The sequence below is a fragment of the Vicia villosa genome, linkage group LG1 (genome assembly GCF_029867415.1).
Source record: "Vicia villosa cultivar HV-30 ecotype Madison, WI linkage group LG1, Vvil1.0, whole genome shotgun sequence".
NCBI classification, from domain to species: Eukaryota; Viridiplantae; Streptophyta; class Magnoliopsida; order Fabales; family Fabaceae; genus Vicia; species Vicia villosa.
In genome coordinates this window covers 59,938,887-60,083,065 of record NC_081180.1, presented here as the reverse complement: position 1 = coordinate 60,083,065, position 144,179 = coordinate 59,938,887, and the positions used below count along the sequence as shown (strand labels likewise).

Genomic DNA, 144,179 nt, shown 5'->3' with positions numbered 1-144,179 from the left:
CACCTTCATGTATTTGTGCTTCTAATTGTGATGATTTGTAGCGCTATTTATTTATGCTTAAACTTTGTATCGCTCCATATATATGAGTATATGTGAGTGCATGTTCTTTCTTTGCAAAACGCCTCTGTGTGGTTTATTAGTATTTGTAAATATATGATACTTCTCATGGCTTGCTTTGTCTCTTTTTGATGTTGTCAAAGGGGGAGAAGCATATTCGAGACGAAGTTGGGATGCGCATATTCAGAGGAAGCCTTCATGAAACCTAAAATGCACATCGTCGCAAGTTTTTCCATCATCAAAAAGGGGGGAGTATGTGAGCTACAGGCTTTAATACAGCAGTACATGTGTCCATCTGTACCCTGTATGTGTCGACCTGTACACTTGTTTTTTGAATGAAAATTGATTTTTCGTGCCTGAAACTGATTTTTGATGCTATGTAATCCATTTTAAATACATGATATCTTTATCAAACATGTTCTGAATGCACTCTAAGATCCCTAATCCATAGGCACATATAATGACTCAGAAACATCGTTCAATGTCATAAATGCTAATAGTTTCCTAAGTTTTGACATCATACAAAACATCTTGTGGACAAGTGCACTCACAATTATTTTGAAATATTATAGCACGTGTTTGGTCTAACAAATGTCCATTCTTTCTCTCAGCAATCCCAGTTTGTTGAGGGGTTTTAACACAAGAAGACTCGTGAATAATACCTTCTTTTTGACAGAAAGAATTAAGACTGTGGTTAAAGTAATCTTTGGCATTATCGGACCTAATTCTCTTAATACTCACACCAAAATGATTTTAACCATAGAGAGAAAGTGAAGAAACACGGAACAAACTTTAGATTTTTGTTTTAACAAATAGACTCAAGTAACCCGACTGCAATCATCAATAAATGTTACAAACCAACAAGCACCTGATATATTTGTAACATTTGAAGGACCTCACACATCTGTATAAATTAAGTAAAACGGAAAAGTACTCATTTTATTACTGACTAGAAAAGTATTACCGACTAGAAAAGAGACACGCTTGTGTTTAGCAAGTTAACATACCTCACAACAAATACTCTCCACATATAAACTTTTATATAATGAAGGAAATAATTGTTTTATGACCTTAAATGATGGATGACCAAGGCAACAATGATACAAATATACCTTCTCTTTGTTAATTTTAATTGATTCTGAGTAAAAGGATTTCTTTTGCTGAATAGATTTGGAGGAATATTTTGGTTATTGAAGTAATAAAGGCTATTCCATTCTCTAGCATTTCCAATTATCTTCCTTGAATTATTGTCGTGGAAAACACAAACATTGTTATAAAAAACAACATTACATGATAGATCAGTTGTGAGTTTTTGTATGGAAATTAGGCTAGTGGACAAGTTGCGAATATGAAGAACATTTCGAAGGATTATAGATGGGCTTATTTGGATATTTCCTTGCCTAGCTACAGTTATAATGGTACCATCTGCAGTGGATATTTTTTGTTTCTAGGACATGGTGAATAAGTATAAAAGTGTGTGGGAAAAGGTGTCATGTGGTCAATGACTCCAGAATCCAGTATCCAATATTGGTTAAAGGGTTTGTAATACGGTGGGAGAACTGACTTTTAAAAATGTTGCGGATATCAAGAGTCGCCACCGACTTTTATTTTATCCAATTGGAAAGGCAAAAAGAACAGGAAAGACCTTTGAAAGATTTTGAGTTCAGGGGGTAGGTTATACAAAAGGAAGGTGTAAGCACCCTTTGTATCCATGGTTATCCATGGGCTCTTAATTGCTTAGCTCACTTTGTTTGTTTGAAATGTTTGAAGTGTAGTGTGTGAATAGGAAAAAGATTTGTTAAGGACTTTAGCTTGTAAATAAGCGTAGCCTTTTTGAAATTTTTTGTAAAGAGGTGTGAAAAGTAATTTGAGTTTGAATAGTGAGTAAGCAACTAAGAGAACCTACCCTAAGAGTGGATCTTTCTTGTTCTTTAAGTCTTTCGTTTGAAAGGGCTATCCATACCATAAGGAGGGTAAGTAGTCCTTTCATTGGATGTACGAGTCATCGAGGGTCATCGTTTGCCATAAGTCTATCCATACCATAAGAAGGGTAGGAAGTCTTAGGAAAGGACGAGAATAGTCATTTAGGCAACAAGTAAGGATACCTTAGCATTCGGAGGGACTATCATCATTTATCGAGGCAACATCGAGGGACGAGATCATGTTTAATCGTAGGCAACATCGAAGGGACCATGATCTTTAAATCGGAGGGACTATGATGATTTAGAATCGAAGGCAGCATTTGCTAAGGTATCCCTACACTCGAAGGGACTTGACTATTATAATCGAAAGGCATCATAAGAGGGATTACCTTAAAGGTGTGTGGGTGCAACAATCATGTGATTCAGTTCGAATATTTTATCTTGTATATAAGGTGAGCTATGTTCAATTTTTATCTTGCCACTCCCTATTTACTAACCACGCAGTTAATATAAAATAAAAACAGAAATTAAAAGTCCTACGCTATTACAAGGATTCGGGGAGGGGGATACATAGCCAAAAAAACCCGGGGAATGCGGAAAATAAAAGCAGAAAGTAAACCTACAACTATTACATGGCTTTGCGGCAGTTACATAAAAATATGCGGAAAATAAAATCCTAATTAACTATTACAAACCTTAGCAGTTACATAATGAAAAATGCGAAGAATAATAAAATACGGAAATAAAAATCCTAATTACTATTACAAACCAGGAGCAGTTACATAAATTATAAAAAATTACGCGAGAAAGTAAATAGCGGACGAATTAAGAAATCAAGAAAATATTTGAAGAAGAGGAGGAAAAAGATTTGATGTTTAGCAAAATATTTTAAGTTAATGTTAATTGAATCATAAATTAAATTATGAATATCCTAAATCTAATCAATTATTGAAGAAATTATCTAATTATTAAATCAAATCAAATTAAATCTAATCTAATTGAATTTTAAATTGAAATTTAGTCTTAATTAAAAAATTTAATCTAATCCTAATTATTGTCAATTAAAATAAATGTTAAGACAATTAAATCAAATTAACTATTAAAACTAAATATTTTTGTGATTTTATGATTTTATGGAAATTAAATGAATTAAACAACCTAATTACTAAAATTAAATTAATTAAACAAAAAGATGAGAGAGAAAATAATTAATAGTCTAAACCCTAATCTTAGTCCTAGTTAGTTATGGGTTGATTTTAATTATGTGATTAAATAAAGAAAATTGTAGAGAAAGAAGAAAGAAGGAAAAATTGACAAAAAGAAAGGGTAAACCTGGGGGTCGAACCCGAGTTGGGAAGGTGATTGGCGCTTGTATGCCACCAGTTGTGCCAGCGTGCTTTTGGTGTTAGTGGATGGATCGCCGGCGGTTAAGGCGTGAAGGAGTGTTGCGGATCCGGTTGATTCGGTGGTTCTGACTGAGTTCCACTTCTCTTTTGTTTTCCTCTTCTACGTCTTTGGTAGATTATTTTCCATGTGATTTCATCTTCTTCCCCATTTGTATTCTCTCTTCTCCATTCACACAAACAAAATCAAATCAAAAGAAAAACAACACTTTCAAAACAATAATCATGCAATTGAACCAATAAAAAGCTAGCAAAAATAAAAAATAAAAAATAAATAAACCACACCACCTGAGGGCTTTGATGGCGGTTTGTGGAGGAAAGATGCGCGTTGAACCGCTCGGTTCTATGGTGGATTCTTCGGCAGAGGTTGAACCGCTCGGTTCTACGGTGAGAGAAAGATATAAGTTCTTGAGTTTTTTGAAAGTGTTCTTGATGTTCTTCAATAAGCTATGAAGTTGTTATGATATTCATAAGAGAAAGCGGAGTTTGATCTTTGAGAGAAGGAGAAAAAAATATTTTTTGTGTTTGTGAGAAGAGAGAGTGGGAGTAAGGGTTAGAATTGTTGTCTTTAGATGTGTGAAAAGAGTGACTATTTATGCACAAAAAATAGGTTAAGTAAAAAAGGAAAATTAAAATCTATGAGTCAAATCAAGGCCAAAAAATTAATCTGTTTTAATTCTAGCAAGAAATTAAATCAAAATAATTTAATGAGATTGACTTGCTCCCTAAGATATGAAAAGGGCTATTAATAGAACAAATAATATAAAAAACTTTCTTTTTTGGATTTTTTGAATATTTTGTGATTTTTGGTGAATTTTTTGACTAAAAACTGCATAAAAGTGAAAATTGACTATTCTAAAAAATGCATATTTAATTAGTGCGAAAATTAAATTAAAATAATAAAAAATGCAATTTTTATGATTTTTGAATAATGGAAATAAAGTTAGAATTAAAATTAGAAAACAAATAAAAAAGGAGAAATGTTAGAAGTGAGATTCGAGTCCGGGTCCTCTCGCTCATGTACCTTTTAACCTCAAATTCTTACCAACTGTGCTACGTCACTTATTCGAAATAAAATGACGTTTGCAAATATATGCGGGCAAATTTTGGGGTATGTCAGCTGCCCCTGTTTAATCTTCTTATACCTGAGGATGTAGATTGGCATGCGTGCCTGTCGGAATCTGAAGGTAGAAGAGGATTGAACACTAGAATACCCAGGAATTTGCCCTAGCTGAAGTAGGGACTTTTGCCGGAGACGGGCTTAAAGATGCCGTCCAAGTGTTAGAAAAAGATGTATCAAATGGGCTTAAAGATGCCATCGGGATGTTGGCCAAGCGTTGTCTGAGATGTGTAGCAACCTGCCCAAAAATTTATAGCTTAGAGAGTCGCCACCTATTCTGAAGGGCGAATAGGAAACCCTACGCAGTATAGAGATCAGGGTAAGATACTATATTCAGGTCGAGGGAAGGTGTTAGGCACCCTCAACCCTTTCCTATTGGCTTTGAATCTAAGGTGAAGGTTTATGGCTAAAATATTGAGTAGGGGAAAATTGAGATTTTAGGGAGGGGGACTCGCCTTGTTGCCAAGTGCCTACGTATCTCCTTAGGGAGAATCAGAGTCAACGTAGTTCGGGGCACAGGATTGTACGCCTTAGAGTTGAATTGAATGTATTTGAATTTGTTTTGAAGTTGTTTTGAAATGCGAATGTTCGAAGGTATTTTGAGTTACCTTATCGTAGTTGTGAATATCGCAGTGTTGAAACACCGTAGTATCGTGGTTTAGTGTATTTTAGATGTTTTGGGCGTACAACCCTGATTTTAATTTGTACTATTAATCGCGATGATCAATAGGTTTGATCACCATAATTAACAGATTAATAAAAGCATTGCTAATTATTCTAATCGATTGATTCGATTATCACCGTTAGCAAATTGATGTGTTATTTAATTTTATCGTCATCCCTTATAATCAATAGCTTTGATTACAAATAATAACGAATTGACAGAGAAATGCTAATCATCATAACTAATAAGATAGTTACAACCTTTTAGCAAAATATATTTTATTTGAATCTAATTTAATTAATTAAATAATTATTTGATTATTACCCACCGCGATCAATTGATTTAATCGAAGCGAATAAAATTTTAAATTGTTCGGCTAAATACCTAAGTCGGTTGGAAGAACCCTAATCCTAATGCTTTGGCCACTGGCCAATGGGATTGGGCGAACCCTAATATCTTAATATATTTTATAGGATTTTTATGGTTTTTATAATTAAAATAATTAAATAAATTAACTCGAAAAATCGAGTAATCAAAATAATCGGGAAAATATAATTCTAAACCCTAGTCCTAATTTAATATTCTAATCCTAATTTAAATAATTAATTATTCAAATCTTAAATTAAAGTAAATTAGTTATAATTTATATTTAACCTAAATAATAAAAAATAGAAAAATATATTTGGATGAACCTGGGCGAGATCCTATGTTGCGCGCCTGGGAGAGTATACCATGGAGCTGCATCTCCTGGGGACGTTGGATCAAGCTGCACTGGGATCCAAAGGTTGTTGGCTGCTAGTACACCGTATGCTTGCTCAGATCGTGCGCGCCAGATTATCTTATTAAGAAAATTGGACAAAAAGAGTGTAACGAGTGGGAACTGGGGATCGAACCCCCTCTCCCTTGGTCAATGATCGTTTTCGTTTGCCATGCGCGCTAGAACGTTTTCGTGTTAAAGAAAGGACCCCAATCATACATATATGAAACGATGCGAATTAAAAATAAAATAAAAAAAGAAAGAAACAGACGCAGGATCTGTTCTTCTTCTTCATCACTGCATTTTTTCCAGGAAACAAAACCTTTAGCCACGGTTATCTCTCCATGGCCATTGACCTGTAGATCTCAAAATCGCCATATATGCACCATAAATCGCAAATGAAAGCCCAGATCGATCTTATGCAACATCCCGAATCCATTAAACCCCTCAATTCAACCTGAAATTGACTTTATCTAAAAATCCCCAATTTGAAGCTTTTAAACCTAACAATGGCAAGAGTTGATTCATACGCTTACACAGCAATTAAACCACGCATAAAGCTTCGATTTACCATCAGGAACATGAATATATAATCAAACTTTATTCATCATGCGCTAATTAAACAAGACGATTCAAGTTTATAAACATCAAACCGTGAGCGTGTAGGCGAGGATTCCAGGCTCGTTGACTGGATGTAATGATTGGTATAATTCCAGACTCGTCCCCGGTACGTGTATGGATCAATGGTAGCTCTGGATTTGCTCTTAATCCCTGAATCCGAAAATCAATCTCTCCCTTTTTTGCAGCTTTTTGTGTTAGTAGGCCTGGAATTACAATTTTTGCAGCGGCCCCCCCTCGTTCTCAATTTCTTTAGATACTTATAACCATATATTAGGTCAACATTCTTTGCACAAAATCCCTTTAAATCCTGCTCTTTGATGCCAATATCTTTGATTTGGAATCAATCCAATCTTGCTATATTTTGATCCTCCTTCTATTTCTCTAACTTTTTCGTTTCTTTTGGCATCCTTGATTTTTTTACAAAGTTCTTTTTTTCTTTTTAATAACTTAATAATAACAATTAATAATAACAAATAATAAAATAATAATAACACTAATATAATATATTTTAATTACTAAATCCTAATGACAATCCTAAATGTTAATAATGATTAATTAGTAAAAATAAATAAACTTAATAATAATCAAAAAACAAATGTTAGTGAAAAGAAATGTAATCCCAAAAAAAAGATAAAACCCTTGTCCTAATTGGGCCCAAGTGCTTGGGTCCCAAAATACCTGTTATCCACACCTCTATTCCAATTTATAAGAGAATGTGTTTAACAATAAGAATGTTAAACCCCACGACCCTTAATTTAGTTCCCTTGATAAATTACTTTACCGGAAATGATTGGGCAAATTTTGGGGTATGACAGCTGCCCCTGTTCAATCTTCTTAAACCTAAAGAGGTAGAAGATGATTGGACACTGAAATGCCCTGAAATTTGCTTGCGTAGGGAAGGAGTTCCGCGGGAGATGGGCTTATAGATGCCACCCATTTACTTGGCAGGATATTTGTCTAAAGCGTATGCTTTTCATACCTGGATCATTTGATTGTATCCGAGAAGATACGGAGTAATGTCTTACATAAGACTACCTGAAGAGGTTCCTGAATAGGGTGTATCGAAGGTTGATGCGAAGAAGCTTAGGCTTTGAACAATGCTTAGGAAGAATGTCTTAGAGAATACTAACTGAGGAGTTCTTTTAAAAGAATAAGGTACGTCTTAGAAAAGATTGGATAAATATTTTAAGAAGGCTACCTAGAAAGGCATGACGTGTCTTAAATAAGACTCACCTAGAAAGGTTCCTATAAAGGACACGATATGTTTTAAACAAAATTACCTCGAAAGGTTCCTACAAAGGACATGAAACGTTTTAAACAAAACTACCTAGAAAGGTTCCTACAAAGGGCATGATATGTTTTTTTAAAAAAACTACCTAGAAAGGTCCCTATAAGGGACATAGGACGTTTTAAACAAAACTACCTAAAAAGGTTCCTATAAAGGACATGAGACGTTTTAAACAAAACTACCTAGAAAGGCTCCTATAAAGGACATGAAATGTTTTAAACAAAACTACCTAGAAAGGTTCCTATAAAGGACATAAGATGTTTTAAACAAAACCACCTGGAAAGGTTCCTATAAAGGACATGAAACGTTTTAAACAAAACTACCTACAGAGGTTCCTATAAAGGTCATAAGATGTTTTAAACAAAACTACCTAGAAAGGTTCCTATAAAGGTCGTGGGATGTTTTAAACAAAACTACCTATAAAAGGTCAGGATACGTCTTACACAAGACTGCTTGGAAAGGTTAGGATAATTGTCTTGGACAAGACTACCTGGAGAGGTAAGAAATTCTTTAATTGCTTCTGGATTGTCTTTGAAGAAAGACTTGGGATGAGGTATTGGAATTGTATCTGTTAAGATTGAATCGTTGATACGATCGTATTTGCACTGTAATTGGATGATAACATCCTTTTGAATATGAAGTGACCTGAAAAGGCAGCGTTAGTTTTATGCAATGTCATGATGCATGTGTCATGTAATGAGATTCCCAAAATAAAAGAGAATCATGTATGTATGCCGATCCCTCACTGCGGGATGTAAATAGTACAGGCGTGGGAAGATCAATTACGCAACAATGCTCCTTGTGTGACACTGGTGTGACTTTCTGAACATCAGAAAATTTGAGAGACGTGCCCCTTAATCCGAAGGAGGGACCTTTAGAGGGAAATCGAGTTTCAACATGTCTTGCCTGATATGCATTGCCCCAGTGTTTGAATTCTTGAAAGATATACCCCTAGTCAATAGGATCCTTGATTGTATGCCCCTATTTTTAGGAAAACCCTCTGGATGTGGTTTCCCCATTCAAGAGTCCTTATCAGAAATGATCGTCTTTGATTAGACCAATTTCGAGGTCTCCTTGATGCTAAGCGTTGATTTGAATGTGAAGCAGATGCTTTTCAGAATGAGTTGCGCGTGACGGACCGTGATTTGCTGAGTACTCAGAATGAGATGATGTCTTTTACAAGATTACCTGAAGAGGTACTTGGAAAAAATGAGAAATTGTCTTAAATAAGACTGTGCTTTAAACAAAGCTCAAAGGATATGTTTATGCAGAGGGTCAAAATGTTCCTATAGAGGATAAAGACTGTTTTAAGGAATGTGAGGTTTTAAACAAAACTTAGGAAAAGACATCTTGAAGAAGATCACCCTAGAAAGGATGGTGAACTGTCTTAGAGAAGACTCTGTACTTTAAACAAAGTTTGACAAGGTTCTTGAAAGCATAAGAGAAGTTTGAATATGTCTTAAAAGACTAAATGAAAAAAAAAGGTTAAGAGATGTCTTACAGAAGACTACCTAGAAAAAGGTTCTTGGAAAGGAATATGTCTTAGAGAAGACTGTTTGAAAGGGTTTGAAAATAGAAAGGATAAGAAGGTGGGTCTTTTAAAAGACTGTTTGAAAAAGGCTCCTAGAAAGGGTAAAGAGTATTTGAACATGTCTTAGAGAAGACTATATGGACAGATTGAGAAATATCCTAAAAAGGTTCCTGGAAAGGATGTGAGAGTGGTATTGACCCTATCTGATACTGAGTGATCTTTGCAACGTGCCCCCAGGTAATGGACTTGCCCCATGGGCTATTTAGCGTCCTTGAGAGATTCCAATGGATCTTGATTAGATTGCCCCATGTAAGTGGGATAATGACGAGTTATGCCCCGTGTACACATTAGCCATCCCAGTCATGCGTAAGGGATGTTTCTTCTTTTGACGAGTTTTTAAAGCTACTTCGTCAGTCATTAGGATTTTTAGCCATTAGCCATGCCCCATGCAACTTCTCCCTGATGTTTAAATATTTAAATTCACATAGACAAGTGTACTTTGCAATGAAATTCATAAGATGCGGATGCATATGTCTATCTTGAAAGTTTAAAAACATTTTTGAGTAAAACAAAGTTTTTTTTTTGTAAGAAAGTGATATTAACTCAAGAGTTATAGTAGACCTTAAGGAGTCGGGATACCTTTAGTAACGATATGCTTTCGAACTAACCATGCTTCAGTTAGGACTTTTAAGGGTTGTAACGTGGCCTGGTTCACGGTTTTAAGAAACAAAGGATAGTGGCTCAAAGTTTATTTGTACCCATTCCCCTCTTCGTGATGTTCTCCAGTCCTATGCTCAGTTAGCTATGTGTTTAAGCTCCAAAAGACTTTGGGAATATTGATATTTTTGATGGTTCAAAAACCAAAGATTTATTTGCAAAGGCAGTCATCTTCCTTGTAATATTTTTGTCGAGGTATATAGTGACCTCTTTTCAACTTTGTTATCCCTAACTTTTGCATGAACTGTTCGTTTTAAAACTACCGTCATCGGGATGCCCCAATTTTGCCTAAGTCTCCTTAATAGGTTTTGACTTAGCAGGCCTTTGCATTGCTTTCTTTTTCTTTGCGGGCATTGACTGCCGAACTTAATGATGACGGGGAACCATCTGTGATTATGTTCAAAGGAACAACTTGGAATAATTAGTTAACTGAGCAGCTACCCTACCCCAGGTTATGTATGAAGGGTTTTATTTTATATGAAGGAAAACTCCTACTTCTTTAGGCTCAAAGGGGTTGACAAGGGATTAACATCCTTATATCTCCGTTATTTAGGAATTGAAACAATGCCTGTACATCGTCAACACGGTCTGTTCGAAAGCGTAGTGTGTGAAATTGTGGTATCGTTTTCGTCATTCTCCCTCTAAAGGTGTACGACTTTTAACGAGAGTTGAATATCACAAATGAGAAAACCGAGTAAAAACACAGTTTTAAATATAGTGAGAACACTAGGAGTAAATCAAGACAAACGTAAGCAATGCATTAATGATTATTGTAAAGTACACAGCATATGTCGTAAGACTAATGTTTAAACAAACGGAAAGAAATTGCGAGTGAAGACGAAACTAATGATCTAAGAAATTCTCCTTCTAACCACCTATGGCTTTAGACTTGTGAGGATCTTCGAACTCAACGAGCCCTTCTTCAATCAAATCTTGGATCTTGAGCTTTAACGGCCCACAATCCTCCGTATCGTGACCAGGACTATCTGAGTGATAAGCGCGCCTAGCATGATGCATGTACCCAGGAGCGGGGTTAGCTGGAGCTGAGTATGGAGGCAGCAGAGTTACCAGGTTCTGGCTGAGCAGACGTTGCAAAGCTTGAGATAATGGCATGTACAACGGAGTGAATGATCGTTTTGGCTTGGACCTCCAGGTGCATTGGCCACCCTGTTGCTTTTGCTAATCCATTGATCTCTTCTGCTGAAATCTTGTTGGATAATATGGTCGGGATGTTAGGTTATCCTTCCCAATGGTCCCTTGCTCTGGAGATAGAAGAGAAATCTTCTCTTAATGCCATGAAAATGATGTGTATGCCATGCATGATATGTATGATATCTTTTTTTCTTTCCCTTTTCTTTTTGAATAAAATACGATGCAAGAATGCCCATGATGTATGATGAATGGAAAAAGAAATAATAAAAAAAATAATGATCAACACATATATATACATATATCACACAATCACATAAGTTCATAGGTTCGACGTAGCGGCTCTTGGGAGCCAACCTTATTATAGGGGGGTTCTAGAAGGTCTCATGGGGTCGTTCGTAGCCTCCGAGACTTTTTTGTCTCTTCGGATTTTAGAACAACTCATTTTATCCATGAGGTTCGAATTTTTGGGGTAGGTTCCCGAAGAGATCAGCCAAATATCCCGTTCTGCCCTCAACAAAGTCAAGCCTCGTTTTGGACATTTCCGAATATTCAACCCACTCCGAGTGGAGTTATCAATGAGACTCGTAGGCGATTCATGCTCCCCTATTGATCTCAAAGTTAACTCCCACACTTAGGGTTTAACACAACATAGAAAATACCAGCAATGCATATAAAAATATAATAACAGGCAATTAGATATAAATATATTAACATAAATAATTAAATATAAACATATTATAAACAATTAAATATTTTTTAGATAAAAAACAAATAAACAACATTTTTTTTAAAAATAAAAAATAAAAAAAAATAATTACAAACCCTAAAAAAGGCGAATTAGCCAAACCCTAAAAAGTTGTCAAACCTAAACCCTGCCAAAACCTAAAACCTATAGGAGCATAGCATTCACCATTATAGTTGTCCCCACCAGAGTCGCCAGCTGTAGCAACCTGCCCAAAAATTTATAGCTTAGAGAGTCGCCACCTATTCTGAAGGGCGAATAGGAAACCCTACGCAGTATAGAGATCAGGGTAAGATACTATATTCAGGTCGAGGGAAGGTGTTAGGCACCCTCAACCCTTTCCTATTGGCTTTGAATCTAAGGTGAAGGTTTATGGCTAAAATATTGAGTAGGGGAAAATTGAGATTTTAGGGAGGGGGACTCGCCTTGTTGCCAAGTGCCTACGTATCTCCTTAGGGAGAATCAGAGTCAACGTAGTTCGGGGCACAGGATTGTACGCCTTAGAGTTGAATTGAATGTATTTGAATTTGTTTTGAAGTTGTTTTGAAATGCGAATGTTCGAAGGTATTTTGAGTTACCTTATCGTAGTTGTGAATATCGCAGTGTTGAAACACCGTAGTATCGTGGTTTAGTGTATTTTAGATGTTTTGGGCGTACAACCCTGATTTTAATTTGTACTATTAATCGCGATGATCAATAGGTTTGATCACCATAATTAACAGATTAATAAAAGCATTGCTAATTATTCTAATCGATTGATTCGATTATCACCGTTAGCAAATTGATGTGTTATTTAATTTTATCGTCATCCCTTATAATCAATAGCTTTGATTACAAATAATAACGAATTGACAGAGAAATGCTAATCATCATAACTAATAAGATAGTTACAACCTTTTAGCAAAATATATTTTATTTGAATCTAATTTAATTAATTAAATAATTATTTGATTATTACCCACCGCGATCAATTGATTTAATCGAAGCGAATAAAATTTTAAATTGTTCGGCTAAATACCTAAGTCGGTTGGAAGAACCCTAATCCTAATGCTTTGGCCACTGGCCAATGGGATTGGGCGAACCCTAATATCTTAATATATTTTATAGGATTTTTATGGTTTTTATAATTAAAATAATTAAATAAATTAACTCGAAAAATCGAGTAATCAAAATAATCGGGAAAATATAATTCTAAACCCTAGTCCTAATTTAATATTCTAATCCTAATTTAAATAATTAATTATTCAAATCTTAAATTAAAGTAAATTAGTTATAATTTATATTTAACCTAAATAATAAAAAATAGAAAAATATATTTGGATGAACCTGGGCGAGATCCTATGTTGCGCGCCTGGGAGAGTATACCATGGAGCTGCATCTCCTGGGGACGTTGGATCAAGCTGCACTGGGATCCAAAGGTTGTTGGCTGCTAGTACACCGTATGCTTGCTCAGATCGTGCGCGCCAGATTATCTTATTAAGAAAATTGGACAAAAAGAGTGTAACGAGTGGGAACTGGGGATCGAACCCCCTCTCCCTTGGTCAATGATCGTTTTCGTTTGCCATGCGCGCTAGAACGTTTTCGTGTTAAAGAAAGGACCCCAATCATACATATATGAAACGATGCGAATTAAAAATAAAATAAAAAAAGAAAGAAACAGACGCAGGATCTGTTCTTCTTCTTCATCACTGCATTTTTTCCAGGAAACAAAACCTTTAGCCACGGTTATCTCTCCATGGCCATTGACCTGTAGATCTCAAAATCGCCATATATGCACCATAAATCGCAAATGAAAGCCCAGATCGATCTTATGCAACATCCCGAATCCATTAAACCCCTCAATTCAACCTGAAATTGACTTTATCTAAAAATCCCCAATTTGAAGCTTTTAAACCTAACAATGGCAAGAGTTGATTCATACGCTTACACAGCAATTAAACCACGCATAAAGCTTCGATTTACCATCAGGAACATGAATATATAATCAAACTTTATTCATCATGCGCTAATTAAACAAGACGATTCAAGTTTATAAACATCAAACCGTGAGCGTGTAGGCGAGGATTCCAGGCTCGTTGACTGGATGTAATGATTGGTATAATTCCAGACTCGTCCCCGGTACGTGTATGGATCAATGGTAGCTCTGGATTTGCTCTTAATCCCTGAATCCGAAAATCAATCTCTCCCTTTTTTGCAGCTTTTTGTGTTAGTAGGCCTGGAATTACAATTTTTGCAGCGGCCCCCCCTCGTTCTCAATTTCTTTAGATACTTATAACCATATATTAGGTCAACATTCTTTGCACAAAATCCCTTTAAATCCTGCTCTTTGATGCCAATATCTTTGATTTGGAATCAATCCAATCTTGCTATATTTTGATCCTCCTTCTATTTCTCTAACTTTTTCGTTTCTTTTGGCATCCTTGATTTTTTTACAAAGTTCTTTTTTTCTTTTTAATAACTTAATAATAACAATTAATAATAACAAATAATAAAATAATAATAACACTAATATAATATATTTTAATTACTAAATCCTAATGACAATCCTAAATGTTAATAATGATTAATTAGTAAAAATAAATAAACTTAATAATAATCAAAAAACAAATGTTAGTGAAAAGAAATGTAATCCCAAAAAAAAGATAAAACCCTTGTCCTAATTGGGCCCAAGTGCTTGGGTCCCAAAATACCTGTTATCCACACCTCTATTCCAATTTATAAGAGAATGTGTTTAACAATAAGAATGTTAAACCCCACGACCCTTAATTTAGTTCCCTTGATAAATTACTTTACCGGAAATGATTGGGTAAATTTTGGGGTATGACAAGATGGGCTTAAAGATGCCATCCAAATGTTGACAGAAAGATGTATGAGATGGGCTTAAAGATGCCATCAACAGAAAATATGAAGTGGGCTTAAAGATGACACCTAACTTGATAGATTGAAATTCAGAATGAGTCGTACGTTAGACTGTATCTGAAAGGATGTACTTAGGATGAGTCGTACGTTAGACTGAATCCACTGTATTGATGAACGTCAAAGTAAGTTGTACGTTAGGCTGTACTTTAGGGCGAGTCATACGTTAGACTAGGTCCAATTGCGTCGATAGATGTCTAGATAAGCCATATATTAGGCTGAAGGACGAGTCGTACGTTAGACCGGGTCTGATTGCATCGATAGATGTCTGGAGAGCCGTACGTTAGGCTGAAGGATGGGTCGTACGTTAGATCGGATCCAATTGAATTGATAAATGTCTGGAAAGCCGTACGTTAGGCTGAACTTTAGGACGAGTCATACGTTAGACTGGGTCCGATTGCATTGATAAATGTCTGGAAAAGTCGTACGTTAGGCTATAGGATAGGTCGTACGTTAGACCAGGTCCCCTGTGTTGATAATTGTTAGAATACACCGTACGTCAAGTTGTATCCTATGATGAGTCGTATGTTAGACTGGATCCTTTGTATTGAGAAGTACCAGAATGAGTCGTACGTTAGGCTGTATCTGAGCTCAGATGTATTGAGAAGTGTTTGTTGGAGGTTGATCGTGTCAGCACCGTTCGTAGTAACTGAATTAGATCTTGGAAAGATGATCGTGTCTACACCGTTCGTGGTGATAGAATTAGATCTTTGAATGTTGGTTGTGTCAGCACCGTTCGTAGTAACTGAATTAAACCTTGGAAAGATGATCGTGTCTACACCGTTCGTGATGATAGAATTAGATCTTTGAATGTTGATCGTGTCAGCATCGTTCGTAGTAACTGAATTAGATCTTTGAAAGATGACCGCGTCTACACCGTTCGTGATAACAGATTTAGATCTTTGAAGGATAGAATACCATAACGGGTCATACATTAGACCATATATGATAGAGGACGTCAGAACGAGTCATGTATTAGACCACATCTGAAGGAGAATATTAGATCGTATCTGTTAGAGGGTGTCAGAACGAGTCGTACATTAGACCATATCTGTTGAAGGATGTCAGAACGAGTCGTACATTAAACCATATCTGAGGAAGAATATCAGAACGAATCATACATTAGATCATATCTGATAGAGAATGCTTGCTTGTTAGAGTTGATAAGTTATTTGATGAAGTTTTGGAATGTAAAAAGACTTGTCAGAATGAATCTTCAGCTTGATTATATCTGAGAGGAATGCTTGTCGACATGGAACCTGAAAACAAAGTTAGAAATATGCAATGTCACGATGCATGGTATGTATTATGTAATGATTGATTATGAATGATGTATGTATGTCAAATGTTGTCATGACGATAGCAAATTGTAGCAGTGCTGGGCGGGGAAAATAAATCCCTGGCTGTTGTGGAGAATACGGAGTATAAATCTTCCATTGGGGATCTTTGAATTCTGCTTGGGGATAAAAGCAATTTGAATGGTTGATCTTGATGTATCCTGATTGGGGATAAGAGAGATGAATAGAATCTCCGATGTTCCATCAGACTCAGCTCAACTGTGAGCACCAACCTTTATGGAGATGGTGGATTTAGAGAAGAGATTATTCGAAGATAGCTTCCTGAGGACTACTCTGTGGGGATATGATCTTGTGAAACCAGCTCTGTGGGAAGGCCTGGATGCCTTGAATATTGCCCCCAGTGGTTATAGTAACTTCCACTCCTGGACTTGTATTGACTGGGACACGTCATTGAGTATTGGTCGAAGTGTCGAACATGCCTTGCATAGCTTTGCCCCAGCTAGTAGGGAATTTGAAGAGATTCGCCTCGCGAGGTCCTTATAAGATGTGTACTATGGGTGACATGCCCCTAGCACTCATGAACTTAGTATGATGCCCTTGACCGATCGGGAAGTAACTTCAGAACTACTTGGGTGTATGCCCTTGATTGTTTGATGCTCTTGAGAGATTCTTTGAATCTTGACCTGGTTGCCCCAGATTGACTGGACAAAGTTGTCATGCCCCTTGTATTCATTAACTTCTAGTCAACTGAGTCAGTTATAAGAGATGTTGTTGTTGAAATAGCTTCGTCTGTCGGGATGACTTTTAGTCATTAGTCGTACCCTGTGCAGATTCTTTCTGATGCTAATGCTTGAAATTATGTAGCAGAATATGTTTAATAATGAATTCTTGAGATGCAATGCATATGTCTGTCTTGCGTTTGTTGAAAAACATTAAAACAGGAGATGTAGAAGTGTGATGTTTGTAAAAAACGTGATACATTATGGACAAATCCTAACCCGGATTAAGTACACATAAGAATTAGGTGGAGGGTATAGTCATGTATGGCATACAAGGAGTCAGTCCTTAAAAAGTCAGCATGAGAATCCTTCCGCTCAGTGGAGGTTCCTTGTTGGTAGTATATGTTTAGCAAGTTAGTTGCGAAGACATTATTGCTTTCATTGAACTGTAGAAGCTGAGTTGGCTGTAGAACCCATAACCCATCCTGGCCTTATTAGGTTGTGGTGCAGAAACTATTCAGGTGTAGACTTGGATTAGTTGTCATGCGGAGAACCACACTCAGACGAGTTTTTCTTGAGAATATTGCTGGCTCACAAGTTCAGTTGTGCAAGCCGGTAATATCCGAAAGAAAAATGTAGACTCTGACGTATCAGTAGAACATGTTGTGCAGGTGATTAAATCCTAGTACTATCCCATGTTTGGTTCTCTGACCTCATGCTCGTGACGCTGGACCTTTGAACCTATGTGTACCATGTTTGTGTTACCATGTTTGCAATACCATGTTTGTGTTACCATGTTTGCTTTACCATGTTTGAATATGTGGCATTCATGCATCCATGCATTCATACATTCATTAAAAACCCATCTTTTTCCATAAAAACATGATTTTTCAAAAAAAAATTTAGAGAATTTTCCTTGCAAACATTATAGGATTAAGTTATGGAGTGGGTAAAAAGGCATACCAAGAAGTACGGTTTCAAAGCGCCTAATGTGGAAAGGCTTGAAAGAGTTAGCATCTTTTGTACAAGATCCTTCCGATTTTAGGAAAAGCCATGGAAAGCTTTTACCTATCTTGAACACTCGTGTTGATGAAGGACTTCTCAAAACTCTGGTTCAGTTCTATGATCCCGTCTACCGATGTTTCACCTTTCCAGACTATCAGTTGGTACCAACCTTGGAAGAATATGCCAATCTTTTGGGTATTCCTGTGTCTGACAAAATACCTTTCAATGGTTTGGAAGCCATTCCTAAGTCACCAGCCATTGCAGCGGGTATCCACTTGAAGAAATCTGAAATAGAAAGTAATTGGACTACCAAAGGAAACCTTCCGGGTTTGACTTCGCAGTTTCTAATAAAGAAAGCCTTTGATTTCATTGAAATTGGTAGCATGATAGCTTTTGAAGCTGTACTAGCCTTGCTCATCTATGGGTTGGTTCTGTTTCCCAACATCAACGACTTTGTTGATATCAACGCCATAAAGATCTTTCTGATTGGAAATCCTGTTCCGACTTTGCTTGGTGACACGTATTTCTCTATCCATCATAGGAATCGCCAAGGAGGTGGAATCAATGTATGTTGTGCACCTCTTTTGTACAAATGGATTGTTTCACACTTACCTAAGTCCCCTACTTTCACGGAAAACCGAGAAGGTTTGCGTTGGCCTCAAAGACTTATGTCCCTTACTAATAATGATATCCATTGGTATACCTTGGCTCGCTGTGGTACAGAAACCATTGATAGTTGTTGAGAGTTCGCCAATGTACCTCTCATTGGCACACAAGGAGGAATTAACTACAATCCGATCCTAGCCCGACGACAACTCGGGTATGCAAATTCAGCTAAACCCATTGGTCTCGCAGTGGAATGCTACTTTTATCGAGAAGGGGAGGATCCTCAAAGGTTGAAAACAAGAATGGTAAGAGCTTGGTACGACGTCCGAAGAAAAGAAAAAGGTGGGGAAAGAAACTGCATTGCTACAAACGCCTATACCTGTTGGGTGAAGAAAATAGCAAGGGGAGTTTCAAATGCCTTATGATTATGAAAAAGGAAAGGAAAAGGAAAAAAAAAAGAAAGGGAAGGAAAAAAAAAAAGGAAAAAAGAGAGGAGAAAAAAAAGAAAAGGAGGAAAAAAGAAAAAAAGAAGGAAGAAAAAGAAAAAAAGGGGAAAAAAAAAGAAGAAAAAGGAAAAGAAGAAAAAAGAAAAGAAAAAGGAAAGAAAGGGAAAGAGAAGAGAAAAGAAAAAGAAAAAAAAACAAAAAAGGAAAGGAAAAGAAAAAAAGAGGAAAAAAGAAAAAAAAAAAGGAAAAAAAAGGAAGAAAAGGGAAAAAGAAAAATCTTGAAGCCTCGACAAGCAACGCTCCGATACCTGACAATTGGAAGAATGTTGTTGACAAGCTGAGGGCTGAAAAGGCCGAGTTGAAAGCTTACTATGGGAAAGAAATCATGAAGCTCAAGCTGCACAATGCATTTGGTTCTTCGTCTGATGAAGATGCTTAGGATTTGTTTAGATTTTATTTTATCATTTGCTTCTGTAAGGAGCTGCGCTCCAATGTTGTAACATTTCCCATTATTTCAATAAAAGAATAATTTGTGTTCAAAAGTTTGCAAGAAAATAATCTTTAAAATAATTGGAAAAATCATAAATTTCTTTTTGCATACATCATTCTGCATATCGAGTCTGTTGTATAGAGTCTCATCTTTTGGATCTTTCTCCATTAGATCGTCAAGCTGTCGCGTCTCAAAGTTTCTCGACCGCACTCGCAATCAGATCACAGATACAATACTCGTTCAAGCAGAAGAAGAATAATGGAACACTCTGAACAAGAGAATATTGAGCTTCGTGGTACAGTGACCACCCTTCAAGAAAAGTTGGAAAGTCTTACTACTCTGGTTGACTCCCTAATGGCCGCACAAAATCAGCAGCCGCCACCCAACAGTCAAGCAACGGTAACATCTGAAGTCACTACTCCAGTTTCTACAGTTGCATTCAGCATTCCATCTTTCTCCATGCCAGAAGGCTGGGGCACGCCTTTCAGCTTCGGTGCAGGTTTCCGCCATAATGTTTCTGGGGTTCAAACATCCACAACTGAAGCGCCTGCTGCACAAGGTTCGGCGTTTATTCCACGTTCAGGGGTAACTTTTTCCCAAATCACTATGGCACTTTCTCAACCCACTATGATAGTTCCGACCCCTACGGTTCACACTGTTCCTTATGATGGCAATGAGATTTATCATGATCAAGGTGATAGCACAAATCAGCGTAATCTTGTGGAAGATCTCCAAGAACAGTTCAACAAGATTCAACTGGAAGTCAAGGCTATTCGTGGAAAAGATTTGTTTGGAAAGAATGCCCAGGAGCTATGTTTGGTTCCCAGTGTACAAATACCTGCTAAATTCAAGGTCCCAGAATTTGAGAAGTACAAAGGTAGTTCTTGTCCACAAAGCCATCTTGTGATGTATGCTAGGAAGATGTCTACTTATGCAGATAAACATCAGTTGCTCATCCATTACTTTCAAGACAGTTTGACTGGTGCCGCACTGAAGTGGTACACAGGTTTGGATAGCACCAACATTCGAACTTTCAACGACCTAGGTGAGGCCTTTGTCTGAAAATACAAATACAACTCGGATATGGCTCCATACAGAGATCAGCTCCGATCCATGGCTCAGAAAGATCATCAAGCTTTCAAAGAATATGCCCAACAATGGAGAGAAACTGCTGCTCAGATTAATCCACCGTTAAAAGAGAAAGAGATGACAAAGATCTTCTTGAATACTCTCAGTCCGTTTTATTATGAACGCATGATTGCTAGTGCTCCAAGTGATTTCACCGAAATGGTAAACATGGGGATGCGTCTAGAAGAAGGAGTCCGAACCGGACGTCTGACTAAAGAAGGTGGATCTTCAAGCGGAACCAAAAAGTTTGGAAGTGGTTTCCCAAAGAAGAAAGAACAAAGTGTTGACATGGTATCCCAAGGGAGGCCAAGAGGAAACGTCAATCGTCAACAGCAGGTCGCTACTATCGCGCCAGCCGTTAATACAACACCAAATCCGGGATTTACCCCGCAGTTTCAACAACAACAGCCTCGACAACAGGCTCAGCAATTCAACAATAATCAGAATCGTGTACAAAGAGCTCCACAGTTTGATCCGATTCCAATGACTTACACAGAGTTGTATCCTGCTTTGATTGAAAGAGGTCTTGTTCAAACTAAAGCACCACCACCAGTACCTGAGAAACTTCCATGGTGGTACAAAGCTGAGGTCTCATGCCCTTATCATCAAGGAGCACCTGGCCATGATCTTGAGCATTGCATAGCTTTGAAATATGAAGTTCAGAGGTTGGTTAGATCTAATCTCCTCTCTTTCAGAAATTTGAATCCAAATGTGCAAGCAAATCCGCTGCCCAATCATGGAGGGCATGTTGTAAACATGGTGTATGGATGTCCTGGTCCATATCGAGTCTATAATATCAACTTCTCAAGAGCAGATTTGGTACAAATGCACGCCACTCTCTGTCGAGGGCAAAATTTTCGCCAGCATCACTACGGTTCCTGTAGCATATGTTGTGTAGATCCTCACGGATGTTCGATTGTGAGAAGAGATCTCCAAGTTCTGTTGGATAATGGTACTATTCAGATCTACAGAAATAGGAATGAAGATGAAGTTAACATGATAGGATGTTATCCGCATGAGCTTTTAGTCTCAGATATCAACTCGGAAATGCCTAAAGTTAACGTCATCGTTCCTCATTTCAACATGCCTGAGCGCATAGAAGTTACCTATAACAAGCCAAGGGTTCCTATTGCTCCTTTGATCATTTGTTTACCTGGACATGTTCCCTATGACTCTGACAAGGCAGTTCCATACAACTACAATGCAACAATGATAAAGGATGGACAAGAAGTTCCTTTACCTACTCTTTCATCTGTCGTAAACATCGCTGATGTAAGTCGAGTAACAAGAAGTGGACGTGTGTATACTCCACTACCTCCAAAGCAGCCTGTTGTTCCTGCAACCGGACAAAATCCTATCAATACACCAGTGGGGAATCCTGAGGAAACTCCTGTCAGTAATACAAACACTGATGTTGGCCAATCCAGTGGAACCAATGTCAATCCTGATTTTGATGAAATTTTGAAGCTTATCAAAAGAAGTGAATACAAGATTGTGGATCAGCTTATGCAGACTCCTTCAAAGATCTCAATACTTTCATTGCTGTTGAACTCAGAAGCCCACAGGGAAGCCCTGATGAGAGTATTAGATCAAGCTTTTGTGGATCATGATGTGACTGTTGATCACTTTGATGGGATAATAGCTAACATAACAGCTTGCAACAATTTAAGCTTCTGTGATGAAGAACTCCCCGAGGAGGGCAGAAATCACAATCTTGCTTTGCACATTTCTATGAACTGTCAGTCAGACTCTTTGTCTAATGTGGTTGTAGACACCAGATCTTCCTTGAATGTTATGCCAAAGACGACTCTTGCTCGCTTGTCTTACCAAGGAATGCCTATGAAGTTCAGTGGTGTAGTTGTCAAAGCATTTGATGGATCGCGAAAATCTGTTATCGGCGAAGTCAACCTTCCCATGACAATTGGTCCACATACATTTCAAATCACCTTCCAGGTCATGGACATTCAAGCTGCTTATAGCTGTCTGTCAGGACGACCATGGATCCACGAAGCAGGGGCAGTAACTTCTACGCTCCATCAAAAGTTAAAATTTGTAACAAATCGAAAATTGGTAACAATAAGTGGGGAACAAGCCTTAATGGTGAGTCATTTATCCAATTTCTCTTTCATTGGTGCTGATGATGTGGAAGGAACGCAGTTCCAAGGTCTCTCTTTAGAAGACGAATCTTCCAAAAGGAAAGCATCAATCTCTTCTTACAAAGAGGCAGTAAAAGTAGTGAAAGATGGAACTACCACCGGCTGGGGGGCAAGTTGTGATCCCGACCAAGAATGAAACTAGAGCAGGACTCAGATGTTCACCAACATTCTCAAACTGCACCAAGAAGGATGAAACCCTTCGTCCGATCAAAGAAACGTTCCATAGTGGAGGGTTCCTTAACCCAATTCCTCAAGAGGTTAATGTCCTTATTGAAGAATGCATCGAAGAAGGTCTCTCCGATGATGAAGAAGAATGGAAATGTTATCTCAATGACTCGGGATACATATCTCAGGAAGAACCATATCCTCCGTCACAGAAATCCAAAGGCAACGAAACTGAGCCTATTCCTGCAGAGGTCTGGGATACCTTGGGACAACCAAGTGGCAAATTTGATTATATGGTGAAATACACTGCACCTGAAAGTTCAAAGATTGCGATTGAAGACATCCAACCGACTGGATGGGGAGATGCCTTTGAATATAACAGTCAACCAGAAGAGGCTTATCAGCCCTGTCAATTTTCTCAGCAGCCTGAAATTACTGAAGATTTCAGCTTCAACGCATCTACCAAGATTTATAGTCCTGAAGATGGTTATTATCACATAAATGCCATTTTTGAAGATGAAGGGGAAGATGGCCCCGCAGTTGGCTCGTAAAGTGTCTCTGACAATGAGTCTCTTCATCCTGAAGACTGGGAAATACATCATGAAAATTCTGAAGATTGTGATTCATCTTATGCTCTTCAAGAAATAGAAGAATACCATTTCAACTCTACAAAGAACAAGGGTGACAAACCAGGACCTTCAAATCCTGCTCGACCAGCGGTCAATGTCATCACTGAAGATAATTCTGAGGAGAATTTTCCTGAATACATAATACACAGAGGAGTTCGTTGCTATTGGAAAGCTGTCGACGTTCCGAATGTTGTTCGCCGCTCAAAGTAATCAACTCGCTGTTATTTTGACCTCCTGCCTGGCCCAAAGCAGAGAGATGTTTTATAGGGCTTTGCTTTTAAATGTTCCGCCCAAATAACTTTGTGTATAGGGCTTTGTTTTAAACGTTTCCCTCTTTGTCCTGCCCAAGACAAATGAGTTTGTGTTTAGGGCTTTGTTTCAAAAATGAATCATAAATAAAGCGTCATTTTGAATTCCCTACACTATATGTTTTATTTTTGCTTTTTTCTGGAAATGGTAATCCTAAAAAACCAATAAAAAAAAACTTTTTCAAAAAAATCTGCATACACTCTTGCATTCATAAATTTTCTAAAATAAATATAAATCATATGTGCAGATTTACTATTGATAAACCCATTGAATGCAATAACCCTATGCCCTCTCCCAACTTTGAGTTTCCTGTGTTCGAAGCTGAAGAAGAGGAAGAAGAAGAGATCCCGGACGAGATCTCTCGATTACTTAAGCACGAGGAAAGAGCCATTCTGCCTCACAAAGAGCCTTTAGAAAAGATCAACTTGGGTTCTGAAGAAGACAAAAAAGAAGTGACCATTGGATCGCTGCTTGATACTGATATCAAGAGTAAGTTGACAGACCTTCTCAAAGAATATGTTGACGTGTTTGCCTGGTCCTACCAAGACATGCCTGGGTTGGATACCAATATTGTTCAGCATTATTTGCCATTGAAGCCAGAATGTACGCCGGTTAAGCAGAAATTGCGAAGGACTCACCCTGATATGGCTAACAAGATCAAAACAGAAGTTCAAAAGCAACTCGACGCAGGTTTTCTAATCACCTCTGAGTATCCTCAATGGTTGGCCAACATTGTCCCAGTTCCGAAGAAAGATGGCAAAGTCAGAATGTGTGTTGACTACCGTGACTTGAACAAGGCCAGTCCAAAAGATGACTTTCCATTACCACATATCGACATGCTGATTGATAACACCGCTAAGTTCAACGTCTTTTCCTTCATGGACGGGTTCTCCGGTTATAATCAGATCAAGATGGCTCCCGAAGACATGGAGAAGACATCTTTCATCACCCCATGGGGTACCTTTTGCTACAAAGTGATGCCATTTGGATTAAAAAATGCAGGCGCAACTTACCAAAGGGCGATGACTACTCTCTTTCATGACATGATGCATAAAGAAATTGAAGTTTATGTGGACGACATGATAGCCAAGTCCAGCACAGAAGAAGAACATATTGAATACCTTTTGAAGTTGTTTCAACGACTAAGGAAATATCAGCTTCGCTTGAATCCTAACAAATGTACTTTTGGGGTTAGATCTGGAAAACTCTTGGGTTTCATTGTCAGCCAAAGAGGTATTGAAGTAGATCCCGACAAAGTCAGAGCTATTCAAGAGATGCCTGCACCAAAAACTGAAAAGCAAGTAAGAGGATTTCTCGGACGATTGAACTATATCTCCAGATTTATCTCTCAGATGACTGCTACATGTGGGCCAATTTTCAAGCTTCTCCGCAAAGATCAAGGGGTTGTATGGACTGAAGATTGCCAGAAAGCGTTTGACAGTATCAAGGAATACCTGTTAGAACCACCAATATTGATTCCTCCAGTTGAAGGAAGACCATTAATCATGTACCTTACTGTGTTGGAAGAATCCATGGGTTGTATGCTTGGACAGCAAGATGAAACCGGTAAGAAGGAGCATGCCATCTATTACCTGAGTAAGAAATTCACAGATTGTGAGTCTCGTTACTCCATGCTCGAAAAAACATGTTGTGCTTTGGCTTGGGCTTCAAAACGTCTCCGCCAGTACATGATCAACAATACTACTTGGTTAATCTCTAAAATGGATCCAATCAAGTACGTCTTTGAAAAGTCTGCATTAACAGGAAGGATTGCCCGATGGCAAATGCTGTTATCCGAATATGACATTGAGTACCGTGCTCAAAAGGCGGTCAAAGGAAGCATTCTCGCCGATCACTTGGCGCATCAACCAATTAATGAATATCAATCTCTCAAGTTTGGCTTTCCTGACGAAGATGTCATGTACTTGAAGATGAAAGATTGTGACGAACCATTACCTGAAGAAGGTCCTGATCCTGGATCAAGATGGGGCCTAATTTTCGATGGAGCTGTTAACGCTTTTGGCAATGGAATTGGGGCAATCATCATCACTCCCAAGGGTACTCATATCCCATTCTCTGCCAGAATGCTATTTGATTGTACCAACAACATCGCAGAATATGAAGCTTGTATCATGGGTCTAGAAGAAGCCATTGACTTAAGGATCAAGATCCTCGACATATATGGAGATTCAGCTCTCGTGATCAACCAAATCAAAGACAAGTGGGAAACTTACCACCCTGGCTTGATTCCTTACAGAGATTATGCAAGACGTTTGTTGACTTTCTTCAACCAGGTTGAATTGCATCATATACCTCGAGATCAGAATCGAATGGCAGACGCCTTGGCTACTTTATCTTCCATGTTCAAAGTCAATCATTGGAACGATATGCCTACAGTCGGAATTACGCGCCTTGAAAGGCCCGCCTATGTGTTTGCAACCGAAGCAGTCATCGATGATAAACCGTGGTTTCACGACATCAAACGCTTCCTTCAAACTCAAGAGTACCCACTTGGGGCATCAAACAAAGATAAGAAAACTCTAAGGAGACTTTCTGGCAGTTTCTTCCTGAATGGAGATGTGCTATACAAAAGAAACTTCGACATGGCTTTGCTCAGATGCGTGGATAGACACGAAGCAGACATGTTAATGCATGAAGTGCATGAAGGGTCCTTTGGAACTCATTCAAATGGGCATGCAATGTCCAAGAAAATGTTAAGAGCTGGATACTATTGGTTGACAATGGAATCTGACTGTTACAAACACGTGAAGAGATGTCACAAGTTCCAGATCTACGCAGATAAGATCCATGTGCCACCGACTCTACTCAACGTTCTCTCATCTCCATGGCCTTTCTCCATGTGGGGTATCGACATGATTGGAATGATCGAACCAAAGGCTTCAAACGGTCATCGTTTCATCCTGGTGGCAATTGATTACTTCACCAAATGGGTCGAAACAGCATCTTACGCCAACGTTACAAGACAAGTGGTTGTGAGGTTTATCAAGAATAACATCATTTGCCGATATGGTATTCCCAGCAAGATCATTACTGACAATGGTTCAAACTTAAACAACAAAATGATGAAAGAATTATGTGAGGAATTCAAGATTGAGCATCATAACTCTTCTCCTTACAGACCAAAAATGAACGGCGCCGTTGAAGCTGCCAACAAGAACATTAAGAAGATCGTCAAGAAAATGGTCGTCACTTACAAAGACTGGCACGAAATGCTGCCATTTGCTTTACATGGGTACCGTACTTCAGTACGTACTTCAACAGGGGCAACTCCCTTTTCTCTAGTATACGGCATGGAAGCTGTGCTCCCCGTAGAAGTTGAAATCCCATCAATGAGAGTCCTCATGGAGACTAAGTTATCAGAGGCTGAATGGTGTCAAAGCAGATACGATCAGTTGAATTTAATCGAAGAGAAACGTATGACTGCTCTATGCCATGGACAGTTATACCAAGCAAGGATGAAACAAGCTTTCAACAAAAAGGTTCGACCTCGTGAATTTCGAGAAGGCGACCTCGTGCTTAAGAAGATCTTGTCTTTTCAACCAGATTCTAGGGGCAAATGGTCTCCTAATTACGAAGGCCCGTATATTGTCAAAAGAACATTTTCTGGCGGCGCCATGACTCTTGCAACCATGGATGGTGATGAACTCCCACATCCTGTGAATGCTGATGCAGTCAAGAAATACTTTGTCTAAAAAATTCAAAAGAACAGCTCGGTAAGTTGAAAACCCGCAAAGGGAGACTTAGGCAAAAATGAGCGTCTCGGTGGACTGAAAACCCGAAAGGGCGGTCCAGGCAAAAATTAGAGACAATAAACAGAAAAAAATTCATTCTGGTAGATTGAAAACCTGAAAGGGCAATCTAGGCAAAAATTAAGGATTTATGACAAAGTAACTGCATCAGTCTGTACTTCGTCACCTGAGTCGTCTTTTCCATCAAAGGATCTACGATCAAATCATCGCCAATCTGAAGCGACAAGCACAGTTGGAACTCAAAGTTGTTAGGGGGAATAATGGTTATTGCTTTCAATGTAGCCTTTTCCGCATAATTACCATTTCCAACTTTTGTAAATACTCTATGGAATCACGCCTTTAGCTGATTACCATCCTATTAAATAAATTTGAGCCTTGTGCCCATTTGTTTGCAATCTCTAATTTCTTTTAGCTTGCAAAATGACGCTTTAATTGTGTTATTCACTTTTGATAAAAAGAGAAAAAAAGTTTTAAATGAATTTACTTTCCTTTTTCAAAATAAAAGCGAAATTTTCCTTTGAGTTGTGAACAACAGAAGGAACATCAACAGTTATCTCCATAGGATGAATCAAAGATTATGATAGGAAAAGCTCTTCTATCCCCAGTGAAGAGGGTCTTTTATCCCCAGTGACGAAGATTTTTTTTATCTCCAGTGAAGAAGTTCTTCCACCTCAATAAGAAAAGATGCTTATCTTCCCCAGAGAAGTTGAAAGCATGCAACACCATTCATCACCCGTGTTAGCTGCACCGTGTTGAAGAACATTAACCTAGTATCTGGTTGTATTGCGGCGTTGGTCCGTCTCCAGTGTATACTCTTTTGTCTGTCAGTATCGTCAGCATGCATGCTACATTCATCATTCATACATATTTGCATCATTTATGCATTCTTGCATTTTTCAATGTTTGCTATAAAATCACTTGTTTAGGATATATCTATCCCAAAAAAAAGAGAGAAAAAAGGAAAAAATAAGTATGGGCGCGTCATCCCTCCAAGTAGGTTGTCACCCATAAGCAGAAAGAACATCTTCTTTCTCCAGTTCCCCACTGAGATCATTCCTCGTGGAAGAAGGTTTCTTTAGTTTCTCCTCTCAAAACGAAAGAGAAAATCCCGTTGAGTTCATTCCTCATGGGTACAAAGTCTTGTTCGACCGTTTCTTTCCAATTCATTCTTGGTTAGAACCCTGTCTTTACCAGAGATTCAAATTCCGATTCCTTAAATAGAGTCGTGAAAAAAATAGACAATAAGCAATAGCCTCATCATCTGAGCAGCTTATGCCTCTTTCAAAAAACTTTTCCTCTCAAGGAAATCAATCATGAAGACCATTTGACAATTAGGGCCTTATTACTGTTCACAAGGCTGAATAACCAGTAATTTCCCTAGCAAAGTCTCCAGGATCATTTTATCATTTGGCTGATAATTGATCATGTCTTCAAAACCACTATCACGAGGCTGGTAGTCGGTAACCTTTTTGTTCTGGTTATATTATTAAACATGTCTATCACCATGCTGATAGTCGGTAATATTAACCAAACCTTTGAAATGTATTTACCTTGTCAAGTCTATCACCATGCTGATAGTCGGTAACACGGTTTCATACCTTTCACCTTCGCATTATTAAACAAGTCTATCCCCATGCTGATAGTCGATAATGTCCATAGGTAAGCTTTTCTTACAAAGCTATCATTTCTCGGTGAAGCATACACTTGCTTTTCCGGAAAAAAAAGAAAAAAAGAAAAAAACGGATTCTCTTCCTAAAACGGATTGAGACATCCTTCCCGATCTCTTGTCCCCAGTGGAGTTAGTTCTTGATATCCCCTCGGTACAGATATCCTTGCATCATTCGCAATTTTGGTATCTTAGGTCCAAAATTCGCGTCTTCTGATATTTAAGTCTCTTCCACCCTATCAAAACGAAGATTTTCAATCTTCATGTCTCAGGTTGAAGAAACTTAAATAGGGGCATCTGTCATACCCCAATTTTTGACCTAAGATACCACCTCATATCATAGCATATGCATCATTTGCATCTCTAACAAATTGCATAGCTTGTGTTTGTTACTTGTGACTCAGCAGGATTTAATCAAGAAATCACTTATCAGTACAAGTAACAATCAATTAGGGTATTGTTCTCCCTTCATCTCAAATGAACCATCTTCATCAACAATCAACATTTGGTCCTCAGAGATTCATTTCAACAAGCTCAAAGGCACCGAATCAACCAAATTAGGGTTTTGACTGAAGATAGCATACTCTTGACTTTTGCTCAGGATTTGATCTAATGACTTGGGACATGACCTCAAGACCCCAAGGGCATCACTTTGACCTAATCTATTGACTCAAGACATCTCCAACACAGGGATTGATCAACAGTGAAATTTCAAATCATCAAAATAGGGTTTTAAACTATCAGGGACTGAAATCAGGGATCACATTTGGGAAACCCTAAAAATCCCCAGGAAGTCAATAAAAGGTTTCAATCATCTTCAAATAATTCCTATGGCAACATCCAATGGAAATTACATCTCAATTCAAGATCCACAGTCATCAATTTCATCAGGTCGACAATTAGGGTTTTTGACCTAATTCATCTGAACAACTGACTTTTTAATCAGGACATGGTGCCACAACTCAAACCATGGCTCAATATCCTCTAATGTCTCAATGTGATCCATTCATACCATTCATTTGGTGAGGATAGTCTGGTTCATTTGAAATCTTCAGAAACGCGAGTCGTCTGAAAAAGTCAACTGTACAAGATCACCATTGACTTTTGGGGAATTTTGGTCAACCATGAATTTTGAAGTTTTAAATCATCAATATATGATATATGAAGTAATTTGATCAAGAAAAATCAAGAAAATCAATCAAGAATCAAAAAGTCAAAAGTTTGACTTTCCATACTTAGAAAAATTCTAAGTGTTTTTCAATGGTTTTTTCCAAACTTTGGAAGGGAATTTCTCAAAATTTCACTTACAAACTGAAAAAAACTTCCAACATGAAAGTTGTAGATTTTGATCCAATGAACAACTTTGACACATATAATTTTTTTTCATAAGATCAACCATTTAAGAGATATGGAGCTTCAAAGTTGGCATCTTTTGAAAATCTCACTTGAAATCTCATTTTTCTCAAAGTTCATGGATCTTTTTCACCCATTTCCCTAAAGGCCTTGAAGAAACTTTCAACTAGGGTTTTGAAGTATGTAATATGAGCTTTCCAAAATGTCCAAGAGCATGAAAAAATATGGAGCATAGCTATGGTTTTGAATTATGCATTTAGTGATCATTTTCACTTGAAATTTCAAGCCATTTTCACTAAGTTATGAACCATTTTGCCAAATAATGCAAGTAATGATGCATCAAGACAATAATTGAAGATATTTTCTGATTTGAAGATCAGAATGGAAGAGGATAAGAAGCTTGAGATTTAACCATGGTTTAGTCACTTTAACCATTTTGCATTAAATGTGAAGATTCCATTTTATCTCCAAATGCCAAATCACCATTCCTTGATCAACTTGCAAAGCTCTGCATTCATAACTCTTGGCCTATAAATAGAGGTCCAAAATCCATTCAAAATCACACCAAAACCTCACAAATTATAGGTTTTCTCTTTCTTTCTTGAATTACAAGTTTCTTAAGTTTCAAAGAGGTGGAAATCCCAACCTCTAAACCATTGAAGTTCTGGCCAAGATGGTGGTTCCAACAACTCATAAACATCATATGGGATGTGTTTGATCCATCCACACACCCCAAAAACACCTAAACCTCAAAATCACTACCTCACTTCCCAAATATGCATAACACTAGCCTTATCATGCCAAAATCCATTCTAGCTCATCTCTGTCCAAACTAATACTTCCAACACCTCATATATATCACATATGAACTGTTCAAACACTCACATAAGATCTGTAACATCAGAATTTTCAAATTCGATCCTCACTCCAAGGCTCTGCAGATCGGGTTCCATAGCTTTGCACAGGTGAATTCAAATTGATCCAAGCATCCAGGCACCTTCCATAATCATCATTGAAGCTATCCAGATCATCACAAAGCATCTGTAACACCTCCAGATCAAAATTCAATTCTCAGTTTGGCCGTTTTTGAGGTAAGTGCTCATGAACTTCAAACTCATACATACACGCATCATAAATGAAATATTGATATATCATCTTGTTTCTGCACCTATGAGGATCATTAACCCTCAATCAATTGCATCATATCATGATCATACACGATTTCACAATGATTTGTCATATTAGGGTTCTTCGTGTTCATCAGAGAATTAATGATCTTAGAGTGAAAATAAATGAAATTAAATGGTACCATCATGTTCCTTGTTAAAATTCGAGTGAGTTAGACTATCCACTTGATCAAAACAATCCAGTTTCAAGAATTTTCAAAATCAAATGGGGATGGTGTTCTTGGCGCCATTTTCTGTTCAGAAATTTCAAATATTAGTTTTCAAATATAACTAAATGAGTGTGTGTCATTAACAAGCTGCGCGCGCAGCTCAGTTGGTTGTTGTTTTGAGTGGTGAACCTTAGGGCGTGGGTTCAAACCCTGGCAGGGCCAAAACCATTTTTTTAACACTTTTTTCCTTCATTTTCTTAACAACTTCATTCAATTAATTGACCAATCAAATTAACTCACTTTTTATTCATTTTTTACACACTTCTCATTTAATATATATATTTTATGAATACCAAAAAAATCACCAAAAAAATATTTATTTAATACATTTTTAAATAGGTTTAAAATGACATGTTTTTAAGTGTTTTTTAATACTTTAAATATTGTTTTTCATTTGATTTTTCAAATCTAATCACTTGTAAATATTTTTGTGATCAAACCCTAATTTTTTTAGGTCTTAATTAAGCTTTAAAATTTGTTTTTTAACTTAATTAAGTTGGCTTTTGTCAAAATTCAAACCGTTTTAAACAAGCGATCACGATTCTTTTCAAAACGATAAACCATTTCTTTTTGATTTTTCTTTTCAAAAGAAACTATTGATTAAATATCTTTGATTGATCGATTGATTTTCAAAACGATGTGGGGCCTCTCGAATATTAGAGAGTGTAAGTCCCATTTCTTTTCTTTTTGTACAGTTTTTTTTAAAAACAATAAACTTCTTCAAAACAAACTTAAAACGACGCGTCTGTAAATAAACAATCAACCATGTTTTATGTAAATAAAACATGGGCCTCCACATAGGTATAAGTCCCATTCCAGTACATGAAATTAGGTATTTCATTGTACGCCTTTTGTACATATCTCAATCAATTTGTTTTTAACCTTGAATAACTAATCAAAAATGAAGGTTTTTTCTTTAAATCTTCCCAAAAATACCATGGGCCTCCATGTAGGTATAAGTCCCGAGCCCTTTTGTAAATACTTGTTTACATAGCTTTTGAATAAACTCAAGTGGGTCTCCCCCCGATTATAAGTCCCGAGCCCCCTAGTATACAAATGGATCATGCTTACAGGTATATTTCCTTCATAAACTCCATTATATACATACACTTTGTCACATATACGTAATTGTTCATACTTGTTCATGTTTGTCCATGTTTGTTCATACTTGTTCATATGTTTGTTCATGTTATATATGCTTGTTTAACTTAGTACAACACTAGGTTCCCCATAGCCTCCTATTGGGCTTCGTGCAAAGAATCTCCCTAGTCTAGGTTAGGACATTGAGTATGGTTTCCCGGTGAAATCGCTCTAAGAGCTCAAACCAACTATACCATGCCTCCCCTTGGGCTTTGTACAAACGAGTGACCCTCCCATAGCCTCTTCTTGGGCTTACAATGCAAGGACCCTGGATTGTCCCTCCCATAGCCTCCTCTTGGGCTTACAATGCAAGGACCCTCGGATAGCCTCCTCTTGGGCTTCGTACAAGGACCCACGGGCTTCTTATAAGCATCCCCAATATCCAAATCAAATACCCTAGGAGATTAGACATTTATCATCTCTATGATAGGAGTATCTCTTCTATATCATCACAAACAATCAATCAATCAATCAATCAAACTTATCAAACTCTTTTTGCCACAAGGCTGGCTAATCAATCAAACCGTTTTGCCACCATACTGGCTGATTAATCAAAGTTTTTGTCACAAGGTTGACTTCATTGAAACTTTTGCCACAAGGCTGGCTGATTAATCAAAACTTTTTGTCACAAGGCTGACTTCATTGAAAGTTTTTGCCACAAGGCTGGCTAAAAAGCATCTTTATCATTCTAAGCACCATAAGTGGCATGGCCCAGGGCTTATAATGAAAAGATTTTCAAACAAAAATCAAACAGATGTATGTGATGATATAGATTAGATACATCGAACATTTAGATGACATTTGTCTCTTTTCCTTTGCTTCCACTAGCATAAGTGGGAACTACGATTGCTCTGACTTTCTCAACATCCCTTTGAGAATACGTAGGCACAAGGTCGTATCCTTGGCGAGCAAAACTTCTCCCTCAAACCACTCAAACCTTAGCACCCGTAGACCCCGAGCTACAGATGCTCTGATTCCCTCTAAGGGATATGTATGCAGAGGATCGCGATGATCTTTGCGAGCATAATCAAACAAACACCTTAGGTCCCACCTATTTCACTAGAACCTCCATTATAACATAGAATGAAACAAACACAACAAAAAAGCCTATAGAGTACTATAGATACGTTGGGTGCTAATACCTTCCCTTCGTATAACCAACCCTCTTACCCAAGATCTCTCCCCCACTTTTTAGGTTATTGCAACTTTTTTCCTTTTCCTACTTTGGAAACAATAAAAAGTTTGGTCGAAACAAAAGAAAAATCATTTTTTTGAGCACTCGAGCCCAAAGAAGGCATCAGGTGTCTCATCCCGAAAAAAGAAACGATTTTTCCCCGCGACACAGAGGAAAATAAATCCTCTTGCCTCTTGATATGAATTTAGTCCTTGTTAAGAGCACCTGAAATTGTGCGCCCTAAATCCTTAAGATCCTTGAAAGGGTTTGTTAATATGCTATGTCATGATGTCATGATGTCATGCGAATGTAATGCAATAGGTAAAGCATAAGGTAATAAGGACGAAATGTCCTACAAGAAAATCCTGCAAGGAAATAGAAGGGTTAGTAGCACATACAAGCAAGTCACACAAATGTCCTTAGGTTTAAAGGCTTGCATGGAGTTTGACTAGGTAACTATCCTTCCCCATAGGTACTTCTATGGATAAAGAGATTTCAGCAACAGGTTCTACCAGTTACTCAGAATTGTCAGCCCCTCTAAAGCACCCTCGAACATGGTACATGCATACCACGCAATGATACTTTAAGAAGAAACCTATCTGAGTTGTAGTATCGGGTAGCAACTATACCCTCAACATACATCAAGAGTAATCCCCCCACTATGTTCCTAAAGGCCAAGATGGGTTAAAGGTAACTAAAGGTCCTTAAGCTCCGACTCACCCACAGATATCCACACGAACCTCCCTCATACAAGAGAAGCATGCAAACACCCATAGAGGCCTAACTTAAGCGTGAAGTCTCATATTGACCAATCCCAAGCACGCACAAGGGAGGTCGCCATGACTATGCCACTCCTATCTTAAGGTGCACTCGAATCCGGGTATAGGATTCATCTTCCATTCAATTCCCAAAACAACCCTGAAAAATAAAGCAAGCAAAACAAACATTAAGTGATCCTAAACTTTAAGGTAACCCCTCTTTTTATAAAATCCCCAGCAGACTCGCCAGTTCTGTAATACGGTGGAAGAACTGACTTTTAAAAATGTTGTGGATAACAAAAGTTGCCACCGACTTTTGTTTTATCCAATTGGAAAGGCAAAAAGAATAGGAAATGCCTTTGAAAGATTTTGAGTTCGGGGGGTAGGTTATACAAAGGGAAGGTGTAAGCACCCTTTGAATCCATGGTTATCCATGGGCTCTTAATTTCTTAGCTCACTTTGTTTGTTTGAAATGTTTGAAGTGTAATGTGTGAATAGGAAAAAGATTTGTTAAGGACTTTAGCTTGTAAATAAGCGTAGCCTTTTTGATTTTTTTTGTAAAGAGGTGTGAAAAGTAATTTGAGTTTGAATAGTGAGTAAGCAACTAAGAACACCTACCCTAAGAGTGGATCTTTCTTGCTCTTTAAGTCTTTCGTTTGAAAGGGCTATCCATACCATAAAGAGGGTAAGTAGTCCTTTCATTGGATGTACGGGTCATCGAGGGTCATCGTTTGCCATAAGTCTATCCATACCATAAGAAGGGTAGGAAGTCTTAGGAAAGGACGAGAATAGTCATTTAGGCAACAAGTAAGGATACCTTAGCATTCGGAGGGACTATCATCATTTATCGAGGCAACATCGAGGGACGAGATCATGTTTAATCGTAGGCAACATCAAAGGGACCATGATCTTTAAATCGGAGGACTATGATGATTTAGAATCGAAGGCAGCATTTGCTAAGGTATCCCTACGCTCGAAGGGACTTGACTATTATAATCGAAAGGCATCATAAGAGGGATTACCTTAAAGGTGTGTGGGTGCAACAATCATGTGATTCAGTTCGAATATTTTATCTTGTATATAAGGTGAGCTATGTTCAATTTTTATCTTGCCACTCCCTATTTACTAACCACGCAGTTAATATAAAATAAAAGCAGAAATGAAAAGTCCTACGCTATTACAAGGCTTCGGGGAGGGGGATACATAGCCAAAAAAACCCGGGGAATGCGGAAAATAAAAGCAGAAAGTAAACCTACAACTATTACATGGCTTTGGGGCAGTTAAATAAAAATATGCGGAAAATAAAATCCTAATTAACTATTACAAACCTTAGCAGTTACATAATAAAAACTGCGAAGAATAATAAAATACGGAAATAAAAATCCTAATTACTATTACAAACCAGGAGCAGTTACATAAATTATAAAAAATTACGCGAGAAAGTAAATAGCGGACGAATTAAGAAATCAAGAAAATATTTGAAGAAGAGGAGGAAAAAGATTTGATGTTTAGCAAAATATTTTAAGTTAATGTTAATTGAATCCTAAATTAAATTATGAATATCCTAAATCTAATCAATTATTGAAGAAATTATCTAATTATTAAATCAAATCAAATTAAATCTAATCTAATTGAATTTTAAATTAAATTTAGTCTTAATTAAAAAATCTAATCTAATCCTAATTATAGTCAATTAAAATAAATGTTAAGACAATTAAATCAAATTAACTATTAAAACTAAATGTTTTTGTGATTTTATGATTTTATGGAAATTAAATGAATTAAACAACCTAATTACTAAAATTAAATTAATTAAACAAAAAGATGAGAGAGAAAATAATTAATAGTCTAAACCCTAATCTTAGTCCTAGTTATGGGTTGATTTTAATTATGTGATTAAATAAAGAAAATTGTAGAGAAAGAAGAAAGAAGGAAAAATTGACAAAAAGAAAGGGTAAACCTGGGGGTCGAACCCGAGTTGGGAAGGTGATTGGCGCTTGTATGCCACCAGTTGTGCCAGCGTGCTTTTGGTGTTAGTGGATGGATTGCCGGCGGTTAAGGCGTGAAGGAGTGTTGCGGATCCGGTTGATTCGGTGGTTCTGACTGAGTTCCACTTCTCTTTTGTTTTCCTCTTTTACGTCTTTGGTAGATTATTTTCCATGTGATTTCATCTTCTTCCCCATATGTATTCTCTCTTCTCCATTCACACAAACAAAATCAAATCAAAAGAAAAACAACACTTTCAAAACAATAATCATGGTCATCAATTGAAACTATAAAAAGCTAGCAAAAATAAAAAAAATAAAAAAATAAACAACACCACCTGAGGGCTTTGATGGCGGTTTGTAGAGGAAAGATGCGCGTTGAACCGCTTGGTTCTACGGTGGATTCTTCGGCAGAGGTTGAACCGCTCGGTTCTACGGTGAGAGGAAGCTATAAGTTCTTGAGTTTTTTGAAAGTGTTCTTGATGTTCTTCAATAAGCTATGAAGTTGTTATGATATTCATGAGAGAAAGTGAAGTTTGATCTTAGAGAGAAGGAGAAAAAAAATATTTTTTGTGTTTGTGAGAAGAGAGAGAGTGGGAGTAAGAGTTAGAATTGTTGTCTTTAGATGTGTGAAAAGAGTGACTATTTATACACAAAAAATAGGTTAAGTAAAAAAGGAAAATTAAAATCTATGAATCAAATCAAGGCCAAAAAATTAATCTGTTTTAATTCTAGCAAGAAATTAAATCAAAATAATTTAATGAGATTGACTTGCTCCCTAAGATATGAAAAGGGCTATTAATAAAACAAATAATATAAAAAACTTTCTTTTTTGGATTTTTTGAATATTTTGTGATTTTTGGTGATTTTTTGACTAAAAACTGCATAAAAGTGAAAATTGACTATTCTAAAAAATGCATATTTAATTAGTGCGAAAATTAAATTAAAATAATAAAAAAAATGCAATTTTTATGATTTTTGAATAATGGAAATAAAGTTAGAATTAAAATTAAAAAAACAAATAAAAAAGGAGAAATGTTAGAAGTGAGATTCGAGCCCGGGTCCTCTCGCTCATGTACCTTTTAACTTCAAATTCTTACCAACTGTGCTATGTCACTTATTTGAAATAAAATGACGTTTGCAAATATATGCGGTTAAGGAAGGATCTCAACCTCTTTACTTCGTCTTTGTTGAGTTGAACCAATTCTCTTTTTGAAATATTGATGGATGTCATGTGAATGTGTCTGACTCAATAGAATAAAAAATAACCAGCAAACTAGTCGTAAAGAGGCTGACAACCTTCAATTGTTTTTTAAAGTGAATAATGCCTCCACGATGAACAGTGACGCGAATGAATAGTGTTTTTGTCAATAAAAAGTACCACGGGTGAACAACATTTTTGTGGAGAACAATGTTGTCGACAATGAACAGTATCGCGAATGAACAGTGATCTTGCGGTGAGCAGCGTTTCTGAACCTAAATCCAGCAATTAAGGCGGCTAGTATTTTGAAGAAAGAATCGCAATTAAGGTGGGTAGGGTTTTGAAAAAAGTACCACAATTAAGGCGGTTAGGGTTTTTTATGCGGAAGCGAAACCCTCTCAAACGAGAGTTCGTGATACCATGTTTGGAATCGAATAATATATTTTAAGTATTTTAAAATTACAAGCACTAATCTCTTTATATAAAACTATTCTAATCTAATGGATCAAACTAAGGGACAAAAAACCCGAATATAAATTACTACTAATAATAGTAAAAATAACTTATTTGCGACACATCCTATTGGGACCGACGATAGAGATTCCTACCAAATGTCACTATTATTTGGTAGTCCATAAACACCGTTGTAAAACTGAGTTCTATATGAGAACAAGATTCGCACATCCATTCATCTTATTTGACGATGTCCTTGCAGTTGTCAAAAGGAACATCAGACCATGGAAAATAAACTAAATTTAGAGGTTCTTGCAATTAGAGACTCTGAGAAGGGAAACAGTTGTGTGCAACCTACAAAGAATAATAGAAGATGATTCTGATGACAACAAAATTCTAGGAATTTTCTATGTCACAAAAAAATACTCTTTTAAAACTTCTCAAAATAATGATTTTTGATCCAAGATTTAAAATAGAATTCTTTATCTTCTTTGTTGAAACTTTATTCATCCCATTAACAAGAAAATTCATCGTCATTATCATTTGATGAAGCCTAATCACGATATTTCTCTAATACCATGTTAGTAATGACGAGATCAAAGAGATGGAGATTCTCTCGTATGAAAAATAAGTTTGAGATTCTCTCATATGGAAATTCAATTTTTATAACCAATTCTTTGATACTTAGTCTCCTAGATATGTGATTAATTATAAAGGAATATAATAATTATAAGCTCAATAACGGCAAAGGAGATCATTAAAAGCATATTGAAATCAACGACATATGAAGTACTATTAAATAATTGATGATTAAAACTAAGCACTTAGGCTCGAATGATAAACAAACTCATGCTAAGAAAGGAAGGTTCGAAGAATACCAAATTCGATTCTTGATGAATTAAGATTCATCAACTACTACTTATTCTTGAGACGTTGAAAATTAAGATTGACCAACGAGTACTAGTTTCATAGATGTTGAATATTCTGGAGAAACTTATCAATGTAACCATTGATTAACACTGAATTTCCTCCATTTTCCTTCCACTTAGCATGGTTAATCTTCACTCTAGCACCAACCTCACTCCCTTCATCCATCACCAACTTAATAGCTTTACACAAACTCTCCTTTGAAATCCAACCATCAATCCCACCTCTTTCAACTTCAACAGCAACTTCCAATTCACCAACAAGCAACTTGGTATTCAAAACCTGATCAGCAAGATGAGGCACCAAAACTATCTGCTTATCACTCATCAAAGACTCCCACATAGAACCAAACCCACAATGGTTCACAAAACACCCAACAGATGAATGTTTCAACATCAATGGTTGTTGAACCCAACCCCTTGAGACTTTCCCTCTTCCTTTTACCCTTTCCTCAAACCCTTCTGGCAAAGCTTGTTCCACCGTTTCACACCCATTAGGAGCTTTAAGAGCCACAATAAAAGGCAACTCTGCGAGCTCAAAACCCAATAACATTTCCTGAAATTGAGGTTTCTCTAAATTAATCTGTGACCCAAATGCACAGAACACAACTGAACCAGGTTCAAATCCATCAAGCCAATCAGCCCAATGAGGTTCCAACTTCTCCTCAAACACGGAATCCTCCAATGACAAAACCGGTCCTGTTAAAAAAACTTGCTTTTCATACTGAGAAGCTATATAGTCACAAAAGTTACCTTCTAATTCTCTTGTTGTTCTTATTCCTATAGCATCACTTCCTTTCATAGCCATTATGATTCTGTCATAGAACGTCATGTTTCCTTCTCCAAACGGTAGTGAAATGAAAGACAAACCCTTTGCTTCATTACCACTCAGAACAATTTTGGAGGAAGGGTACCCTTCTGGTGGAACCCTAAGTTCTTCTTCAGTAACGGAATCATTCACTTTTCTAGCTGGGACAAGTGCAATAGCCAAACTAGCAGCGGAAACAACATTGTAACAAACGGTTTTGATACCAATTTCTCTTGCTATTTCAGGTATCCAATAAGCATTATCATAGAAAACAAAGTCGGGTATTATTATGGCCAATGTTTGTTCAACTTGTTCACGGGTTTTGTCCATCGCAATGACGAGTAAATGGCTGAGAAAAATGGGAATATCCGAGGCTGTTTCTGTGCCGAGAGGAAGGCCTTCAACGTGAGGAACGGTGATGGTGTGGAATGCGATGAGATTTGGGTGGTGATTAAGGTGGTCAAGTTGAAGCTGAGCTTTGTGAGGTAGAAAAAAAGTGATTTTGTGGCCTCTTTTGGCTATTTCGTTTGAGAGGTGAAGGAATGGAGTTATGTGACCTGCAGCAAACCATGGAAACATGGCAATGTGAAGTTGATTGGTTCTTGTTTCCATTGATTCTTCTCTTTGTTTTAGTTTTGATCTCAAATCAGTTGTAGAAATATATAAATACTCCAAATTATAGCTTCAAGGTGAAAATGAACTCTATACTCTATACTCTATAATTAATGTTGGTACGTAGTATGGATGAGAAAATTAAAAACTTTCAGCAAGGGGCTCCTCCAGCGCCATAAAACGCCAAGAAACTCTATGGCTATGTCCACATCCACGTAGGGAAACTGGAAAGTGTTAGACCAGCATATCACTGTCTCACAATCCATAAATACATGTTACTTTTTTTCACTTTTACTTTTTCATTTTTTTGTTGGTCGGTTTGTAGAAGACACTATTTACTAATTGTCTATATCCATTGGCGATAAATAGAATTGATTCTACCATAATTAAGTTTATGTTGCTAAATGGTAAATGGTAATTAATTTATGTTCTTTCTACTCAACACTAGTAGAAAGTAGAAAGATTAAAAAATAAAGTAAAGCATATACGCTACACTGTACACATGATGGTGTGATATTATAAAATAAAGTAAAGCATTGATAAACTTAATAATTTATTGAACAAAACTCACTATGCCCCCAATAAACTATATTTTTTATACCTAACTAGAAAGAGAAAGAGTAAAATAAAAATAAGGCGAGATAGTACAAAGCGAGGGTGATAAATACCCACTAATTTCTTCCATTAGATTGTGAAAGAATTAAATACTAACAAATTTCTCTTAACATATTGTGAATATATGGGATAACATTTCTACCCATCACAAAAAGATGAGTAATGTATTTTCAGTCAATCACATAACACTATTAACTTTTATATATTTAATTATTTGTTAAATAATATATTTGTTGTTTTTAAGATATTTTACACTAAGGGTAACCTTACCCAACTTTTTGAATTGGATAAATAAAAATTTTCACCTGAATATATTTAAGGTGGGAGCTTCATTACCCTCTTAAAATTTTTCGGTAACTTTACTCACTCGTAGGGGTGTGCATTTATACTGGTTTATGTGATCCATAACAATAAATTTAGTTTTCAGATTAAAAAAACCCAAACCATTTTAGTTATTAACTGATCCAATCCATTTAAAGAAAAACCAATAACATTGGATATCCATTTATTCAAATCTGGTTTCTATTCCTAATCCAATTTACTCAAACGTTAAAAATATTTCTCTCTATGCTACTGGTACATATTGATTAACGGAATCACTTTGTTAATTTTTTTAAATCCCAACACTAAATACATCTTACTAATTACTAATTATTAAATATTAATCTTTTAATTTAATATTTTATTTCAAAACACTTTAAATAATAATTAAGATTTATTTAATAATTTAAAAGAAGATTTTATATATTAGAATAATTTTTGTTGTGATGCTTATATTTAGTTGCAAACCTGTTTGAAGTAACACTACAGAAAAAAGTTCATTAGTGACGTGAAAATCACGCCACAAATAGAAAAAACACTTCACAAACCAAAATTTGTGACGTGAAGTATTACGTTGCAGGAGGCAAGGTGGCAACTTTTAGTGACGTGATATTCACTTTACTAAATAGTGAAGTGAAAATCACGTCACTAAATTTGGACCAAATATTAACACAATTTAAGTCAGAGCAGGCATAATAGGTTTGTTCAGAAAGAGAATCTTTAGTTGCGACATGTTTTTCATGTCACTAATTAGTGACATGAAAAACACGTCACTAAATATTGCAATTATTAACTAAAAAATGTTATAGACGTTTACAGGTTGTGACGTGTTACACGTCGCTATTTTTTTTTTATATTTTATCAAATTAATATATATATATATATATATATATATATTAAATTAATAAATTAAATATATTAAAATTGATAAATTAAATTAATAAACTAAATATATTAAAATACATAAATTAAATTAATAAACTAAATATATAAATTAATAAACTAAAATTATAAACCATGTCTGCACTAGGTCAAATCCGGTCAGATTCTTTTTAACTTTAAATGTTGCGACGTGTATAACATGTCACAACATTTTTTTTTTTCAAATTTCAAACTTCCTCCTCTCTGAAAGTTGCACCATTTTAAATTTTTTATTTTACTTTTGCTTTAGCGACGTGGTTTACACTTCGCAAATATTTTTGTTTTAAAAAATGTTGACACCCAACTAATGTAATGTTATTTTCATTATTTTATTAATAAAAAAAAATAGTGACGTGATTATCACGTCGCAACTGTCTTATTTTAGTCACATAGTAATCACGTCACTACTTCACGTGGCTAACAACCACTTTTCTTATAGTGTTCTTAATGGACGTTGAATTTCATCCAAAAATTTAAATCCGATAAGACTAAAACCAAATTTTCAATTATATTCAACACCAAACTTACTTAATAGAAAGAAACATATTCACGAAAACAAATAAATAGTAAATTAGTATAAATTATGTTGAATGAACAGTGCAGTGATCATCACAGTAAACATAAAAATTTTAAAACTACAGTAGAAACTCTTTAAATTAATAATGTCAGGACCGGAGAAATTTATTAATTTAGAGAGTTATTAATTTATCGATAAATTAATAATTATTAATTTAAAGAGTTTTTAAGTAATTATACTATACATTGGCCCAAGTCGGGACCGGACAAATTTATTATTTTAGAGAGTTTATTAATTTACCGAGTATTAATTTAAAGAGTTTCTACTGTAGTTGGTTTTAAGAAAAACCAGTTCATCATCGAGGCTTTTGTTTTAGCAATACATGTGTTTGTTTTTCTGCATTATTTTAATTATGCATTGGAGTTGTATTAATAAATTAGTGTTAGTACTAGATAAATAAAAAGACTATTTAAAGAAAATAAAACCATTTTTGATATAAAATTGATTTTTTTTTTAAAAAATTGGTTTTAAAATTAGTTTTTTTTTTTTAAGTTTTGAGAGAAACCGGTTTAAAACTTTTTTTTTAAAACTGGTTTTTATGAAACCAGTTTAAAACTGAACCGATCGACATAAAAATCAATTTTTAAAAAATAAACCGGTTTTAAGATCCAAACCAAATCATAAATATGATTTAATTTGATTTGGTTTTTTTTTTTTGGTTTATTACCATCGATTTAGTCCGGTTCGGGGGTCTGTTCTGGCATCAAGTGGTTCCAGTCCCCTCCGATCGCATTTGCGGGGGATCGAACCGTGGTTCTCCCTACCAAATCTAGCGTCAATCACCACTAAACCAACTAACGATTGGTCGGATTTGGTTATTGATCATGCACACCCCTACCCACATGAGTTGTCTCAATGTACATTGGTTTAAAAATATATTAATTATCATGCATTAATAACATATAAATTTTAGGGTTAGTACCTATTTTCACCCCTCCCATATGGGGTTGGTTTGAAAAATTTCCCTGCAAAAAAAAAAGTTGCAAGAATTCCCCTAACAATTGAAGATTCTTTCGTTTTAAACCTTGTAAAATTTTTATTTTTAAAACCAACCTTGCAACTTGAAAGACTTTATCATTTTGAACCCTGTAAATTTTTTTTTTTTAAGTAAAACCAACCTTGCCCGTCATATTCCAGAGGGTTTAAAATGACATAATCTACAAGATTATAGGATTTAAAATGACTGAATCTTCAAATGGCAAGGTTGGTTTTAAAAATATAAATTTTACAAGGTTAAAAACGAGAGAATCTTCAAATGTTAGGGGAATTCTTGCAATTTTTTTTTTTTGCAGGGGTTTCAAACCAACCCCATATGGCAGGGGTGAAAATAGGTATTACCCCTAGATTTTAATTATATCTATATAACTATAACTATTCATAATTATATATTTCCTCTTTTGTTTTAATTTGTTTTAAAGTAAAATTATTATCACGTTTTCAAAGCTAATGTATAGAAGATTTCGTTTCGTTAAATTTGTACAGAAAGAAGAAGAGTCGAGTTGATTGTACTTCAAAAACCCATAAAACATGTTATTTTATTTAATTAAGAGCTATTTTTAAAAAATTGTGCTTTTATTTTTTGTTTAATGATTAATATAAGAGGCAGACTAATAGATTTCTTTTTATGTTTTAATTTTTGAATAGTACACTTTTACATTAAATTTAATATAGTTTATTTTAAATCTATTTTTGATATTCAAATAAACAAATTATACTTTATTTTATAAAAACACATAAACATTATATTGATAAAAATTATGTTTGACGTAATATATTATATAAAATTAATTAGAAGAATTAAAAAGTTTATTATTAAAAAGTTTATATATATATATATATATATATATATATATATATATATGTCCAACCATATTGGTCATCGGCCTATGTTGAGATTTCACGACTCTAAGAAGATGAGAAGAATTTATAATGAAATCTTTCCCTAGGTGATTACAACAAAAGTCTAGTAACTTGATGAGTTTTGAATCCTAATCGATGGTGGCAACTCGTGCGATATCATGTACTCTGAGTTGTTTGAAAAACTGAGCCTGGAAAAAAGAAGCTTATGGCCATATGAAAGATCCAAACATTCTTCCATTATTTTAAAACAAGGTTGTCGTCTAACTGCAAAGTAATGGACTAACTTGTTATGGACAACCTCTTATGTTTTCTTTTTGAGAATTGGTGGACCAACTTCTTTACCGAATCATGGTAGCTGGTGACAGACAAGCGCAATAGGTTCATCTACTACCTTAAGGTGGCGTCCCTAAAGTGGATGACGAAAATCGACTCGAATTTTCAACATCAGTTTGTCCACAACGTGTAAAACAGACAAACAAACATAGAAATTCAAAATTTTAAACAATCGGACTCTTGGAGTTCCACCATCATATTCTTAGATCACAATTCACATGCGTCACACTAGAAAAGGTCTTTCTCAACCTTAGACGAACACCGAATCGAATTTTCAATATCAAATTGCTTACAACGTGTAAAATGGACTAACAATCATATAAATTAAATTTTTTTAATTAATCACGACTCCATGAGGTCCACCATCACCTTCCCAGAAGCAAATCTTACTCAAATCTGGTGTCTTGATGGTCCAAGAAGAAAAATGTTGTTGCCATGTCCAACACTGAAGTTGAGTACATGGCTCTAGCTAACACTACCTTCGAAGTTCTCTGGATACAGTCTCTCCTCACTGAACTAAGAGTATCATTCACTACACCTATTATATTTTGTGACAACTTTAGCACTGTTGCTCTGGCACACAACCTTATTCTTCATGCTAAGACCAAACACATGGAATTAGATATATTCTTTCTTAGGGAGAAAGTATTGAATAATAGTCTGGTTGTGCAACATATACATGCAGTTGATTAGTATGTTGATATGCTCACAAAATCCTTGTCGGCTCTCGGGTTTTTAAAACTCAAAGGTAAGCTTTAAATTCAAGACAAGTCATCCCTTGCACAAGGAGAACCATGCATTTGAGGGGTAGATATTAGAGTAAACTGTTAGAATAGAGCAACTAAGTCGAGTCAGCATGTAATTAACTTTGTAACATAATGTGTTGAGTTAACACATTCTGAACTGAACTATATAAGTTCAATTTCCATCTCTTTTGTAATCAACTTTGAGAATAACAAATTAAGTTAGAAACTTCTCTCTCTCTCTCTCTCTCTCTCTCTCTCTCTCCCTTTATTAAACTCTAGTAAAAGAAGTATCGTCCACATAAGGTCTACATGTTGATGTCTGACACTGGAGGAGACCATAAAAATTAGGGTTTTTTTTCAAACCATAGTAGAATATTTTCTTAAATTCATGGTTTCTCAAATTATTGATGACATCAAGTATAGGTAGCACGTACAATTTTTTTTCAAGGTTTGAAAACGAGAAGACAAAATTCCTCAAAAAATTCAATGCAAAGCAAATGTGATATATTCATCCTCAAACATTGTTTCAACGATCTGAACTGTAAAATAACTTACAATTAATGATTCTCTTGAATAATTGCATAAATAAAATAAAATAATCTTTTAGGTAAATTGCATATATGAGAATAAATTTTATATTTTATTTTGTAAATATTTTTTAACACATGCATTCAGTAAAATTAGATTATCCAATTTTTATAAATTAGTTTTTAATATGTTTTCAAAAATATTTTAATTTAATTAAATAATTGTGTAATTTTTTCTACGATTTATAAATTAAAATTTTACATATATTTTTGTTTAAATAATAATATACTAATTAAATATACCAACAATTTTATTTATTTTTTAACTCGTTAATAATTTCCAGAAAAACTTAGCACAAAATAAATATTGTCACTGTATATATACGCATTATAAAAAGTTATAATAAAATATACTAACTTCTATTATTAATTTCTATTATTAATATAATAAAATAATGTACTGCGAAAAGTACTTACTTATCCGAATTAATTTCATTTAACTGTCTTATTATGTATCTCTAAATGTTATTTCACATTAAAGATTTAATTAATTAAAAAATAAAGAGTGAAGACTCATTTTAGTCCCTCATAAAAACTGCAGAGGTCAAGTTAGTCCCTGAGAAAAAAATCTCTATTAAATCCCTTAGGGTCCGTTTGGTTGGGAGTAGATGGAGGGGAGGGGAGGGGAGGGGAGGGGAGGGGATATTTATAAAAATATGTGTTTGCTTCATTTTTTACAAGGGGAGGGGAGCAAAATCCCTCCTAGACTCACTTTTTGCTCCCCTCCAAATTGGAGGGATTTGGAGGGGATGGAAGATTCAATAATCAGAATTTTATTATTTTCCCTATTTTAACCTCAATTATTTTTTTAATTCCAAAATCGTCCTTATTGAATTATTAAAGACTAGATTATTTCTCTGTATTATTTCACGTTTATTTTTTTCTATTGTGCGGTTGTTATTTGTGCGTTGTTGTTCTCAGGTGAATTTTTTTATTTTTTATTTTGTTGAAGTTCCCTTTTTGATATTAGATTTTTTATTATAATAATAACATACTTATACTGATATTTGTACTTGTTTATAATATATGATAGTAATAACGTTTTTTATTATAATAATAATAATAATAATAATAATAATAATATACAAAATATGCAAATATAATATATTTATGTTATAAACAAAAATTTTAACTCTAATATTATTTGTTCGATTTTTTTAATATTCTAACATTATTTTATTTATTTTTAATTATAAAAATTGTTTTATTGGGTTAGATGAATCATATGATCAGATAATGGTTTGATTTGCGTTGAAGATATATAGTTCAACTAATGTGTGTTGTTGTTTACGGTTATATTATAGTTTATGAATGAACAAGTTTTTATTTGGTGAAATTTACTCAATACTATTGTTATTTAGAATTATTTTCACTAAGTACAAATAATAATATTTATAAGGATAAAAAGGTAAATTGATTTTAAAATCCCTCCCCTCCCCTTGTGAACCAAACATACTTTTGTTAAAAATCCCTCCCCTCCCCTCCCCTTCTTTGAACTAAACATATATTTAGTTAAATTCCCTCCCCTCCCTTTCCCTTCATTCCCCTCCCCTCGATTAAATTCCCTCCCCTCCCCTCCGTTGAACCAAACGGACCCTTAAAAAATTTAACTGAGACATGTTAGTCCCTCTACTATTTTTTTTAAATTGGTTTTTTCTCTTACTTCTAAACTATGACTAGACTGCTAGTGAAAATCCATTTGTCTCTCACAAAAAAGGGAGAGTATAAATTAGTCCACGAGAAAAAAGTCCTTCTTTAATTCTTTACAAATTTTAATTGAGTCATGTTAGTCCCTATATTAATATTTTTTTCAAACGATTTTTTCCTATTTTTAATCCGTGAATGGACTTGACAAGATAGAGTTGTTTTCAGAAATTGAGTACGAGTCAGAGGTCGAGTTCCTTTGCATACGATCTTCTGAGTCTGAGTTTCCACCCGAAGTTGTGTTACCTAGTTGTGAGACATCACAATCTTATCATTCAAAATTTGAGTCAACATATTCTGATCTTTCATAATATGAGTCTCAACTTCTCTTCATATGTTCCTATCAGATTCAGAGCCCAGTAAATTCTTTGACTAATGATCCTGCATACTTGAACATATGTTAGTATACCTACTTGTTCATTAAATACTTTATTATCATCAAAACCTAAAGGATATGGTATAAACCAATTTTCTTACCATACCATGTGTATTGTTGTTACCACAAGTATTATTTACAAAAGTAAGAAATTTTCCTAAATCACCCCAATAGCAGAACTAAACCTTCTTAAAAGATCATTAACAACTAAAACAATAATAACACATAATATACAAGAATACATAACAAGAAAAACCACAATCACTCATCCATAAGCCTGATAATAAACTCCACAAAGAAAAGAACATCGTGGTATCGCGATGATTTAGCTACAATCCCTTCTCAAATAATTTTAAATCAATAGTCGTAAAAATGGAGTCCAATCACAATTTAAAAATAAGAAAAAATCGATTTGAAAAAAAAACTAAAAGAGAGACTAACATGACTTGATTAAATTTTGTAAGGGATTAAATAGAGACTTTTTCTCTTAGGGACTAATTCAGACTTTCCCTTTTTTGTGAGAGACTAAAATGAGTCTTCACTAGCAGTTAAGTCACGGTTCAAAAGTAAGAAAAAAAATGGTTTGAAAAAATATTAGTAGATGGACTAGCATGACTCGGTTAAATTTTGTAAGAGATTTAATAGAGACTTTTTTTTTTCTTCTCAGGGACTAATCTGACTTCTGCAGTTTTTATGAGGGACTAAAATGGACATTCACTAAAAAATAAATCTACTATAATCATTATTAATGGCAGACTAATTAATAGTGCAAAAAAATTTATTGTTACCAAGCATGTATCTTTTCATCAGTTTCTGACTTTGCTTATTAATAACCGTTTTTATTTTTTAAAAATTTCAGGAGAGGGATCCCCAGAGGTTCTACAACCACGACCGAAAGATTAGGGATCTCGCGTAGCCTGACGAGCCGTAGTTCCAGAGGTACTATCAGCTTCTGGCTTGAGGGACCTGTGTCAGGTCGGCTACCTAACGATACATAATGGGATGCTGATGGCATTTGCGGAGAGATGACATCAAGAGACTTCCTCATTTCATCTTCCTCACGGAGAAATTACCATCACACTTGATGATGTGGCATGCCTCCTCCATCTACCTATCAAAAGTATCCTCCTTTATCACGGTAGGCTAACGAAGGAGGAGGCGTTGGAGATGCTTATTGTGGAGTTGGGGCTGATCCTGCTGACACCCTTGATGAGGTGGAGAGGATCCGCGTGACCCATGTGAGGTTTCCTTCTTGTAGTAGAGATATGATGAGGCGTTTCTTACGGCACATGAGGCTTCTGGTGACGAGGTAGAGGCAAATGTGCATAGAGAGCGGGCATTTAGATGTTACCTCCTATATTTGGTAGGCACTCAACTCTTTATGGACACGAGCTCGACGTACACAGACGTCATCTACCTCAGGTACTTATCAGATACAACATGTATCCGAGAGTACAATTGGGGAGCGGCTGTACTGGCGTACAATTATTATAGACTCTGAGAGAGATGCTTGTGGAAGGCAAGGACAGTGGCAGGCAACTGTACCCTTTTGGTGGTAACAATCTTATACCCTTCTACTTGTTATATATTTGTGATAGTACATTAAAATAATCGTGTTTTTTTCAGGCTTGGATACTACAACACTTCCCATACATTATTGGCTGGGGAGAGGTGTCGGAGTACACTGAGCTCATGCCGCGTTCCAGTGCTTTCAGCCCCCCTTAGAGGGAATCAGGTGTCGGATCCCTACATGCGTTGTCTTGACCGCATGGCTGCCGAGGACATCAGATATGATTGCTATGCTTAGCACCATGAGACGGTTTCGTTTGATGAGATAACGCTATACTCTAGATGGTTGGCCGCCAGCTCGACCATTATTGTACGCTATCTTCCGGAGCGCGTCATGCGTCAGTTTGGCTACACACAAACGATACCCCGTGACCCTACTGTCTCCGCTCCTATCGCCATGATCCGTCGGCAGTTAGATGACATCTTTGCAGACTAGAGCACCACATGGTTCTTGAGGAGGCTCGAGCGACGACAGCAAAGCACGATTGGAGCTGTGCCGATGGGTACATCACCTAGTACTATAGAGTGTCACACCCATACATATAAAGCTGGGTTGGACCACACTCAGGATGTTCTTCCCCTATGTCGTGAGATAGATGACACATGCATGACAGCTATTGCAGATGGTTTATTCCTTGAATGGTCTGCTCAGCGACGTGTGGTGGATGTTATGATCTGGATGGCAGAGGGGGCATTTCTGTACCTTAGATATCGTGTCAAGACTGGTGGGACACTTGACGTTAGGGGTAGCGCCAACAGAGGGCGTGGTGGACGTAGAGGCGGGGCCAGAGGTAGAGGAGTTGCGCAGGATGATGTCCGACATACTCAATAGTTATTTTTATGATGTATTCGACATTATGACTAACATTATTTATACGATGTATTTTTATTGGTCTACCTACTATTGTCTTTAAAATGCGTTACTTTAATTTTACATTTTTGTAATAAAAATATAGTTTTGGAGTAAAGTGAACATGCTTTGAAAATATAGCAGACTGTTCCGTTGGTGCATCTACGGAGCACTCTGTTTTCACCACGTTCCGTAGATGTATCTACGGAAGGATTTTTAAACTAAAATAAGTTGAAATTAATTATGCTCCACTATGTTTTAAGCGGTTCCGTAGATGCATCTACGAGCATCTATGAAAAAACCAATTTTTTTTAAAAAAAGTATTTCCGGAAATACATCTACAAAGATTAAAGGTATAAATAAAATTTCATGGGGTGTCTAAAAGATCCATGATGTGTGTAAAGAGAAATCCACCTTCCAAGTACAACTAATAATAGGGTTAGTACTACTAGCATATTGTTATGATTTAGAAAACCGACCAAAAGGAGAAGAAGAAAACGGAAGCGGAGGAATTTAACGGCGGTTGACGGAACCCAACCTGACCCCGCGAGCGTTACAGTTACAATCGAGTTATTTATCTAACCAATCCTCCCTCTAGCTAAACCTCTAAAACGGTTTGGTTCATTCACCTCTCTCTATTTTCTCTCTCGCTTTCGCGGCCAAACTCATGGTCGCGTAACCGTTCTCATAGGCCATTGAAGCATTGCTTTCATAACATGGCCTCCATCACTTCCGTCGAACTCAATTTCCTCATATTTCGTTACCTCAATGAATCAGGTTTCGTAATCCCTTCCTTTGCTTTATCTCCTTCACATGCTAGGGTTTTGGAAGATTCAACGAATTTCGAGTTTTTGTTTTAATGTTGACGTTTTGGGTTTGAGTGATTAAAGATTGATATTGTTTGATTAAGGTTTAACTATTATGGAGAAATGAATATATTTATCCTGTAATTGAAAAATGTTCTTTTGTGTTTTTTATTTTCTGGTTGAAGATGAGAGATCACGGAATATTTTTAGATCTGTTGTTTCAAATTATATTAGGCTCTGAGACATGATTTTTGACGGTATGGAATGCGATGGTAACGAGTGAGACGTGTAGAATGATTATGTGTAAAGTGGATGGGAATGATGTACACGAGGAGCTGGATTATTTGCAGTTCTTCCTTAATTATTATGTTTTTTTATTGTAATTGATTATGTATTATGATTATGTTTTATGTATGTTGGGATTTGTATATGCAAATGGGAAGTAGAGATATCAATTGAAAGGGAGCCGGATTACTCCTTTTAGCTATGGAACTTAGTCGCAATTTTGGAAAAATCATATCTAACTGTGACAAATAAGTGTTTGCTTGCTTATTCTTCTTTAGACTATATGTACTTGTTGAGAATCATAATGCATGCCATGTGATGTTTGTTATACATAATATTTGTCACGCGCCTTTGCGCAATAATAGCTTCAGGTTTTGAGGGCGTGTTTGATTTTGCTTAAAATTAATACATAAGATTCTGAATCGATGTTTATAGGAAAGGTCATTATTGACAAATTTATTCATTAAGTAGTACCCCTTCCAACTCAGTGTTATCGAATATCCGCCATAGTGTATAGTGGCGGTTTTTGGGCACTCCACTATTGTGGGTTTTTCCGCCATGGACCGCTATCTGCCATAGACAACACTAAACTAAACCATCCTCCTCTGTCATCTTCTCCCATATCCCCCTTAACCTTTTTGGGTTTTGTTTTTGCATCAAATGTATTCTTAAGAGTTAGTCTTTACTCACTTTAACATGTTATTAGAACCTCATTGACCAAATGGTTAGGGGTTTGATCATTGCAATCGGCATATTTTGATATAAAAGTTGAATGCCGCATATAGTATAAATGAGCCTTTGCTTTCTCGTACTTCATGTCTAATGGATTCGTGCCTGACAAAGCATTTCAAAAATATCTATAAGCCTTTATGAATATTTAACTTAAGCTTGTAAGAAATTAGTTCTTCATATTAGATTAAAGTTTATGGCTAAGTGTAATAGAGTTTAATCTTTGCCTACCTCATTCTTTTGAATTTTTATACCAGGTTAAGTGGGTCAGTTATTTGTACATGCTTCAAGTCCTAATTGCTAGTACATGAAAGGGTGGTCAAATGTAAAATCATTCACGCGCATTTTGTCTTAAAAATAAAATTGTAGCTTTTAGAAGAGTTAGACCTTGAATGTATCTTTTTGAAGAATGTTATTTATGTAATCTGTACGTTCTTACAATGCAAATGCTGATGTCAATTCCACGTTATTAAAACTTAAAAGTCATGTGATTTTATAAGATAACGAAGGCAGGCTTTTCCATTAAAAAAACAATGAAAAAATATTACATTGATGCTGTTGTCTTAGGGAGTAATATAGATTAGGGTATCCGTGAGAACAGGGAAAACTTTTTTGAGGTTGATTATATCCTTTATGCGATGCTTTTCATATTTATTAAATGGCATTATAGGTTGCAACTTTATTGATTTACTACTGGATACTTATGTTACACCACTATTGCAGGTTTCACACATTCTGCTTACACTTTTGGTAATGAAGCTGCCATTAACAAATGTCCCATTGATGGAAATTTGGTACCACCAGGTGCTCTTGTTACATTTGTTCAAAAGGGACTGCAGTACTTTGAGATGGAAGCCAACTTGAGTAATGTTAGCATCCTCTGTTTTTGCATTCTTGATTTTTATCTACATAATATTCATCCATTTGATTTGAGTATATATCTTTTTAAGGTTTCACAACTTAGGTTTCATGTTGATCAGTGTTTCTTTTAAGCTTGCCAGTGTGATGCAGACCTGGACGAAGATTTTTCATTCTTACAACCTTTGGATCTTATCACAAAAAATGTGCACGAACTTGGGCAAATGATTAGTGAAAGAAGGAAAAAACTACTGAAGGAGAGAAATAAAGAAGTAGAAAAGGAGCACGAGGCTGAACGTGGACGGGCAAGAGAAAAAGAAAGACATCAAAGGGAGAAAGAAGTTGAAAAGGATAGGGAGAGGGTAAAAGTTGCTAAAGAGAGAGAACAGCATGTTAATAAGACTGACAGAGAAGTGGTCAGAGATCAAGAAAAGGTTACTGCAAAGCATGAAGTGAATGGAGCAGTCGGAGGTAATTTGCTATTCAATGGAAATTGCTTACCTTATTTATATAATATATGTTTGTTGTTGTCTGTTTGGTGTTTAGCTGCATGTTCTGATCAATAATCTGCGGTAAATTTCAATATCTTGTTACTATATTTTTCTGTTATCCTTCATTTTATATTCATCTTAACCGTATTACTTTCTATGAGTGCTTTACCGTCTAAACTTTATGATACGTTTTCTTCATTATTGTGGTTAGATTAGAAAACTGGAACGGCTTAATGTCTAATAACTAGAAAGCTGATCCCTTTAAATTTTATTTTACTATCAAATCTGATTTTTTTAATACATTTTTTTTTTCTTCTTATTTTGGAGTGTAGCAATGAAATCATTTATTATAGTTGTTGCAAGTGTTAACACCATTGTACCCCTCTCCCCGAAATGCTGTTAGTGAGTATCCGTTGTATGAGGTGGTGTCGAAAATTAAAACTAGTGGTCTGCTTCACACTTTCTATTAATATTTTTCCTTAAAAAATGGATGATTTTCATTTGCTTCGACAGGATCAGAATCAACGGACATCTGTACGGCATCAACATCTCAGCCACGTCAAATTCCCAATTCAGATGTGACAATCTTGGAAGGGCATACTTCAGAGGTGATGTGTATCATTGTTGCCCCTTACTCTGTATACTTAAATTTTCTTTCATCTATTGTTTATGCTGCAAAGCTCTCTGACAGTTGTCCTGTTCACCATCCATTTAGGTGTGTGCTTGTGCATGGTGTCCTTCAGGATCTCTTCTTGCTTCAGGGTGGGTATTTCCTTGAATTGTTTGCTTAAAATTATATATTGACTATGGACATGGGAACGTGATAATAAGTACCCGAGTCCCTATCAATATGTCTGTAACTTTAATGGTTGATGTGAATAGTATTATTTTCCTTCTTGGATTTCCAATTTTGATTGACTTTCATCTTAATGGAGGGACACTGACTGCATTTATTTTTTTCCCTCCAAAATAATTAAACCTGTTTAGAATAATTGCTTTTCGTATTTAGTTTCTGAAACTGCATTTCTATTGTGTTTTTGTAACAGAAAATAAAACCAAATCATGTTGTTTTTACAAAAAGCCTGTTTTTTCGGGAAATATCTGCTTTCAATGTGTACTTTGTTGATTATAATTTAATATAGCAATTTCATAGATACTGGCTTCTGCTAAATCCTTTCATTTCTTAGTGGGTTTTAGACCCTTTCAAATGGTTTAATGGAATCCAGTTACTCACATTTTGTTAGGCATAATACTATTGCCAATGGTACTTCTAATAATAATTCTACAAAAGGTAAAAAATGTAATAGCTTCTTCTCCTGGAGTTGAAGAATGTTTGACAGAGACATAACAAACTTGTAAAAGACCAAAGCCTCAAATTTTACTATAAATAAAAATCTGAAACATGCTTGTTTATGTTAATGAGCATGATAATATATCTGTCATTAGGAATTCTGACTTTACTTTTCCTTGTTATCTTATTTTATATCTAATGTAGATACTTTACTGTTGCATAACATCATGCAATGACTTACATTTTATATGATGCTATTTTATCGTTATTTACTTTTTGTTCTGAGGATTTTTTAAATAACACATTTATGATACCATTTTATTTTTATGATTTTGAGATTGAGATTCTGATATATGGCTTCTTAAGGTAATCTTGTGCTTAACTATATCATCATTTTCAACATTAAGGTCTGGAGATTCGACAGCTCGTATATGGGCAATACCAGAAGGAAGATGTAAACCTGTTTCACAGAGTGTCCCTTTGGACGCGTTGGTGTTGAAGCATGTTAGGGGTAAAACAAGTGAAAAGACTAACGACGTCACTACAATTGATTGGAATGTGAGTTCAGTTGCATATTCTGATTTATTTCAAGACAATTACTTAAATTTACGTGTTTGAATCAAAATCTGGTGATTCACTATTACTAAAATCATATGAAGTTGCAACTTGCAACACTCCACACTCACTTTTCCCATACCCATTTAATAGGTAGTGGATATACTATAAGCTTCTGTACCGAACTTGTTTTTCATATAATAATACTTAAAACAAATTCCACTCCCCTTCCTTGAGATAAACTTAAATTACACTTCGCTCATCTCTTATTTTAGAATTTACATAAACTTTTTAAAGTAGGTGGATGATTATAAACGAGCATTCCGGTAGAATATTTTTTCTCTTCAGTTTTATTGTAATTTGTAACTAATTTGAATTTTCATTATTGATTTTAGTACTTCAAAATATTACTATACCAGTCATTTTTATTAACTTAATACCTTGAAAAGGTCTTCTGGATGACTTAAAGTCTTGCCAATTTAGGCTAATAGGCTTTTAAAAGTCCTGATCATGTATTTAATAAATTAGTTTGGCTGGACCTAGACTTGATGTAGAATAGTTTATACAACATGATCTGTTTCCATCACTAGTAGGGACCTCTCTCATCTAACCAACTGTTAATAAGTATTCCATCTTTTTAAAAATTTAGATAATCATCATATTTCCCCTTTATATAAAATATTCAATTAGGAATCAGTTAGAGGTATATGGAGTGTTGAGTTTTAAAGAATTCATAACCAAAGGGAGGAGGACCATAACCACTAGCATTTTGGACCATAGTTGAGAGTTCTATGTGAGACTTGAATGTATGAGTCTGTAATTTGCAGGAAATCCCTGATAATTGGAAGGAACTGTGGCCTGGAAATTTTGATTAAAAAGGTGCCGCCAAGCAATGTTATCAAATTGCGGCGCCATGGCCTATATACATGGCGTTTTTTGGACTTGCCGCAATGGTAAATATCGTCCGCTATTGCAGGTTTTTCTGCCATAATCCGCAATATCGGCGCCGCAAAGCGGCCGGTATGGCGGGATTTTGGCTCTCCGCCATGGACAACACTGCCGCCAAGATGTGGCCAGATGACCAGATTTAATTTTAAAGCAGACCTGGCATTGAATGTGTGAGAAACGACCTTCCCTGCCACCTATTCCATTTGTTCTTCCATGGCCACAATTAGGGAAAAACTGAGAAGCATCAGGACCAGTGGAAGGTAGTGCAGATGACTGAAGTGCAGGTTGATCACTATTAGGCTGCAGAGACGAGGAAGGAGATGCATGAGTAAGATTGAGAGATGCCAACAGTTTTCTTCTTAAACTTGTCAAGACGAGTTTCATGAGCAAGTTAGAGCCTCAACTTCATCAATATCCGTGGTTTCTATCTAACTAACTTTTAACTACAGAAATAATTGGATGGAACTCCTGAGGCAAACCTTCTAATATCACATCAATGTGTTGATTGATAGGTACATGATCTCCAATTGATCTAGGTTTTCAACGAGGAGACGAGTACAGAGACATTTTTGAACAGTATGATTTTCGAGAGATGTAGATCTTAATTCAACACACAATTGTCGTTCCTTAGCATGCTTTTGCTTCTGATAACAAGCTAGAAGTCCCCCCCCCCCCCCCCCCCCCCCCCCCCCCCCCCCCCCCCCCCCATAGTCCATAGCCCATAAGAATGAATACAGCCAAGATCAGGAGCGGGGATCTCACTAGAGAGCATGGACTGAAGCCACATAGGGAGCATTTGATCATGTTGACGCCACTGACTGAACTCAGGGTTTATTTTGCCACATGTGTGGTCTTTAGTCTTGAGAATCTAGGTGGAATTGAAGGAGAAACGAGAAAATCATGGAGGTTGTGAGCCTTGATGTGTGGCTCGACTTGTTGACACCGAGCATGGAAATTCTTCTCATCGAGTTTCTCAGAAATCTTCAAGGAGAAATGCAGAGTAGAACATAATTCAGATGCATCACCTATGAAGAAATTGAGAGGTGGAGGACGAATAGGAATGCCACCACAAGTATCCAGGGTTGGTGACGGTGGCGGGGAGGGAGGAGGAGGGGCTCCATGTATCAGCGGCCCTGTGATTCCATGTTGAATTTCAGCTAATTTATAGCCAATTCCTTTTTGGAATATTCTGTTTTCATTGATTTCTATAGATAATGGTTACATCATTATATAGGATATAGGAACCTAATCCTGCACAGTATGAACTGTTCCTAACTATCTCTAATCCTGTGCACTGCACAGGTTAGATGTAATTGACTATAGAATATTCCCGATGGTCCCATAACAGACTCTAATCCTGAACACAGGTTAGGTATAACAGACCACTGAAATACAGCTGTCAAGATGATTAACAGTTGTTAATGATTCCAACTGATACACTAATAAGACAATTAATTAGCAATAATAGGTCAAAAACCATCAAAAGAGAGATTTGGAGTTAAGTGATCTCTATCTTCACATATGATCTAAGATGAACATTGCGGCTTTGGTTGGCACATGTACTCATATAGTTGGCCCCACCCACATCTATTATCAAAAATCTCTAGTTATTGTTATTCCATCACTCTTTGCTTATACTCGGCTGTTATAAAAATGGTGTCATGTTTCTTGTTTTCAATCATTTATACATGAGACGGTGAAACCAAAAACGTTTTCCCTGTTTCATGTGCGAATCTTTGGAAACATGAAATGAAGTGAAAACCAAGTGTCCGGTTTGTAATTTGAAGTGAAAGCATTAAATGCTAAGTGATAACAGAAAACATGTTTGGAAATTGAAACCAAACAAACTCTTAAAATTCCAAAAACTTGAACTGAAGTTGAAATAATTTTTCTTTAAAATCTATTTCCCCCCCTTTTTTTAATGGTAAATATTCCCATGACTATAAGATTTAAAAATTGAGGTTATTATCTGTAATATTTGCATATAATGTTGCATACCTGTAATTTACTTTGATATCCGTTGTACAGGGGGAGGGGACACTTCTTGCAACTGGTTCATATGATGGGCAAGCAAGAATTTGGACCACTAATGGTGGGTGTTTTTTCGTCCTTGTATTTTATAATAGCATTTGAGGACTTATACTTGATGAGATAAACTCATAGATGTCTCATTCTTAATATTTGGGTATAGCATTTCTGTTTGCTATTGTTTTAATGGGTTAACAAAGGATTTTTGGCTATTTTTAATGCCCGAAGAAGGTCAAGTTACCTGAGGAATTGAACTTAAATTATCATTTACTGTTACAATGAATCTTTTTAGAAGAAATATATAATATAGGCTCCTCAAAACATGGCTGGAATGATCATTATCATGAAAAGCTGGTTGGAATGCTGTATACCCAATGAATTAGAGATTATAAGTTGAACTTTCTTAACAAATTATTACATGCTGCAAGAGCTCAGTATCCCAGCACTAAGCATAGTCCCATTTTTTTAGAAAGTATCTGTGTCTGGGTTGTTTATCTAAGGAACTGTTTATCATATATAATGGCTCGCAGACGAAATTGTATTCTATGTAACTAAAAGGGTGGGAGCACTATTATTCTTGTGTTATTTTTATTCAAAAGAATAATTTAATGAATAGAAAACTTTTGGATAATGGTATTATACTCTTTTCTCAACTGTTTGTATTTTATGATTGCCTGCATATGCATATTTTATGTGTTGGCCTTTCTCTCTCCCTGTCTTGTGAGACTGGGTATATTAGGGCCTATCATCTTTAGCTAATATTTTCTGTTTCCAATTTCTATTGAAGTTACACTGTTTTCACTTTGCTATTGTTTTCAAAGATTTGTATAGGAAAGTGTATAAACTACTAAATTGCTTAGCTTTTTTTGGATAAATCTTTGAATGGGGTATGGGGTATCTTAGAGCCTATTTAGTTTTAGCCAACATTTTCAATTTTCATATTCTATTGTTGTTTCAAATTACAAAAGTGACACTTTGTTTTCTCTTTGCTTTTGTTTTCAAAGATTCGTATAAATTTGGAAACAACTATATTTGTTTTCATTGTTTTTGTACATATCTTTGGAAACATAGAGCAAGCATAAAAAAAACTGACATTTTTGAAATTACAAGTTAAAACAGGAAATGAGAACAATTAAGGTTTTCTCAAAGCAAACATGTTAATAGTATCTTGTTGCAGTCATTTTATTTGGTAAATCGTTGTTCCTATTATTATGTTTTTAAGCAGGCTCTTGGTATATATGAGTTTGCTTTTAGGACTTGAACTTTGATCATTGTTTTCAATTTGATCTCGTGGTGGTTATCTATGACTAGGTGAACTGAAGAGTACATTAAGCAAACACACGGGACCAATATTCTCTCTGAAGTGGAATAAACGAGGTGATTATATTGTGACTGGAAGTTGTGATAAAACTACGATTGTTTGGGATGTGAAGGCAGAAGAATGGAAACAACAATTTGAATTTCATACAGGTGAAAATTTGAATATGTATTTTAGTCGAGAGTAACTATAAAAGAACTTTTGGTGATAGTTCTCTTAACCATATATATGCATGATTTTTTGATTGGGGTTTGATGACTTGTTTAGGTCCAGCACTTGATGTTGACTGGCGCAGCAATATGTCTTTTGCCTCAAGTTCCACAGACAATATGATATACGTCTGCAAGATTGGTGAAACCCGACCAACACACACTTTTGCTGGTCACGAGGTTCACACTCGAGACCTTATTTTGCTATATCACTGCTACTTTCTATTCTTGAGAGAATTTAATCACCTCCATGTTCATATAAAGTTAATAATGGTTGGCAAGGTTTTCTATATAGAGTAGTGGATAACCTTGGGCTGCGAAGTTCAAGACCGAGTCTAGAATTCTTGAGATGCCCCACTATTTACTTAGTTAGATTTTTATTTTTATTTTTATTTTTATTTTTAAAACGACCAGCACTAAATGAATTAATTAGATTGCGAATTCAGTATAATTTTCTTTGATCAAGTTGAGTCCTACATAATTTATAGGCTTTGCATGTTGGCTTTTATATCATAGTTTGCTGAAGTTGAAGGTTTAGAAATCTGAACATTTTTGTCTGTTGTATTCTTAGAAAGCATTGGTTTGAGATATTTCATGAAAATTCAATAATGATTCAACAAGTCTTACATCTGCCAAGGACCTTGTTTCATTTACAGGGGGAAGTTAACTGTGTCAAATGGGATCCCACAGGCTCATTGCTGGCATCCTGTTCTGATGATGTCACAGCAAAGGTATTACATAGCTTATTAGTATCTGATTCTAGGATCTTATATTGTTCATAGTTACTTATTTATTTTTGGGTTTGGTTAGGCTTTTTTGAATTGTACTTTATTTTTCACAATTATTTGTTGTTGTTGTTATTATTATTATTATTATTATTATTATTATTATTATTATTATTATTATTATTATTATTATTATCAAATAATAACGATTAAGTAATTTCTGAAATTTTGTTTGTTATGTGTACGTTTGATGTTTTTGTTTGGGTTGGATGCCTTGTTTGCAGATATGGAGTTTAAAGCAGGAAAATTATCTTCATGATTTAAGGGAGCATGCCAAGGTACTCCGAGTTTTGCATTTTATTGAATGTCCGTTTTGTGTTTGTATATCAATTTAACTACTCATTCCGTGCAGTTGGGTTAACTAAATAAGTTTCTTTGTAGGAGATATATACCATCAGATGGAGCCCTACTGGTCCTGGTACAACTAATCCGAACAAAAAATTGGTGCTAGCTAGGTAAGTTAGTTACTGGTTAAATAATGTTCGTAAATCTTGATTTTATGCAAATATTATTTATACAAAGCAACCAACAACCAAAGTCTTTCCCTTTGCATTTATTTATGCTTCTGATATATAGAAATGTTGTTTTCTCTATTTCTTTACCCCTTGAATCTTTTATGGATGGGTCATGACGACAATTCTTTGGCTGAAATTGGTAATACTGTGAGTTGCATTGTGTTAACTGAATTGTATAAAATGAATGCTACCTCTGGCATGTTACTGATTCCTATTGATTGTAATTGTCTGCTCCAAGTTTTCTGCTATTTTGCTCTTTGGTTGACTTCCCCTCCATCACGTCAGTACTTTTTAATTAATTATGTAGTACCATATATTCTATTGTGATGGAGTTGCTGTGATGATATTACTTGTCTTTAGTTTTTAATGGGATACACTTGGTTACAGTCCCAGTGGAGGTAGTATGTGGGCAAGGCAAAGACATTAGGATTAGTGTTTGTGAAAGGAAAGGTAAGAAAGGAAAAGAAAAAGGAGTGACTGCATGCAAAATCGGCGACCGTTAAAATTGGGGAATATTGCGATGCTTAAAAGCACTGTTTCCAGGCGGGCTGCGCTCATTCTTTCCTCCTCTCTTGTTTTCTGTCTCCCCTGTCAGTGACTATGTATGCCAATTCTGAGAGGGTCTTTTTCTTTCTTTCTAGTTATGCTTTATTAAAGGTGACCCATTTATCAAATATTTCTGAAATCTTCTATAAGTATATGATATGATTCTTGGGCCTTGGAGCACCACGTGTCATTTAGGACGCATCCTTAGGGATAATGCTTGGGCCCTGGAGCACCACATGTCATTAAGGACCCATCCTTAGGAATGAAGGGGAAAATCAATGTGATGGAGAACTTTTTGAAAGAGCTGGGCAGAAGATATATGTTAAGAAATATGGTTGCCCCCACTTATAAGCACATGTTCAGGCCATATATTGCCCGATGTAGGACTCTTAACCCACCCTCTCACGCCCAGGACTAGACAATTGGAGCGCGGAAATAAATGGTGTGTGACCCGATAGTGGAAACCATAATAGGTGGCCCACCGGATCTTAAACAAGGCTCTGATACCATGTTAAGAAATGTGGTTGGGCTTAACTCACCCTACAAAATCGGCTTGTAGGGTGAGGATTGCCCCCACTTATAAGCACATGTTCAGGCCATATATTGTCCGATGTGGGACTCTTAACAGTATACTTGTCGGTGGCTAGTAAATAGAGGAGGCTGTAAGGGAAAGGTGTTCACTGTCAGCAATCAATTTCCAGTATTTTCTGATTCAATCTTGAGACAATGCTGAAATTCAAACAGACGCCAGTGATGGGATCCACGGAAGGAACACCTGTGCAACACTTGTGCAGGGTGAAATGTCCAAAGATTAGATTAGTGTGGTTATAAGAGGGAGGGATTAGAAAAGAACGAGGGAATGATGAGTGGTTTAAGTTAGTTACTGCTAATGGGGAGGGAATACACATGTAAAGGGGGTACTATGAGGTAGGGTAGTGTGGGCAAGAGTACTGGTTAGGTACCAGCATTTTACAAATTTTCAGCTAGGTATAGAATGTAAAATCTGAGGAGCTTGACTCTTAACACTGCTGGGAAGTGGGAACCTTCTTCTGTAATCGTTATATTTCTTAGTAAATAATTCATATCTTCACCATTTCATATTTTAAATCTCTACCAGTTTTCGACCTTTTGCAAAATATTTCCATGTTTGCAGTTTTATCATTTTGAAGGTGCTTGTATTTTCCCCTCTATTTTGTTTGGCTTCGATGATAAAAGTCTGTTACATGTTATAAACTATATACTTGTCTTTTTGTGCAGTGCCTCATTTGACTCCACTGTAAAAATATGGGATGCTGAACTTGGGAAACTCATCTACAGCTTGAATGGACACAGGTACTGTTTTTATTTGCGTTGTTTTTTTTTATGGACATAGCATAAGATTCCCCCACCTCTCAGCCCCTTTCTGCTTCAAAGTCGTAGATGTTAGGAGGCTGATCAACATGAAATCTTTAACCTGTACCTTGCTGTTTGACAAATGCTGTAGATCTAAATGCAATGAATTCACTAGTAGAAAAATACAGTGAAAAATGGTCTGCCAGACTCGTTTTTGTCTGACGTGTTTATTTCGTCTTGCAGGCAACCTGTGTACTCTGTTGCATTCAGTCCCAATGGTGAGTATATAGCCAGTGGGTCTCTTGACAAGTCCTTACACATATGGTCGTTGAAGGAAGGCAAGATTGTGAGAACATATGCAGGCAGTGGAGGCATTTTTGAGGTCTGTTGGAATAAGGAGGGCGACAAGATCGCTGCATGTTTTGCCAATAATATAGTGTCCGTTCTGGATTTTAGAATGTGATTGCGAGAAACACCATGTTCTTCTGGCTGGTTTTAGATTTTAGAATGTGATTGCAAAAATACCATGTTCTCCTGGCTGGTACATTGGATTCTTTCTTTTCCTTTCTATACTATTAATAGGCTAGATTGGTTGAAGTGTATCATGGTGTATAGATTTTTTCATTTTAACTCTTAGGCATAACTCATTGTTCTTGGATCCTGTTGTAAAATTGTTAGTATTAGCGAAAAGTAATTTGTAGGAGAGCATTCTTAAAATGCCAAAATGTATAGATTTAGTTGTGGACAATATCATGTTTAATTATTACTCAACTTCTGTATTTAGTTGCCTTTTCTGCATTAACTTCCAATTTCTTCAATTACAATATGATTGATAGAAAAGGCACTGGAATGGGATGCAAGGTATTTAACTAATCATTCTTGAGTTCTAAAACATAAAATATTTTTTACTAGTGGTATTCTAAAAATAGCTCAATAGATATTTCAATGATGGATGTTTCAATGACGGAAGAACGAAATCATCTTCAACAGTCTCCTTTTTGTTTGTCTTTTAACATTGGTCACCATCACAATAACGAGTGCTCCGGCCGCTATCGCGGCGCACCGTAGCAGTGCGGCACCCCCCGCGCGATATGCAGGGTGCGGTGGCGGAGATGGAGAATAACGTGTCTCTATCGACAACATAAAAGGATTAAAGGAAGAAGTTGCTAAATGGAAGAAATCGTGTGAAGTCGGGAGCGGTTTGGCTGTTTTCAGAAGGAGATGAAACGTGTAAATAATAAACAATTGAGATAAAATAGGGTTGAAAAGTCAAAAGTGACTTTTCAAAAGCCAATGAAATGTGATACAGTTGTATACCATATATATCTACCATAAGAGTACATATGTTAAAAATATAATAATATGATTTTTTGTAAAAAAATTAAATAATAACAATAATAGTAATAATAATAATTTTTTTATATTATAACTTCTCATATTTTTAAATAAAATATATATATATATATATATATATATATATATATATATATATATATATATATATATATATATAATTTTTTATATAATTATCCATATAGTTATCCCGTTATCCGGGATACCGTTATTCTCATTCCCGGAAGTCGGCCGCTCCGCTATCCGGGATTAACAACTCTGGTCACCATTCAATTCCTTAAATACATCAAAACATGCACTGAAATGTGAGGAAAGCAAGCTAGGTTCATTGTATGATGGTCAATATTACTGGATTCGATTTTTGAGACAGGCACTGTTCACAATATTTTTGGGTACAAATGGTTAAATGGTTCACAATATTTTAAATGCCATTTTATAATATATGATAGAAACACAGTTTTATAGTTAATATAAAGAATTTAGGCAACCTTCGGTTAACTGGGACGGCCACAACTTGGGTGCTTCTCCCTGAAAAAGCATTTTATGGGTCAAGTTCACCAATAATCCCCACATGAACATGAACCATTGTTGAAGTGGTGGAACCTGTTCCGGTCCCTCATTACAATTTGACGCCCAGTGATCCTAGATATCATCTTCATCACAGCATGACAATCTAAACAAACACGAAGGTTCTTTACAATCTTAATTGTAGTTCCTGGACTGGTACTAATAAGCCCAAATGCCAACGCAAGTTTCTCACTATGAACTTCCAAGGATAGCTCCTTCTGTTCTTCCTCTATGTCATGTAAAACAACATCTGTCTTTGGAGTATAACCATTGCCCTTGAGCCAACTATTCATCTCCTCCAACATCATGTATATATCTTTGCTCTTAGGATGTCTTAAATCACCAGCAACAAACTCATGTACCCTGTTGTTAACTTCAATTATACTACAACCAGGTTCTTTTTCAACTCCACTGTCTTTCATCAACGATCTAACCTTAGCTGCACCAACCCAGTTGCCGGAAGCAGAATATATGTTGGAAAGAAGCACATAAGTCCCCGAACTAGCCAAGTCACTGCTCAGAAGAAACTCTGCTATTTCCTCTCCCAATGAAATATTGTTATGGAGTCTACAAGCCCAAAGTAAAGTTCCCCAAAGCACAGGATCAGGATCTATCTTCATACACCTCACAAGATCATAAGCTTCTTGCAAATGCCCGGCTCGACCAAGTAGATTAACCATACACCCAAAATGCTCAACCCTTGGTTCCATCTCATACTCATTCTTCATCAAATTGAAAATCTCCCATCCTTTGGTAACCAAACCAGAATGTCCACAAGCAGTTAAAACTGCAATAAAAGTAACATGACTAGGTTTAACTCCCATATCACACATCTCATGAAACAACTTCAAAGCTTCTTCACTAAACCCATTAACAGCATATCCCATTATCATTGAGTTCAAAGCCACCACATCCTTACCATTAATCTTGTCAAAAACATTTCTTGCATCCTCCAAGCTTCCACATTTACAGTACATATCAACCAAAGCAGTACCCACCCGAACTTCAACCGCAAAAATACCGTTTTTCTCGTTCTCAATGTAAGAATGAACCCATCTACCACTCTCCAAAGCACCAAGCTGACCACAAGAAGAAAGAACAGCCAACAAAGTAATCACATTAGGCCTAACTTTTTCAACAAGCATTCTTCTAAAAAGCAACAAACACTCCTGAGGAAACCCATTCTGAGCATACCCATCAATCATTACATTCCAAACAACCACATCTCTATCTTCTCCCATTTCATCAAACAACAACCGAGCCTCACGTAGCTTCCCATGTCTCGCGTAGCACGTAAGCATTGTCGTAAAAGAAACCAAACTCTTCTGAGGCATTTCGTCAAACATTTTCTCCGCGGAAATAACATCACCCCCTCGCGCGTAACCGTCGACAAGACCCGTTGCCACGTAAGTGTCAGAGCTTAAACAGAATTTGATGACGTGGCAGTGGATGGCTTTGGTGGGTTGTAGGGTGGAGCCGTTGAGAAGGGAGGAGAAGGTGAAGGCGTTGGGTTGGATACGGTGGGTAAGCATTTGAGCATAGTAAGAAAGTGCTTGGTCGTTGAGGTGTGATTGGGTGTGGGCATGAATAATGGAGGTCCATGAGAAGACGTTTGGGTTACGGGTGCGGTTGAAGAGGGTAACGGAGTAGTGGAGGTGGCCCACGGTAGAGTAACGGCGTTGGAGTTTGAAGTTTAGGATGGTGTGGTCGTCGAGACCGCGGCGAATGAGAGTTGCGTGGATTTGGAGAAGGTGGTTTTTGGATTTGGATTTGTCGATTAAGAGAGCGAGGGTGTCTACCTGACTTGAATGTGTAGATGGCGGTGCTGCGGTGGCAGAAGATGGTGGTGTGGTGAAAAGTGGTGTTGTGGCCATCCTGGTCGGGCCGGATTATTTCAAATAATCGTGGTCCACAAAATCAATTCCTTCTAATTTCTTGTGAGCTATGCTGTCAGACTTCCTACATATGTTAATAATATTTCATTTTTGAATGATAAAATTTATTTTAGATTATGTTTAGTTACAAATTGAAAATGAAAGATGAGGTGATGAAATTGTGTTTTGCTACGGTGAAGCAGTGTTTTCGATGCGATAGAGTATGGTGCATTTGCAAGATTAACCCTTTAACATCCAAGTTAGTGACATAAATTATAAATTATAATTATAAAGTCAGAATACATTTAAATACCTAAAATGAAGCACTTTACCATTACATACCAAGAGCGGTTGAAACTGTTCACGTGTGATGTAACGTAATATATGGATGACCGACTGATTGAAGCAGACCATGATTAATGCATGGAAGGGAAAAGTTGTCCGCTTGTGGCCAAATGAAGGTCTATTTATTCTAAATGCCTTTTAACTCGAGGTTCGCTCTTAGGTCTTTTGTCATGAGCCTTACAAACAGTCTAGAAAGTTGGCCCCCAAGCCCTTATTACTATTCTCTAGAAAGAAAGGCTTTTCCATGTACATCGTTAGGCAGACTCATAACAAAAATAAGTAAAGAGTCTTGATGGAACGTCACTAGCATTAAGAACAGATGCATTGAATATGAACAGATGCATTGAATATTTTTTTATTAATCAACAATATTTTGCAAGGAAGTCCATATGCATGTCTCATTTATGACTATAATGATACTGTAACATCTCACATTCTCCTATTCAAATTGATAGATGTGTTATAATATTAATTTGGAGCTTATTGTGATGTATTGAAGGTACTTAATGTTTTGGAAACCAATGAGGTGTGGAGGAATGTGGGATTTGATGATTGAAAGCTAAAATGGATATTTTATCATAAAGGATATCTTGGTCATTTTAGAAATGTCTTGAGACACTTCAAGTCGATGAAGTGAGGGCATTTATGTCATTTCAAATTAATGAAGGGCCTTTTAGTCATTTTACAATAATTATATTTCAATTCGATCAAGATTAAAAAGGATTTAGGGAATAGGATTAATTATTTATCCATGATAGCACACAAAGTGTTTGGTAATTTTCTTCTTTGTGTTTGTTGTTTTATATTTCATTAGAAACACATTACTATTGTGATTATATTCAAACGCAATGTTTGTGGAAGTATATTCTCCCTGTAGCTTATCATGATCATCACATATAACATTGGTTTAACGCATATCCGAACTTTTCAATAACGGTTTGGATTAGACGATAGTTTATCCGGGTGTTTTTCGCTTGCCATAGTTCATAAATCTTTAAAACATAAGTTTTACAAGTTTATTTTTAACTTGGGTCTATCACCCTTCTCTAGATAAGTTGTCTCCGTCTAACAGCATGAAAACACAATTGTTATCAAAATATGCATTGAAAAAGGGGGTAAACTAACAAGAAAGAAATAGAGGAAATTTCAAACATACCAAAGGCAATTCGGTAATCCTTGCGAGAGTGAACACCTATTAGCAATGAAACATCTATTAGATGCTTTAAGCATTTCTCATCGGCCTTAGCTGAGGGAACTCTGCTTCCAAGATAACCCAGGCGGTTAACGAAGTCTACCAATCTCTTATTTTGATAAGATTCCTCATAAGAAACATCTTCCTCTTTGTAAACATAGATACCATTCTCCACGGGGAAATGTTTCTCTGACCAGCACTAGGGAAACTAAGGCTTGCACTAACCCCTACTTTTGGGTCGGCCTCAAGATGGTCGCATGAGCCAAGGGATCAAGGGGATTAACCAAGAATATATGGTCCGCAAAAGGAGATAAATAAAGAAAGTCTTCGAAGACCCATATCCTCGGCACAAAGGAAACTAACTCCTATTCTCTTGGTTAGGCCAGGGTACCATGACAACAATGAAAAAGATTAAAAGAAAAGGTGACTGTAAGGCCCTCCTCCAGATATTTACACTTGTATTGGTAAGCCTTTACATATGTCCAACTCGAAGGGTGAAGTTATGAAGGAGTCACCATCAAGTAATTAAAAACACATATCTCAAAAGTAGTAAAGGGTAATCGACTAACCAAATTTGAGAAGATAAACTCGAAAAGAGGAATTTGTAGTCTTTGTACCCGCTTCATATTCTATCATTCTCAGAAGGAGTGATGAAACTCCAATGTGATGATTCCCCCACTTTAAGAATAGCCTTATCCAGGCTGGCCACTTTGGTAAAAACGGACACAATATAAGAATATATAGAACCTTCCCATGGAGGCGTTGGATTTGATTGGGTTCCTTTCACGTTATTTTGTGAATTTTTAGCCATATTGCACTAACATTCTCGAGTACAGGAAGACAAAACGTCAAAAGAGAATGATTTAACTGCTCAAGAAAGAGGAGAAAAGAAAATTCTAAAGTAAAAAGACTCTAGTTCTTTCTAGAATTATGTTTTAGAAATATGGAAAGAAAGGTGTCCTATCAACGACCACATCTCTCGCACGTAACACTTGAGTGTTTAAATTCCTAAGAATGCTAATAATGACGCCTCTAAATATATGTTTGATGTTCTAAATAGTAAAATTATGAAGTAAGGGTGATTGGAAGCCGTGGGTAAGATTCTCAAAACCATCACATCGCTACTCAAGCATAAGGGCTTGGGGGCAACCATTCCAGGCCGACCGTAATCCCCTTAGACCGACCACCCTGAGATGGTCTGTTCTAGGACAAAACCTCTCTGTTGACCATACAATCATGTTTTTGGAATCTTCCCCTTAATATAGGGCTATCCTATAAATTGCTGTAGAAGATTTACGCCTCGAGCACATCCAATAATCCTCCGTATTCCACAACTGAAAGATAGCGATGCCGTTATTCCTCTCCCCTATATATAGGGAATGACACCATTTCATGTAACAAGTTTCAAACACAATTTGAATACTCCCTACTCTTTTCACATACTGAATTGAGTGTCAGAGTGTTAACCTTGCAGGTACACCCCCATTCTGTCACATTAGAAACTCTCCTCGACCGCAACTTCCGCATCTTTCAATTTTTGATTCCACCAAAGAACAATATTAATTAGAAACAGTTTGTGAAATTTATTATATAATTAGGCAGAGTTACATTTTATTAATTATGTGTGTTTATGTTTAAAATACATAGAGGAAGGTAAGGAAAATTTATCACTGAAAAATTATTGGTTGGTTATTGGCAGAGTCCTAACTTTTGAATATGTGAGAAGGGAGGGATCCAAAACTCTCAAATTCTTTGAAGGAACCAAACATTTTCCTGCTAGTTTGTTTGCGAGTATGACTATATTTTATAGAGGTCATAATATATTGTATATTTCATTTAAGATACACACAATCAATCTAACTTATATTCCCCCCCCCCCCCCCCCGTATTTTATCATTTATTTTTTAATTTTTAACTTTTATACTTACATTTGTTTAGTAGTTCATCAAAATATAACATTTAAGGAGTTAGAAAGTTCTACAACACAATCACATAATTTTTGGGAATTTCTTAACACACCATATGTCATTGAAAAGAATCCTATGAATTCAATTGTGCTCATAAATTCCCAATAGTGTATTTCCGGGACACACATTTTTTTGTTTGTTAAACTTCAGTTAATTCGGGAGATGCGTTTATGAGAAAGAACCGGAAATACATTTCCGAACTTTATGCAGACAATAGCAGAGAATAAATTTTAATATTTCAAATGTTTCCATATATTAAGATATACTAGTATATTATATGTATGACATGAATACCATACTATATGCATTGCATGAATACAAAGACATATATTTTCATATAGTAATCAACATTACAAAATGTGTCCAAAGTCTATAAAGTCGCTAATCAAAATATTATCCAAATACAATTCAAAGTTGATAAACAAAATATTATTCAAACCAAAATACAATACAAGATATACAAATGTGAAGACTACTGCATATGAAGGACTATGAGTCGGCCCCTGCCTCTCTCGACGTTCCTCCGCTGCCTCCTGTAAAGCAGATCCTCCCGAGTCTCCGCCATGATGCCATCTAGAACAATTCTAACCTTAGAGCAATCAAGAAACAATCCTCCATCAATACCCGCCTGTCCAATATCCACGATACGATGACACATAGGAAACACATCATGGACATGATCAACCCTAGCCTGCTTCTCCTCTATAATCTCCTGAGGAGCTGACCTAGGTGGATATCTTGGAGCATCATGTAGCAGATATGGATGGGACACCCTGAAGAACCATAGGATATAACCGTCCACGTAGGTTCAATCGTCTGGTTCTAAGGTACTCTGAAACTCATCTGGCACCAGATGATTAACATAATCATCAAACAAGGCATCCCTATCCCTACGTTTCACCATGGGAGGAGCAGACACAGCAGGATCCAGGGGAATGCACTATATGTACCCGAATTGACGCATGACGCGCTCAGGCAGACGAGCAGGTGTCTTGCTCGAATTGTAAGCCAACCATCCCGAGTAAAACAAAACTTCGTTAAATGGAATCGTCACACAGTGGTCGACGTATGCCCTAAAAGTGTATATCATCAAACACCAAGCTGTCAATATACACCCAAAAGGACTCTGTCGCCTGGTTCCCTCAGAGCGAGTCGAATGCAGCGACACGCGAATTTACTTTAATATACGTAGGATCAAGTGACCAACCGAATATGCGAGGGAAGTCCTATTGTATCCATGTCTGCAAAAAGAAAAATCATTAATTAGTAATAGAACCGAAATAATTTACAAAATAGCATCCATACAATATAAGACTAAGAAAAGTTACCGTCAAGTGTGCGATGCTGCCAGTCATCTGCTTCGTCTTCCATTTGCAACCTTCATACAACTTATGGTACAAGTACACCAAACAAGGAGGCCCCCAGTTACAATCATGGATCCATTCAAAGTCGTCAAAGTTTCGTAGGTACATGAAATCTATGTAAGTTGCACTCGTGTCCACAAAAGTGGCAGTGCCAACCAGATACAACACGTACGCTCTCATTGAATGTGCTCCGTGCTGGGTTACCTGCTCGGGATCACCATCAGCTTGCTGTGCATGCAGTAGCTCCTTCATGAACACCTTATGCAAATAGCTAAATCTAACATGAGCATCACAAGTTCACTCAATCTCCTCCATAACACTTTATGGTGTAACTCCTAAGTACTTCACCAACAACTCCAATGCCTCCTATTTTTTACACCTCTCATGGTTTAAAAACATCCCTCTTATCGGAAGATTCAGCAGACATGCGATATCGTTCAATGTGGTAGATGGAATGATGATGTCTCATGATGTCATCTCACTATGTGGTAGATGGAATGATGATGTCTCATGATGCCATCCCTCCACAAAAGTGTTAATCATACCATGATTAACAATAGTATATTCACATATGGTCAAATCTTTCAACCCTGAAAGAAGCAACAGATCCTGAAACCATGGCTCAGTAGGAGCTACCAGGCGAGTGATCTTGTGCGCATGATTAACCATGATTAGCGGATCACGTTTCTGCATGCATGTTGCACCCCAAAATTTGCCCTCTTTAGTTGAGCTATAAGTTATCCAAGACGTTTATTTCGTCGTTCGAAAAGGAAGTAAAAATAATAAAGAGTTTTCATGGGTTTAAGAAGATACGGTGTGAAATGTGGTTTATATAGTGGAAATACGAGAAAATTCACAAGTATTATTTTGAAGGTGATATGAGAGGAATTCTCGTGTGACCCCGACTGTTTCGATGATATCTACAACTTTCGTGTTCGGCTCGGAAGCCAGTTCTTTGAGGAAAGTGGTCGAATTGGCAAATTACTTGGATTTTTATAGAGAAAAAAGGTGCTGAATGTAGGGTTTCGGATCTCAGAAAATTCATATCTCATGATTATGCACTGAAAGGTGATAAGGTTACAAACTCACAAGAGGCAGCTAGAATTATTTAAATGGAGGAGAAGGAAACCATACAAGAATCACAAGATTGGTGAATCAAGTGAAAGTTTGAAGAGAGACAATCGAAGAGCAGTATGTGGTTGATAAAACCTTGAGAACGCTGAGGTCAAGATTTGATAATGTAGTGGTTTCCATTGAAGAGTCCAAGGATCTTTAAACTATGAGTAAAAAAGAGTTGAAAATTTCTTTTGAGGCTCGTGAGAAGAGAATGGAAGAGAGAAATGTTGATAAAGCAAAGGCAAAAGTTGCTTTCCATGCTCGTTTTGTTGGAAAGGATAAGAAAGTGAAGGGAAAGGGGTCCATGAGTAGAGGTAGAAGAAACTACCACAATAATGGTGGGAGAGAATCCTAAAATTCCAACAATTTAACATTTTAAAAGGGTGGAAGCAGAGGCAACAAAGGTGGTGGATCAAACAATTACAAAGGTGGCAACACTAGAGAAATAAGAGGAAGATGGAAGATGACAAAAATAATGTTCAATGTTACAACAGTCAAAAGCTTGAACAATTTGCTCGTGAATGTGATGCCAATAAGAATGATCCACAATAAGCTAAAGCAAATTTTGCAAGACAAAAAGATGATGGGATCACGTTGTTAATGGTGACTGTTGAAGTGGAAAATAGTGCAAAAAAATGCGCCCAAAGTTGGGTACAATCACATGAAAACGTGATGATGACTACGCGTACCTTGACTTCAGGTTTTCAATGCACATGACGGGAAGTAAGGAATGGTTTGTTAAGATAAATCAAGCATTGAAAAACAAGGTGAAAATTGTGGATGATAGCATACTTGCAGTAGAGGGTATTGGCGACGTATCAATCAAGAGGAAGAATGGTGAGCATTTCTTGATAAAAGATGTGTTGTATTTTTCGGGAATCAAACGTAATCTTTCAAGCACTAGCCAATTGCTTTGAAAGGAATTACAAGATTCACATAGAAAATGAAGTGCTGAAAGTTATGGATGCAAATAGAAATTTGATCTTAAAGGCCCCTGTGGTTCAAATTTTTATCCTGGTTCACCGTTAACAAGGTTATTCCAGTCCATCCATCCAGGATGATTTTGTCTTATCACCAAGGACTTAATCCATTAATCAAATAAATTTTTTATTACAACCTCAATGAAAAACTGTCATTGACATCTCAAGTAATCTGACCCAACTGGTCTCTTGAAGAAACCACCTCAATGTCAAATAATCATTCACATCTCAAGGCTCCTAACTAAAACATTTAGTCCCTCAAGGAAAAAAACCTCAATAACAACCGTTATTGACATCTCAAGGAATCTGACCACAATTGGTCCCTGAAGGAAATTAACCTTACAAGGTTAAGATTACAAGATTTGTGTATACAAAAATGCTTATTGTTAAGCTAATTACACGGACTTTTAAGCATAAAAGATAACACTTTAAGAGATATAATATGAAAGCTTAGAGTGTCTCTCCTTTGTTGTCTCTGAAGATCTTCATTGTTTAGCTTCATATCTTCTTTCGTTCTTGATTTCTTCTATTCAAATTCATATATGCATTTTAGTAACATTCTTATTCACTAACTCAATAATATCATTGAGTAGAGTACAAATTTAGTACAAATTTTTGTTCTATGTGTGCTTCTTCTTCTTTGAGTCTTCTACCTTCTTCTGTGAGCAGCATTTTCTTTTTCATTTGTTATAACTCTTTCTTTCATGTGTGTGTATGTCTACATTGTTAACACACAGTTCTTTTATTGAATTCAATCTTCCAATTTCTCTTTAAATAGATAAAAAAATATATATCAGTTGGAGAAAATGGAGATTGATTATCCACACAACAAATAGTTGTTGGAGACATTAGCTAGAAGAGAGTAGATCGGCTGTAGCAGAGCTAGGATGAGACGTGTGAAGGGTAACGATACAGTGAACAATCCTTTATCTAATTTGCAGTGAGTTGATAAGATGTTGTCCTGTAGTCACGTGATAATGTACTTTAATAATATATCCACACTTCTATTTTGTGGTTGGAAAAAATTTAGGAACAATCCAAATATATATACAGAGGATCCTGACTCCAGATAGGATATGAATTGACTTAATTCTAAATTAGAACCACAAACCCTTTCAAATATAATACATATTATTTATTCAAATTTCATGAGTTCAAAGCATAAACATAAAACCATGCTATGTGCCAAACAACTTTCTTTTTCTTTGTATACAATTATAGAAAGGACTCAGTATTGGCTTGATATATGCATGGAGAGTCAATATCACATCAGGTGTTAACATTCAAGCATTTTTTGACAAAGATCCAAGCAACCAACAGTTTTTGGTTCTAATATGTATTCTTCTGCTTGGTTTTAAACCTTTATTAATTTGAGGTGATTTCCAAAATCTATCTGGAACATAGCAAGGGTTATATATTTTGGACATAAGAAGTAACACACCTTTTAAGTTGGCCCATTAGTTGTGTCCTTTTGGTAGATTTCGTACTCGAAAGTCGAAGCAGTGATATGAATGGGCTCATGTGTTTGCCACTGAACCAGCACATTTTTGTGTTAACATGGGAATGAATTTATGTATAAATAAAGTTATGTTATTCTATAGGCAGAAAATATTGAGAAATTTTAACAGAAGTGTATTTTGGCATCTAGTCATGGGATTAGCATCCTTTCAATCATGCATGCAGTGACGGCAACCAAATCACTATCGAAAAAACGACAGAAACATGTTGTGCACCTGACCTCAAACACTACTTGCACAATTTCAAGTGGCATATATTACAAATAGTATGCATCGCAGCAAGCTTATTATTTAAAACAACATAAGCTAGATATTATTCTTTTTAGATGAAACAACATAAGGTAGATACAAAATAGGCTTTCAAATTCAATACGTAAACCACAGGCTCTCGTACGTTCTTAGCCAAATACATATATGACACTAATAAGGCTCTCGTACGTTCTTAGCCAAATACATATATGACACTAATAAGCCGACTTATAAGTTCTCTGTTCAAATTTTACAAGGAAGGTGATGATTGAATATAGTTTAGTGGAGCATTTTAATATCTCTCTAGTTTTCAACTTCTAAATTTGTTTACAAATTTCTTGTGGAATTTTCAAGTTAATTGAGAATTTCACTAATTGTAACTTTTTATTTTGCTTCAGCAAATTGCACCCTAAAAATTAGGGAATTTTTTAACACACCATATACTTTTCTACTGCACGAAAATATATAAATATTTCTATCTATAGGAAATAAATTTTCGGAAGCATCATTAACCAGGAACTAGCTGGAAATGTATTTATGGGAGAGATCCATAGTTGTATCCCAACTGGTCTTAGCATAAATTTTAGATATCATGTAGAAATATTTTGGAAATGCATTTACGGTCTCTACCGTAGTTGTATATTCGGATATATTGACACAAATACGTGCACTCGTCTTTTCCTCATCCTCATTTCAGAAACACATTTTTAAACATAACCTCAAAACCTTCTCAAAATTCCACTTACTCTTTTGTGTCAAGGTTTTATCAACCACATACTGCTCTTCGACTGTCTCTCTTCAAACTTTCACTTGATTCACCAATCTTGTGATTCTTGTATGGTTTCCTTCTCCTCCATTTAAATAATTCTAGCTGTCTCTTGTGAGTTTGTAACCTTTTCCTCGTTGTGCGTAGTTCTTTGTGCATTTGTTGCACCTTTTATAAGTGGATTAACACCGTTCTTGATCACTTCAATAATTCTCCGCATAAAAAATTGGGAGGTTTGTAGGGATATGTTCATTGGAGATGAAAATCATTTTCTGCATACTAAGTGTTTGATCAAAGAACCATCCTCTTAATGTCAAATGTTGGATAAAACTCCAATCTAAAAAACAATGGTGAATAATGGAGAGATGGAGAGAATTAAGGTGAAAATATGACATTTTAACATTAATGACCCAACATGGGTATTTAAATCATTATACAAAACAATATAACTAACCAACTAATCAGAAAAACAAACTTCCCATAACTGTGGTGTAACCAGATATACGAAATCACCAAGGGTGTCTCAATATTTTGGAGGCCCTGTGTAGGTTAGTCATGGTTTAATCATGACAAAATAATTAAAGGCCCTAATTAACCTCATTTTAATAGTGGAAAATATTTATGAGGCCCTTTTTAGTTACAATTTAATCATAAAAAATTTGAGGCCCTGTGCGGTAGCCCGTTTTGCACGCCCTCAAAGACGGCCTGGAAATCACTATCTCAAAAATACAAAAATTAAAAGATGTGTAATATGCTACATATTTGGTTTAATCGATTACGCTAAATCTCTGCCTGATTTTGCATGTTACTGAGAGGGGGTGTAACCGGTTAACTTTGTTATAACCGATTACACTAACTTGAAGTATACTTTTCTTCGACAAAAATTAATTTGGACATATATTTGATTCATGAAACTAAAATTTCTCAATATTTATTGCCTATAGAATAAATTTATTTATCCATAAATTCATACGACTTAGCAAATAGAAGTAACTTTCGAACAATAATATATAGTTAACATTTCCATGTTAACAGCGCACAAACATTGTACTAGTTGAGTGGCAAACGGCGACGAGCTTATTCATATCATTTTTTCAGGTTGGAATTCTAGGGCTAACAGAAACTCGTATCCTACCAAAAGGACACAACTAATGGGCCAACTTAAAAGGTGTGTTACTTTTTAAGTCAAAATATATAACCTTTGCTATATTCCAAATATAATTTGGAAATTGCCTCAAATTAATAAAGGATTAAACCAAGTAGAAGAATACATAATAGAACACAAAATTGTTGGTTGCTTGGATCTTTGTCAAATAATGCTTGAATGTTAACACCTGATGTGATATTGATTCTCCATTCACTTATCAGCCAATACCGACTCCTTTCTAAATTGTATACAAAGAAAAAGAAAAACAAAGTTGTTTGGCACATAGCATGGCTTTATGTTTATGCTTTGAACTCATGAAATTTGAATAAATAATATGTATTATATTTGAAAGGGTTTGTGGTTCTAATTTAGAATTAAATCAATTCATATCCCATCTGGAGTCAGGATCCACTGTATATATATTTGGATTGTTCCTAAATTTTTTCCAACCACAAAATAAAAGCTTAGTTATTTTCCATTTTGTAGTTGTTTTGTTTGTTGTATTGGATGGTGTCAATGCAAACAAAAGGAAAAAGGGAAGATATTTGGTAGAAATTTGATGTTTTTAATTACTTGTTATTTATGTGTGGAATCATAAAGTAAGAATGAATTCTAACCAAACAATGTAAAGTTGGAATGAATTAATTGAAGTAAGGTTGTTGTTTTACACAAAGTAAGTAAGATTTGGTTTGGTAGTGCATCTTATACGGGTTAAAAATAGGCTAGATTAAGGGCTTGTTAAAATGTGTTTATGTTTTTAGTATTTAAAAATTATTTTGTAAATTGATTTAAAGCTTCTTTGAATCTTTTGGAAACCTCTTTTGGCTTTCATTTATTTTGGTTTGGATGCAAAACATATATGTCTCTTTGAATCTTTTAAGTGTTCGTATGGATCTTTTGAAGTTTTTCCGTTGAATTAAATTTCTCTCAAATCTAAAAGCATTTAATTTTTGATGTCAAAGAAACATGGGTTCGTTAGTTGGAACCTATAAGCTACCTCTTCATCATGTGTTTGTCGCCAAAAACCTTCTAAAGTCCTCTTGTTGTTTATATACAAAAGAAATTTTTTGAATTAAAAATGTTCCGCGAGGGAACTAGAATTGATCGGTGATCGTAGGTTATGGGCGACGACAGTGGACTTGAGCTTCTGGTGTGATGAGAGGGGATGACCGGTATGGTTAGACTCCAACTCCCAAGTTAGTATGAGAGTAAGATGAGTGAATAAAGTTTGGCGCGTTCTCTTCTTATATAGTAGAATGATTCTAACAACTTGCTAATCTTTGGGTATGAAATATGGAGATCCGTCTGATGGATTTTAGATTTAGACCACTTGCACTCTAAACTAGGATAACGTACCAGCTTTGTGAGTGACACTGTGGACCAATGTATTTTATGGGGCGTAACTGTTGGGCCTTATGGATGGCCCAAAACAAAAACTAAATAAGTAGATACATTCAGTAGTATAAAAGAAAATTAAATTAAAACTGAAAGCTAAAATAGAACATAAAATTAAATAATCCTAATATTCAATACATTTTCCTAATTTTTCCTTGTTGAAGTGATTAACAATTTCTTGCAACGACCCTATTTTGTTTGACAACTTTCATTGCAGTTTAATTTGTGGCAACAAAAACCACAAGTGGTAAAGTTTTATATCGTATTCAAGATGATTGTGTTAAATTCTACAACCCTAATAATGTAAATATATGAAGTTCTTTGTGAATTGGTCCATTGGATTGACTGCATTTTTGCAAAACAATAACATAAAGAAGTGTTCAAAGTGTTCAAGTTGATCTAGCTTGCTTAAGCTGTATGGAACTATAGAAGGGACACATGCTGCACATGATGTCTTAACATATGGTACGACATTAAGGTCTTTCCTCAATAGGCCAGACTACTACGTTTTGGAGTATGCTATATAGAAGATTTGTTAAATATTATATTGTTATTGATTTAACAGCATGATTAGGTGCTTTATTTGACAGTTGGATGAAGATTAATTCATATTTAAATTGAAATAAATTATATCTTGTTGGAGATATTTAAAGAATAAATAATATCCAACAGATTCTGCATCAATTCTAATCGAAATCAAATCAAATATCCATGAAGAAAAGCCCAGAAGAATTATGCTATATAAGGAGTTATAAAGTTTAGGGTTCAAAAGAGTAATTGTTTCTTTTATGTACACCACTATGTTTTAGTAACTTGGCATAATAGATTTTTCTAGTTGAGTTGTAAGATTTAACATCACTAGGATTTAGTGTTTGAAAAGTTCAAACACTTGGGTTAGTGTTTTAGAGAAAGTGAGAGGGGTTCTCATATTTAGGAGGAGCTTTAAATAGAAAGTCATTGGGTAGTGTTAGAAAAGGCATAGGACATCATTGAGTAGTCTATGAAAGGCGAGAGCAACAACGAAATCATTGATCCCGAACCACAAGGCAGAGAGATATCACATCTCCACACAAACTTGAGTCATTTCATTTATAAATTTAATATTCTACTCATTCATAAACAATAGGGAGATTTAACCACTTACATTTAAATCCAACCATTGTTATTTTCTTTTTAAAACGTTTAAATTTAAGTATACTTATGTTAATAATGGTGTATTAGCTAAAGATTCACGTATTACAATCACCAAACTTAATCTATTAAGACCGTGCTTTCTAAAATCAACACACCTTCTCTTGTAAAATAATAACATGATATTATTTAGATTGTTTTGCAATGAAATTAAATTTATCTTTTTGGCTGTGAGCATTTCGAATTTCGATACAAACAAAACAAAAATAAATAATATTACCCCAAAAAAAAAAACTAATTCTTCAATTCGGATAAATTGACCATTTATTTCAGTTTTTTAAAAAAAAAAAATTCATAATATTATATAATTTTGTTAAAAAAATTATAAAGATTTTTTTAAATTTAAATAAAAAATGATTTAAATAGTTATTCTTAATATATTATTTTAATTATTTTATCTTTTTGTTATAAGTTTTTTTTGAATATTAAAATTTCAAAAAATCACTTAAATTTAAAATTATTTTAAATAGTTTTTTTGATAAAAATTAAAAAAAATATGATTTCAATTATATTTAAATTTTAAATAATATATATTTATGTTATATGATGTCAAAACCAATTTTTTAATTTATAAGAAACAAATTAATTTTTTATATTTTAATTTTTTTTATACAAATCATTTTTTAATATAAAAACAAATCTATTTTATGAAATCTAAAACAAACGAGCCTCAAATCACATTAGCAGAATAAAATAAAATTAGTGATTAATTTTTATGATTGAATTACAATTTTGAACTATTAATTTAAAAAAAAAATTTGACATTTTATCTCAACACTTTTAAACTAGTCATTAATAAGTATTAGGATAAATAAATAAGCCAATACCTCATCAATTATTGTATTGTAGCGAATCTTCAAAAGATCACAATTGGTTCATCATTTCATCCCATTAAAAATTTATAAAGTTTTATATGTGAAAAATATCCTAATTTCTAACTATAAAGTTTTCTCACAATTACTTATTACGACTCTTGGGAACTTCTTAGAGCTTTGCATTATTAATGATAAAATAAAGATTGCATTATTTATTTAGACATTTTCTAATATTGAGCACATAATTTACTTTTTAATGTGCCCTGTTTCCCCATTGTGCCTACAAACAACAAAATAAAGTCCATATTTTGTCTTGGATAGATCCAACATTTAGTGCACTGTTGTGCCAAGATATGCATGTAAGTTGTTCCCACACAAACTTGATCTTCTCCATACAATATTTGTGGCTCATAAGTCATCAAGTTCAATTAATAATGCAGTAATCTCAAACTGTTTGACGGTTGTTTAGGATCCAATACAGGATCATATATCATTTTTTTTAATGAAGTCTCATTTATTGATAATTAAAAAAAATTAAATAAAGAAAAAATAGCAAAAATGAATTAATTTAAATATTAACAAACTTTATTTTTAATCCAAAAACATTTAAATGAGATGATAGAATTCTTTTTCAATTTATACAAAGTTATTGGGTTTAATCCAACCCTAGACATACAGGCTATATACTTCAAATAGATTAAATGTTTCCTGGTTGAGAAATGAGTTCAATTTACGGAATATTGATAAACTTAATATTAATTTTAAGCAAATAAAAATGATTATAAATCATTTAGACAATCAATAATTTTATCAAAACTAATATAAACTACTAAAAAATAAATTTTAAGCTTGTAAAAAAGTAACAATTATTAATTAGATTATGTATTTATGTTCATATTTTCAAAGTCCCCTCATACCTGGCATTTTATTGGGCTTAGTGTAAAAAGGTAGGCGGTCCTTAATCAGATCAAAATGATCGAATGTCATATTAGAATTAGAGACTGACCTAATTCATCTTTTTAAAACCGACTTGTACGTAGAAATGGAAGGCAGACCCAAACCCGCGGGGCCCACCCGCACCCGAACCCGAGTTAACGGGTGAAAACTTGAATTGACTGGGTTTGAGTTCGGGTGTCACCCGATATTTCGGGTGCGAGTTTGGGTAGTGTGAAACTCACACCAAAAACTCGAAATCACACCAGCTTATATATATAATATAATATATGTATATATATATATATATATTATATATATATATATATATATATATATATATATATATATATATATATATATTATATTGTGGAAAGTCGTAAGAAAATTGTAGGAAAAATGTATTTTATGTATTTTGTTACGGATTCGGGTTTGGGTGAAAAAATCCGAATCCAACGGGTGTGGACCTGGGTGTTATTTTACCACCCGAATAACCTTTGGGTTCGGGTTTGTGTGCCACCCGATATTTCGGTTGCAAGTTTAGGTAGTGTGAAACCCGCACCCGACCCGTTGTCATCCCTACTTGTAAGATGAGAGATAACACTCTAAATAAAACATTTTAAAGCTCTATCTCTAACTAATGCGGGATTTGTGATCTTTTCAATATATATTTTGGAGTTATTGTTTAAATTGATATAAGGTTATGGGGGGCTGTTAATCTAATTTAAATATTAAATATTTAGAAAGTTCTTTTCCGAAACCAAATTAGTTTATGATGTATTAAAATGGGGTTTCGATGTGGTGGAGTGTGCTTCCAACGTGACAGAGCAGGGTGAACTTGGAAAAATATCACTCCAACTCCTAAGGTGGTGGTTGGAATCTCAATCTCGTACTTATACTTATGGTCGTTTTTTTATGTTGTAAGTAATTCTAAGACGCACAACTCTCGCCCCCAAAACTAGAACATGATGGAAGACAATTCAGCCATGTGGATGGACCGAGAAATTTTAGATGGTGTATCCATCTTCGCTGGTAAGGTAAGTTTGTATTATTCTTTCACCGAGGTGGGTTACTCTTCTGACTAGGGAGTTATTTCCCCTGAAGGAAAAAAATGTGCCAAAAGTATGAGGGGTAGTTCATCCCTCTTCAGGAACTTTTGTTTTTTTATAAGTTTACGCCTTCTTTTCAATGACTTTGAGGTGGTTGTTCTAAATCATCTAAGAAATTCTCCCACATAACTGCATTTGGAGAGCTAGGTTTATGTCAAAGTATTCTAGTATTGGTGTTATACAAGAAAAGTGTGTCGACCTTGACACCTATTTTTGAACTTTTTAATGTTCAACATTGTTTTACGAAATTCTCATGAGATTAAGGTTGTTCTTCCTTAGGCAAGGCCATAAGATATTTGAGGTATACTCCAATAGTCTGGAAATTTTCAAAGACTGGTACTACCTGGTTACCCCCTTACCAAGATGACCCATGCGAGCATGTGTGATGTTTAATTTGGGGTGCTACTAGAGAAGAGAAACATGCCATCTTTGGCGACTAACGTAGGCGTTTTCTTACTTTCTTTACTAAGTTCTCGGTGGTTTTTTCCCATACCCACTTGATTTATTTCTTTTAGATAATATCAAGTTTTACCAAATGATATTTCGAGTGAAGAAAATACCTATGGTTACCCTTAGACACGGGGAAACCACTCATACGCCAACTACGATAAGATTTCCAACTACGGGGTCCCCCTCTGACAAAAACTTCTGACGCCTGTATAAAAGTTGGAAAGACTTGGTCCCTAGGGATGCCCAACCTCGACCCCGGGCATAATTTGGTAGCTACATATGGCCAACCCTGGTCCCTAGATAGCTAGTGAGCTTCAATATTTTACTTTTGAAGAATACTATGCTTATTTCTCGAGCTAGGTTGAAGATGTTTGTCAAGAAGAGATGGGAGAAATGACGTATCAAATGCATTAGGAGACGGGTGTCCTAGCATTTGGTGTCAACAAAAGGGGAGATGTCTTCTTGACTTAACGTCTTCAATGAGAGAAAGAGGCACTCACAAAGCGCGTTGGTGCTCTTACTATCGAGTGGACAAGTTTTAGGTATCCACCTTTATTGGCTTAATAGGTCCATCCATTGGCTCTAGAGATAAAGAAGAAGGATGTTTCCCTATGATCTACTTAGAGGGAACTATCCACAACTAAGGTCGTCCTTGCCAAGGAGACTCGAGCATTGGATACCTCCCACAAAACAGTAAAGGAAATTGATACTTCTTTGAATGAAGCTCGAAAAGGTTAGAAAAGACTCAAGATGACCTTTAGAAGATGCATTTTGAATACCTTGACATGTCCAAGGAGTATGTAAGCCGATGAAAGACATTTACTCCATTCTACATGTTTCTTTTGAAAATGCATTGAAGAAGATGGAATTTTTTCCTCATGAGGTGAAAATATCAAGGAAACAGATTCGTCTTTAGCAAGATATAGTGAATGATAGACCATTTACTGTTGAGTCAAACTAGTAGATTTTTTTCCGGGGTGTTCTTGCTTGATGTAAAACTTATTGTTGAATGAATGGATATTCTCTCTTATTTCCATTATTTAGTTCCTCCTTCTTTATTTGGTTATGGTTGTTGCTACATGTTACATGTTTTTCCTTGAGTCCCGACTTCGCTTCTATGCGAATTGGGTGTCATCCTATGTCATGTTCGGAAGTTTTATTGAACTTCTATGAGGAATGGGCTTGGCCAATAGTCTACTCCTTTTCCTTGTCACTAATTTTAAACTCAGTTTGAGTCTGACTTAGAGGGGACTCTCCTTATGCACTATAGAGTAGTGCACCTCGATCGCCATCTTTTTCGTGGTGTGTTGTCTTTTTTCCTGTTACTTTTGCAATAAGTTTTTTATTACTTTAGTAGTACACCTATGGTGTTTATGACTACATCCCTTATTCATGCATATTTTTTGTGATCATAAAGAAGAAGTTCTCTCTTTGTCTCTCTAAAAACAACATCCCTCTAAAAATGGCTAAGAAACCATAAAATGGCATAGATTTTGAGACAAAATTTTACATATTACAAATGCCTCACGTCCCCTCAACCTCCATACATTTAAGGTTACCTCAAATCCTTCAAAAAATATTTTGACAAACACCTTCCTTTCCCTCTGGAACTCCTCACATTCACAACACAATGGAACTACAATAATTCTTGAGCTTTCTTAAAGCATGATCAACCCTATGTGTGTTGCCACCCTTGTCGGACCCCAAATATGTGAGTGAACATACTCAAACAGTCTACTAAAATTATGCATATCACTCCCAAACTTCCATATCTATTGTTTACTTAGTATGAAATAGTCACTGAATTCTAATTTGTTTAATTTCTCACTTCCTAGAAAATATTGTTTAGCTAGCTTAACCATATTTTTTTCACTAACACACCCTTATATCAAATACCATAGTTTTGTTTTATCACGAAATTCTTAACTAAACAATGATGAATTACCAATAACAAAGGAACCGTCCAAAATATACAAATCTCATATTTTAGACCTTTTAGCAATTATTAGTGTACCACACAGAATTTTCAAGATTCCTTGATCAATTATACTAAAAATTCCCTAAATCATAAAACATGATTATAAGCAAAAAAATACCGCTTAAGTTCAGGAAGATGCCTCACGTTGCATGAAAGAAACTCATAACTATCAAACATCTTGGGCTGAATCATCCCAATACCATGAACCTTACAAGTCAAATAACTCCACCTTAATATAGCTCCAAAATATCAAAGGTTTCATTCCTTGGACACATTCAAAGTCCATTACAAACCCCTTTTCTATCTCCAAACTCAATACCACTAGAGCACAATCACTTCTAGAATCATCCTCATCAAAAGCAATGACAATCTTAATAGAATCACCCTTGATCTGGTCTCAGGATAATCCTTCTTGAAGTGTTCAATTTTATGAAAAACAAGGCTCATATACTTTAAGTTGTCAAATCCCTTGGACTTGGACTTAAACATAGATTTCTACCCATAGTTGTTTCCTTAATCTCACTTATCCCTCTTGAAACTTTCAAGTCTTCTGCACCATCATCAACCTTTAACTTTTTAATATTGGTTAAATTCTTGGTTCTTGTAGATGATTTGGCCTCCTCCAGGGTGATTGTGCCTTCTTTCCCACAAAGAAGGACATCCTTAAGATTTTCAAAAGATTTAGGCGATGAGCTCAATAAGACTATAGTCTTGTCCTCATCATCAAGTTTCATCTTAATATTTTGCAAGTCACTAAAGCGTTATGAAATTTTGTCATTTTCTACCATCTGAAATGAATAGAGTTATTGTTTCAAACATAACCTATGAGCTAAGGAATTTGTCACATACAATGATTCAAGCTTTACCCGCATTTCTAATATGGACTTCTCCCTTGCAACATCCTTTTATATTTTTTCTCTGAGGCACAAGAAAAAGGCACCATTGACCTTATCCATCATCTCGACCTTCTTTGTTTGTTGTAGGCTTAGCACCACGAAAGTTATATCTTTCAATGTTTCTTTTCAATTTTGTCGAATCAATACTGCTTGCATGTTTACTTTTCACAACCCCAAATCGTTTCCGCAAAACTTCTCCATAGCCTATTTAAAATCCATGATGTTCTCTTGTAAACTTAATCCATGATGTTCATTTGTTGTGAAATATTGATTATGAAACAGGCCAAAAAATATGATACGTAGGACAAAAAACACAAGAAACCACATTAGACATCTTCAAACAAAATTAATATAGCGACTAATATTAAATCAAAACCACAATAACAGTAACTAGATTAAATATGACAATCAACACACCGAAAAATTATTTAGCCAATTCGATTCAAAATTATCTACTCTAAAGGAGAAAACATATCCTCGACTCACTACCAATCAAGTGTCTGAAACAAGACATTATAAATAAATTACAAAAAATAAAAATAAATCTCCAAATTCACAAGAACATTTTCTATATTCTACCAAATTTGTGACTCAAAATCTCATCCTCTCAATACAAGAATCACATAAGCTCGTGATTTTTAGAAGTGTTTCTCAACCCTTAGATAATCTCAAAAGAATATTGAACTATTTGAACCATAAACCAACAAGATGTTCTTTCCATGTCTCTCTAAACTTCTCTCTAAAATAATTTCCCGCTAAAAATGGTAGGAAAAACCTTAAATATAACCCATGTTTCGAGACAAAATACGTTACGTCCTCATTCAAATGTCTTGTGTTTGAAACAAATTCAAAATAGTTCGAAAAAGCTTTGCACAATTTTGGAGAAGAATATAATCGTACAAATTTTAGTATTATTTAGGAAGTTGCACATGTTTCTTATATAGGTACTTTGAGTATAAAAGGCAATCTAACGAACTCTAAAATTTTATTTGGGAATTTAGATGGGAGCCTTAAAAAAGAGAAGAATTGAGTGAAAAAAATAAAAAAAAATTAGATGGAGAGTGCTTTGATAGATTTATCGAAGGAAGATTTTGGAGGGTTTTAGTGGGCTTGGACAAATTGTTAAAATATAACTTTTGTTATTATAATATTTCAAATATTAAAAATATGTTAATAATAAACAATTTTTTTTATCATTTTAAATAAAATCTTTTTTTAAAAAATATTAGAGTCTTTTTAATATTTAAAAAAAATATTTTTCGAAATTCTCTTCATTTTCCCTCCAAACATCCAAACAAAACCTAACAGTATACGACATTTTAAACACTTCAGAGTTTATCCTATCTCCACGAGTTAACGACATCAATAACCTAATTATTAAGATGACAAGTGTTAAAACCACAAGAAAAATAGAAATCTGAAGCCATAAATTAACACCACCATATGACAACAATAGCACTGTCCCAAATCTCCTCTCAAATATATATGCGAAAAACTTAGTGGAAACACATTACATGTCGCAGTGCTGACATAAAATCACTAAATAATATTATTTAGCCCCCACACTCAATCATTGTACTCCCTTTCTTTTCACCAATCCCTATTTAAGAACAAACATTTCTACTGATATTTCCATGCCCTCTACCACAAAACAAGTCTCACAAAACCACCCCAATCTTTTTGAATCGTTACTATGACCTTTCTTAGGCATAGCAAAGACAGTGATATAGGAGAATGGTTGAGTTTAGGATTCAAACAAGAGATGTCTCTTCAAGATTCTATATCATCAAAGCCTCTTTACAACAAGGTATTCTCATGCAAATTCTGCATGAGAAAGTTCTACAGTTCACAAGCCTTAGGGGGTCACCAGAATGCACACAAAAGGGAAAGAGAAGCAGCTAGAAGTTACCAATTATCTCATAGGATGATGCCATCATCTTCATCAATGGAACTTGGTTATTCTAAATCTTTGACAGCAAGGCCACTAGGAATCAAATCTCACTCTCTCGTGCACAAACCAAACAGAGAAACAGCTTCTACTGTGGCATGGACACCACTTGTTATTGAACAAGGGGTGAATTTTGTATGGCATGGAAGCTTTCGAATGAGCTTACCAAAGGAAGAATCACATATCCAAAAGCTTGACTTAGAACTTAGGCTTTGATTTAATGAATTTTGTTTTCAGTTTTCTTATGCTATATCTTGCTAGTAAGGTTTTATAATTGGTTGCGACAATGATTTTAAATTGTTGCCTCTTGCAACCCACAATTTGCAAAGGCAATTTCAACTCAATTGAGTACAGTCGCATTTTGGTGCAATATAAAAATTTGCAACGGAAATATATCTACAACCACAATTTAAAATTATAGAATTGTTATATCACCATCCTTAAATATATAATAAGTTACATTTAAATATAATATGTTGTAAAATTAAGAATTTAAATACACAAAAATATAATATATAAGATACACTACTAAGCAAATTAAATTTAGAGAGGGTCATTTTTCATCACTAATACAGTAATATTCCGTGAAGAATCAATTTAGTTGACAGTGATATATATATATATATATATATATATATATATATATATATATATATATATATATATATATATATATATATATATACTACTCCGGTCTGATTTATAAAAAAAAAATAAGTTTTACACTTATTAAGAATCATAGTTAAATGCATTTAATTTTCTTGATTTCATGTAAAAGACATAATATAATTACTAATATACCCTTAATTAAATTGTCATCCACTAACAATTTTAAGTAATTAATGCAGAGGTAATTTTGAAATAAAAGCATTAAATGCACCTAGATTTGTTAACTTTTGCTTATATTTAAAGTTAAAAAATTTAGGTGTGGAATCATATGGAATGACGCCTAGGTGTGGAACCCCTAAACATGGTTATTGGGGTAATTTTCTTGAAATATGAGTTAATTATGTATATTTTTTTTAAAAATTTGATTATTAAAAAAAAATTCCACATGTCACGTATCTGTTCAGGAACAGGACAAAAACTGGATATTAAAATCCCATAATTCTCAAGGTCGGGTCCTTAAGTCGGATGTACCGAGTAGTACTAAGGAGTAGTAGAAGTAGTCGAGCTGCTGCTAAAATCTCAAGAAGTTGAAAGCCGGGATGACACCTCGGAGTTATCAAGACCGGCTCAGGAACAGAGGGATCAATGATCATAAGACATTACGAGTCATAGATGGAGTCGGTTATACATGGTTAATGAAGACGTTTCAAGCACTTATGGACGGTTACAAGCGTTGCAAAGCTGATTAATAGTCATTAGACCGTGAACTTCACTGTAAATAGGGCTCTCGATTGAGGGATAAAAAAGACGCGTTCTATCTTGAAGTGTTATGCAAGAACAAATATGCATATACGAAACAAACTTGTTTTCTTCAAAATAAAAGGATTTTGCATATGCATCTCTGAATCACCCTCATAATTTAAATCAAGGGGGTTTTCGGAGATTCATCTCCAAAAATGTTTTAAGTATATATGACGCTGACAAAATCCCTCATACTTCATTTTCATTCAACTCATCTTCATCTCTGAATCCTTCACTTTGAGCAACTTATTGAAGTAAGTTTTTGTGATACTTTGAAGGAGTAAATGTTTCTGAAGCAATATTCTACTCATTTCATCACGTTTTCAAAAGCTTCAATTAATGCAGGGATAATTTTGAAATAAAAGCATTAAATGCACCTAGATTTGTTAACTTTTGCTTATATTTAAAGTTAAAAAATTTAGTAACGAGAAGTGAGTGCTCTGCTAGGTTTTTTCTGCGTTCATGTTTACATCAATTACAGTGCTGCCGGCGCCACCGCCGGAACCACCTAAGGCTGTGGATGGAGAGATGCGAGATAAGGGGGGATCGGAGACACAAATAAATCAGAAGACCAATACTATATCCTATAAGAATATTATAACGGGGGAGGGCTCTGAAGCTGCAGTAGATTTGTTAAATGACGAGGATGAGGTGAATCATGAGGAAGATTACTCTGCTGAAATAGAAGACATGATTAATGGAATCAGAGTTAGAGAGTTACAAAGTGGTGGATATGACTGTCCTCAAATAGTTTTATCCAAATATGAAGAAAACAAAATTCAACGTCCATGGCGAAGGGGAGTCATCGTGAAGCTTTTAGGCAGAAGGATTGGTTACAAGGCTTTGGAGAACCGTCTGAAGCAGATGTGGGTGAGGAAAGGCATCATTAATATAATAGATCTTGGACATGACTATTATTTGGTTGCTTTCACTCATGAAGAGGACAAGAATGCAGCGCTATCTGATGGTCCATGGTTTATCTATGACCATTACCTGATAGTCAAAGAATGGTCTCCAGAGTTTCATCCTGAGAGTGAGACAATTGTTAACGTTGCAGTTTAGATTAGGATATCAAATTTGCCGACTGAATACCATGATCCGAAACTTTTGCATGTTATTGGTAATTTGGCAGGACGGACGATAAAAGTTGATAAGAATACGCTTCAAAGGGAACGAGGAAAATATGCTAGAATTTGTGTGGAAGTTAACATATCAAAACCTCTTTTAGCTATGTTCTCCATCCGTGAGAGGAAATATAGAATTGAGTATGAAGGATTACATATGTTATGTCTCAGCTGTGGAAATTTTGGGCACTATAAGGAGGGATGTTATAATAAAGAAATAAATGATAAGGAGAAGGGGAAGGATGAGATGGGGAAAGGGAAGGCTGCAGCCATGAGTTCCAGCAATAATAGGGAAGCAATTGCAGAAGGGGCGCGAAGGGTGACGGTCCTTGGCAAGTTGTTCAGAATAAGAGATTGATCAGGAAGCAACCGGAGTTAAAGAAGAAACAACCGCCGATCAGTAACGGCAGTGGGAAGGCTGGTTCAAGATTCACTGCGTTGATGGGTGACGTGGCAGAAATGAGTGGAACAAAAAAGGACAACATTGATTCTCATATCTCTTTTATGGAAATTAATGATGAGGCAATTATTGGAGGAGGAGTGATGGGAACTATAAAGGAAACAGTATTAGCAGATAGTAATGATGTTGGGGACAAAGGTAATCATGAGGAACAGATTGTGTCAGTGGAAATGTTGGAAAATAATGAGGAGAGAGTTAATGTGGAAATAAAAAACAAAAGTGGCAGTACGGAAGGAAAACAAAGTTTTTAATAAAAAGCAAGAAAAGAAAAATATGAAACACGTGGAAAACAATGGGAGGAGTAAGAAAGAAAAATATCTAGCTACACGTGGAAGATCAGCTATTCTAGGGAAACAAGATGATAACATGAAGAAAACCATTGAAGGGATTTTTGAGAAGGATAAAAGTCTAAGTTTTATAGATGGGAATCAAATTTCTATACAACGACATGCACCTATTCACGTTGCAAGTAAACAAATTACAAATGCACACAGTATAGAGAAAGATGTTGATGAGAGTGTAAATAATAATGCCTATCCACCTAGACCACCTGATCATACGTTTGTGTATGGAGGATATGTGCTTGAGGAGATATCATCTCTAGCTAGGAATACCTTTGAAGGTACATCTATTGAAGGATAGAAAAACACTTAGAAGGGGGGGGGGGGGGGGGGGGTTGAATAAGTGTGACTTTAAAAACTCTTAAGATAAAAACAATTGCACAATGTATAATCCTGTCATATTCCGTGAAGAATCAATTTAGTTGACAGATTTAGTGACAAATCCGTAACGAATTTTACTGTAGCAAAACTTTAGTAAAGATGTATAATCCTGTCATTAGGGGTGTAAATAGGTTAGGCTAGACTAGATTTTATAAGGCCTGAGTCTGGTCTACAATAAACTTAAAAGACATAAGTCTGACGGATGGCCTATCATATACTCAATTTTTTAATATGGCCTATTTAAAAGTTTGTATCTCATTAAAGCTTTAACTTAATCCATATTACCTAAGAAGCCTTATAACTCGGCCTATATATGCATATATAAGCCGACCTATTTAGCCTTTATTATAATATATATGCATATATAGGCTAGCTTATTTAATCTTTTTCTAATATATATGCATACATGAGCCAACATATTTAGCATATCTCTAATATATATATATATATATATATATATATATATGTCGGCCTATAAGGCTTCATAGGCTTTTAAAATAGCCTAAGTCTGAGCTATTTAATAAAATAGGCTTTTAAAAAAGCCTAAGTCTGGTCTCTTTATTAAATAGGTGTGGTCTGGTGTGGCCTTAAATAGGCTAGGCTTTAAACCTATGTATGTCGGCCTGGCCTATTCCCACCCCTACCTGTCACAAATGGACGTGGAATAAATGATATCATTCCTTCAATAAATATTGAGAAAAAAATCACTTCAACACATATATTCCAATCAATAATTAATTAGAGAATAATAAATACCCCTTAATTACAATGGAGTTATTCCGTCACATAAATGTAGGGGTGGAAAAACGGGTCTAGTTCGTTGGGCTTGGGCATGCCCGTTTTGCTCGCACTTTTGTGCGGGACGGACCAAGGTTTTAGGCCCTCACCTTCTAATGTGACCGCCCTGCCCCGCCCCGTTTTTTATGCGGGGTTTTGTGGGCACGATCATTAACATAGATTTTACATTTTTAGGCTTAAAAAGCACAGTGCCCGCAGGTTTAGCCGCCCCGTCTTCATTTTTTTGCGGGACGGACTGACGTTTTAGGCCCACACCCTTCACTATGACCGCCCCGCCCCATTTTCTTGCGAACTTTTGCGGGAAAGGCCTAAACGGGGCGGACATGCCCGTTTGCCACCCCCACAAATATGTAACGATCTATTTTTGTTAATAGTAATTTATTGGCGCTTATTTTCTGGCACTAATTAATGAAAATATGCACATAGTAAATTTTCGTCTTTATTTGATTCAAAATATTTCTAGTGCAAATAAATCTATTATAGTAAACAAAATTAAAATAATATATATATATATATATATATATATATATATATATATATATATATATATATATATATATGTATCAGTATAATTTTATTCGGCCATAAGAGGGGGTACTCCATGAAAGCATATGGAAGATCAAACATAATAGTAGAGTGAGTTATCCCACAAAGCTATATGTCACCTGAAATGGGTCATGTGGCCGCCGAGATGTCCACAACAATCCTCTCAATTAGGCTTCATATGTTTAAGTTGATTCTCATTGCTTACTTATCCAATAGATATGGGATATGGCATGTTCCATTATTGCAAACTCAGAGAGGGAAGGGAATTAAGGAAGATAAATACCTCTTTCATGGTTCAAGGAAAAACTAATCTCTTCCTCCCCACGTCTATGAAGAAGAGATCTAAGATAATCGTTCTTTAGCCTAATATTAGTGGCCTCATAAATACCTCATTCTTAGGGATGAGGAAGGATCCCAAATTTCTCCAAAAATACACATACAGAGCTTCTCACCATTATGTAAAAGTTAACCCTACATATTATATAAATACCCTAAACAACTCAAATAGCAGGTGTGAAAGTTAATAAAGTTATATGTATTTTACTTTTTAGCAAGTACAATTGGCATTAGGGGTGGCAAAACGGGTCGGGGCCCGCCGGGCCGCCCGCGCACCCGCCAAAAAATGGCGGGTTGGGTTGGGATTTTAGGCTCGCCGCTCGCCAAAGCCCGCCCCGCCAAAATCCGCCGCCCACCATACCCGCCCCGCTAAAGCCCGCCGCTCGCCAAAGCCCGCTCCTCCTCCAAAACTCACTCTTTTTTTAGTTAATTCTAGTAATTGCAATTCTTGATGGTTTATTTTATACATTTATTTATAAACATATGTAATATTTTTTTGAGTAAATTTGTTAAAAAATTACTTTTATAAAAAATTGTTTTAAAAAATAAGTGAAAAGTTTAATTAAAAGGTAAAAAAAGCCTATTAATCTATTAAAAAAAATATAAATAAAAATAGGCGGGTAAGCCCGCCGCCCGCCAACCCGCCATCTTGGCGGGGCGGGCATGATTTTTATGCCCATTTTACTTGGCGGGCATGCCCACCCCGCTCGTTTTTTGGCGGGCATAAGGCGGGGCGGGCGGCGGGCGGGGCGGGCGGCCCGTTTTGCCACCCCTAATTGGCATAGCTAGTAAAACTAACCCGAGTCTCAAATTCAATACACGCCAAGAGCGATGTTGATTATGACGCTTCCATCATTAGCAGTTTTGGATTACGGGAAACAACGGAAGACTATGAAAGAGCGAGATTCATACATGCATCTATTCTGCTCAATTTTTTAGTATAATTATTACATCTTTAAATAAAAGAAAAAGAATTGAAGCAGAAAAGACATTAAAGTTATCTTCGGTGGAAGAAAATTTATAGTATTTTCACTACTTGAAAAACTTAAGAGATTGACGGAATTTAGACACAAATAATTTTCGATCTCTAATGGAAGCAAAAATTTAGACAGATTATAACATATAGAGACCGAAATCCAAATTTTGCTATTAGATACGACCAGCGCCTATAAATGAGAGGCCTTTTGCTTATTTGGAAGTTTCCACCGTTGAGCTCTCTCTGAACTTTTTCAATTTTCTTCTTCTATTTTTGCTATTTTGCCGTTGTCGTCGCTGTTATGTTCTGGTCTTCGTAGTTCAACCAACCACGTCTTCAGCTTCGAACACGTAAGTTTCTGCTCTTTTTCCCATTTTTTCTTGCTACTTTTGCTTAGATTGCATGCGGTTAGGGAGAAGTTAGTTAGGGCCCGCGACTGTTGGTGTGTTTCACGGTGGCTGGATCGTTTCAGACGCTGACGCTGACGAGGGAACGTAGGAGGTACTTAGGGTTTATCGTCCCTTGAATCGTTGAAGTTTTTGGATTCGCATGATCTCTCTCTCTCTCTCTCTCTCTATATATATATATATATATATATATATATATATATATATATATATATATATATATATATATATATATATATATATATATATATATATATATATATATAGGGCATATCATATGAGAATGCCTTCTTTATATGAGAATGTGAGAATGAATCTGAACCATTAGATTTTAAAATAAATGGTGGAGATTATGTGTGAATCTTTTTTTCTCTTTTCTCCATTATTAAAATAAATGACGTAGGAGAGAGAGAAAAAAAGATTCACACATAATCTACACCATTTATTTTAAAATCTAATGGTTCAAATTCATTCTCACATTCTCATATAAAGAAGGCATTCTCATATGACATGCCATATATATATATATATATATATATATATATATATATATATATATATATATATATATATATATATATATATATATATATATATATATATATATATATATATATATATACACACACACACACACTACTCCGGCCTGATTTAAAAGCAAAAAAAGACAAGTTTTACACTTATTAAGAATCATAGTTAAGTGCATTTAATTTCCTTGATTTCATGTAAAAGACATAATACAATTACTAATATACCCTTAATTAAATTTTCATCCACTAACAATTTTAAGTAATTAATGCAAGGATAATTTTGAAAAAAAAGCATTAAATGCATCTAGATTTGTTAACTTTTGCTTATATTTAAGGTTAAAAAATTTAGAAGACTGTATGTGTGTGTGCGCGCGTGTTAATTATATATATTATTAACGCGCGCGCACACACACACATAAACATTGATATGACTACATCAAGCATTAATGGAATAAATTAATACCTAATCAACATATAAATGCATTGTTTTTCAGTAACATTTTGCACACCACCTACTTCTCCATAAAACACAAACAATATTAATAGTGAATATGAGGGACATAAGTAGTATATGGCAGAGGATAAAACCAGAAGTGCTAATGGTGTTTGTACAAATTGCATTTGCAGCGATGGTTATAATATACATGGTCGTAATAAATGATGGAATGAGCATGAGAGTAGCCGCAACATATCGCATCATTTTTGCATCTGCTTTCACTATCCCAATTGCTCTTATTTTTTATAGGTTACTTGCACACTCATTTACTTTTGGCAAATTCTTCGGTACCCATATATTTAAGTTGGATACCAGTACCTTTAGTGTAAACTGATATAAAATTTTAATTGATTTTAAAATAAATTAAAATAAAAAAGGGACATGGAAAGAAATTATACCATTTGATTGGTAGAGGGTACCGGAGAGTTCACCTTTGTTTTTGCCACTTTATTATTATTATTATTATTATTATTATTATTATTATTATTATTATTATTATTATTATTATTATTATTATTATTATTATTATTATTATTATTATTATTATTATTATTAGAGTAAATTACACTCCTGGTTGCTATCATTTTGCTTCTTTGAACAATAGAATTGAACAAATCTTAGCTTGAATAATCTGGCCTTTTTTGCAAGAATAAGAGAGAAAAGATAATTTGAAGTGTGATTTTTAAGACATTTCTTTGTGGATTGTTTGGGTATGTGACATATTATACAAGTATTTTGTTCAGTTACTTATATTATCATTGGCTAACTTGACAAAAAAACAATAATACATTGATATGCAATATTTCAAGGGAAGTTTATATCTAAATTTCTTTACCTAGAGGATTTGGCTTTGACGTCAGCAACGTTTATGTTGGTCGTTGTCAACCTAATTCCGACCATTACCTTCATCAGGGTCGTATGCTTCAGGTATATATATGGTCTTCCCATATCAACCTTTTGCATCCACATCACAACCAAAATGAGCAAATGAAATTTCACCATATTGACCTTCGTAAAAAAGTGTTGGGTGTTTCATGTGCACTAGCAAGTAATTGCTCTTATTCATTATGGTATATTAGTCAGGTTAGTTTATTCATTCATTCGTTGATGTACACACAAGTGGTTATCTTTATGCATAAATGATTTTATGTTAATAGATGTTTAACATTGTTATCACCATTCTCTTTTACATGGAACATACTAAGTTGAATGAGGAATACTAAAGTCCACGCTTAAGTGCAGCTTTAATATCCGTAATGGGAGCCATTCAAGCAATTTTTATTGCTCTATGTGTTGAAAAGGATTCGGGCCAATGGAAGCGGGGAAACAACCTCAACATTATTACTGTTGTTTTTTTAGTATGGTAGTAGCAATTTAGTAAATATTTGGTAAAAGGAAGTTTTTTAATGTGAGTGAATGCTTATACAGGGAATTGTGGCGTATGCATTAGTTGTTATCGCTATGGCCTAGTGCATAAAGATGAGAGGCCATGTATTTACGTCTCTTTTAAGTTCTTATCAAGCCTTACTTATATATATATATATATATATATATATATATATATATATATATATATATATATATATATATATATATATATATATATATATATATATATATATATATATAGGGTCAAGCTTATTTAAACTTGCAATGCATTGAATACAAGTGTTTTTAAGAAAAACATACCTTTTATTTCTTACAATAGTCAATTATTTTAATTTTCACTACATTTAATAAAAGTTTTTAATAAACAAAATATACCATTTTTAAACTCTTAACCAGTATATATATATATATATATATATATATATATATATATATATATATATATATATATATATATATATATATATATATATATATATATATATATATATATATATATATATATATATATATATATATATATATATATATATATATATGCGCGCGCTTATTTGATATATACCATTTTTAAACTCTTACCCATATATATATATATATATATATATATATATATATATATATATATATATATATATATATATATATATATATATATATATATATATATATATGCGCGCGCTTATTTGATATTGGATGAGAAATTATATTTGAGAAGGTATAAATCTCAGTTCACTTAAACATATATCAATTCATGTTTTTTAATCTGTGTTTTCCAGCCATCAATATAATTACAATTAACATTATAGAAATTAATTTCATAGCATGTTTGGAGCAATGGTGATTGTTTGCGGTCTCTATGCAGTACTTTAGGGTCAAAGCAAGGAAATGAAAAAGAAAGTGAAGATATTAAAAATTATAAGAATGTTTGAAAATGATGAACATGATGTTATTTCCATGTCTGTTTCACATGATAGAGTCATCCAAAGCTATCAGAGTTCAACCATTACTAATCAATGTTATTTATATCAAAGACAATGTTTACTTCTCATGTCAAGACACGTTTGGATTATGGTTTTATATATATATATATATATATATATATATATATATATATATATATATATATATATATATATATATATATATATATATATATATATATATATATATATATATATATATATATATTGTATATATATATATATATATGCGCGCTTATTTGATATTGGATGAGAAATTATATTTGAGAAGGTATATTGTAAATCTCAGTTCACCTAAACATATATCAATTCATGTTTTTTAATCTGTGTTTTCCAGCCATCAATATAATTACAATTAACATTATAGAAATTAATTTCATAGCATGCTTGGAGCAATGGTGATTGTTTGCGGTCTCTATGCAGTACTTTAGGGTCAAAGCAAGGAAATGAAAAAGAAAGTGAAGATATTAAAAATTATTAGAATGTTTGAAAATGATGAACATGATGTTATTTCCATGTCTGTTTCACATGATAGAGTCATCCAAAGCTATCAGAGTTCAACCATTACTAATCAATGTTATTTATATCAAAGACAATGTTTACTTCTCATGTCAAGACACGTTTGGATTATGGTTTTATATATATATATATATATATATATATATATATATATATATATATATATATATATATATATATATATATATATATATATATATATATATATATATATATATATATCAAAGACAATGTTTACTTGTTCTCATGAGAAAATTAATATTTATGTAAATGACAAATAATCAAAGTAAATCAACATGAATGGTAAATCATTTGATTATTTTTACGGTATATTTGAATTGATAGAATAATATGGAATGAAACGGATGAAATGAGATAAAGTTATGTTCCACCATTTGAATTGATTAAAAATGGATGGAATGTAGCGTTATCGAATTCCATCTAATTCCATCAATTTCTATCATTTTTGGATGGAATGACAAAATTTCTCTATTCTATCCTGAAGTACTCAAACAATGGAATGACATATTTATACCATTCAGCTCCGTTCTACTATATTCTGTCCAACTCTGCTTCATTCCGCTCCGTTCTTTTTATGGTATCCAAACATAGGTTAAAAGTCATATCTTGCTCTCTTTTCTCTCTTAAATTTTGTTTTAATTTTATATTAAAAAATCACATTGTATCCTAACTTAAAGATATATGTTATTTTATCTATTTTTATTTTTTTTTTAAATTGTGTATCTTAAAGTATATAAATAATTTTTATTTAAAAAAAGTTATAAAAAACATAGACAGAAACGTGGGTTTCAAAGAGTTTTTTTTAACTATTTAATTAATTACTGTTTCTATTATAGGATAAAAATATGAGAATGAGAATGGGTATCTAATCTTTTTTCATTTTTATTATAGGATAAAATATGAGAATGAGAATAGTGTCTAAATTTCTTTTCAATTTTTATAAAAATAAATTTGAATGGTTTTTATTATTATATTAATTTATGATTATTTTTAGTATATAATAGTAGAGAATGGTAATAGTACATGGAGTGGAAATATAAAAATGTTAATAAGAAATGAGATTATTAATTATTTGGAAATTTACTTATTTGGAAACAAACAGGCACTAAATAGGGAGTGAAAATAGATTTTAAAGGCGTTATATAAAACTATGTGGAGTGAAAATGTGGAATTGTATGTAATTTATACTAAATTTTAAATTTAAGTGTTAATAATTAAATAGCATATTTCGTTAAAAAAATTATTTTTTTGTTATTATTATAATAAAATTTGTATTTGAACTTAACTGTGCAATTTTTATTTATATTTGATTTTTTAAATTGTATTATAATTCATTATGTACGACTAAATTAAAAAGTAATTTGACATGAATTGACGATGGACTTCTCTAATATTTTTTTTATGTTTTCTATTTAAATTATAACTATTAACTAAATGTCTCACAAAAATATATAAGATTATACCGTGCATCGTACGCGCAAATGTCTAATTTTGAATTGAGAGATGAAAGAAACTGCCACCTGTATCAAAGGATAATTTTGATTGGTCAGGATTAACTGATTTAGTCAATTATAAGAAAGGACATATTTTAGTGCAAATTTTTTAGTTAAAAGGGTATATTAGGGAAATCATTAGCATCTTCCAGAAAAAAAAATTTAAATATCTAGGTTTCATAAAAAAAATACGAAAAAAACCATGTTTTCGGGGTATTTACCAAACTGTCTAGGTTTGGGATACCAGAACACTGAATGCGCCAAATGAAATGGCGCATAGGTGTATATTTTGGGTGCATGCGCCAAATGAAATGGCTTGCCCTAAAATTCCCATTGCATGCGCCAAATGGAATGGCTCATAAGTCTAGGGTTTTGCCCTAGAAGCCAAACCATTTGGCGCCATAGTTCTAGGGCCTTTTTTTTATTTTTTTTTTTCAATTTTTTTTTAATTCATTTTAAATTGGGAAAATGATAATTTTATTTTTTATTTTTTTATTTGTTATGATGTTTACTTAAAAAAATTAGTAGAATATTTTTTTCGGCTTTAAAATGAAATGCAGAAAACGATAATCAAAAGTGTAACATCGATTGCAATATAAATTAAAAACTAATCATCGATTACAATATTTTTTAAAAACTGAACATCGATTACAATATAATTTAAAAGCTAAACATCGGTTACAATCAAATTCAGAAACGACACAGAAGACTAATGAATAGTACAACAAAATGATCAATGACGGCCATCACCAAGATAGCCATCCGTTCCGCAACCTGGTCTTGTAATGAGCCGTTTACCGCGATCGTTGATTCCGCCGCGAATATTGACACCGCCTCTTGCCCTAGCCCTACCCCTGCCCCTTTGTGCTTCTTGTTGGGTTTGTGTCACCGGGGCTGGTACTGGGATGTCACGTGGATCGCTGTCTATGAATTCGTCGATGCCCCCATAATTATCCGGAAAACCGCTGTTGTAAAGTCGGTTACCCATTCCGTCAAATGTGCTTATTCGTGGCGGTGGAGTGGGGTGGGAAAAGACTTCCGGCGCATAGCATCCCGCAGCACTAGAACTACCTTGGTTAAAGGCGAATTGGTTTGTAGGTGTTGCGTAGCCGGAGGGGGCGCCACGGTAAGAGGATTCACCATGAGGACCATCGTCGGGACTAAGATGAAGGCTAGATGAACCGGGAGTTAGGTTTTGGCCGAATCCCCTTGATGACCCAGCAAATGTTGAAAATCTGAATGGTTGCGAGTGGGTCTGATATTGGTCAGAGGAAGGATGGCGGTCTTCATACCCTTGTAATGGTTGAGATTGGGATTGGAACATAGTTGATTGGCGGATGTTGCGTGCGGAACGGGATGGAGTACTGAAAATGTTTTGTTGTTGTTGCTGGAGTTGTTGTTGTTCCTGGAGTTGTTGTTGGCGGTGTTGCAGGCTTTCTTGTTGTCGCTGCTGAAGTCGTTGTTGTTGTCGGAGTTGTTGTTGTTCATGTTGTTGTTGTTGTTGTTGTGGTTCTTCTTCTGGTTGTTGTTGTTGTGGCAAGATGTAGTTTTGTGCACGGGGATCATTTAAATAGAACGGAGCTGCAAGAAACAAGTTTGGGGTTGTGGCTGTACGATACCAATTCATGTATTCAGGAGATGGTTTCATTTCATGGTCACTAACGGGGAAGTTCAGGACATACTGGCGACGGTTCTTCCACATCTGGCGATGATCGGGTGCAAAATTCTTCCAGTGTTGGTGTGTCCATTGATGGTTCACTCTTTTTAGGTGCCACACTCCCAAGTCAACAGGAGGGTCGGGTATCCGTTGACGCATCCCAAACTGAAGCATTACCCGGTCGCTGTGATGCATTTCTATTATGTTGTACCGGATTAAGCAGCACTTTGTCGTCCAGATTTCTGCATCCTGCGCTCTAGGCTCATACTCGCACTCGAGATACGGTCGCCATATGAACTGCATGCATGAGATTTATACATTACTTTGGGAAAAAATATTTACGGAAAATACTTATAAAACAGAAGAAAAGAATTAGAGATAATACCTGATGGGGACCAAGGTGATCAATTAGAAATCGGTACATTGTTATGTTTGATCGAGGATTACGTGTGAAGTCCATTTTTTTCACACAATATCTACAACAAAAAAATAATGATTTAGTTAGAATGGAGTAGATTGTGTAAAGAGAAAATGGTATACTACAAACTTACCTCAAGGCATACGGAAAGTCCCAACTACCGTTGTTAACCGGGGCCAGTATGGGCATCCTCCACCACCCCCACACCTGCACCAACAGGGCGCATCCGTAGAATGTGCAGGACTCAGCAACCGCGTTTTTGCATAGTGACTGGTACAAGGTAGCCAGTACCGCAGACCCCCAGCTGTACAGACCAACTCTACTAAAATCCATTAGCAAACGAAGATACATAAAGTTAACCGTGTTACCAGTGCTATCTGGGAACAAAACGTTTCCTATAAGCAACAATACGTAACACCTAGTTTTCTGCAGTATGGTCTCTTGGGGAGACGCATCATTCAAGTGAAAATTTTTATAATAATCCTTTAACCTCTTGAGGTTAACACCTTGCCCCCTAGCACCAACGGCTCCTTCTATCAAGTCTATTCCAAGTGCCTCTTGGCATAAGCTATTCGCCTGCATAACACAACCATTAATTGCCTTACCATCAACAGGAAGGCCTAGTAGCATATGGACATCTTCAAGGGTGATGGTGCACTCCCCTGTCGGAAGATGGAAGGTGTGTGTTTCTGGCCTCCAACGTTCTAGCAAAGCAAGAACAAACTTGTGGTCAATAGAAGACTCGGCGATCCTGCTAATCGGACCGAAACCAGCAATGTTCAGGTATGGTATAATGCGTTCGTCCGGGGCGATGGTATGTTTACTACGAGTGCGAAAGCGTTGAACGTTCTGAAAAGAGTAAGAATGCCAAAAAAAATCAGTTAGTTTATCAGTTAGCAAGGCGTGATTTTAAAGTAACACTAATACACTTACGAAGGTAGCGATGTTCTGGGGGGTTCCTCTGTGTGTTTCGCCCATGGTTAGGAGAGACATGGTTGAAGGCTGAAAATTCGTAAGCTGATTGCAAAAGGATTGTTCTAAGAGTAGATGAGTTACAATGGTGATGTATCTGCAGAATTCCAAGTGCTATATATATTGATGAGGGAAAAACGGTAACATCATGCATGCTTGACATGTCAACACAGCCATAATTGTTTGGTGTTGCTTCTGCAGGATGTGTTGGCATGCATGCAGTCAAAGTATCGGTGACAAGGCATGGTTAGATGCATGCAGCTCAGGTCTATGTGACAGCTCGGGTAGCATGCATGCAGGAGTAGGAGGAATCCTGGCAGGAATCTGATCAGGAATCTTAGCAGAAATTTTTACAGTCGCATGCTTGTTAACAGTAACTCCATGCTGGTTTACAGTAACTCCTGGAATCGTTTCAGCACATGCATGTGGGGACCATGTGGGGCCAGGTGGTGGTCCACACCAACAAGGCATGCGCCAAATCAATTGGCATTTTTTTAAAAAAATTCTTCTAATGCGCCATTTCATTTGGCGACTTCCTGTAAAGAAAAGGCACTAATGCGCCAATTCAAATGGCGCATTAGAAGGATCATTTTTTTTTTTTCAAAATTAGGGTTTCCGTTTATGAATTAGGGTTTTGGTACTGTCACCTACTTGGTCTTCCCAGAAGAAACCCTAATGAGAAAATGAGGCAACGGCAAGACGTCTATGCCTCTATAAATTAGGGTTTCGGGCGCACTATTACCCACACTGAAAAATGAGAACTCGAATAAGGCCAGATGGTTCGCACCGGACTTCTGAGCCTCCACCTCCTGTTAGGCGTCTGAATTATCAACCGGACGTTCGTAGAAGGAACGGCTACGTTATCTTCTCGGCAGTCAAACCTCCCATGCAAGTGATGTTCTGGAATATCCAAACCATGGAGCAGCTTAAGAGAAACATCCTCAGGTTTCTGGACGGGGAGTTCGTTCCAGGCGAACAAATCCGATCTATCAAGAGACTTCGAACAAGGGGAGGTGTTTTTCTCGGAAGGCAGCGTTGGTGGGAGACTATGGAAGACGACATCCAATGCACTCTAATGATGGAGGACAGAGAAGACATTGTTTTAACCGTTGTTATATCCTAGGCGCTACTATTTCTATATCATTTCAGTAACTTCTGTATTGTTCAATTAAATGCTCTTAGCATATCTGTACCTTTCAATTAAATGTTGTTAACATATTTCAATGAAATGATATTTTATTAAAGTTATTAATAATTAACAATAAAATTTCCCTCTGCCTTCCACCCGCTATAAATAGCAGTGTCTGTGTGGAGTTGAAGTCCCAACCCTTATTTCAGTCATAGTGTAAACACTTAAAAATGAACTCTGTTTGGGCGGTGGTCTTCTATGAGGAAGGTAGTCACATGCGGGTTTGCCTCAACCCTCACTGGAATTTCCAGAGAGTTGTTAGAGCCATCAACACTGGGTTTCGTCAACTCGATGGTCCAACCAGAAAAGTTAAACAGCTAGAATACCGGTGTCCATACATTACGTTGACCGATAATAACCCTGAAGGCACCTACATGTATTATTGGGATCGTGTGAAAGACGATGTGGACGTGGATCTAATGTTTTGGACACACAGTGGAGAAGTTAACCGAGGCGTTGAAGATCCCCTTGTTATTGCAGTGACACTAGAGTAGTTTAGATTAACTGTTGTTTTATTTGTTCCAAAGAGTACTAGTTGTTCTGTGTTCTTTTCTCTTCTTTTGTATTCTGCAACGTAACATCGTGATTTACCGATGGTTTTGTGTTGTCAACGCATGGTCATGGAATTAAAAAAAATGTGGTTGTTGTGTTAGTTGTTTTCGTCTGGACAATATTTAACCTAGTGGACGGGTACAATAATTAACATACATATAATTGATAATTTATATACGTAATTATTAACTATAGTTATAATTAGTAAAATATATTATTAAACTACAAATAATTGTTAATTACAAATTTATTTGTTTATTAAATAAAATATATATGAACAGACCTAGATCAGTGTGACTGTCCTTTTTTAATCAATTCGGAATCTGGTGGCAGGCATAGATCAGTGTGTCTGTCTTTTACAGTCAATACGGAATCCTGTTGCAGACCTAGATCAGTGTGCCTGTCTTTTATAATCAATTCGGAAGATAGTGGCAGACCTATACTAGTGGGTCTGTAAGAACCACCATATATATATATATATATATATATCTATATTTATATATATATATATATATATTAATCTATATTTATATATAATTATATATATATATAGAAATAAATAAATATATATATATATATATATCTATATTTATTTATATATATATATATATATTAATCTATATTTATATATAATTATATATATATATATAGAAATAAATATATATATATATATATATATATGTATATATTTATTTATTTATTTATTTATATATATATATATATATATATAAATAAATAAATAAATAAATATATATATATATATATATATATATATATATATATATATATATATAATTATTGCAGAACTAGCTGCCAGATAGGGTTGCATGCATGCTCTGCCTAGGGGAATCGTTACAGGAATCTTATCAGGAATCATTTCAGACGCGTGATGGGGTACAGGACATAGATCAGCGTGTCTATGTGTTGAGATAATGCAAGGACATATGAACCTCAATTTATAAGACATCCAACATATACTGAACATTACAACTCACACCAACAATTTTACCTAATCTGACCTGAGATTACAACACCCGCACACTTTCCCCTCCAAAAATGACTTCATCAACCCAGTATCTTGTCCATGCCCATCTAAACGGTGAGACCTACTCTCATGAGATAGCCGGTTTTGTGATGAGAAACACTCAGGTTGTACCATTGTTGTTGAGCAAAAGAGCAACATTTTCGTACTTCATTCAACGACTGTACTCTAAGATTGCAATGGGTCCTATTGCAAGCGTTTTTTACCAATGTCCCAATTTCAATGAAGACAACACCGTCAAGTTTTACGAAATGGAGATTGCCAATGACGAAGACTTGCAAGATATGTTCACCACCCACGAATACTGTGGGTTGGATTCCATCGAGCTGTACGTCACTCTTCAGGCTGAGACACAAGAAACTAATGTTGTCCAGTCACAGGTTATTGACCCACCAGTCAACGAGCAAGACGAGGTTGACGTCATTGACGAGGAAGAAGACGATCTGGAAACCGAATTTGACGACATGGTCAACGAGGAATCCGACGACGAGCAGCAAACCTTGGTGCCTCCAGCTCATGCGTACGCACCTCCAGCACATATGGGTAACTTGAACCTCCAAGGTGACGAACCATCATCTGACATCTTCTTCACGCCCTACATCCAAAACGACGAAGAATTAAAGGAAGGAGACAAGTTTCCGTCTAAGGAGGCATGTCTGAGAAGAATAAAAAAATGGCACATGGCGAACAACGTTGATTTTGAAGTAGATCGTTCAAACCTGGAACGGTATGTAATCACTTGTAAAAATCCAGAGTGCGGGTTCAGACTGTTGGCCTCTTATAGGAAGAGAAGCAATGCATGGAAAATAGGGTCGATTACGCAGAAACACACGTGTGTCAACCCTAACAATTCCCAGGATCATACAAAACTCAGTGCCGATCTTATGTGCCAGGAGATCTTGCCTCTCATAAGCTCCGATCCGTCTCTGAAGGTTAAAAATATAATATCCCACATCGTCACAACCTTCAACTACACTCCATCTTACAGAAAGGCGTGGGTTGCAAAAACAAAGGCAATTGAGGCAGTCTACGGCAACTGGGAGGAGTCATACAAAATTCTTCCCCGATACCTCAATGCGCTACACAGTTACGCACCTGGCACTGTTACGATTCTAGAGACACTGCCCGCGCATGCCCCGGATGGAAACCCTGTCCAGGGAAACGGAATATTCCATCGGCTTTTTTGGGCGTTCAAACCTTGCGTCCGAGGTTTTGCACACTGTAAACCCATACTTCAAATTGATGGGACATGGTTATACGGCAAATACAAAGGAACCATGCTCATGGCGGTTGCACAAGACGGTAACAGCAACATATTTCCAGTGGCATTTGCTATCGTCGAAGGTGAAACTGCAGCGGCTTGGAGTTTCTTTCTAAGGAACCTCCGGGAACATGTTGCTCCCCAGCCTGACATATGTTTAATCTCTGATAGGCACGCTTCCATAGAGAGTGCTTACAACAATCCAGCGAACGGATGGCATGACCCCCCTTCAAAACACGTATATTGTATTCGCCACATAGCCCAAAACTTCATGCGGGAGATCAAGGACAGACATCTAAGAAAGGCCCTAGTCAATGCTGGTTATGCGTTGACCCAACCCACATTCCAGCATTATCGGAGTGAGATTGTAATGACAAATCCAGAGGCAGGTACTTGGGTAGATAATCTTTCCAGGGACAAATGGACAAGGGCTTACGACAATGGCGTGCGATGGGGCCATATGACAACTAATCTCGTGGAATCCATGAATGGCGTTTTCAAAGGCATCCGTAACCTACCAATCACAGCACTGGTGGAAGCCACATACTTTAGGATGGCTTCACTCTTCTCAACAAGAGGCAGGAGATGGGGTGATGTTAGGCAAGCTGGTCAACTATTAAGCGATAGTTGCATGAAATTTATGCAACAGCAGTCGGCAAAAGCGAACACTCATCAAGTGACTTCTTTCGACCGATTCAATCGCACGTTCAGTGTGCGCGAGACAATTGACCACAATGAGGGACTGCCAAGGCAACAATATAGGGTTCTTCTTGACGAAGATTGGTGCGACTGTGGAAGGTTTCAAGCTTTTCGTATGCCTTGCTCACACGTCATAGCTGCATGTGCGTATGCCCACCGCGACGCTATATCACTACTGTCTCCGATTTACAAGACTCAGACGTTGCTCAGAGTTTACAGTGTTGCGTTTCCTGTGGTGGCCAAGGAGGATTACTGGCCTGAGTATGATGGAGAGGTAGTTTGGCACAACGACGCAATGCGGCGAAAGAAAAAAGGGCGTCCCAATAGTACACGGATTAGGACCGAAATGGACGTCCGCGACAAAATGGAACGAAAATGCAGCATTTGCCGTCAGGTGGGGCACAATATAAAGAGATGCCCTAATCGTGGCACGACATCGTCGCAAGTTTAGTATAATCTGTATTTTTTTTAATGCAATGTATCAGTTTCGCTTACCACCTTTTGTAACCGTTCACCTCTTGTAACCGTTCATCGGTCTTTCATCAATAAATTGAGCTTTAATAAAAAACCGATATCGATAACGCATACATTACATTATTTAGGGTTAATAAGATTTTACAAACTTGATTTATTAGACGTTTTTACGAAAATAATAGACCGAAATCGAAAAAAATAATAGGCCGAAAAAAATATTCTACTAATTTTTTTAAGTAAACATCATAACAAATAAAAAAATAAAAAATAAAATTATCATTTTCCCAATTTAAAATGAATTAAAAAAAAATTGAAAAAAAAAAATAAAAAAAAAAGGCCCTAGAACTATGGCGCCAAATGGTTTGGCTTCTAGGGCAAAACCCTAGACTTATGAGCCATTCCATTTGGCGCATGCAATGGGAATTTTAGGGCAAGCCATTTCATTTGGCGCATGCACCCAAAATATACACCTATGCGCCATTTCATTTGGCGCATTCAGTGTTTTGGTATCCCAAACCTAGACAGTTTGGTAAATACCCCGAAAACATGGTTTTTTTCGTATTTTTTTTATGAAACCTAGATATTTAAATTTTTTTTTCCATCTTAGATAGATAGTTGAATAAATCATTTCATATGTTATTTATATATTAAAAAAAATCAATATTTTAATAATAAATTTAACTGAAAAGCAGGGAACAATGAAAATGGATTTTAAACGGTTAATTAATCATAGAGGTTGAAAATTGAAAAGAATGATAGTAATAAACTAATGGTGTAAATTTTTTACACGACAGTACATAGTAATTAATCTCTTAATCAATTAGTTTATTTATAAAGATCTGTTTTTTTTTTTATATTTTGTTCTAATATATTTATCTTATCATGTGTATTTTATTTTGTCATTGGATTAATTATATAGTTAAGATTTAAGATTGAGAGAAATTGAGCATAATACCTAATCACCAGCATTACGGATCCTCTCCTCGGCAGCCGTATTCTCTACCTTAGTCTATTTTTCTCTGTACCAATTATTCCATTAACTAGTAACGTCAGATATTTTACTTGACAGAGATGTTAAAAACTGAAACAAATTCAATTAATATGATAGTGCTTGGAAGGTTTGCCATAAAGAAATCACCGATTGTAAAATTCAAAGAAAAACAAAGCAACAACATTAAGTATCAAATAAGACCGGTGCAATTTTCTATAATTAAGGCTCTGTTTGGTAAGACATATTTTCGAGCTTATAGCTTATGCCTTTTGTCTGATAAGCTCATATGATAATTTAGACCCGTTTGGTAACGGTCTTTTCATCACGAGCTAATAACTTAATTTACTAGCTTATAGCTTATTTTCCAGGCGCTATTTAGAGCTCGTTTGACCCGACTTTTTAAAGTCTTAAAAGTTACTTTAAAGTTAAAGTTAAAATTAAGAGCTTTTAAAATTAAGTTAAAGGTGTTTGGTTATGATTATTTTTTAAACTTTAAAGTTATTTTTAATTTTATTTTTTTCATTAAAGTTAAATATATATATATATATATATATATATATATATATATATATATATATATATATATATATATATATAATATATAATATATATATATATATATATATATATATATATATATATATATATATATATATATATATATATATATATATATATATATATATATATATATATATATATATATATATATATAAATGTCTATAGATTAATTGTTGTATTAACATATATAATATAGTGTATAGTATAAGAAATTAATAATAGTATTATTGAAAATCATCTATAATATAAGAAAATAAGTGGTTCTGGTTTTTACAAAATTACCCATCCTTACTTTTTGTACACCTATTAAAATTGTTGGTTTTTTGGTCTATCCACACAATTGTCCATTATATCTTAATATTTTATTCAACTATATTATAACTTATTTTCACCATTCTTTCTCTCTCTTCACCTTTTTAGTTTTCTACCTTAATCTCTCTATACTCCATTTACTCTTTAAAAAAAATGGTATTTATGATCCACAAAATTTTAATAAAAAATAATATAAGCGAAAAAATTATTATTGATCTAAATATTTTTGTATACAAAAATTTACTATTCATTCAGATATTTTTGTAAATGATACCTAAACATAAATAATATTTGTATCAGAAAAATCTATTATTGATCTAAATATTTTTATATAAGAAAAATATTATTTATGATTAAAAAAAATTTATTCAAAAATGGTATACAGGAAAAAATCTATTATTGATCTAAATATTTTTTATCCGAAAATTTACTATTCACTCAAATATTTTTATAAATGATATCTAAACAAAAATAATATTTGTATACGAAAAAAATTTATTATTGATCTAAATATTTTTATATACGGAAAATGATATTTATGATCCAAAAAATTTTATTCAAAAATGGTATACGGGAAAAAAAATCTATTATTGATCTAAATATTTTTATATACGAAAATTTACTATTTATATAGATATTTTTGTAAACATTACCTAAACATAAATAATATTTGTATACGGGAAAAATCTATAATTGATCTAAATATTTTTCTATATGAAAAATGGTGTTTATGATCCGGAAAAGTTTAATTCAAAAATGATATGCGGGAAAGAATTTATTATTGATCTAAATATTTTTATATACGAACATTTACTATTGATCCAGATATATTTATAAATAATACCTAAACATAAATAATATTGTATACGGGAAAAAATCTATAATTGACCTAAATATTTTTCTATATGAAAAATAGTATTTATGATCCAAAAAAATATAATTCAAAAATGGTATACGGGAAAAAAATCTATTAATGATCTAAATATTTTTATATACAAAAATTTACTATTGATCCAGATATATTTATAAACGATACCTAAATATAAATAATATTGTATACGGGAAAAAATCTATAATTGACCTAAATATTTTTCTATATGAAAAATAGTATTTATGATCCAAAAAAATTTAATTCAAAAATGGTATACGGGAAAAAATCTATTAATGATCTAAATATTTTTATATACAAAAATTTACTATTGATCCAGATATATTTATAAACGATACCTAAACATAAATAATATTGTATACGGGAAAAAATCTATAATTGACCTAAATATTTTTCTATATGAAAAATAGTATTTATGATCCAAAAAAATGGTATACGGGAAAAAATCTATTAATAATCTAAATATTTTTATATACAAAAAATTTACTATTGATTCAGATATTTTAGTAAACGATACCTAAACATAAATAATATTTGTCTACGGGAATTTTTTTTTATTAATCTAAATATTTTTCTATATGAAAAATGGTACTTATGATCCAAAAAATTTAATTAAAAAATGGTATACGGGAAAAAGTCTATTATTGATTTAAATATTTTTATATAAAAAAATTTACTATTGATTCAGATATTTTTATAAATGATACTGAACATAAATAATATTTAAATACGGAAAAAATTTATTATTGATCTAAATATTTTTATATACGAAAAATGGAATTTATGATCCAAAAAAAATTTATTCAAAAATGATATACGGGAAAAAATCTATTATTGATCTAAATATTTTTTTATACATAAATTTACTATTCGTTCAAATATTTTTATAAATGATACCTAAACAAAAATAATATTTGTATATGGAAAAAAATTATTATTGATCTAAATATTTTTATATACAAAAAATGGTATTTAGATCCATAAAAAATTTATTCAAAAATGGTATATGAGAAAAAATCTATTATTGATCTAAATATTTTTATATACAAAAATTTACAATTTATCCAAATATTTTTGTAAATAATACCTAAACATAAATAATATTTGAATACGGGAAAAAATATATTCTTGTCTACATGTTTATATATAAGAAAGATGATATTTATGATTCAAACTTTTATGATCCAAGAATGATATAAGAGGAAAAAAATTATTATTGATCTAAATATTTTGATATACGAAAAATTTATTATTGATCTAAATATTTTTTCATTTTAAATATTCTATTTAAAATAAATATATTATGTAAATAAATGCGCGTATCAGACCACAACCCGTGCGTATGCACAGGTTTGTTACTAGTTATACAATAAAATAAGATATAATATACAAAACGAATAAAAAATTGGACAAACCTAATATCTACAAAAATGATGATGTAAACAGAAGGAGAAAAAAATAAAATAAAACATAACTCTAGAAATTATGAACCGTAGAAAAAATTGAAAAACTGTCGTTTACTGCAGTAGCGCATTTTTTTTAAAGAAAATGCTTTCGTTGGGATTCGAACTGCTGCGACCACATATTTTAAGCTCTGGAAAAGTTGGTTTCAACGCCTTTTTTACAAGTTCCTTTTATTTAATTTTTTGTCTTGAAAAAAAAGCTACTTTTTTTCATAAGAGCTTTATAAAAAATGTGTTTGACCCTCCATCTCCTTATAAGGAGAAGAAAAGTAGATAAAAAGTTGGGCCAAACACTACCTAAAATAGCGTTTTAGCTTATGTCTTATAGCTTATTATTTTTTCTTCCTTTTTTATCCTTATTATTTTAATTAAAATCTATTTTTAACCCTTATAATTTATTTTAATTTAAAATAAATAATTATATATTAAATATCTTTTATGTCACTTTACATTTATAAGTTAATTGAACCGCTAATTTTACCAAACACTTCAATTAGCTTATAAACTATCAGTCTCAACCATCCGCTATAAGCTATAAGCCATCAGTCACCAGCCATCAGTCATAAGCTATAAGCTATCAGCTAGCTTATTAGTCAACCGCTATTTTTACCAAACAGACCCTAAATCAATTTAAAAGAATAAAAATCTAACGGCTTAATTGATGCGGCAGAGACTGCAGATTCTTTTTGTTTCTCAGTATCATTTTGCACACCAACACCTTCTTCATAAAACATAGACAATATTAATAGTAAAGATGAGGGACATGAGTAATTTATGGCATAGGATAAAACCAGAAGTGCTAATGGTGTTTGTACAGATTGCATTTGCTGCAATGGCTATAATATACAAGCTTGCAATAACTGATGGAATGAGCATGAGAGTAGCCGCAGCATATCGCCTCATTTTCGTATCCGCTTTCACTATCCCAATTGCTCTAATTTTTGATAGGTTACTTGCATTGCACCCTCTTTTACTTTTACCACTTTATTATTATTATTATTATTATTATTATTATTATTATCATTATTATTATTATTATTATTATTATTATTATTATTATTATTATTATTATTATTATTATTATTATTATTATTATTATTATTATAAAAAATTAGACTCCTATTTACTATCATGTAGCTTTTTTGAACAAGAGAATTGAACAAAACTAAGCTTAATCATGGCTGTATGCTTCGGGTACATACATTATATATATATATATATATATATATATATATATATATATCAACCACCCTCTTTTATTCTTGTGCCTTCAAATACATTCGTTTAATTTTTATAATTAATTTTTTATTTGGTTTTTATTAGATTTTTCAAGCAACAATGACATAGTTTTCATACACCACAAATATGTCTTGTAAAACAAATTTTTTAAATAAAATACATTAACATATATTTACTTTTGGTTTTCATAGAATGGATAAATTTAATTTGAAGGTTGTGGAAGGAAAGACGAAAGTGATAGGAACAATAATTGGAATGAGTGGTGCAATGTTGATGATATTATTTAAAGGTGTAGAAATTCATATTTGGTCTTCCCGTATCAACATTTTGCATCGACATCACAACCAAAATGAGCAAATGACATGTTACCATGTTGACCTTCTTAATAAAGTGTTGGGTGTTTCATGTGCACTAGCAAGTAGTTGCTCTTACTCATTGTGGTATATTATTCAGGTTAGTTTATTCATTTATTCGTTGATATACACCCAAGTGTTATCTTTATGCATTAATCAATGGTTTTATGTGAATTGTTGTTTAGCATTATTGTCACTATACTCTTATACATGGCACATATTAAGTTGAATGAGAAATACTCAAGTCCTCGCTCAAGTGCAACTTTAGTATCCATAATGGGAGCCATTCAAGCAATTGTAATTGCTCTCTGTGTTGAAAAGGATTGGAGCCAATGAAAGTTAGGAAACAACCTCAGAATTCTTACTGTTGTTTTTTCGGTATGCTAGTAGTAATTTAAGTAGTAAATATTTTGTAAAAGGAAGTTTTTAAATATGTGTGAATGTATATGCAGGGAATTGTGGCGTCTGGATTAGTTGTTATCGCTATGTCCTGGTGCATAAAGACGAGGGGCCCTGTATTTACATCTATTTTCAGTCCTTTTCAACTCTTACTTGTAGTTATAGCTGCTTATTTGATATTGAATGAGAAGTTATATTTGGGAAGGTATATTATAAATCTCAATTCACTTAAACATCCGTCAATTTATGTTTTTTAATCTGTTTTCCAGCCATCAATATATTTACACTTAACATTGTTGAAATTAATTTCATAGTATGCTTGGAGCAACTGTGATTGTTTGCGGTCTCTATGCAGTACTTTGGGGTCAAAGGAAAGAAATGAAAAAGAAAGTGAAGATATTAGAAATTACAAAAATGTCTGAAAATGATGAACATGTTGTTGTTTCCATGTTGGTATCCCATGATAGATAAAGTCATCCAAAGCTACCAGAGTTACGCCATTACTAATCAATGAAATCAAACAATAGTACTAATACAAGCAATTGGGGGTCTTAACTCTGTTGTCGATGAAGATGATGAGAATGATGAGTGCAATACCAGCCCAAGTGACAGATATCTAGAACTTTTAAGAATTTGCAATTAGATCAACATTTTCTTGAAAATCTTTGTTGCCTGTACTTTTTATTTCACAGGTTAAAATTTTGGATAGTTTTATGTTGGCTTTTTTCTTGTTCAACCTTTCACTAAGCTTGGTTAATGTGTTTTAACTTGATTTTCCATTGCTTAGAAGATCCTTCTTATTACTTTGTTTGTGTTTGATAACATCTTTTCTATATGTGCTTTTATATATTATATGTATATGGTTTACATCATGTTGTTGTTGCTCATAAGAGATTCAATCAATTCAAAAATTTATCATGTCAATGATGAATGATCAAGAGCTTTCAGTTCAAAGGCTTGTGGACAGCTGAAAAATCAAGGTCTCCTAACCCCATACTTATGGCTTTCTTGAATACCTACAAAGAGATGAGTCAACTGAAAAATCAAAGAAATATGAACTTTACCATTTGAAATCAAGAACTCTTAATTCATTATCATCTTTATCACTAATAATAATATCATTTAAATGGTCAATCAAATTGAAATCCCATTTATTTTTCTAATTTATTTTCTCCACAAAAAAAATCAAAAGTAAAATTAGAATGTGGTGGTGAATGGTGAATCAGCCATTACATTTTCTGAAGAAAGCTTAATATTAAGGTTGAAGAATGCAAGCTTAGCTTCCATGGAAGTAGCCAAGGGAAGAAGAAGATGTAACAGAAAGTTTGTTACATACAGAAAGAGAATCGATAACAATTTGTTATATTGATCAACCTTATCCGAAATGTATGTCCAATAGACTATATATATGGGAGCCTCATCGGTCAAATAAACTATAGAAAGAGATAACTAACTTAAGTATAGTAAATATAATAACATATAGTCTAATATCCTCTTCAAGTTGCTCAAGTTGGACTATGGATGCTGTATAGTCCCAACTTAGTAAGAGCATGCAAGTGGAGTGGCTTAGTAAACATGTATGCGAGTTGTGTTGAAGTAGAAATAGGTAGCAGATGAAGGACCTTAGACTGAATCTCCTCCCGGATAACATGGCAATCAAACTTAATGTGTTTGCTCCTTTCATGAAAGGTTTGATTATGAGCCAAATAGATGGCAGATTTGCTATCACAAAATACTGCAGCATGCTGAGGTAAGTCGACCTGGAGATCTGAAAGAAGGTAGTGCAGCCACTACAACTCACAAGTAAAATATGCCAAGGCCCGATATATGCCTCAGTAGAAGACCTGGAGACAGTGTTTTGCTTCTTTGATTTCCAGCACAAAAGAGATGATCCAAGGAGGACACAGTAGCCTGTAACTTACCTCCTATTGTTAGGACATCTGGACCAGTCAGAATCAACAAATGCATGCAGCTTAAGTTGACCGATAGTGGGAAAGAAGATGCCTTTGGCTGGTACATACTTTTCATTAAGTCATTTAATTGGTAGCTTAGTGTTCTCTGTTCGAGACTGAGTGGCTTCCAAATTTTTAATTATTAACTTTTTACAAAAACACTCTATTCTTTCACATCTCACACTCTATTCTTTCACAGCTCTTTCCGGTGAATAAATATGACGATAAATCATAGTTCATTTACAAAGAATAAGGAGAGGTAAAGTCATTATTTTAAAAAGACAAAATTAATTAATTATACGTTAGTGCCAAGTAATTACATAGATTTGCAATGAATTTCTCATATAATTTTTGTGAGAATTTCTCAAATACTAATTATAAAATAATTTGAATACAATTATTTATAATTTATAATGAGGTTTTAAATCAAATTTTATTTTAAATGGTTATTTATTATAATCCTTATAATTTTATTTTAATTTATTTTAAAATAAATTTTAAAAACTATTTATAAGTTATAATTAAATATTTAAAAGTTTGTCATACAATTAACTCATTTATTATCAAATTTTTATGATGAAATCAAATTCACTATCACTTGTCATATAAACTTTTTACCAATCACATAAACCTGCGTATTAGGATCAGGACATGATTTACGCATACTCCTACATTTTTTAGACATACGATTTGGTTTTCCGCAACTAAAGCAAGAGAAAATGATTTGCAGATGACTACTTATCTGCATTGATATTCTTTTTATTGTTAGAAACAATCAAGACTTCATATTTTTGATCTTGTCACTGAGATTTTTCTTCATTTTGGAGGCGAGTAAAACATCAATTTTTTGTTAGGAGTCCATTTATTTGTTTGCTCTGGGCCTCTAAGACAATGGTAGTTTTTTCTATTGAGTTCTCCACCTGTACCATTAATTTAATAATTAAATATTTAAAAAATTTGCCATGTCATAATAGAGTTGCATTGCAATGCAACAACTAAAAGATTGTAGTACCCAATCAAATCAAGTTATGAGGTAAATTTGCCATGTCATAATAGAGTTGCATTGCAATGCAACAACTAAAAGATTGTAGTACCCAATGAGGTAAAGTTAAAATTAAATAAATTCTTTTAATATGATGTGGCTTAGTGGGTCCCATAAAGAACTCAAATGTAAGTTGCATCATTGGAGATGCTCTAAATAGTGGAAACCAGAGCTTTTAGTTCAAAGTCTTGTGAACAGCTGAAAAATCAAGTTCTCCTAATCCCGTGCATATGGCTTTCTTGAATGCCTACAAAAAGAGTTTGAACTTAAAACATAGAGTCATGTGATTATCAAAGTGGTCACTACTCACTAGACCATTGAATATCTTTCAACTCATATATAAATAAATAAATACACACACAAAATAGTATTACCTCATTTGCTGCAGCTGCAACAGGCATTGGTACAACATTTTTATCGCCGAGGGCAAGAGCCAATCTCATGTTTTTCTGCATATGTTTAAGTAGAAAACCTGGGTTGTAACTGTTCTTGACCATTGTCGGTCCTTTCAATTTAAACAAACCGTTACTCACAGCACCGAGATCCTGCAAAAAGAAATTCCACAGATATTCTCAAAAAGTTAATAAAAGGCATCAACAAGAATCCTTTTCATCAGAGTAACTTACCAGCACATCAAGAAGTGTGTCAGGGTTCAAGCCACTTCTTTCAGCAAGTGCCAGTCCCTCGGAAAAAGCATTCATCATACTATAACAGAGATAGAAGAGAATAGCTAATTTACAGAACAAGACATAAAATAAGTACATGCACAGTGCACTTGCTGAAATAAGGGTAAGCACCTTCCCATTACCACATTGACAGCAAGTTTCATTTTCGCACCATCCCCAACCTCACCGAGAAAGAAAGATTTCTTCCCGAGTACATCAAATGCTGGAAGTGCTTCCTCATATAATGCCTATATATCAAATAAATCAACCACTCAAACTTAATTTGTAAGAAGATACAATGCAAGCTTGTAGTTCTTTATTTTCCTCAAAACCTGTATTAACAATGATCCTCTCTACCAAATTCAACGCCAATCACCACTGGAACAACTAACTATTAGTAGCTTCACTTAGCTATTTAAATAGACGGATTTCAACCCATGGTTCTTGCAAATTACTTCCCTCAACATAATACTTAAAGCCTAATGAAAGAAAATTACCGTCGGTGCAATTAAGTGTTTATTATATGAGAGCTGATTACAAACTTCTACAGCTCTACTATATAAAAGGGAACAACTGATAATTTTGAAATATCTCCTAGTCCTACTATCACCGTACATATGCGTCTCTAGAGAGAAAATAACAACAAAAAAACAGCGTCTCACTGATTTTGAATTGTGAGACCACTTGTTTCCTTTCTCTTTCACAAACTAAATTGTTATATAATTGCAAGAGAACTGAACCAACTTAAACAATACCTTGTGGCCAGCAGCAATTATTACTAGTTGGCCGTCTTCTGCATGCTTCTTGCCACCCGAAACAGGAGCTTCAAGGAAATCACCGCCTTTTGCTTTGATTGCCTGTAGAAACAAGAAGGTTTTTCAGTTGCAATTTATATGTAAGGTCTAATTTTCATTTCCTTTTGAAAAATCGATTATCATAAATTTGCTAGGAAAGTATAGTTACTGTTACTATAGTTACTACAGAGAACCTTTTGATTCATATATACAGAACTTAGTCAAAGAGACGTAGTAGATCATAGATATAAACAACATTTTTTCTTTCTTTTTGAACAAAATAACATATATTCAAACATTCTATGGCAAGAATCTGCTATAATCAATAATGTAGTACATAGTCTTTTAATTCTCGCTTTCAAAATTAGGAAAGCTTAACTTCATACTTATATGTATTCCTCATCCAAACATAAATCTTCGGTACTATAGAGTATAGACTTGTCATCAAACTAAATTTCCATAAAAACAGAAACTGTCAATGGACGAATACAAACTAATGACTGCAATCACATATTTATAGTTTATAGTTGGATAAACAATCTGCAACGCCTAATACGAAAACTTAAGAGTCTTGATCATGTAAATTACAAGCTAAATTTAGTTTTCAAGCTAGGGAAAAGACAGAAGGACTTTGGCAATATTTTCTCGTCTACGAGACACTTAAATCATACATGTTGGTGGCTTGAGGATGAAATATACTAAAAAGTAAAAACTACACAAAGAAAAATGTGATTTTCATTGGAAATACCTCGTGCAATAAGAAAAGGATGCACCGCAACATTAGCAATTGCAGTCATTTTTTCATTTGCAGTTTTTTCTTTAATAACATCAAGCAATAGAAAATCTAGGAAATTAATTTCAGACGAAATGACTAAATTTTACATAAAAAAAAAATGTATTTTACAGAATAACATCCTCAGATATTTCGATAGATACAATACTAAAACTACAAGAACAACCTAGCCTTATCCCACTAAGTTCAGTCGAATACATGAATAGAATTACTCCATATTTTGATAATCTCTCGATGAATTTTAAGTAAAGGTGAGATTCACTTCAGCAACAGCAAAGTATACCAACCTCAGATATCTTAATAGATGTCTCGGCATCAATAGTCGACATGTTAACATAACCTTTTCCGTTAATTTGCTCAAGAACACCATCCTTATCAAACACAACCTAAAAAATCCAACACAAAAGGAAATTCAATGTAAGAAAGTTAAATAGATTTGATCTCAAAGACAAATATAACATCCACCGACCGACAAAGCAGCGGAAGGGTCGGATAACATTGCTATTGTATACTTGCATTTCTTAACCACAGCAGCAGGTGTTTCTCCAACTGTAGCACCATGCTCCACAAGTTCATCACACTACAATTAAATTAGATGCAACAAAAGTATAGAGAATTTAACAACAACAAAATTCATTATTGAATAACAGAAATAGAAAGTGACTAGGTACCTTGGAGAGGGTTCTGTTCCAAACAGTGAGTTTGAAGCCATGGCGTAGAAGGTTAATTGACATAGCTTTGCCCATTATCCCCGAACCTAAAAACCCAATCTCCATTTCTGCAGTTCACGTTGGATCACTCTTCTCTCTTTCTCACTCTCACTGTTCTCTTCTTCCTCTCAATGGACCACTCTTCTCTCTTTCTCAGTCTGAGATATTATTAATAAGATTAATAAGATAAGATGCTTATCAGTTTCTTATTTTCAAAGAGAATTTCTCTCTCAATCTCATGGCACCCTTTACGCAATACTGAATTGTCTATTTTGTCTTCGTGCTTACGTAGATGCATCTCCGGAAGCAATTTTTTTTGTAACGTTGTTCTGTTCCGTAGATGCACCTACGGAAGTCTACCGCATGTGCATCTACGGAATGGTTTTGGTGTTATATCTTGCGTCAGATCCTTCCCCTCCCTCATTCTCCTCATTTCAAACTCTCAAACTCTTAAACACTCTCAAACTCTCTCAACCCCAAATTCCAAACTTCACATTTGTTTCTCCTGAGCTCGGACTACATTGTCAACATCAAGTATCAACACATTCCATCAAGTTCAAATCTCTATTTAATCGGTAAATTTTCGATATTTCGAGTTATTTTAGAGTATTTGTGAAATCGAATTAGAATTCGATATTTAGGTGTAAAAATGATTGGATAGGTTTAGAAAAAGTGTTTATAGACAATGTAGGTAATGTTTTAGGTTTAAAATGTGCAATCAAGCCACAAAAATGGTCATTTTGGTGATTGAACAGTGGAGTTACGCCATTATTGCGTTTTCTGGTTTCAGTAGCTTCCGTAGATCCATCTATGGAAGAGATGAACGTTAGGGCGTTCCGTGAATGTACCTACGGAAGCACCCAATATTTTTGAAACAAAGGTGCTTCCGTAGATGCATCTACGGAAGAATATAGTGTTTTGAAAATAACGTACTTCCGTAGATGCATCTACGGAAGAGTAAATTTCTGTTTTTATTTTGATATTTATTTATAAATACGCAGTATCAAAATCGAGCTTTTTTGTATCATAATATAGACATCATGACCCACGGCCCGGATAGAGACATTCTTGGGGGACCGCACAACACGCATCCGTCCGGCGAGAACGGTCGCATGTAGTATCTCAGGTCACTGATGGAGCAACTTTTCCACCTGATTCACCTACGACATTTGATACACCCGCCTCAACCATACCTTCTCCATCACCCGCTTCAGCCGGGCCTACTCCTTCACCCGTCCCAGTCGGGCCTTCACCATCTGTCATACCCCAAAATTTGCCCAACGTATTCATTCATATTTCAATCCATCTGACTTTCAAATGCTCAAAAACGCACAAGAAAGAAGCATGCAGTCTCTCTCCTAAGCAACAACCTCTGAATTAGGGTTTCTAATTTAATCAAGGAATCTGAACTTCTGACACCTCAAGCGGACTACGTGGCCTCTCATATGAGTCAAAGTTTCCTCATGCCAAGTTTCAAATCCCGATTCAAAAGATTGCTCACTCAATGGCCCAAATGACTGATAATCGACTAGTTGACCTAAAAGTCAACAAAAAGTCACTTTTTTCAAAAGGACACACAAGGAGCATGGAAAATCATTTTGATATGAGACCAAATACACTGGTTAGAGGACTCTCTAAGGTTTCTAAATAGCTCAAGAACACTTCCATACAATAAAAAATGAGGGAGTTATGGCTTGCACAAGTCGGTCGATTTTGGGAAAATGCATGGAAGGCAAAGTGATGATTTTTAAGATATTGCTTAATGGGCCTAATTCTTTGGTTCTAAACCCATTTCTAACATGGTCCAAGACTCCTAAAGCCCATTTATGCATGATTATATTATTTATTTTATTTATTTGATTTCTTATTCATTAAAAGTCAAATTTAATAAAATAAATAATAGAAAATATGAAAGATATGCATGAATTTATTTTTCCAATCAAATATTAAGCCTAATATTCACATAAATCAAGGAAATTTCGTTTTCCCTTGATGGAGAAAGATTGAATGCAAAAATATACACTTTTTATTCAATTTTGAATCAAATCTCCTCCAATCTTTTCTCTTGCAAACCAAGCCAAATATTAACCCTAATAAGGTCTTCTATATAAGGGCAATACATTCAGAATAATAGAGGACGAAAAAGGAGAGGTGAAGACTAGGGTTTCCAAGCTCAAAAATACACTTGAAACTTGAATCTTCGAATTCCAATTGGCAGGTCAGTGCAGGGACTTTTCAACCATCTAGTCTGGTTCTGAAGGTAAGAGAAGGTGAGAAGAGTATCGCACACGGCCCCATACTCATCATGTAAGCCGCATACATATTCATTCTTTTCAAAACCATGTCCATGATTATTCTTTAAAATGTATCCAGTTTCAATTGAAAATAATGTTGCTAACGTGTTTATATGATGTTTTAGAAGCATTTCGATCATTCATTCACGGTTTTTGATGGTCGGGCAAGTGCTTGCCATTGTTAGGGCAAAGATTAAAAAACCTTGCGTTTTTGAGGTTACGAGGGGCTTCAGTCAAAAACGACTTCTCTAATGAGGTTGCAGGACCTTAAATATGAGTTCTGGGCGGTTTTGGTTATTTTCTAACGTGAAATATTTAAGTTTTAATTCTTGCAGGTTCTGCTACAAAAAGTTTGCAGCGATTCTGTGGTTAAATCGTAGCAAATATGTAGCCTATTTTTTGTGTTGATTAAAGGTAGAAGACGAGACAGCATGGCACGGGGAACGTAGGCGATTGGCCAGTCAACGGGTCAAACTCTCTCTCTCTCTCTGCGTCGCATTGGCCAGTCAAAGCTCACATGGGGCCACGCGCGTGCAAGTTTGAAATTGAGGGTATGCATCATATATTATGTTTTAGTTTCACTTCATTATCAACTAATCAATGCAGCACTGTTGGCCACGTACGAAGCCCCATAGCTAAGACTGAGTGAGTTCGATCCTCAGCTCTAGAATTATTTTTCATCAATTTTCTGGAAAAAGCATGCGTTCAGATCCTATGGTGCTGCCCCATGCGAGATTACAATGCATCTTCCCACGTCAACCGTTGATCAACACCAAGATGAATCAGAAGGCTCCAGGATGCGAAGGTCTACCGTACACTCCATTAAGCAACCACACCAGATCAGCGCCCAGCCAGCTAAGTTTTCTAAATCTTATTTTTCTTTTTTTATTTATTTTATTTATTATTGTTATTATATAACTACTTTTATAATTCTTTTTTTCACTTATCTTTATTTATATAATGATTGAGTTTTTATAATACTTTTATATGTATTTATTTTAATCAAAAACCCGATTTTTTATAATATAAAAAATAATAATAAAAATAATAGTTATTTTTAAGTTAATGATTATTTTAGGCTAATTAAACCCTACGCCTTAAAACCCTGGTTTTATCAAGATCACTGATATTGGTAGGTGTTGTCCACTAATGCATCTTTCAGCCTTACAAACCTTGTAGGTCATAATAAGTTTTCTTAAATAAACCTGTTAGGTAGGGTTTGTACACCTTTTTTTAGGGTTTGTAGATCATTCATGCACTAAAAACTTCTTCTCTTCTTTGCACAAATTTTCAGGGTTACTTCAGTTCTTCAGGCACGCGCTTCACCCGACCAAAAGCTAAGTTTTTTTTTAACTTTTTTTTATATATATATTTATTTTTATTTTTAATTACATAATTCCTCTTTTATTTATTATCAATACCTTTTATTTGCCACAAAAACTTTTCTACCTTTCTCTTCTTCATTTTTCAGGGTTAGTCAAGATTCTCCGACTACGCACCTCAGAGCTAAGTTTCCAATCCTTATTTTATTTCATTTAAATATTATTTTACTTTTTGCCTTTTGCCCAAAATAGGGTTTGCCTCGAATAGTCAATACACTCACCACTATCATTGTTCTGTTTAATTCTCAGATGATTAGAGTCAATCAAGGTTCGAGGAAGATCAAGGGCGGAGATCAAGATAATTAAATTAATTATCTATATTTCTTATTTTCTATTTTAATTCCCCCCTCCCCGCAGGTGTTTATTGTAATAGTGTAGGTTTTAATTCTTGCCTTTAATTTCTGCAATTTTAAACTGCGTGGTTAGTAATCTTAGGGAGTGCAAGCCTTTAACAGAATTAGAATAACTATAATTATAAGATAAATATAATCGAATTGAACCACGTGATTGTTGCACCCACACACCTTTAGGGTAACCTCTCTGTTGCTTGTTGCCTAAAACTTAAATGACTATTATATCTTTCCCTTAGACTACCTGCCCTCTTTATGGCATGGGACAGTCTTATGGCGAACGATTATTCTCGATGACCCTTCAAACATCCAATTGAAAGACTTCCTGCCTTCTCATGGTATGGATAGACCCTTTCGCCCGAAAGACTAAAAGAACGATTTTTCAAACTTAGGGTAGTAGCTACTAATTTCTTGCTCTAAATTCAAAATCTTTTTACACCTCCTTTTTCAAATCAAATTCAAAAAGACTACGCTTATTTACAAGCTAAAGTTCTTCTTCGAAAATCTCTTCAAACAGTTCAAACTTTTCAAACAATACAAAAGCGAGCTAAGGAATTAAGAGCCCATGGAAAACCATGGATGCAAAGGGTGCCTTACACCTTCTCTTTGCATAATTACCCCCCGAACTCAAAATCTTTCAAAAGGTTTTTTCCTGTTCTTTTAGCCTTTCCAATTGGATAAAATAAAAGTCGGTGGCGACTCTTGCTATCCGCAACATTTCGATTTAAAAGTCAGTTCACCGTATGACAGAACTGGCGACTCTGCTGGGGATGCTTTCGAATAAAAGAGGGGTTACCTTAGAGCTAGGATCACTTTAAATTTGTTTGACTTGTTTGCTTTATCTTTAAAGACTGTTTTGGGTATTCTACTGTGTGAAAGATCCTACACCCGGATCTAGTGTACCTGAGGTATGTGGCGTGAGACCAGGGAGGTTGTACGACATGTATCGTTATGGTTGAACTGGTGGCCACCGTTAGTGCGACGCTTTGGTTTGTCCTGATGGCCCTTGAATACGATCGAGGAGACATTTGGCTACCGCGTGGTGTCATAAGCACTAATTCGCCCTTAGAACCCTAGTTGAACTTGACTTTGGCCTATAGGAAGTAGCGAGATAGCTGGCTTTGGATTCCTGACTGAAGCCGATTGATACTCGATGCTACATTCATTGAGATTGGACTCTAGGGATGCTTTAGGCTGGTCGATCGAGTGCCATGTTGAGACAATGCCCGCGAGAAAGATCAGGGATATGAGCACCATAGAACCCGGTTACTATTCTAGGACAGGTTGAACCAACTTAACTTCAGTGGGGAGGGTACTTACCTATGAACTTCACGCAATCCTTTAAACCTAAGGACACTTGTGTGACTTGTCTGTGCTTGCTACTAACCCTTTGGTTTTCTTGCAGGTTTTTCTTGTGGGACTCACTCGTCCTTACTATCTTATGCTTTGCCTGATGCATTGCATAACATCATGACATCACGACATCATAAGCATAACATGATTTAACTAACCCTTTCAAGGATCTTAGAAATTTAGGGCGCACAATTTCAGGTGCTCTTATCAAGGACCGGATTCCTAATCGAGGGGCAAGAGGATTTATTTTCCTCTGGCCACATACCTTCCAAATCAAAGACACCGTACCTATCAAGGGGCAAGAGGATTTACTTTCCTCTAGCCATATACTTTCAAATTCAGAGGTGTCCCGAATCAGAGGCGATGACCCACTAGATATGGTGAGCTTGATTCCCATAAAAGAACATCCAAAAATCAGAGTTCTTCAAACGAAGAAGCGACCAAATTATTTTTTATGTTGCTAACTAAATTTCCGGAGATCCTTGAAAATATTGCATCTGCATTCATAACATTGCATCACAGGTTTCCACCACAGGTTTCTCACCTCCTCGCTGTTTATTTCAGACACAAATGAATCTCGAGCAATCAGTAAAAAATCTTCAGGCTCAGAACAACCAATTCCGAGAGATGATCTTTCACTTGGCCAAGGGGCAAGAAGAATTAAAGGCACTCCTATTCTTGGTGTACAATTACAATGCGAGATGCGCTTATTATTCGAACAATCCTGGTTATGGTGTAAAGGATGGTAGACCGTTGAAGCGTGCCATTAAAGATTTAATCATGACACTCAAATCAGAAAAGACCACGACAATGAAGTCACGAAAACTGAGTCACGACAACGAAGTCACGACAACCGAGTCGCGATAATGGAATCATGACAACTGAGTCATGATAATGGAATCACGACAACAAAGTCACGACAACTGAGTCACGATAATGAAATCACGACAACTGAGTCACAACAATCAATTCACTCATATGATCCAGGCGCTTAAGGCAATCGAGCCAACAAATTCTAACACCTACTATAAACCCAATGCGAGGTGCGCGTACCATTCCAACAATCTTGGACATTACACAAACAATTGCTGGCCATTAAAGAATAAGATTCAAGATCTGATCAATGACGGAGAAATCAAATCCAACCCTCCTGAAACCCCTGTGGTGATCACCGCTCCTATGCCTAGTCATGACATGATTGATTGACGTCTCGACGGACGGACTTTTGGATCATTAGATCTACTTTCATTTGTAAGTCCTTTCCTGTTTGTTTAAACATTCGACTCATGATAGACATTATCTGTTTTAATAATCATCATCAGTGCATTGCATATATTTGTCTTGAATAAATTATTTCGCTATCACTCATTTTTAATTATGTCTCTACTTTGCATATGTTTTGTGATATTCAACTCCTGTTAAAGTTGTATGCCTTTCGAGGGAGGATGACGAAAACAATACCGCAACCTCATACAGTATGCTTTTGAGCGGACTATGCTGACGATGTACATGCATGGTTTCAATTCCTAAACAGTGGAGATATAAGGATGTTAATCCTTCGTCAACCCCTTTGAGCCTAAGAAGTAGAAGTTTCTTTCTGGTACTAATTAAAAACCTTGATCATAACCTGGGGCAGGATAGTTCTCAGTTAATTTGGCTGTGCATTCTATTCAGTACACCTTTCAACAAAGGTTTCAATCACAAACGTTCATCCGCACACATCAAAGAAGTGTTGGAGATGTCAATCAAAAGCCAATGATGGTTCATCAATCATTAAGTAAGGCAGTCAATATCTTTCAAAAAAAATGATGAAGACATACATACAAAGAAAAGCCTGCTAAGTCAAAAAAAATCAAAAAGAAGACTTAGGCAAAAATCAAGGCATCCAGCTGACTGTAAGCTCAAAATAGACAGTTCAGGCAAAATTTAGGGATATCAAAAAGATGAAAAAAGAGAAGTCAATAAATTTCTGAACAACACAAGGTTGTGACTACCAAAAGGAAGAAGTGACTGCCATCTCAAAAGTTCTCCTTGCTTGCGAACCAACAACATTATCAAAGGCGCAAATCTAGAAATCTCTTGGAACCTGAATGCATAACTTAAATTAACTGAGCTTAGGATCGAAGAACATCACAAAGAGGGGTGGGTACAAATAAACTTTGAGCCTTTATCCTTTGTTTCTTAAACCGTGAACTAAGCCACGTTACAACCCTTGAAAGTCCTAATTGAAGCATGGTTAGTATACTGTCACTAAAAAGGTATCCTGACTCCTTAAGGTTACCAAAAATGCTAAGTTGATATCACGTTTTTACAAACATCACATTGTTACGAATACCACGTTTTTACAAATATCACGTTTTTACATCTTTTGTTTTAACGTTTTTTCAAAACTCAAGACAAATGTATGCATTGCATCTCATGAATTCGTTATTAAACAAATTCTGCTACATAATTTCAAATGTTAGCATCAGAAAGAACTTGCGCAGGGTACAACTAACGACTGGAAGTTATCCCGACAGACAAGATTACTCCGAGAAGCAATGTCTCCTACGTATACAAGGGGCATGACATGTTTTGCCCAATCAATATGGGGCAATCAAGTCAAGGTTCCAAGAATCTCTCAAAAGCCAAACAGTCAGGGGCATCATCCTAAGTTTACGATTACTAGGGCATGTCGCCTACAATATACACTTCATAAAGTCCTCGCGAGGTGAATCACTTCAAGTTCCTACTAGCAGGGGCAAATTTATGCAAGTCCAGTCAGACATCTTGATCAATACTCAGTGGTGTGGCCTAATCAATCAAATCCAGGAATGGCAAGTACTATAATACTGGGGGCAACTTTCAAGACACCCATGTCTCCCCACAGACCCGGGTCCACAAGATCATATCCCCACAGAGCAATCGTTAAGAAGATACCTTCAAATGCTCCCGTCCCGACAAAGACATGGATCCCCAACAGAGTTTACATCTTCAACACTACCTCTTCTCCAACATGGGTTACTAATACTTTTGTCCCCAATCAGGTTCCATCAAGTTACTGATCATCCCCAAGCAAGAATCATAAATTCCCAGCTTAGCATCTTCAAATAAGATCAGACATCAAAGACAAATAGATTTATTTTCTCAATCAAGACAACATAAATCATATTCACATATCATATGTCATAAACATATTCATACATTGCATACATTACCTCGTAACGAACTCATCCATAACATACAAAGTTCTCATTTATTTTGAGGGACTCATTACATAATACATGTATCATGACATTGCGTAAAGACTAACTATACCTATTGCAGGATACAGGTACAGACAAATGAACGAAACCTCCAACTTTCCAAGATCTAATTCATTTACCACGAACGGTAATGACACGATCATTTTCAAAGATCTAATTCAGATACTACGAATGGTACTGACACGGTCAACTCTCAGAGATCTAATTCTATCATCACGAACGGTGTAGACACGATCACTGACCTTCCCAGTCTAATTCAGTTACTACGAACAGTGCTGACACGACAAGAGAATCTAATTCTATCATCACGAACAATGTAGACACGATTATCTCTCCAAGATCTAATTCGGTTACTACGAACGGTGCTGACACGATCGACCTTTAAAGAATCTAATTCTATCATCACGAACGGTGTAGACACGATCATCTTTCCAGGATCTAATTCAGGTATTACGAACGGTACTGACACGATCGACCTTCAAAGAACTAATTCTATCATCACGAATGGTGTAGACACGATCATCTTCCAAAGTCTAATTCAGTTACTACGAACGGTGCTGACACGACCAACTCTCCAAAAATCTAATTCATCTACTATACGATCAACATTCAAACAACTACTTCTCAAACACTTCAGTCTCGACATCTGGATGGCATCTTTAAGCCCATCTCCAACAAATATTCCTCAATACAAAAAATTTCAGCCTAACGCACGGTTTTCCAGACATCTGAGGATGCAAATCGGATTAGTCTAACGCACGACTTGTTCTTCGACCTGACGTACGGTCTTCCAGACATCTGAGGATGCAATTTGGATTAGTCTAACGCACGACTCATTCTTCGACCTAACGCACGGTCTTCCAGACATCTAAGGATGCAACGTACGACACATCCTTCAGCCTAACGCACGGTTTTCCAGACATCAAACGATGCAATTGGACCCAGTCTAACGTATGACTCAAAAGTATAGCCTAACGTACGACTTACTTTGACACTCATCAATACAGTGGATTCAGTCTAACGTACGACTCATCCTAAAGCATATCCTTCAGATACAGTCTAACGTACGACGTATTCTGACCCTCAAGTCTATCAAGCTGGATGGAATCTCTAAGCCCATCTCCGACAATACTCTGCCCAGATGGCATCTTCAAGCCCGTCTCCAAAAAGTCCCTTCACCATCAGCAAGGGCAAATTTCTTGGTATTCTAGTGTTCAATCCTCTTCTACCTTCAGATTCCGACAGGCACACAAGCCAATCTACATCCTCAGGTATAAGAAGATTGAACAGGGGCAGCTGTCATACCCCAAAATTTGCCCAACGTATTCATTCATATTTCAATCCATCTGACTTTCAAATGCTCAAAAACGCACAAGAAAGAAGCATGCAGTCTCTCTCCTAAGCAACAACCTCTGAATTAGGGTTTCTAATTTAATCAAGGAATCTGAACTTCTGACACCTCAAGCGGACTACGTGGCCTCTCACATGAGTCAAAGTTTCCTCATGCCAAGTTTCAAGTCCCGATTCAAAAGATTGCTCACTCAATGGCCCAAATGACTGATAATCGACTAGTTGACCTAAAAGTCAACAAAAAGTCACTTTTTTCAAAAGGACACACAAGGAGCATGGAAAATCATTTTGATATGAGACCAAATACACTGGTTAGAGGACTCTCTAAGGTTTCTAAATAGCTCAAGAACACTTCCATACAATAAAAAATGAGGGAGTTATGGCTTGCACAAGTCGGTCGATTTTGGGAAAATGCATGGAAGGCAAAGTGATGATTTTTAAGATATTGCTTAATGGGCCTAATTCTTTGGTTCTAAACCCATTTCTAACATGGTCCAAGACTCCTAAAGCCCATTTATGCATGATTATATTATTTATTTTATTTATTTGATTTCTTATTCATTAAAAGTCAAATTTAATAAAATAAATAATAGAAAATATGAAAGATATGCATGAATTTATTTTTCCAATCAAATATTAAGCCTAATATTCACATAAATCAAGGAAATTTCGTTTTCCCTTGATGGAGAAAGATTGAATGCAAAAATATACACTTTTTATTCAATTTTGAATCAAATCTCCTCCAATCTTTTCTCTTGCAAACCAAGCCAAATATTAACCCTAATAAGGTCTTCTATATAAGGGCAATACATTCAGAATAATAGAGGACGAAAAAGGAGAGGTGAAGACTAGGGTTTCCAAGCTCAAAAATACACTTGAAACTTGAATCTTCGAACTCCAATTGGCAGGTCAGTGCAGGGACTTTTCAACCATCTAGTCTGGTTCTGAAGGTAAGAGAAGGTGAGAAGAGTATCGCACACGGCCCGATACTCATCATGTAAGCCGCATACATATTCATTCTTTTCAAAACCATGTCCATGATTATTCTTTAAAATGTATCCAGTTTCAATTGAAAATAATGTTGCTAACGTGTTTATATGATGTTTTAGAAGCATTTCGATCATTCATTCACGGTTTTTGATGGTCGGGCAAGTGCTTGCCATTGTTAGGGCAAAGATTAAAAAACCTTGCGTTTTTGAGGTTACGATGGGCTTCAGTCAAAAACGACTTCTCTAATGAGGTTGCAGGACCTTAAATATGAGTTCTGGGCGGTTTTGGTTATTTTCTAACGTGAAATATTTAAGTTTTAATTCTTGCAGGTTCTGCTACAAAAAGTTTGCAGCGATTCCGTGGTTAAATCGTAGCAAATATGTAGCCTATTTTTTGTGTTGATTAAAGGTAGAAGACGAGACAGCATGGCACGGGGAACGTAGGCGATTGGCCAGTCAACGGGTCAAACTCTCTCTCTCTCTGCGTCGCATTGGCCAGTCAAAGCTCACATGGGGCCACGCGCGTGCAAGTTTGAAATTGAGGGTATGCATCATATATTATGTTTTAGTTTCACTTCATTATCAACTAATCAATGCAGCACTGTTGGCCACGTACGAAGCCCCATAGCTAAGACTGAGTGAGTTCGATCCTCAGCTCTAGAATTATTTTTCATCAATTTTCTGGAAAAAAGCATGCGTTCAGATCCTATGGTGCTGCCCCATGCGAGATTACAATGCATCTTCCCACGTCAACCGTTGATCAACACCAAGATGAATCAGAAGGCTCCAGGATGCGAAGGTCTACCATACACTCCATTGAGCAACCACACCAGATCAGCGCCCAGCCAGCTAAGTTTTCTAAATCTTATTTTTCTTTTATTTTATTTTATTTATTATTGTTATTATATAACTACTTTTATAATTCTTTTTTTCACTTATCTTTATTTATATAATGATTGAGTTTTTATAATACTTTTATATGTATTTATTTTAATCAAAAACCCGATTTTTTATAATATAAAAAATAATAATAAAAATAATAGTTATTTTTTAGTTAATGATTATTTTAGGCTAATTAAACCCTACGCCTTAAAACCCTGGTTTTATCAAGATCACTGATATTGGTAGGTGTTGTCCACTAATGCATCTTTCAGCCTTACAAACCTTGTAGGTCATAATAAGTTTTCTTAAATAAACCTGTTAGGTAGGGTTTGTAAACCTTTTTTTAGGGTTTGTAGATCATTCATGCACTAAAAACTTCTTCTCTTCTTTGCGCAAATTTTCAGGGTTACTTCAGTTCTTCAGGCACGCGCTTCACCCGACCAAAAGCTAAATTTTTTTTAAATTTTTTTTATATATATATTTATTTTTATTTTTAATTACATAATTCCTTTTTTATTTATTATCAATACCTTTTATTTGCCACAAAAAGTTTTCTACCTTTCTCTTCTTCATTTTTCAGGGTTAGTCAAGATTCTCCGACTACGCACCTCAGAGCTAAGTTTCCAATCCTTATTTTATTTTATTTAAATATTATTTTACTTTTTGCCTTTTGCCCAAAATAGGGTTTGCCTCGAATAGACAATACACTCACCACTATCATTGTTCTGTTTAATTCTCAGATGATTAGAGTTAATCAAGGTTCGAGGAAGATCAAGGGCGGAGATCAAGATAATTAAATTAATTATCTATATTTCTTATTTTCTATTTTAATTCCCCCTCCCCGCAGGTGTTTATTGTAATAGTGTAGGTTTTAATTCTTGCCTTTAATTTCTGCAATTTTAAACTGCGTGGTTAGTAATCTTAGGGAGTGCAAGCCTTTAACAGAATTAGAATAACTATAATTATAAGATAAATATAATCGAATTGAACCACGTGATTGTTGCACCCACACACCTTTAGGGTAACCTCTCTGTTGCGTGTTGCCTAAAACTTAAATGACTATTATATCTTTCCCTTAGACTACCTGCCCTCTTTATGGCATGGGACAGTCTTATGGCGAACGATTATTCTCGATGACCCTTCAAACATCCAATTGAAAGACTTCCTGCCTTCTCATGGTATGGATAGACCCTTTCGCCCGAAAGACTAAAAGAACGATTTTTCAAACTTAGGGTAGTAGCTACTAATTGCTTGCTCTAAATTCAAAATCTTTTTACACCTCCTTTTTCAAATCAAATTCAAAAAGACTACGCTTATTTACAAGCTAAAGTTCTTCTTCGAAAATCTCTTCAAACAGTTCAAACTTTTCAAACAATACAAAAGCGAGCTAAGGAATTAAGAGCCCATGGAAAACCATGGATGCAAAGGGTGCCTTACACCTTCTCTTTGCATAATTACCCCCCGAACTCAAAATCTTTCAAAAGGTTTTTTCCTGTTCTTTTAGCCTTTCCAATTGGATAAAATAAAAGTCGGTGGCGACTCTTGCTATCCGCAACATTTCGATTTAAAAGTCAGTTCACCGTATGACAGAACTGGCGACTCTGCTGGGGATGCTTTCGAATAAAAGAGGGGTTACCTTAGAGCTAGGATCACTTTAAATTTGTTTGACTTGTTTGCTTTATCTTTAAAGGCTGTTTTGGGTATTCTACTGTGTGAAAGATCCTACACCCGGATCTAGTGTACCTTAGGTATGTGGCGTGAGACCAGGGAGGCTGTACGACATGTATCGTTATGGTTGAACTGGTGGCCACCGTTAGTGCGACGCTTTGGTTTGTCCTGATGGCCCTTGAATACGATCGAGGAGACATTTGGCTACCGCGTGGTGTCATAAGCACTAATTCGCCCTTAGAACCCTAGTTGAACTTGACTTTGGCCTATAGGAAGTAGCGAGATAGCTGGCTTTGGATTCCTGACTGAAGCCGGTTGATACTCGATGCTACACTCATTGAGATTGGACTCTAGGGATGCTTTCGGCTGGCCGATCAAGTGCCATGTTGAGACAATGCCCGCGAGAAAGATCAGGGATATGAGCACCATAGAACCCGGTTACTATTCTAGGACAGGTTGAACCAACTTAACTTCAGTGGGGAGGGTACTTACCTACGAACTTCACGCAATCCTTTAAACCTAAGGACACTTGTGTGACTTGTCTGTGCTTGCTACTAACCCTTTGGTTTTCTTGCAGGTTTTTCTTGTGGGACTCACTCGTCCTTACTATCTTATGATTTGCCTGATGCATTGCATAACATCATGACATCATGACATCATAAGCATAACATGATTTAACTAACCCTTTCAAGGATCTTAGAAATTTAGGGCGCACAATTTCAGGTGCTCTTATCAAGGACCGGATTCCTAATCAAGGGGCAAGAGGATTTATTTTCCTCTGGCCACATACCTTCCAAATCAAAGACACCGTACCTATCAAGGGGCAAGAGGATTTACTTTCCTCTAGCCATATACTTTCAAATTCAGAGGTGTCCCGAATCAGAGGCGATGACCCACTAGATATGGTGAGCTTGATTCCCATAGAAGAACATCCAAAAATCAGAGTTCTTCAAACGAAGAAGCGACCAAATTATTTTTTATGTTGCTAACTAAATTTCCGGAGATCCTTGAAAATATTGCATCTGCATTCATAACATTGCATCACAGGTTTCCACCACAGGTTTCTCACCTCCTCGCAGTTTATTTCAGACACAAATGAAACTCGAGCAATCAGTAAAAAATCTTCAGGCTCAGAACAACCAATTACGAGAGATGATCTTTCACTTGGCCAAGGGGCAAGAAGAATTAAAGGCACTCCTATTCTTGGGGTACAATTACAATGCGAGATGCGCTTATTATTCGAACAATCCTTGTTATGGTGTAAAGGATGGTAGACCGTTGAAGTGTGCCATTAAAGATTTAATCATGACACTCAAATCAGAAAAGACCACGACAATGAAGTCACGAAAACTGAGTCACGACAACAAAGTCACGACAACCGAGTCGCGATAATGGAATCATGACAACTGAGTCATGATAATGGAATCACGACAACAAAGTTACGACAACTGAGTCACGATAATGAAATCACGACAACTGAGTCACAACAATCAATTCACTCATATGATCCAGGCGCTTAAGGCAATCGAGCCAACGAATTCTAACACCTACTATAAACCCAATGCGAGGTGCGCGTACCATTCCAACAATCTTGGACATTACACAAACAATTGCTGGCCATTAAAGAATAAGATTCAAGATCTGATCAATGACGGAGAAATCAAATCCAACCCTCCTGAAACCCCTGTGGTGATCACCGCTCCTATGCCTAGTCATGACATGATTGATTGACGTCTCGACGGACGGACTTTTGGATCATTAGATCTACTTTCATTTGCAAGTCCTTTCCTGTTTGTTTAAACATTCGACTCATGATAGACATTATCTGTTTTAATAATCATCAGTGCATTGCATATATTTGTCTTGAATAAATTATTTCGCTATCACTCATTTTTAATTATGTCTCTACTTTGCATATGTTTTGTGATATTCAACTCCTGTTAAAGTTGTATGCCTTTCGAGGGAGGATGACGAAAACAATACCGCAACCTCATACAGTATGCTTTTGAGCGGACTATGCTGACGATGTACAGGCATTGTTTCAATTCCTAAACAGTGGAGATATAAGAATGTTAATCCTTCGTCAACCCCTTTGAGCCTAAGAAGTAGAAGTTTCTTTCTGGTACTAATTAAAAACCTTGATCATAACCTGGGGCAGGATAGTTCTCAGTTAATTTGGCTGTGCATTCTATTTAGTACACCTTTCAACAAAGGTTTCAATCACAAACGTTCATCCGCACACATCAAAGAAGTGTTGGAGATGTCAATCAAAAGCCAATGATGGTTCATCAATCATTAAGTAAGGCAGTCAATATCTTTCAAAAAAAATGATGAAGACATACATACAAAGAAAAGCCTGCTAAGTCAAAAAAAATCAAAAAGAAGACTTAGGCAAAAATCAAGGCATCCAGCTGACTGTAAGCTCAAAATAGACAGTTCAGGCAAAATTTAGGGATATCAAAAAGATGAAAAAAGAGAAGTCAATAAATTCCTGAACAACACAAGGTTGTGACTACCAAAAGGAAGAAGTGACTGCCATCTCAAAAGTTCTCCTTGCTTGCGAACCAACAACATTATCAAAGGCGCAAATCTAGAAATCTCTTGGAACCTGAATGCATAAGTTAAATTAACTGAGCTTAGGATCGAAGAACATCACGAAGAGGGGTGGGTACAAATAAACTTTGAGCCTTTATCCTTTGTTTCTTAAATCGTGAACTAAGCCACGTTACAACCCTTGAAAGTCCTAATTGAAGCATGGTTAGTATACTCTCACTAAAAAGGTATCCTGACTCCTTAAGGTTACCAAAAATGCTAAGTTGATATCACGTTTTTACAAACATCACATTGTTACGAATACCACGTTTTTACAAATATCACGTTTTTACATCTTTTGTTTTAACGTTTTTTCAAAACTCAAGATAAATGTATGCATTGCATCTCATGAATTCATTATTAAACAAATTCTGCTACATAATTTCAAATGTTAGCATCAGAAAGAACTTGCGCAGGGTACAACTAACGAGTGGAAGTTATCCCGACAGACAAGATTACTCCGAGAAGCAATGTCTCCTACGTATACAAGGGGCATGACATGTTTTGCCCAATCAATCTGGGGCAATCAAGTCAAGGTTCCAAGAATCTCTCAAAAGCCAAACAGTCAGGGGCATCATCCTAAGTTTACGATTACTAGGGGCATGTCGCCTACAATATACACTTCATAAAGTCCTCGCGAGGTGAATCACTTCAAGTTCCTACTAGCAGGGGCAAATTTATGCAAGTCCAGTCAGACATCTTGATCAATACCCAGTGGTGTGGCCTAATCAATCAAATCCATGAATGGCAAGTACTATAATACTGGGGGCAACTTTCAAGACACCCATGTCTCCCCACAGACCCGGGTCCACAAGATCATATCCCCACAGAGCAATCCTTAAGAAGATACCTTCAAATGCTCCCGTCCCGACAAAGACATGGCTCCCCAACAGAGTTTACATCTTCAACACTACCTCTTCTCCAACATGGGTTACTAATACTTTTGTCCCCAATCAGATTCCATCAAGTTACTGATCATCCCCAAGCAAGAATCATAAATTCCCAGCTTAGCATCTTCAAATAAGATCAGACATCAAAGACAAATAGATTTATTTTCTTAATCAAGACAACATAAATCATATTCACATATCATATGTCATAAACATATTCATACATTGCATACATTACCTCGTAACGAACTCATCCATAACATACAAAGTTCTCATTTATTTTGAGGGACTCATTACATAATACATGCATCATGACATTGCGTAAAGACTAACTATACCTATTGCAGGATACGGGTACAGACAAATGAACGAAACCTCCAACTTTCCAAGATCTAATTCATTTACCACGAACGGTAATGACACGATCATTTTCAAAGATCTAATTCAGTTACTACGAACGGTACTGACACGGTCAACTCTCAGAGATCTAATTCTATCATCACGAACGGTGTAGACACGATCACTGACCTTCCCAGTCTAATTCAGTTACTACGAACAGTGCTGACACGACAAGAGAATCTAATTCTATCATCACGAACGATGTAGACACGATTATCTCTCCAAGATCTAATTCGGTTACTACGAACGGTGCTGACACGGTCGACCTTTAAAGAATTTAATTCTATCATCACGAACGGTGTAGACACGATCATCTTTCCAGGATCTAATTCAGGTATTACGAACGGTACTGACACGATCGACCTTCAAAGATCTAATTCTATCATCACGAACAGTGTAGACACGATCATCTTCCAAAGTCTAATTCAGTTACTACGAACGGTGCTGACACGACCAACTCTCCAAAAATCTAATTCATCTACTATACGATCAACATTCAAACAACTACTTCTCAAACACTTCAGTCTCGACATCTGGATGGCATCTTTAAGCCCATCTCCAACAAATATTCCTCAATACAAAAAATTTCAGCCTAACGCACGGTTTTCCAGACATCTGAGGATGCAAATCGGATTAGTCTAACGCACGACTTGTTCTTCGACCTGACGTACGGTCTTCCAGACATCTGAGGATGCAATTTGGATTAGTCTAACGCACGACTCATTCTTCGACCTAACGCACGGTCTTCCAGACATCTAAGGATGCAACGTACGACACATCCTTCAGCCTAACGCACGGTTTTCCAGACATCTAACGATGCAATTGGACCCAGTCTAACGTATGACTCAAAAGTATAGCCTAACGTACGACTTACTTTGACACTCATCAATACAGTGGATTCAGTCTAACGTACGACTCATCCTAAAGCATATCCTTCAGATACAGTCTAACGTACGACGTATTCTGACCCTCAAGTCTATCAAGCTGGATGGAATCTCTAAGCCCATCTCCGACAATACTCTGCCCAGATGGCATCTTCAAGCCCGTCTCCAAAAAGTCCCTTCACCATCAGTAAGGGCAAATTTCTTGGTATTCTAGTGTTCAATCCTCTTCTACCTTCAGATTCCGACAGGCACACAAGCCAATCTACATCCTCAGGTATAAGAAGATTGAACAGGGGCAGCTGTCATACCCCAAAATTTGCCCAACGTATTCATTCATATTTCAATCCATCTGACTTTCAAATGCTCAAAAACGCACAAGAAAGAAGCATGCAGTCTCTCTCCTAAGCAACAACCTCTGAATTAGGGTTTCTAATTTAATCAAGGAATCTGAACTTCTGACACCTCAAGCGGACTACGTGGCCTCTCATATGAGTCAAAGTTTCCTCATGCCAAGTTTCAAGTCCCGATTCAAAAGATTGCTCACTCAATGGCCCAAATGACTGATAATCGACTAGTTGACCTAAAAGTCAACAAAAAGTCACTTTTTTCAAAAGGACACACAAGGAGCATGGAAAATCATTTTGATATGAGACCAAATACACTGGTTAGAGGACTCTCTAAGGTTTCTAAATAGCTCAAGAACACTTCCATACAATAAAAAATGAGGGAGTTATGGCTTGCACAAGTCGGTCGATTTTGGGAAAATGCATGGAAGGCAAAGTGATGATTTTTAAGATATTGCTTAATGGGCCTAATTTTTTGGTTCTAAACCCATTTCTAACATGGTCCAAGACTCCTAAAGCCCATTTATGCATGATTATATTATTTATTTTATTTATTTGATTTCTTATTCATTAAAAGTCAAATTTAATAAAATAAATAATAGAAAATATGAAAGATATGCATGAATTTATTTTTCCAATCAAATATTAAACCTAATATTCACATAAATCAAGGAAATTTCGTTTTCCCTTGATGGAGAAAGATTGAATGCAAAAATATACAGTTTTTATTCAATTTTGAATCAAATCTCCTCCAATCTTTTCTCTTGCAAACCAAGCCAAATATTAACCCTAATAAGGTCTTCTATATAAGGGCAATACATTCAGAATAATAGAGGACGAAAAAGGAGAGGTGAAGACTAGGGTTTCCAAGCTCAAAAATCCACTTGAAACTTGAATCTTCGAATTCCAATTGGCAGGTCAGTGCAGGGACTTTTCAACCATCTAGTCTGGTTCTGAAGGTAAGAGAAGGTGAGAAGAGTATCGCACACGGCCCCATACTCATCATGTAAGCCGCATACATATTCATTCTTTTCAAAACCATGTCCATGATTATTCTTTAAAATGTATCCAGTTTCAATTGAAAATAATGTTGCTAACGTGTTTATATGATGTTTTAGAAGCATTTCGATCATTCATTCACGGTTTTTGATGGTCGGGCAAGTGCTTTCCATTGTTAGGGCAAAGATTAAAAAACCTTACGTTTTTGAGGTTACGAGGGGCTTCAGTCAAAAACGACTTCTCTAATGAGGTTGCAGGACCTTAAATATGAGTTCTGGGTGGTTTTGGTTATTTTCTAACGTGAAATATTTAAGTTTTAATTCTTGCCGGTTCTGCTACAAAAAGTTTGCAGCGATTCCGTGGTTAAATCGTAGCAAATACGTAGCCTATTTTTTGTGTTGATTAAAGGTAGAAGACGAGACAGCATGGCACGGGGAACGTAGGCGATTGGCCAGTCAACGGGTCAAACTCTCTCTCTCTCTGCGTCGCATTGGCCAGTCAAAGCTCACATGGGGCCACGCGCGTGCAAGTTTGAAATTGAGGGTATGCATCATATATTATGTTTTAGTTTCACTTCATTATCAACTAATCAATGCAGCACTGTTGGCCACGTACGAAGTCCCATAGCTAAGACTGAGTGAGTTCGATCCTCAGCTCTAGAATTATTTTTCATCAATTTTCTGGAAAAAGTATGCGTTCAGATCCTATGGTGCTGCCCCGTGCGAGATTACAATGCATCTTCCCACGTCAACCGTTGATCAACACCAAGATGAATCAGAAGGCTCCAGGATGCGAAGGTCTACCATACACTCCATTGAGCAACCACACCAGATCAGCGCCCAGCCAGCTAAGTTTTCTAAATCTTATTTTTCTTTTATTTTATTTTATTTATTATTGTTATTATATAACTACTTTTATAATTCTTTTTTTCACTTATCTTTATTTATATAATGATTGAGTTTTTATAATACTTTTATATGTATTTATTTTAATCAAAAACCCGATTTTTTATAATATAAAAAATAATAATAAAAATAATAGTTATTTTTTAGTTAATGATTATTTTAGGCTAATTAAACCCTACGCCTTAAAACCCTGGTTTTATCAAGATCACTGATATTGGTAGGTGTTGTCCACTAATGCATCTTTCAGCCTTACAAACCTTGTAGGTCATAATAAGTTTTCTTAAATAAACCTGTTAGGTAGGGTTTGTAAACCTTTTTTTAGGGTTTGTAGATCATTCATGCACTAAAAACTTCTTCTCTTCTTTGCGCAAATTTTCAGGGTTACTTCAGTTCTTTAGCCACGCGCTTCACCCGACCAAAAGCTAAGTTTTTTTTTAACTTTTTTTTATATATATATTTATTTTTATTTTTAATTACATAATTCCTCTTTTATTTATTATCAATACCTTTTATTTGCCACAAAAAGTTTTCTACCTTTCTCTTCTTCATTTTTCAGGGTTAGTCAAGATTCTCCGACTACGCACCTCAGAGCTAAGTTTCCAATCCTTATTTTATTTTATTTAAATATTATTTTACTTTTTTCCTTTTGCCCAAAATAGGGTTTGCCTCAAATAGTCAATACACTCACCACTATCATTGTTCTGTTTAATTCTCAGATGATTAGAGTCAATCAAGGTTCGAGGAAGATCAAGGGCGGAGATCAAGATAATTAAATTAATTATCTATATTTCTTATTTTCTATTTTAATTCCCCCCTCCCCGCAGGTGTTTATTGTAATAGTGTAGGTTTTAATTCTTGCCTTTAATTTCTGCAATTTTAAACTGCGTGGTTAGTAATCTTAGGGAGTGCAAGCCTTTAACAGAATTAGAATAACTATAATTATAAGATAAATATAATCGAATTGAACCACGTGATTGTTGCACCCACACACCTTTAGGGTAACCTCTCTGTTGCTTGTTGCCTAAAACTTAAATGACTATTATATCTTTCCCTTAGACTACCTGCCCTCTTTATGGCATGGGACAGTCTTATGGCGAACGATTATTCTCGATGACCCTTCAAACATCCAATTGAAAGACTTCCTGCCTTCTCATGGTATGGATAGACCCTTTCGCCCGAAAGACTAAAAGAACGATTTTTCAAACTTAGGGTAGTAGCTACTAATTGCTTGCTCTAAATTCAAAATCTTTTTACACCTCCTTTTTCAAATCAAATTCAAAAAGACTACGCTTATTTACAAGCTAAAGTTCTTCTTCGAAAATCTCTTCAAACAGTTCAAACTTTTCAAACAATACAAAAGCGAGCTAAGCAATTAAGAGCCCATGGAAAACCATGGATGCAAAGGGTGCCTTACACCTTCTCTTTGCATAATTACCCCCCGAACTCAAAATCTTTCAAAAGGTTTTTTCCTGTTCTTTTAGCCTTTCCAATTGGATAAAATAAAAGTCGGTGGCGACTCTTGCTATCCGCAACATTTCGATTTAAAAGTCAGTTCACCGTATGACACCATCTCCTGCCCCCTCTACTACTGCACCACGGAGGCCTCGGGATGATCCTGAGGGTTCCTCA

General features: G+C 35.2%; 5 protein-coding genes and 1 pseudogene across 7 annotated transcripts; 3 read left to right on the top strand and 3 right to left on the bottom strand.

Moving 5' to 3' along the window:
- Nucleotides 1-39,495: 39,495 nt before the first annotated feature.
- On the bottom strand, nucleotides 39,496-41,211 carry LOC131607337 (anthocyanidin 3-O-glucoside 2'''-O-xylosyltransferase-like). Its single transcript, XM_058879355.1, has one exon. The coding sequence runs from the start codon at nucleotides 41,081-41,083 to the stop codon at nucleotides 39,704-39,706; it is 1,380 nt and encodes a 459-aa protein (XP_058735338.1). The 5' UTR covers nucleotides 41,084-41,211; the 3' UTR covers nucleotides 39,496-39,703.
- Nucleotides 41,212-51,987: 10,776 nt separating this feature from the next.
- LOC131639080 (WD40 repeat-containing protein HOS15-like) lies at nucleotides 51,988-65,017 on the top strand. Of its 2 annotated transcripts, XM_058909590.1 has the most exons (14): nucleotides 51,988-52,319; nucleotides 54,086-54,231; nucleotides 54,364-54,691; nucleotides 55,225-55,319; nucleotides 55,427-55,473; nucleotides 56,410-56,560; nucleotides 59,534-59,597; nucleotides 60,845-61,003; nucleotides 61,119-61,240; nucleotides 61,717-61,791; nucleotides 62,070-62,123; nucleotides 62,227-62,300; nucleotides 64,164-64,238; nucleotides 64,482-65,017. In XM_058909590.1, exons 1-14 carry the CDS (start codon nucleotides 52,259-52,261, stop codon nucleotides 64,699-64,701), a joined length of 1,671 nt encoding a protein of 556 aa, XP_058765573.1. In that variant the 5' UTR covers nucleotides 51,988-52,258; the 3' UTR covers nucleotides 64,702-65,017. The 2 variants fall into 2 exon arrangements, with proteins under 2 accessions (XP_058765573.1, XP_058765575.1); XM_058909592.1 differs by lacking the exon at nucleotides 51,988-52,319 and having other exon boundaries at nucleotides 54,091-54,231; nucleotides 54,356-54,691.
- A 779-nt stretch (nucleotides 65,018-65,796) lies between these two features.
- LOC131639069 (pentatricopeptide repeat-containing protein ELI1, chloroplastic) lies at nucleotides 65,797-68,138 on the bottom strand. The gene has a single exon (XM_058909582.1). It carries the CDS (start codon nucleotides 68,030-68,032, stop codon nucleotides 66,146-66,148), a length of 1,887 nt encoding a protein of 628 aa, XP_058765565.1. The 5' UTR covers nucleotides 68,033-68,138; the 3' UTR covers nucleotides 65,797-66,145.
- A 20,997-nt stretch (nucleotides 68,139-89,135) lies between these two features.
- On the top strand, nucleotides 89,136-89,606 carry LOC131643778 (zinc finger protein 1-like). The gene has a single exon (XM_058914101.1). It carries the CDS (start codon nucleotides 89,136-89,138, stop codon nucleotides 89,604-89,606), a length of 471 nt encoding a protein of 156 aa, XP_058770084.1.
- A 25,902-nt stretch (nucleotides 89,607-115,508) lies between these two features.
- On the top strand, nucleotides 115,509-116,539 carry LOC131607326 (WAT1-related protein At1g68170-like; annotated as a pseudogene).
- A 2,032-nt stretch (nucleotides 116,540-118,571) lies between these two features.
- Nucleotides 118,572-122,196, bottom strand: LOC131607313 (glyoxylate/succinic semialdehyde reductase 1-like). Of its 2 annotated transcripts, XM_058879330.1 has the most exons (8): nucleotides 121,986-122,196; nucleotides 121,784-121,894; nucleotides 121,602-121,700; nucleotides 120,483-120,584; nucleotides 119,860-119,975; nucleotides 119,689-119,767; nucleotides 119,437-119,607; nucleotides 118,575-119,309 (listed from the first exon to the last, which is right to left on the bottom strand). In XM_058879330.1, the coding sequence occupies exons 1-8, from the start codon at nucleotides 122,088-122,090 to the stop codon at nucleotides 119,238-119,240; spliced, it is 855 nt and encodes a 284-aa protein (XP_058735313.1). In that variant the 5' UTR covers nucleotides 122,091-122,196; the 3' UTR covers nucleotides 118,575-119,237. The 2 variants fall into 2 exon arrangements, with proteins under 2 accessions (XP_058735320.1, XP_058735313.1); XM_058879337.1 differs by lacking the exon at nucleotides 121,784-121,894 and having other exon boundaries at nucleotides 118,572-119,309.
- Nucleotides 122,197-144,179: the final 21,983 nt, after the last annotated feature.

Excerpts from the sequence above, each read along its gene's own strand:
- LOC131639069 (XM_058909582.1), bottom strand. The coding sequence starts at position 68,032 with ATGGCCACAACACCACTTTTCACCACACCACCATCTTCTGCCACCGCA.
- LOC131607313 (XM_058879330.1), bottom strand. The coding sequence starts at position 122,090 with ATGGAGATTGGGTTTTTAGGTTCGGGGATAATGGGCAAAGCTATGTCA. Across the intron at positions 121,895-121,985 it reads GGAACAGAACCCTCTCCAAG|TGTGATGAACTTGTGGAGCA; the intron begins GTACCTAGTCAC and ends ATTTAATTGTAG. Across the intron at positions 119,768-119,859 it reads GTCAATGTGGTAATGGGAAG|TATGATGAATGCTTTTTCCG; the intron begins GTGCTTACCCTT and ends TCTCTGTTATAG.
- LOC131643778 (XM_058914101.1), top strand. The coding sequence starts at position 89,136 with ATGACCTTTCTTAGGCATAGCAAAGACAGTGATATAGGAGAATGGTTG.
- LOC131607337 (XM_058879355.1), bottom strand. The coding sequence starts at position 41,083 with ATGGAAACAAGAACCAATCAACTTCACATTGCCATGTTTCCATGGTTT.
- LOC131639080 (XM_058909590.1), top strand. The coding sequence starts at position 52,259 with ATGGCCTCCATCACTTCCGTCGAACTCAATTTCCTCATATTTCGTTAC. Across the intron at positions 61,004-61,118 it reads ACAATTTGAATTTCATACAG|GTCCAGCACTTGATGTTGAC; the intron begins GTGAAAATTTGA and ends TGACTTGTTTAG. Across the intron at positions 62,124-62,226 it reads ATTTAAGGGAGCATGCCAAG|GAGATATATACCATCAGATG; the intron begins GTACTCCGAGTT and ends GTTTCTTTGTAG.